The sequence below is a fragment of the Aquila chrysaetos genome, chromosome 24 (genome assembly GCF_900496995.4).
Source record: "Aquila chrysaetos chrysaetos chromosome 24, bAquChr1.4, whole genome shotgun sequence".
NCBI classification, from domain to species: Eukaryota; Metazoa; Chordata; class Aves; order Accipitriformes; family Accipitridae; genus Aquila; species Aquila chrysaetos.
The window spans coordinates 9,773,265-9,912,999 of NC_044027.1; the positions used below are offsets into that span (position 1 = coordinate 9,773,265).

Consider the following 139,735-nt stretch of genomic DNA (forward strand, 5'->3'; position numbering starts at 1 on the left):
GGTCACCTGGGAACACAGCTCAGCCCTGAGGCACACGCCGCCACGGCAGGGCTCTGAGGCACACGAGGACACCTGAGCCATACTGGGACTCGGCTCGGCCCTGAGGCACATGGGGACGTGGCGGGGCCCTGAGGCACACAAGGACGCGGTGGAGCGCAGAGGTACGCCGGCCCATGGCTCAGCCCTGAGGTTCCCGGGGGACAGAGGAACATGGCGGAGCCCTGAGGCACACGGGGACATGGGGGCACCGCCCTGAGGCACACGGGGAACTCGGGGACATAGCACCGCCCCGAGCACACGGGGACGTGGAGGGGCACCGAGGCACACGGAGAACACGGGGTCACGGCGCTGACCACAGGCCGCCCCGCCGCTCCCCAGGGCGGCCCCGGCCCGGCGCCGAGCGAGTCGCGGCTCCCGCCCTCCGCGCCGCGTTGCCATGGCGACGCCGCCCGGCAGGCCCCGCAGCGGCGGCCGGCAGAGCCGCGCCGCGCCGCGCCCCGCCAGCCCCGTTCCGCCGCCGCCCCGGAGAGCTGTCGCTTTAAGAGCGGCGAGGCCGCGGCCGCGGCCGCCCCCGCCCTCGCCCGCCCGGCGGCCGGAAGGGGGCCGTGATGCAGCGCGCCCGTCCGCCCGCGCCCGCCGCCGCTCGGTCTCTCAGGTAAGCGCGGCGGCTCGCCCGGCCCCACCCCGCCCTCCTCCGCCACCGCCGCCACCGGGGGAGGCGCTGCCCGGGGCGGCGGCCCCGCCCCGCCCCGCTGGGCGCCCGCGGGCCCGTCCGGCCGCTCGGCGGGGCTGGGGGTGCGGCGGGGCCGCCGCGGTTCCGCCCCGTGCTCGGCCGCCGGGGGCGGGCGCAGGTGCGGGAGGAGCTCGGAGCCGCTCCCGGAGCGCCTTTCGGTAAACCCGGCGGGGCTTTCGGCCACCCGGGGGTGTTGGGGGACTAGCGCCCGAGCGAGGACGGCTCGGCGGGGTCCCTGCGGCCCAGGCGCCGCTCGCCCCCGCGGCCGGGCCGCCCCCTCTCCCCGGCTTTTGCGGCCCGCGGCCGCCCACGGTGGGCAGGGGCCGCTCGCCGGAGGTGGGACGGGGTTGCCGATTCCACCCACCCCCCCCCCCCCCCCCAAAACCGGGGCACCCCGTTTTGTGCTTGGCTGCGGTTACCGCTGTGAGTTGCAGCACTTGGTTTTACTCACTGGTGTGTGCAAGAGCCCGTAAGGTTGTGGAAAAGCTGCTCGGGACAGTTCGGTGGTTTAAGGCAGTTACATGCAGCGAGAGACCTTTTTAATTTACGCTGCCAGCAGTACTTACGGGGTGTACTGTCTTTGTTAGGCCTTTTCGCCTGCCACCGTCAGGAGCGGGCTGCATCAAGGGTTTCTCCGCAGGTAGAAGGTGATGCCGGGTTTTGTCTCTCCGCTCCGTGCGGGTTACCCCTGCCCGCTGCCCGGGACCCAGACCCTGCTGCCCGGCTCCTCTGGGCCCCTGGCACCGAGGTCCCTGCGGCCAGGCACCGACCCAGAGCAGGGACTGCCGCCAGCTGCGAGCGCACCGGGCCTTTTTGTTGTTCTTTTTCTTTCCTGCAGCTGGATCAGCTTTCAGGCAGGTTCTTTGTGGCCCTACCAGCAGCTGCTGGGGCTGTGCAAGGTGTGAGTAAACGGGCAGGAGGGAGTAAACTGCGCTGCTGCGGTGTGGAATGATGGTGTTAGTTACGCTCAGGTCCCGAGATCCGGTTTTTCCTCGCAAGCGTGAGAGTTAGACACTTGTGCTGGCTGATGGTTTCATTTGCTTGGATTTTTTTCCCTTTATGAAAGAAAGAGCTTTCCTTTTTTTTTTTCCTTAAGCAGACCTCTGTGGGAAAACTTTGCTTTTAAACTTATTTTGGGCTTTTCTGGTTGATACTATTTCAATTTCTTGTTCGTTGATGCTTTTTTCCCTTTCTTCCTTTTTGTGCTGGATGTGCTGGCTTTCTGTTTCTTTGGCTGGTCTGGCTTCTAAATGTTCTTTAATGGTGGGGGGGCGTGGCACGGAATTGGGCAAAGATAAAATATAAGAATCTGGTACTATTTCACGTTAGCTTCTCCAGTGGAATCTTGTAAGCCAAAGGGGAAGAGGAAAGAACAGAAAAAGTGATCAAATGGAGCTCAGGGTGCTTTGCTTTGTTCAAGGCAGAAAGCGAAAAATGTTATGAAGGAGTGACTGAGATTTTGTTTTGCTTATATTTCCCTTCTTTTGAGGTTGAAAGGTAAACGAACATTTTGAAACACTTCGGCTTAAAATGCCGAGCTCTTCTTTTTCTCTTCAACTGACTCCATTGAAAAAAGAAAAAAAAAAAAAGTTCTTTAAAAAAAAAAAAAATGTAGCAGCAGTTCTCCAGTTGTGGAGCCAGAAGTAGTGTCGTGTGTGGGCAGAGAGGCCTTGCTGCTCATTCATCAGCCGTTCCTGCCTTCTCTCTGTGGACCGTAAAATTAGAAAGGCTCCGATGTCCGTTTAGTCTGATAGTCTGGGTAATGTGGGCTGTCGAAATCAAGAGAAGCTCTTTGTGAATTAGCTGCCATGCCGCTCGTGGCTTGCTCAGCCTGCAGATTCTGGCCTCTGGTGTATAATTGAGGAAAGTAATTGTATTTTAAGAAGACTTAAATCTATTACCCAGGTGTGTGCTTGTCCCCTGGGCAGATGTCAGGGGGTGTGAGCTTTATTTTGCTGCCAGCGAGTGATCTGTGGCCTTCTGATGGTGGTAGGCTGCAGTTTCAAAATTGTAGCATTTTAAACTTTTAGGAGTGGTCCATGTGAGACCCTGTCCTTTTCCTCCCCTGGGAATTGCCTAGGTGACCTGCTTCTTCCCCCAGAGCAGGCTCCTTGCCTTTCCCAGGGGCTTTCATCTTTCTCATTCAATTCACTGTCCAGAAAGACTTTTATTTGTTGTATCTTTCCTGAATTTGCTTTTTGTGCGCAATGACAAGCTTGGCCATAGAGAGCATAGGTCCGTGGTGAGGGATGGAGAGTCAAGAACAACTAGAACTGGGTGTAATTGAGAACTGTCAACTTTGCAGCAAAGGAGGATGTTCAAAGCATGTGGCTGTCTATCGAGGCTTGAGGTAGCTCCTTGGATAACACTGAGTGGAGATTTGGATCTCCAGTTCTAAATAGTCATTCAGGAGAAAGTGTCAGAAAGTCTCCTGAGTTTCCAAATACTGGGGAGTTGTCTTGGCTGGAGTCCAAAGGTGAAGTAGCAGTAGGACTCTGTGTGGCTTTCCTTCAGATGTGCTACTTGCTGCTGCAGTTTGCACCATCTGATGTGGTTGCTGTTCTTCTGAAGGCGTCCTAGAGTGACTTCAGAACAACTGAAATATTCAAGAACTGGTGTCTTGGAGTACTCCGCTTGTTCTGGGTTTCCTGCCCTTCCTTCTCTTTGAGGTGGCTGTTTCCTGGGGAGTTTGGCTGCAGTGGGGGTCTGTGCCCTGGAGGGACCAGCAGTGTCCCATGAGAAGGCATTTCGGTAGCAGAGTGATAGCCCAGAGCCCCTGCCAAGTGGGAGACCAGTGCAGAGAGCAGCATGCCCAACCCAGTGATGTACTGGGGGAATGGTGCAGCCGCACTCTGAATCTCTCAAGCCAGGCCCACTGGGATGCTCTCGGCTGGCCTAAGACAGCACAGGGCAGTTAGGGACGTGGGAGAGGCCTGGGTATCCAGGAGGAGAGAGGAATTTGGGAGAGAGGCAGATTTAACAGGGAGCAAATGCCCACCACAGTGGTGAAAAGCACAGATGGAATAGCTGCTTCTGCGCAGCATGCCTTGGCTGGATCAACTTTAGGCAGTTTCTCAGTGAGCCCGTGGGTGAAATTCACTGTTTCATTTCCCCAAATGTCCTGCCATCATCCCCTTGGGCCGTTTGTATCTGCTGGTGTTTGCCAGACGTTGCCTGAGCTGCTCTTAAACTGCAGCTGTTTTTGCAGGTTCCCAGTTACTGCACAGTTGTTCTTACAGTGTTTATTTTAGTGGTTATAAACTGATTTTTAAAAAGGAGTTGGAACTTGAGCTGGAAAGTCTCCTTTTTCTTCTTCCCCTTCATGATTTGGTTGAGAAGCTGCACTATAGGAGGTAGCAGCTGAGCCCTTCAATATTGCCCCCCCAGCTTATGCTTTGAATTTTCTGAGATGTGGTTTCCCAGGGATTCAGGGGGTGGTTGTCCTGTACCTTGATTTTAGTAGTGGGACATATGTTTGGGTGGGGGTGTCTGCTCTTAACCTAGTAAAATTAGGAACTTGGCTAGGCAGTAAAAAAACTTGGAGAGCTTTTTTCTCATAACATTTTGTTTAGCCTGAATGTTTGCAGTCAAACAGAGCTATGTGTTTCTTTCTTAAAGACACAGAGAGCAAAAAGCTCTTTAGGGCAATATTTCAAATTGCTGTGAGGTTCAGAGCCTCATTTGGAGCTAGAAGGTGCCACTGTTGACCAAAACAGTTTCACCATGACTCTGTCATCCTGCATTGTACAGGGCAAAGTCCCTCACAGCGATTCTCATGGTGGGTTCAAGCACTGTGGGTTGAAGCGTAGGTAATCTTTTTAAAAAGTAGTAAGATACAAATTGAAGGAGAGCCCAGTGCAGTTAACTTGATCCTCTGCTCTCATGGTAATAAATGTGTGTTGCCTTTCCACTCTGATCTTTGCTTCCTTCTGTTTGTTTCATAACAGTTACTTTTGCAAGTTGAACTGAAAATAGGTGCTGGAAGTGGTGAATAATCGCTTCGCTTGGAATAATCCGTGGCTGGGAAGAGCCAAGGGTTCAGTCCTCCTGATCTCTTTTGTTAGAGGCAAGCTAGCTTTTTTTTTTTCTTCCTCCTGTGTTCTGTGTTGAACATTAAACAGTGATTTCTATGGAAGAGTTTTAAGGAAAGTCTTTCAAAGTACTTGAATGACCAACTGGGGGCAGCTAAGAAAGGGTTGCCTGGGAGATGCTGTTGAGAGCAGCTAATGCAGCATGTGACAGCTTGCCTGGAAGAAAGTGAAGAAAGGCAGGATTGTGATCTGATTTTCCCTCCTTCCCCTTTGGGGTGCAGGAGTGGTGGTCCTTCTTCTGAAGGCTCAGGGGGTGCAAAAGTGACTGAGTTTGCAGGCACAAGAGTTGTGCTGCTTGTTCTACTCACCACAGGAGTAAAAAGGAATAAGGTGCAGCTGTCCCTGCAAAGACAACCTGAGAGTGTAGTCTGGGAATCAAATGCTGCACTTCATTTCCTACACTCTTTGCAGTGCTTGTGCTTCCCCAAGGTTTTCACTGGGAGGGGAAGGATGTTGCCTTGTGGGGATGTAGCACAGGGAGAGGGAGTATAGGGCTTCTGGATGCTCCTGCAGCGTCACCAGAAAATTAGGTAAAATTCTGTTACATCACTTCAAGCAATCTCAGGGTAAAGCTGGCTCTCTGGGGAGCTTATTGTTTGTTCCCTTACTCCTCTTCAGAGCTCCCACTGTACTGGTCATTCCTCTCTCTGGGTGCGTGTCTAGGGCCCAGATGATAATTGTGGGGAAATGCTGATATACATATCCAGAAATGAAGAAAATATTGTGTCTTACGTGTCCAGGTCACTACCGTTGCATGTTTAATGGATTGCTTTTCTGGATGCTACTGAACTTGCAGCTCTGAGTTTGTTCTTGTGTTCTTCCAGCGCCTGCTTAAAATGAGTTTGCATGAAAATGTGAGTGCTTTCAGGCTGTGGAGAATGAAAGTGTGATGCTCCAGTTAGGTGTTGGCAAACTGTCCCGCTGTCTGGAGTTGTGTGGGAGGAGAAATGGTTTCTTGGTTGTGTGACCCCAATGGGGAGAAGAGCAGCTGGGGTTTAACAAACTGGTTAAAATTATATAGGCCCCCAAATTCTCCAGAGACATCTCTCCTTTCCTAGAAGCTTCCTTTAACAAGCTGATTTCTCAGGCTGATTGCTTGCAGATGAGATCATGCAGTGTGTTTTGCAGGGAAAGAATCTGAACTTAGACTGGTGAGCCAGAAAGTTTTAACACACAAGTCACATGCCCAGTGTCCTCATGGCACATACAAAACACTAGAGACTGTGAAAGTATCCGTCTTCAGGACAGCTTTGTGCTCCAACGAGCTTTCTAAATATGAAGGATACCAAGGGATGCTCTAAAGTGCTGGGTCCTGTTGCTTGGACAGCAACAGGAGATAGCAAGGAAGTATTTCATCTTTCCTTAGCTCTGTTTCTCTCTTTAGTGTGTGTGGTGTTGGGATAAGCCCAAGCGAGGGAAGGCTCTCATCTGCCTTAATTCCACAGACATTTTTCTGCTGGCTTCAGCAAAGGAATTTATGTAGAATTGATGATATTTTTTTCTGTTAATGCATGAGAACATTCTGAGCAGGGAAGACTTGATGCTAATGTTCTGCTGCAGAGGATCCCACCAATCTGTGGTCCCTCTCAAAAGGGATGTTTTCCATTCTCTTGATGGCAGCTGGGTTAAGGTGTCCTTAATAGAAAGGCCTCTTCTTCCAAAATAATCACAGCCATCATTCAAGAATGTTGAAAATTAAGCAAAGCTGTTCTAAGGTGATGTTGGGTGGTATTCCCAGCATAGGGGAGCAAGCTAAAAACTTTTGTGGCCAGTAGCCTTAAAGTACAACCCATTCTCACAGGCAAGATAGAAAGGCACCTTCCTGACGCCGGTGCCTCTTTGTACCTAAAATTACTTCTTCCAAATCAAGAAGGCATTAGTTATGCAAAAACACATTGGGGGGGGGGGGGGGGGAGTTTTACTAACATTGATTATGGAAATAGGAGCCAAGGAACCACTTGTTCCCAGTCTCTCTTTAAAAAAATAAAAATTGGAATCAGACTGGGCAGGGAAAATTTCAAATTCCAAACTTGAAATTCACCAACATTTTATGCAAATTGAAGAGAGCAATGTATAAGGCAAGATGTATTAAACCTCCTACCACTCCACATCAGTGTTCTTCTGCCTGTAAGGGAGTCTCATTCTATGGGTCACTCCTGTGAGCTTGCTTTCTGAAACAAATAGTTGAAAGTACATCTTACAGATCTTACAGGTGAGCACAGGCTTGGTGGTATTTTTTTTTCCTGTCACTATGCTGCAGACTTAAGCATGCCTGCTCCATGGGAGTTTATCAGAAGCTCTTTCCAATGCGTAACTTCACACAAGTATTTTATAGGGGTGGAAAGTCAAGCACATGGAAGTGGAAGACACCTATATGCAGGCTCATCAAACTTCATTTGGCATCCTTGTGAGTGTGTAGTACAATGCAAGTTAAAATACCTACTTTGTGTTGTATTATTTTATTCCCTAGGTAATATAGTTGTGAACATAAGTTGCTTTGGTTCTATGCCCTTACTGACTGGCTAATAATCCCAGGATCCTTCTTTTAATGAAAAGAACTGGTAAAACTCTTGTTGCTCTGACAGATTGCAGTGAGGTGGTATATTTTTCGTAGCAGCTCAACCATTTCATTCTTCATGCTGTTCCCTGTTCCTGGATGGGATCCTGCTGGGTCTGTTCACGGGCTGTCCGTCCACCTGGAGACTGGCTGATGATCATCCCGGGGCCACCGGCTGGGTCGAGCAGTGTGTACACATGGGAGGTGATGATCTGTACCCTGAAGAGTGCTGCCTAAACCTTGTTTTGTCCATGAAGCTTCAAGTGTGGAGCTGTCGAAAAAACAGCCCACTCAGAACTAATGCTTGCAGAATGCATGAGCAAGGAATTAAACTGGGTGGAGTTATTCCAAAAGTTGGATTTGGGGCCTGTTCGCTCCTAATGCAGCAGCTCTCTGGGTGTTTGCTTGGAAGGGCTCCCAGCATGAATGATGCTCTTCTGACCTGATTTGACTTTCCTTTTTTGATGCTTGGGTACTGTGCCCAAATCTGTCTGCAAAGCTCTGCAGTGCAGAGCTCCAGTGCCTGATGAACCTGAAACAAGTCAGCTCCTGTCAAGAGATGGTAGTGAGATGATCAGCTCATATGTGCCATGGGGGATGGAGGAGAGGGTGAGAGGACAAGAGGAGGAACAGACAAAGTAAACAGTTGTGTTTCTTCCCCAGGACTGTCCTATGTCCTGAGTCTGCCAGCTGCGATCTGGAGGCCAGAAGAATAGGGTGGGGTATTTTCTTCCAACCAGATGAATTTATGCAGTGAAAATGAGAAGTTAGTTCAGTTTCTCTGGGAATAGCATTTAAGGTGTAAAAACGTTCCACCCATCAGTAACGAAGAGCTGCTGAAGAACAAGCAAATACAGAGACAGAGCCTGCAGAGCACACTGTGTTTGCAGCTCTTTTTCCTTGAAGGATGAGAAACTGGGCATGTTTTTGTTGCATGTATCATTTGGTAGTGGTATCAGTTATTTGTGTTGCCTTCTTGTGGAGAGCTAAACTAGCCAAGTGTCAGGTTTTGTTGTCCATCTGTGTTACTGTTTTTTTATTTCATTTGTGCTTGTTTGTTTCTGCCTGTCAAAAAGTAAAAAAAAAAAAACCAAAACCAAAACAAAACCAACAAAACACAAAACCATAACAAAAAACCCCCAAACTTGTAGCAGAAGTAGCTGGAGTACCAGTATTCTCTGATATGCAAATGTCAGACTATAATGAGTGCTTTTTACTGAGCTCAGGCTGTTTCTACTGTTCCTGACAAGCTGTCACATCTTCATGGTGGGTAATGTGATCTTCCAGGAATGTTTATCTTTCATTTCTGCATTTATAGTGGAGCTGAGCTGGAGGTGCCTGTAAGAACATGTGCAGTGCGAGCCTCCAACGCCATGGTGTTGTTTGGGATGAGGTGTTGGCCATGTGTGCTATGATTCAGCTGCTGAAGAGAACAAATCAGCAGACTAGCCGAGCTAGCCATGCAGTGAGCTCCCTCACTGTTTCCCTGGACAAGGGTCCCAACGCTGTAAATTCATCTCGTGGACTTTGTTTTTAAGTGCATGTGTTTTGCGTTTGTCTGGATTGCGATGGATATTATTCAAATGACCCAACTTCCCAAAGTGTCCTTCCTCTTTCCACGAGTTTGACGCCATCCATCTACATACTTAGCTAGCAGCAATCTTGTATTTTCTTTCATGTTTTGGGACAACCTGGCCAGGGCTTTACTCCGAGAAAATGAGCTTTGCTGGCCAGTGCCATGTACAGATCCCATGGGTCAGTCCTGGCAGCACCATGGGCAGATAGCTGGGAGGAATGGCACTGATGGCAGTTTCTCGGGTGGCCAGCGACCCTCTTTCATCTCGGTGCCTGCTGCTGTTTCCCCATCACCCTCCAGACAAAGCACCTCATGTAGACATGCTGCTTTCTCCCTGAGGACTGCACCCACCAGTGATTAGATGTGGTTCAGTCTCTGCTATGGCATTTTTTGGCCTCCTCCCAGCGCTGGAAGGACACCAAAGAGCAGCAGTGCTTCTGAGAAGACTTAGAGAGGGAAATGATTTTTCTAGTTGCTTCTAATGTCTTGAGAGCTATTGGCTGTCTTGCTTTTAACCTGTATTATTGGAATTATTGCAAGCTTTTGTATTTGAATACATAGCTGAAGTTAAATGCCAAAAAGAAATCTCTTATGGCGGGTGTTAATTTGTGCAAGGATGGTCTGGTGCAGTGTAGTGACCCTGTTTGAGACCCGTGCAATACATCAAGGCACAGATACTGGTACTGCAGTATCCCTACCAGTACAGAATTAGCCCTGATTGTGTCAGTGCTGATATCTTTAACCAAGCTTTTAATATAATCTAGAAAGATCTCTTCAGAGAAACTCGATGCAAGTCTCTCATAGAACTGTTGGCAATAATTATTCTGCCTCTTCTCATTTTCTGTCACAGAATGATGGAAATACTGGTTGGAAAGGACATCTGGAGGTCTTCAGCCTGACCTCCTGCTTGAAGTGGGACTGTCTCCAGCATGTGATCGCCTCAGCCATGGCTTTGTCTGGCCAAGTCTTGAAAATGACCAGGGATGGAGCAGTGTACCATGCTGGATCAGCTTTTGTTTGCTTTTGCTTGAGAGTTGTACCTAGTGAACCACCTCATAGTGTCAGTTATGCATTTAGGTTTGAATTACCTCATCCTGCAGGTTTAAAAACATTTAAGTGAACTGTTGGGAAGTGTCCCAGTAGGGCTAATAATGTAACGTGTAATGTATCTGAATCCTTCTGTCTTTTCCGTGCTAGTATGGGAAATATGAGCAGACGCTAGGGCTGTTTCTGCAGGAAAAGGCAGGGATCCTGTTAGATGGTTTTCTTATGTTTGCACGGGATATTACAGGTGAAGCAGTGCTTGTAGGGTGTATCCCGTTGTTGGAATGAGCACATGGGTGTTCCCCTCAGTATTAGCCATGGTGTTTGCCCAGATATGAGCAGGGCTTGTCAGGAGGCACAGGATGAGCACTGCAAGCATCCTTCGCGTTGAGGCTGAGTGTAGGATCAGTGCCGGCCAGCTGTGTGCCCAGGCTGAGGCCACACATACACAAGGCATGCAGTTGCCTTTTGTCTAACCTCCTCAGCCCCTTGCAATGGGAGGAGAGGGTTTTCCCCAGAGTCTGCTGCATTTATTTCAGAAAAAATACCAGGTCATGAGATGAGTGTGGCTGTTGGAGTGCACATCTAAGTTGCCTGACGTGGTCCTGGGTATTAATGGGAACATAACAGCTCTCTACATCCAACAAGTAAACTTGCCTTCAGAAATGCCACAAGCTTCTGGACGCAGTGGGTGTCCATGAATGGCATGTAGTCAGGCCAGACCAGAGGCCTGCTGCTGCGTCTGGGCTGGGCTGGATTTCTTCAGACAAAACTGCAGATTGCAACACCCTTATGCTTACTTAGGCCAGGAGGCCTTGCTTGCAAGGGAGATGGCTGAGATGCAAGATGCTGCTGAGGAGGTGGAAGCTTCCCTAGCCAAGGCCTCATTGCTAGACTCAAATCTGGCTGCATCTCCAGACTTTGCATCCCCTCATGCAATGGGGAGATTCAGAAATTATGCGCGTGCTTCACTGGCACTGAAAGTGAGAGCTCCTGTGGGCTGGTTGTGATCTTGCTTGGCACTGCCTTCCGCTCTGGAGATCCATGTTGTATTCTTGTTAGAGTGCAAACTAGCTGTTGTGTCAGATGAGTCCGGTGGTGTGGAGTGAGCAGCAGTGTCCTTGGGTTTGTTACAAATTCCCACTTGCACTGTGCAGAGGGGCCCTTTGGTATCTTGCCCATCTGAACTGCACACCCGAGAGCACGCTCCTGCCTTTTGTTTCCATACCAGAGCCAGTGAAAAGGGCTGGGACTGTGGGCTTCTGCAGTCTTCTGGTTATTTGAAGATGATAGTCCTTGCTGAGGAATCGCAGAAATGTGGTGACTTCTGTTGTCAGCTGCTCTCTGCATGCTAGCTTTGGACGAAAGTGCAGAGGTCAGGTTTGGGGTTGTATGGCCAGAGGGTCCTGGAGCAACAGCTGTACAGCAAGAGCTTCAGGGATGTCAGCTAGAGCTGACTTTTGGCTTACAGCTGTTGTTTTACCACCAGTTCTATGCACCACTTATTTTTGCAGGGGTCTGTCTTTGTGCGTTGCAGGCAGAGGAGCTGTAATGGCATCACTGCCACAAGCTGAGCTCTGCCCGTTCAGTGGTTCAGTTGGTTTGGTGTCCCTTGCTGGGAAAAGCAAATGGCTGGTGCCAAATCTCTCCCTTCCCACATGCTGTCCCTCCTTGCTGAAGCTTATAGCAAGTGCTTATGGTTTGCTTTGGCTTTCTGTTCATATTCTCCATGTCTCTGGAATAAAATCTCCAGTGAAGGAAGTTGATTAGCTTTTCTCTGAGCTGGATTTGGAATTAATACTCAGACATTGGTCTTCTCAGGTCCCCACAGCTTGTAGTTTTTGACGTGAAACTTGCCAACACAGATTCACTGGGGAAACTTCTGGGGAGAGGAACAGACTTGGGGAAGTACCATGGCAGGTGAGATAGCAGGGCTTTGTCCCCAGCAGCCCTGGGACCTGTGCAGCTCTGCTTGTCAGAACTGTCCTTACGCTGCCTTCCTTGCTCCAAACTTGTTACAAGGATGGAGGGCAGAAAGAGTTGGCCTACTGCAGTGGCGGGGGAGGAACATGTGAAGGACAGTGCTCAGGACATTAGATACTATCTAGTGCTTCAAGAAGAAAGGTCAGCTTTGAAAGAGGCCTTGTGTCTGCTGAATATATCAACTGCTTCAGGGATTAGATGTCAAAAGCCCAGAGCAGAGGCTTACTAGCTCGTGGGAGTTGAGCCCCTCCTTGGAGTGGCAGCAGTTCTCATCTGCGGCGCTTGCTGTTGCAGGACACCAGAGGGTACTTGGCTCATCGTGCAGATGAGAGCAAAGCGGAAAGGCTGGAGGTGTCCTGCTTGGGCTGGTCCCAGTGTCCAGGGATAGGGAGGGATGTCTGTTTGCAGATAATAGTTTTCTCTGCCCCTTTCTCACAGCTGCGCCAGCAAAGATGGCCAGGGAGAGTGTTTACAAGTGTGTCCTTGCTGAGCGCTGCTCTATGCCAGGAGGTTACTCCTTGTCTGGATGACATGTTCACTGAGGCTTTGTCATTACAACAACTAAAGCTAAATTGATTGCGCTCCACTTGTTCTGACCTGGGGGTATAAGTACTACTTTTTTCTCTCTAATCTCATCCTCATCTTTGAGGCAGCCCATGATGCAGCAGCTGGGGACCATGGTGTTTAAAAAAACAGGGCAAATGAGAGGCTGCTGCTGCTTGGATCTTTCCTGGTAGTATTAAAGCTCTGAGTGAAATTTTGGGGGCTGGGTAGGAGTCGTTTTTCTTCCATTACCACCTCCCTAGCCCTTCTCATCCCTGGGTGAAGGAGCTGTGGTGGCAAAGTGATGCTGAGGCCTCTTCTGCTCCTCTGTCCCAGCAGGACAGGGCTTCACTGAGCAGCTGCCTGTGTGCCCAGAAACCAGCAGCCTGGCTCAGCTGCAGAACTTTATCTTCTGGGGGCATGAGGATGTGTCTATCCCATGGCTGGACCAGAGCCTGTTTTGGTGATTTAGGAAGTCACTGAGGGGCAAAGGAGACACCATACTGCTGTGGTGTTTGCCTTCTTGAGGACTTGTCATCTCTCTTCAGAGCAGGAAAGGCTTCCTTGGCATGGGGTGGGAGGTGTGTGGTGGAGGGTGGGTGTTCCCCTTGTGCCCTGTTGTCTCTTACACCACTTGGGGAGGGTTTGTCCCACATCAGGTGTTTGTATGTCATCGCATGTGGTATGTTGTCATCTCTGAGCCTTCTTCTGTTATCCTGCAGAATGGCTCTAGTCAGCATCTTGTATGTAAGGGTGGTTTGTCAGTATTTCTTGGAGGATGTCATATGCATGTCCCAAACTTGCCCTCCCCACCATGCCAAGCTCTGCCCTGCTTTCCTCTTTTCCCAGGTTTATGGATGGAAGTGGATTTCTTTGCAGTGGAAGGATGATACTAGCAGAGCTAGGCTGAGCAGATGTTTAGTTGGGGTAGGGTGGGGGTGAACATACTGTCACACTATGGGTAAGGACAGAAGAGGGCTTTAGGTGTAAACAAAGCACTCTTACAGCAGGCTTCTGTGTTGCATCAAAAGTTCCTGGAAAGGCAGGAGCTGGCTTCGGCCACCTCTCACTGAAAGAATAAAAAGCTTGGATGTTGTACAGTTCCAGCCTCCTAGTGGGATTGTCCCATGCTCTTCAAGTCCTTTGTCACTGCTTCACCAAAGGCCACTCAGGTGATGTCCTGCTCCTGTCTGTCATGAGACATTGGTGCTTACTGGGATGACCGGGCCTGCTATGGCCTCCTAGGATAAAGGTCGTGCCACAGCTGGGCTAGGCAGGCGACTGGAAGGCAAGGAGTGTAAGGACTGTGGAGCAGAGCCACTGTAGGAGGACAGGTGGTCTGGTGGTATTGCTGGAGCAGCCTGTTGTGCTGCTGCTGCAGGAGGGGCCTGGCAGAAAAAGCTTTTAGGTGCTATTCTAATTAGTGTTTTCCTTATTCTCACTCGGATGTGTATTCCCATCTCACTGTTGGTAACTGGGGCAGTTCTCTGGCCACAAGTCACAGGTCTGGTGCATGTCTCTTGACATTCATTTCTACAGTGGGGTTATGTAGCTTTTCTTCTGCCAGAATCTTGTGCTCAGTACAGAGGAGGAATCTGCTCAGTTGTTCAAGGCTATTAGGCCATGTTGAGCTGTTTGTCTAGTTGCCTTCACCTTGGCATCAACATGCTCATCGGTGTTCATTCATTTATTTCTCCCAATGCCACCTCATCAGGCAGTGGCTCTGGGACAGCCAAAGGCAACTTCCTGATTTCAGTGTGAACAGCTCACCAGTTCATCACCCATGAATTTCAAATTTCTGCTTTGCTGCTCAGCATAGGAGGTTATTTTTAAGCACTGGAAGAAAAAACCTGCTTTTAAGCCCATTGAAACATTTTCAAGGCGTTATCTTCTACTTTGTGAGACCACCTCCTACCTCGTCTTAGAATACTTTTGAAATACTTCTGGGATTCACGATACCATATAGACACTTTAAAAAGCCAAATTGTCCTGCATTGGGATAAACAAGCTTTTGCGTCTAAATTTGTATATGGAATTTAGTATCTGCTAATGGGTCTTCATCTGTTAATTGGACTGATCTTTGCCAAAGCCAAACACAATCTGTTGGAGAAACTATAAAAATGCCAGCCCTAGCCTGAGCTGGTTCTGCTCCCTTGCCGTTTGGAAACCTGCTCGTGCTGCAGAAAGTTTTTCTGTGCAAAACCAAAACAGGGTCTGTTGATGTTATTTCTAGTCCTTTGAGAAGATGACTTGCTGGTCACATGTGCTGCTATGAGGTCATTAGGAAGTCTCTCAAATACACAATATGAGAACCGATGATGCTACTGCAGAAGTATGCTCCCTCTGAGATGTGAGATGCAAAACTTTCTGAAGTACTTTGGTTTGTAATAGCTCTGAGTGGGAACTGTTATTGTGCATATTTGGGCTCATTCCAGTGAAAAAAGGACTGTTTTCTGCTTTGCTTTATCCCTAGATTGATTAGTGAATGTATACTGTGGGATCAAGTTACATTTCAGAGGGCATCCAGCAGAGAGCCTATTTCTGTATTGAAGTGCTGAAGGCAACGGTGACTCTAACTGCAAGATCAGCAGTTTCTAGCAGTGCTTTGTGCTGCCACGGCACTGTGCCTCCCCAGGGAAAGGAGCTCCTCAAATCTGTTTGCGAATTGGGCCATTGCTGTTCCTGGTGCCGCAGGGCAATGGGGAGCTTTCTCCAGACCCTTGATGTTGCTTCTGTGATGTGCATGTGCTTTGATGCTTTTATTGCTGTCCCTCCTGCACTCCCTGTTCCTGGATGTCCAGACGTACCTTCTGTCACAAACTGTCCTGTGTCCTCCAAAGGGAATTGTTTTGGTCCCAGTTTACCCCAGGGGCCTGTATCCAGCTTGGTCCCTGTACATCATTGTTAACAGGGCAGGCATCCTTATTTTGGCAGGGGAGTGCCTTGTAAGTGCGTTATCTCAATCAGTAACACCCTCCTGGAGTAGAGCTTCCCAAGGAAGGGGTCTCATGTCTTTCCACCTCTATCATACTGCTGGTCCTGTGTTTCTGTCCCAAACCGTGTATGAGCCTTAGGGATTGTCCCATCCCTCTGAGCTGATGAACACACTCAAACATGGAAAAATTACCCAAGGGGGAAAAACGTAAATAGTTTTCTGTTCTTGGTACAGAGGTGGATTGTGTGGCTGAGATGGGGTACAGAGGCAGGGAGGAAGATGGGAGCAAGGTGGCATCTGATTGCACGTATGACCGTGTCCTACAGCTCGCAGCTGTATTTTCCAGTTGGGACTTAGTGTGAGCACAGTGTGGTTGATGTCTGCTTCCTTTTTTTCTTTTGAATACCCCAAATACCTGCTGCTTTTGTTGATGCTTTGCTGTGATTCTTCTGCTTGAAACCTGGTGTAGCATATGGGAGTCTTTGAAGAATGGGCTGAATTGCTGCCGTCCCCGCTTCTCAGCTTCCTGCTGTGGAGTCCCAGTGAGTGTCACTCTTGTACATCACTGGCATCCACTTCCCGCCCCGGTGCTGCTGTTGCAGCCCTGTGCTGCTGGCTCCAGGAGGATGCTTTCCCATGCTGGGGTGTCCAAACGGGACATCACAGGGCTTCCCTTGCCAAGCAGCTTCCTTGCAGGAGGCAGGACAGCACCTGTGTTTCCCAATGGGCAGGTCAGCAAAGTACTTCTGCTCTTCGGTCTCCTTGTGCTGTTGTGTTCCTTGCTGCTGGTCCCCTAAACTGGGGCTTTATACTGGTGACCCCAGGTGACGTTCCGCTCAAATCCCAGTGGCCTTGTGACCCAGGTGAGTGTGGCCCCAGCCTGCTGCAGGCTGCCACGCTCCTGGGCTCTCCAATGGCCGCAGCAGTAGCTTTGCAGCAGAGCCTGGCCATGGGCAGCGGCAGCAGCTGGTCCTGGAGGTGGAAGGGTTTTGCAGGGCTGTGCAGCCAAAGCAGTTTTGCAGCCCCATGGCTGTGCCCTGCAGTGGTGCTGTACTGGCATGTGTGGGTGGTCTCCCCAGGGTGCCCGCAGCCTGCTGGCCCCCGTGGCCATGTCAGCGGTTGCTGTGGCTCCATCTGCTATGGTCCTGCTTGTCCTGCCACCATGGAGCCTTAGCAATGTCACCTGCCAGTGAGGTTCCCACTGTCACCCTTGGTAATTACTTCCCCCCAAGTGCCACATTCTGGTATGGAGTTTTGTATTTTCCCTCTGTTTCTATATTTTTAAGTGAAAAGGAGAAGAATGTGATGTCACTCAGCTGTCTTGACAGCTGCAGTAGTGAACTTCGCTCCTGTGGGACCCCAACCTGAGGAAATCAAACGGGTGAGCTGTTGCAATGAACACGGGTTGAGCCCCATGGTCACTGCTGGTCTCTCCCTCATCCAGGAAAGACTTCGGAAGTCCAAATGACTGAGAAGTGCCCTGCTCTGCTCTTTGGTTGCAATAATCCTGTCGGCTGGAATTGCTTAATAAATGACTAGTTCTGTCTTTGCTTTTTACCTTTCCGCCATGGACGATGCAGGCTTGTGAAGCATGAATGCGAGGAGCACGGCGTGGTGATGCCCTTGCCAGGATTTTTCCTGTGAGTGCAGGCAGCCGTGTTAAACCAGAAGGTGCAAGCTGGCTCTGCGGTGCTGTGCCGGGGCCTGGCTTGCCCCTGGGACTACACGGGCCCTGCTTCCTGAGCAGGAGAGCTGCTTTATGTTGTGGTTTTACTAAATGAATTCAAAGCTTGGCCTTCCTCCAGGCAAAGTCTGGGCCAAGTGCCAGCGGAGCAGCCCCTAGGGAGAGCACTGGAGCAAGGAGGGGCCAACAGCAGGGAAGAGCAGAGGAATCCAAGAAGGCAGATTTGCCTAGAAAACAGCTCTGTTTCCATCTGCTCGGTCAGGAGTTGCTATAGGAACTGGGATGATAGAGGCAGGGCCATCTCCTGGGCCTGTCTGTGTGTGTGGAGGGAGGGAAGAGGGAGGAGTTACTCAAGTTTGAACATATCATGTGTGCTGGTGGAAAGTTGCAAGGAATGTCGAAACTACAGCCTGGCTCAACCTATGGAGTTCAAAAGAGACATGGCAATTGTTCCTTGTGCTCAGCAGACCCTGGGCAAGGCAGGTAGGGTCCTTCCAGCTTAACTCGGCTCTCAGCTTGCGATCAGCTCTCCCCCCGCGCGTTTCTGTCGCTGGATAAAGCACAAATGCTTTTGGAGACTTGCTGGAAGCAGAGGGGGGTTTGTAGAGGTGGCAGTGCCGGGAGGTGAAGGCTTTTCTCCCTGGGTTTGTAGGGAGATGGTGGCTCTTTGCGCCCTGTTTTTCCTTCTGCGGCTGTGGGAGGGTTCACAAATCATGGGTATTCTCGCTGTGTTGCATGCCCAGAGCCCTCTGGGACCCGCGGGATCTTTTGTTGGGTAGAAATGTGAAGCTGGCTGGTGTTGTTCTCCCGGTCAGAAGTGGTTTCTGGGGCTGTGGCTCTCCGGGAAGGCCCGGGGTGTTTGAGCTCTCAATCAGACATGCTTGCCTGAAATGTTTCAGGGCTAAGGCTAAGTCAGATATGTGAAAACTGGGGCTGGCAGTGAGTTGGTTGTGGATGGTGGGAAAGCGGGGGGGTACATGCTCCTGCACTCCGAGCCCCAGCGGCTCCTGCCCCGTGCGAGTTTTCTGGCTGCGTGTCGCCTGCATTCGCTCTCCTTGTCTCCTGAGGAGACGCAGACTCCCCTGTCCCCTCTTGATGCACCTACTGCAATTTTTGTCACTGTCAAACTTTCTCAGACTTGCATTTAGCCTAAAACACAGGAGTATGAATATGCAGGAAGTTGCTCCTGAGAATCCTTGTTGTTAGGGTTAATCATGGGCCTCTCTAGTAGCAGCCCCTCTGCATAAAATCTGATTATTTCCCCAGTAAACCCATTGTTTCAGGTGCTGAGAACTTTCCAAAATAGCTGTGTTTCCACTGGAGTGTTCCAGGGTCACTCACTGTTCCTCAGGTATTTATTTAATAGGTTTGGCTGAAATTTCATCTGCCCTTTTTGTGTCACAGAGGATAATCTCTGCTAAAAAAAAAAAAAAAAAAAAAAAAGGTGGGTAGTGTTGTTTCTCTTTTTGAGAAGCTGCACAATAAGCCTCTGAAAACTGAAACGCGATCTCTATACACAGACGTGAAGCTTGCCAAACTGGATTAGATCACAGCCCACCTACTCAGGCACCCATCTTATCTCAGGCAGCGGCTGCTTGGCACATTGCACATGAAAGCCCAAGAGCTTGAATGTAGGCAAATGTGGAATAACCTGCCTGTGTAGGAGATAACTTTCTGGTTACATTAATTACTGGTTTGCTTATGCCTGGCTAGATGAAAATTTATATCCAGTGTATTCTTTCTTTTATTCTGCTAATGGAATTGCAGATGTTCTTATTTTGTAGATCCACTTCCAATATTTTATTGAATTACTCCCACATTGCTCTGTGGCAATATATCCCAGAGGCTTAATTCACATGGTATGCCATGGAATTTCATTTCCTCCGTTTTAATTTGTTGTTTTTTAATTTCAGTTCATTTTCAGTATGGAACAGAGGTAAATAGGATCCTTTTTTTTGGTCTAGGTGTCATTATTTTACATATTTCTCCCCCCCCCCATCTCTCCAGTTTCTCTCATCTTTGCCACAGGCAGTCCCAGGATTTTCCTACAGTTACTTGCCTTCTCTGTAATTGCTAAGTCTTACTACTTCTCTGTGGGCTCCTGTTTTCTGGTCTGCCTTGAGAAAAATTGATCAGAATCGGCCATTCTGGATTTCCATAGCTATGAAATGCTGCTAGAGCTTTTTTAGTGTTCTTGTCTTTTCCTTTGTTTATAAGCAAAACACTTGGTTTGATTGCTTGAAATACATTGTGTGGTAAGCAAAGATCTTCTCTAAACTGTCTATAGTCATGCTAGGTGTTTTGCTGGAACATTTAGTTAATGGAAACTTCATCTCTGTACATGAGAAGTTAAATTTTATCTTGTAGAGTTGTACTAGTAAATAGTAAACCCACCAGAACATGGTTAGACCTGCCTGGAAATCCTCACTGGAGTCTCCAGGCTTGATGTGGCTATTTCAGCTGATCTGTAAGTGTTGCCACTCACTGCTCCCATCTTTGCCAGGCACTTCATAAATTAAACTTTAAAACCACCTTGTGTAGTAAACAAAGTTTGCTTAAGCAGAATGTGACAGCTGTGTGTACCCAGACTTTGCTTTCTTGGTTAAGTGCACTGATGCATATTCTGCTCAGCCTCTGAAGAAATGATACCCACTGAGGACACAACCTGCATTGTCCCCTCTGGTTCAGGCTAGTGTGCTGTGGGAGGGCAGTAACACTTTCCACTTGCTGCATTTTGGTATTTGGATTTATTTCAATCTGTGGAATGCAGTAAGTGATGATAATTTTTGCTTCTTTCTGATATTGGAAAAGCTTCTTCAAGTTTGGTATCTTTTTGAGGATGTATGGCATGGCTTTTCACATTTATAAACTTTTTTTAGTAAGACTACAGCAGAGCCAGTAGTGCTCCTCGAGCTAAGGGCAAGGTCTGTGTGCCAGTGACAGGTGCACTGAATTTTTGTTTTCTGAATATGAAGACACATTTTACAAAACTCATAAAACGTAGCTGTTGGTAGTGTCAGCATTTCTGTGGTGGTTTGATGGAAACTAGATGGCCAGCTAAATTAGTGGATGTTCCAAAATAGTGTTTCTGGTTTGATTTTCACTGAACCATCTCTTAAGAGTTTGGCTTTCACCCTTGCAAAAACCAGCAGCTTCTCAGCTTGGTGCTGGGTAGTATGTGCTCCTGTACATGACTTTGCTTCCTTTCTTGTTTTGCAAAGAGTCTGTCCCAGTAATCATCTTTTATCTTTTAAAAAGAATCCACTTGGAGCGATTTGCAGAAAAAGTTGTAGATAAGTAGCTGTTACTGTAAAGTGGGTGTTTTGGAAGCTAGGCAATTAATAAGGAAAGCTATAAAGATAACTGAAAAAGCATAGCAAATATATCTCAGGGCAGTGAGAAATATTTTAATATCTATATAACAAAATAAATTTCATCAATTGTGTTTATATTGTTGGGAAAGGTTAAAAAAACCCAACTGATTGCTAATAACAATACCAAGAAGTAAAACATTTCCTGTGTTTAGGGAGAAGCTGGATGATGTACTCTCCTTTATGAAGATATCAAAATACCTTCCGTTGCACTGGTAACAAGGGAGGGTGCTAAACACAAGATAACATTTTTGAAGTCTTTGAAACTTGAGCAAGATTGGAAGCTGGTTTTTTTAAATAAATTGGCAAAGCAGCTTTCTGAATCCTGGCTGCTGATGTGTAATAAATCTGGGAAGACTGAAGGAGTTCCAGAAGTTTGGGAATACATAAATGTTGTAGCAGTGTTTTAAAATAGAGTGGGAGCAGGTAACTAACAGGCAGTTGAGACTAGCCTCCATCCAGAGTGAGATCTGGGGAAGCTGGTGCATTTGTAAATCAATGTCTAATTTAAGAAAGAACATGCTCAGTGATTCATGTGCTCTGATGGAAAGCAGATCATGTCCGAAAAGTCTTCAGATGGTGGTTTTTAATGAGATTCCTGTACCAGTTGCCAAAAGTAACTGTGTTGACATCATATACCTGGATCCCGACGAAGTTCCCTGCTGTTGACCCAATGCTGCTCCTCTGGGAAGGCAGAAGAGGCTCTGCTTTGGGAGCAGGAGTGTGTCAGGTCCCCAGGGCAGCTCCTGGGCGGAGCGGTGAAGGCAGGTCCCCCTTGTCCTGGGCAGGGTCTGATCTCTGGCATATCCTTCATGCTCTGCTAGGGTGCCTCACCACTGCTGGTAGCTGGTGGGCTCTGAGCTGAGAAACGCCCTCCTGACCAGTTTGGTGGTGTCTGGTCTTTATTTGCTGTTAGTGTAACCAGTCCCTGCCCTCACTGTGCTAAGGTGGCAGTATCTCAGTTTCCATTTTGCCGATCAGTACTATGTTGAATAAGTTGATTTAGAAAGTGCCACCTGATATCTCTCAAAAATAGTTACCAGTGGGAATGTGATCCACGCAATCCTTAAACAGGGGGCCATGGAGTAGTGCTCCAGCCATGCTCTGGCATCAGTACGGGACAGTTATTCCCTAGTTTGCCCATGAAGAAGCTGGTGGGAGTCATAGCAAAATCCAACCAGAGCTGTCCCACTGCCTGAATGGAGCCTTGGTCTCACAAGTGCTGACTTGGGAGAAAATATTAAGTAACGTAATACTGAAATTTGGCTTCAATGAGGAGGTGGTTGGAGGCAGGGTGGTTTAGTTGGGACAAGAAAAGGCTTTGGGCTACCTAAGAGCAGATTATGAAGAAGACAGAAACAGGCTCTTTACTGTGGTGCATAGCAGGAGGGTTGACAGTGATCATTGACTGAAATAACAGGAGGTTCTGCCTTAGCGTAAGGAGGGGTGAAGTTTTCCCTCTGCAGAGTCAAGCAGTGGAAGAGGTTGTCCAGAGGGGTGGGGGAGGCTCCATCCTTGGAGATTTTTAAGACCCAGCTGGACAAAGTCCTGCACAGGCTGCTCTGAAATTGGTGCTAACCCTGCTTTGAGCAGGAGGTGGGATTAGATGCTCTCCTGAGGATCTTCTCCAGCCCGAATAATTCTGTGACTCAGTAACCTGATCTCCTTCTGAATGCAAGTTTGAGTACAGTTAAGTAAAAGGTTATGGTGGAGCCCCTTGAGAACGGGGAGGGAGGAAGGTGGTTTAGATTGAGTGCTCTTAATACTCCATCTGTCATCTGTGTGGTTAACATGTCATATATATGGTTGCTATATGAGACTCTCGCAGTGGAAGATTGTAGGTCTTGAGAGGACTATTGCTAACCTGTAGTTGATATGTTTTAAGGATAGTTTAAAGAAAAAAAGTAAGCAACCCCCTCAAAAAAAAAAAAAAAAAAAAAAAAAAAAAAAGGCTGGAGAGACATGCCAGTGTAAGGAATAGAGTGAAAATGTCAATGTGCCAGGTGCTCTCTGGTGCCTGTTCTGCATGGGAGGGAAGCTCTGATAAAGGACAGTGATTGCTGCTGCTTGGCAAGGAGAAAGGAGGTAATGGTAACTTTTTGTTCGTGCACATCTGTTCTCCTGCCACTTCTGTCATTACAGAAACAGTGGGACTGGAGCCTGGAGGCTGCCCCTTAGTTGAGAGGACCTGTATTTTGGAGTGCTTGCTGCAGTGCGTGAGACTCCCCCTGCCCTGCCCTGGCTGCTGAGTTTAGGGTTCCTGGGGGACGGTGTGCATTCATATCCTGTGTAGAGTCGTGGCATGCCTGGCAGGTCTGCCTGGGTTGTGGGAAGTACCTCCAGGTTCCTCAGGTGAAAGAAGCACAGAGTACCCCCGCCCTGGGGTTGGTGGGAAAAGGTAGCTATGTTTTTGGATTAGGTGAGCCAAGAACCACCCACTGTTAGTATAGTGAATTTGCATTTCCTTATCTTTGGCTTTGCCTTTGTAATGGTTTCTAATTTTGGCCTGGTTACTTCGATGGATTAAATCACATTTGTTCATTTATCCCTTAGTCTGGTTTTGTGACAAAAGTACTCTGTCCTGTTTCACAAACACAAGACACCCCAGTCCTGTGGGACTGGCCAACAGGCAATGGGAAAATGCTGGAGGATTTGCAGGTCTCCAAACCTTTTGCAAAAACACCAGCACCTTCCTTTGGGCTGTAGGTAAGGCACTCCTTCATGTTTGAGTCCATGGGCTGAACCTTCTCCCAGTGTTAAATGGCTATGTCATAGGTGACTGGAATGCTGTTTTTCTCCTAAAATCTAGAGTGAGGTGTCTCTTTTTTCATAATAGCCCCATTAGATGTTTGGCTACAACACGGAAAACAAGGTTCAAACCCTCCTCAGCCTCCAGGCAGTCCTATCACCCACCCCTCAAGAGGGTGACCACAAAGTATACCCAGACCTCAATGTTCCCATTCTTCTGCCACTGCCTTAGACCCAGCTCTGTGGTGTCCCTGTTCCCACCCCAAGTGCCACTCCTGAATGTTGTGGTCCTTTTCTTAGCCCCATGTGTTCTTTTGTGTCTCTTGTGACAGGTCTCCTAATGCCTGATGCCTCTCCTAATGCCTCAAAGATCATGCTGGAGCCTATTCCTGTCTCACTTTTCCCATTGTTGTGCCTTACTTCTCGCATCTTGATTAACCCAACCCTTTCACCTAAAATCTGGTTGCTTTCATCTGTCCAGCCTTGTTGCTGCTCTGGACATCCCTTTGTGGTGTCACTGCTCCTGCCCTATGTCTCCCACCACATTCCTAACATTGCCATGGGTTTTTGCTCTTTCTGACCATCTCTGTTGGTGCCTATATGCAAGATCTCCTGTTGCAGCCTCACGCTTCATGCCAGGATCTTGCTGGGCCTGCCCAGCTCCCTGGTTACTGTCCAACATGTTGATATTTGGTGTCACTGTTTGCACTTGGTTTGTCCAGGTGCCATCCATATGTCATTCAGAGAGCTCTCCCCACGCTGCCTGGTTGACTGAATCTAGGGATTGCCACAGAGACCAGATTCCAAGTTCACCTAAGGGAAAACTTGTTGCCGCCTTCTCACAGGGCTCCTGCACATACGGCATGGCTGTCCTGATACTGGTCCCATCCATTCACCCTCCAGCAGCTCTGCCGGAGTGGGTGGCCATCTTCTCAGGCCGGCAGCCCTGCTCTGCTTTTTCCAATCTTATGGCAGTTGGTTTCATTAGAAGAGAGTGCCTTTCCTTGAGATTGTTGTCCCTGTGCGCTCTTGGCATGATGCTAGCCAAGTGGCAAAGTCAGAATCTTTGTTAATGGTAAATAGGAATATATAGGGAGGAGATGAGTGGGGCTTAAAAGCCCCCTTAAAAGACCAAAATTGATACCAGGAGCAAGAAGTATTTGAATTGTAAACTAAGCAAAACATTTTAAGAAGTGATCAGAATCCTTTCTGTAAGCATTTTCATCAGCAAATTCTGTTTGGTCCAAACTGGAGCTGCATGGGCTCCAGAGGAAGACTTCTGGGTTTGGGGTATCTCAGATTAATTCTGAAGCAAAGAGAAATGTTCCACCATCATTTTGGAGCCAGAAAAATGGAAATCACACTTTCCAGCCTCTGTTTCTTCAGGCTTCAGATACTGCCCCAATTAGTAGCTTTGCTGCTTTCTCCTTGAATTCCTTTAGGAATGCTAGGAGATACCATCCAGTCCTCCTGACCATTCCTGAACCTCTTCTGAGCATACTTTGATTTAGGATAGATCCTCTTGTAATACATACAGAGTGCATCATACACACAGCTATGAGTCTTGATCATGACCATGGAGTTTCTTGGCATGGTGTTGGGCATCTGTAATGGGATTCCTGCAGCAAACCCTAAGGTCCCACTCCAAGGTAATGATCTGCGAAGGAACCAGTTAAAACAAATGCCTGTTTCAGTTGGGATCTAGAGAGGCTTGCAAACATGCCAGACCTCCGTAATGGATCTCTGGAGGGAGAACAGTACCTGGAGGAGCTCCAAGTCCCACCTTCTTCATGCACATCACTAAAGAATAGCTCCCTCCTGTGCCCACTGTGCTTTTGCTTGCAGGCCCCGTGCTGCGCTGGGGACAGTGCTCGGTCACAATGAGCTGTTTCTCTTCAGAGAGATGGATTGGCTTTTTAGACATGGTATCTGCTGGGTATATCGGGAAGAACTGTCCTCTTTTGCATTTCTTTGAGTTTTTCAGCAAGTAGATTTTTTTTTTCCACTCGCAATGATTGTAACAGGATTTTATTCTCCTGCAGCCAGCTGTTAGCAATTAGCAACTTGATCCATTCAGTCCTGAGAACAGAGTTTAACACTTTCTTGCCTCTGTAAGGATGTTGCTAATCCTGTTTTTGCTGGTTTTGGGCTTGTGCTGTAGTTTTGGCACTTTCTGTGTATGTGTGGGCAGGTCAGGAAGAAAGGCATAAGTACAGCAAGGGACTCTAATGCAGCTGAAAGAGCTACAACGAAAAGTATCAAGTCGTCTACCCAGAAAAAATCATTAGGCAGATGATTTCCAAGCAGTTTGTACAGAGGCTTGTATTTAGAAGTATATTCCGGTGTGTTCTAGTGCTGGGAATTGTGCAGTTTGGGAATCCAATCTACTACTAGCTGAGATTTAGACTTAGCAGAAATCAACATCAGTAGTTCTTCAAACAGTGATTTCTGGCAGTACGAGCTCCTGAGTGGAGCTGAATTTCCTCTAAATTATGAGACAAGGGTGAAAAAACACTCTTGGTGACCTTGCCCAAGAGAACAACAGCTGCTGTAGAGCATGAGAAGATGAGAAATGACACTGTTCCCTGTGTGTAGCACCTCTCCTGGGACTCCCAAACATGCACTTTGGTGGTCCAGGACCAGGAACCAAGTGAGGTAGGAAGAATAAGTCCAGCACAGCCTGAACTCAGCTGCTGGGGTTCCTGCATATGGCTGACCTGCTGTAAATACTTACTCACTGCCACATACAAAGGTGAGGATTTGTCTTTCCAGACTGGCCACCTGGGAATGATGAGGCTAGTCCAGGCCAGCCATTTAGGTTCCCTGTGTCATCAGTGGAGATAGGTGCATCTCGAGGGGATTCATCCTGCTCATCTTGGATGCTACTTAGGCAAGGGCCAAATTCAAAGCCAGCTTTTGTTAGCACAGAGCTGCAGACAGGTGAGCTCTAGAGCCAGCTCTGAAGGTTTCTGTGTCTTTCCTGGAGGCCAGGCTGGTCTCTATGGCCACATCTTCCAGTTTTGGCTTGCAGTTCCCCCAAGCCACACCATTTTTGCTTGACCTGCTAAGCTCCACGTGCCTATCAAGTCCTGAGAAGCCCCCTGTTCACAGGGTGCTGGCTGCAGCAGGGTGGGATAGACAACTGTCTGTGCCACCCCAGCCCATACCTTTCCTCCAGCACTAGTTGCTGGCTCAGTGGCAGGAGCTGAAGTGGTGCTTGGGCACCTCTGTGTGACTTCCGTTGTCCCCACCCCACTCCCTCTTTGCTCCTGTTACCTTTTACATTCTGATCGCTGTATTCCAGTGGTTAAATGATGTGACTGGCTATGTGGCGATACAATAGGTGTGATTTAGAACAGGGCGTGAGCTTTGCGTAATGCAAATGGGCACTTAAATTATGGTGTTTGGTCTGTACCTGGTCAAATGAGATAATGTTGCTGTTTGTTTTACACATCACATTATTACTGCTGTGACATTGGTGGCTGTTGACATGATTTGCTTGCAAGTCATTTTGAGACGATGACAAACTTAGCACAATTATTCTTTTGTCAACAGACAAAACCCTTACACCAAAATTCAGCTTAGTACTTTTCACTCAGGGTGCTAGCTGATCCAAGCTGGGCTGTGAGATCTGTGCTGATAGCAGAGGATAGGTGTTACTTCATCCCTGTGCTCTGCTGCAGGCATCTGCCTCCGTGCTGTTGATCCTTCTTTGTTGGGCTTTTGGGTCAAATGGGAAGCCAAGACATTTGAATGCTTACAGTGATGTCTGTCTGTTTTTCTGGGGGGTTTTTTTTGGCTTCAACAGTGGGCTCCGGTCCTCACCTAGCCATGTATAATTGCTGTTTCAGTGCTGTATGCCTCCCCTTTTCTTTAACCCTGGCCAAGTTAGAGGGAAATCCAAGAGTGTTTTTTGGTGGGAGCTAGCCTGATCCTCTCCCTCTTTGCCAGGCTCTGTTTCTAGGCCCCGAGGGGGTGATGAGTTGTGGAGTGTAAGTGTGCTCATCCTCTGCCATCTGAGGACTCCAATACAGCTGGCAGCTTTTAAACCTCCAGCTGAGAAGTCACCTGGGAGGTGTCTTCAAGCTGCTGTTCTCCTGCCAGGGTCTTCTCAGCAACTTGCAGCTCTGTTTGGTGGCTGGTCCAGCATGGGGACCCAGGGGAAAGATCTTCTCTAGCCCAGGCTACACCCACATAGCCCAGCTGATTTGGGCAGACTCCTGGATCATGGTCAGGGCACCCCATATACCACCAAACAGCTCTCTGCTGTGTTTCCCATCACCTCCTCCAGGAGCATGGTTAAAGCCTTAGTGTTCATGACACTTTACTTTATCACATCCTATGAGAGGACAGTCTCCTCTAGTGCTGAACTCTCTGCAGTTCCCTTTGCAAGTCCTGCTTTGGGAGCCTCTGGAGCACCCTGCATAGATTAAATTCCACTAGGTCTGTCTTCAAACTCTGCTGAAAAAATGTCTTTACAAAATGTCCCTCTGCATGACTGCAAGAAGTCTCTGCTCCATGGTACTTGCAGTGTGTCATGGGATGGTGGGAATTGGTGTGTTTGCATCAGAGATCACCCCCCTCCATTTCAGGGGGGAAGGTGACCTTGGATGCACATGTAGCTTGAGAGTGCTTGGTCAAAACCTCTTTTCTGAATGCAAGACCCTCCTGCTGAGATATGGGCTGCCTTTTCTCTCCAGTGCTTTGCTTTTGCACACTTTCCACCTGAGATGCCACAAAATCACAGAACCTTGTCGACAGCCTCCTCCCAGCTGTGGCCAGGGTACTCACCTGGAGCACAAGAGGTGGCTGAAGCAGGAGGGATCCTGGCAATTTTAAGGTCTTTTTTGGTTAGTTTGCATTGTCGGATGGCTGGGCACAGCACTGCTGGGCAGCATCCACCAATCATTAGTTTCCCCTCCTGCATGCATGTTTGGCTCTTTTCCCAAGAAGGCCCTTAGTTGTTTTTCAGGCTCAGAGCCATCTTTTCTGACGGAATCCAGCAGGGACAATGGCCAGTAGCAAATCCTTAGGAAAGAGAATAAAAACAGGGCAAGCCTCAGTGATTCTAACCCTGATTTAGCTTCTGGGCATCGAGCAATCTGCGGCGGGGGGAGGATTTTCTGAGCCAAAGGTTTTACCTTTGGATTTAAGAAGCTGTGGTGTATCTTTGTTGTGAATATATCCAATTGTTTTGGTATCCATGGCAACTCATGGCTGCTACTTGTACAGTTTAATTATGTTCGGTGGAAAAAATACAGCCTTTTGTTACAAATCTTCCGAGCTAATGGCATGTGATGCTCTTGTACGCATGTATGCACTGGCATAGCGATGGTCCCTTTTTTATCCTCTCTTCCTTTACTAACAAATCCTAACATTCAGTTTTGCCTTTTTACTACCACTCTGAGGGTTCTTGAGCAAACACCCTCTGGTCCTGGCAACTTTTCATTTATTGATTTGTTCTGTTTTCTTTTCTCCTGACATTTCAGTATGAGACAGAGCCTCTAACCTGCCTTCTGTAAAGCTGTCTTCTAGTATGGGAACCTCCTGAGGCTTTTTGTAGGACACACAGAATTCGCATAACTGCTGATATGACCTTGTGTTCCTTTAGGTGTTATCATGGCTTTCCACTGAAATTGCCAGCATTTAAGCCCTTTGCTATTTTTCTTGTTTCCAAACAGGAAATTAAGTGTGCTCGCATGTGTGAGTGCACATGCTCTTTTGGCAGCAATGTGGACATGTAGGGAGAGATTATTTTCGCCCTGTTTTAGACATTTATCTTAAGGTTCTGTGACAAGTTGCAGAGTGTCCACTGGGCCATTTGGAGTACACAGCTGGTGCAGATAGAGGTGTGCATTGGGTGGATAGGCACCACTTGGGGAGCCTGGTTGGACTATACAGGTTCATTGTAGATGCAGCTTCAGTACTTGTTAATATAGTAAGGAAAGTGAAGAATTGATGGGGGAGAGATTACTTTGCATTGGACTTCTTTAAGAGCAGTTAAGAGAGTATGTCCACACAGTAGTCATGGCAGCTGAGCTCCTAAAAGCTGAATTACATTAATAGCTTTAGAGATGGTATGGGTAGTCAGGCAATCATTAGTACTTCACTAAGCCTCTGATCAGGTGGTGGGTCAGAGTAGGGCTGAAGTCAAGACGCTCTTGAAGGCACAGAAGAATGCCCAATCCATCACCAGGCAATGACAATATAGCAAGTCTGCAGCACGGAGAAGTCCTGTCTGTGGAGGACTCATCTTCTGTCTTTGCTTTGTCTTTCAGAAATGTAGATGGCAGCTGCTGTCTTTGAAGGACTCGCACCCATCTGACCCTGCGCAGCACCTCCGATTGCTACCATGATCTTCTGGATGCTGCTGTTGGCCTTACTGCCCGAGCCATCTGGCACCGAAGTCAACCCTGGTAGGGAGCTGCCAGGCTGGGAGAGGACTCTGATCTCCCACTTTTCATATGCTTGTTCTCAGCCTTTCTTTGGCTCTCATGGTGAATGCATATGAATGTACGTAAATACAATCACTAATGTAGTTCCTGAATGTCCTCCTCTGGACTGAGATGGCCAGTCTTCCATGACAGCTGTGCTGGAGTGGGACATCTGTCCTGACAGTGCCAGGAGGGCTCAGGCACATGGATATACTACTTTTTTTGCCCACCCAGAGGGTCTGTGCTCTCAGCAGGCCTGTCCTGAGTTCTGATTATCCCTTCATCACTTCGACCATGTGATCTGCAGAACAAACCTGGCTCTAGACTGGTTCAGAGATAATGTGCTCACTGTGGAAAGCAAATTACCAGTTAGCAAAGCATAAGCCACAGCTCTCCAGCCAGCAAGAGGGGTTCTGGAGAGAGAAGTATGGAAGGAAAGGTAGAAAACCCTACCGGGTACAAAGCCAGGGTGGAGACAGGGATATGAGCCTGAGCCCCTATGGAGGGCATGGCCTCTTATCCTACAGCATTTGGCAAGTTATAATCATGATGGAGATGAGTAAGATAATGGTCTGCATATATTGCAAAAATCCCCTTAATTAGGTAGTTTGAGCTGGAGACGGTCTGTGAAATAAACGAGTCTAATCCTTTTCCAGCTTGGCTGAAGGTATGGTGAGGCAGCAGTGCTACCCTGAGGGCCTTTGTTTGCTGGGTCTGGCTCTTTGTTTGGAGCCCTTTGACTGTGTCTGGCTCTGACCCTGCTTTAGCCTGTGGATCTTTGCAGAGGTTTAAGGTTGCGCTGCAACCAGCTAGAAGTGAAGTGAGGCCTGTGAGGGAGCTCAGCAGGCACTCCTGTGCTCCCCTGTTACACAGCTATTCCCTGCACTGTACACCATCCCTCCGATGTCCAACTTTGAACTGGGGTGCCATCTGCTTCTAACGGTTAAAACCTAGTGGAGGAAGAGGGAAGGTGGCAGCTAGAGGGTCAGTCACATGAGGATTCCTTTTGGTGGTGGTAAATACGGAAGTTAGCACACCTAAATATGCAGGAATAGCTCCCCCACCACCAGATCCTGGAAGGTGGGGTGGGCTCTGAGCACAGTGCTGTGGTCCCACCCTCCTGCAGTAATCTTTTCCACCAAGAAATAAGCATGTAGCTTTGCTCACACTTCTCAGTACTGCCTGTGACTGGCTTAAGCAGCTTTGCCTTCTCAGCTCCCACAGCTGCTCAGCTGTCTCTCTGCCCCAAGGGGCCATTCCCTGTTGTTCCCAGCCAGACTCCAGCACACCCATAGCCCAGCTGGTGCTCCTCGGCTGTGATGCCTACAGGCTCCATTGATTATGTTGACCTCCTGATCTGTTCCAGGAGTGGTCTGAAGCACCTCCTGCATTGCCTTCTAAACTGAAGGGACTGCTTTGTGGATGATTTCAGACCTATGTAGGAAAGATCCTGTGGAGTCCTTTTGCCTAGCATCAGTTGTTTGACCTCACTAAGAGAGGTGAGCTAACACTTTTTTGAGCTTCAATGTATCCTGTCTGCATGACATGAGTGCTTAGGAAAGTGTCAGTGATATCTGAGCAGGAGTCTGGTGGCACCTAAACAGAAGCCAAGGATGGTTTTGCTCGAGAGGATGTGCATTTTGCTGAGATCCTCATGCTGCTTGTTTTGGCGAGAGCCACAGCCACCCGTAGAGTGTATCCCTTGATGCCAGGGACACTCTGGCTTCCATCTGCCAGCCCTGGATTTGTGAACAAATGAGTTTTGTTAAGGGTTGCAGTAAGTCCCCGTCCCCCGGAGCCCTTCCCAACTAGCTAGCTCTCTGTCAGGCATTGCTGTAGGGTGTGCACTTGACCTTTAAATAAGGTGTGACCAAACAGGACTCCTATTGCAGAAGCACAAAAACACTTTCTGCTTTCAGATGATGACCCCACCCTTTTGGAAAATCTTCAGATATTTACCCATAGTTCAGCAACATACTAGCTTTCCAGCAATAGATCAGATAGTACTGGTCTGTGATGGGACAGGTAAGAGTGCACAGTTGAGGCTAGTTTGGTTTACGAAACTTACTGTTCAGTATCAGAGCAGGGTTAGAGTTCTCGGTTGGCTTTCAGCAGCCACAATCATCATGTCTGATCCCAGTCAGACACCAGCTACGTTCCAGTGAATTCTTCTGTAAACAGGCCTCTTAAAAAACCTCAGACATATGAATTAATGTTCTGGGTGAGACCAGAGGGCAATCCAGCTTGGTGTCCTGACTCCAGCAGGGTCCCATCTCTGCTGGTTCTAGAAGAATGCACAGATAGGCAAGCATGCAGCAGTGCTTTACCCCAGGTATGCTTTTGGCTCACTGCAGTCTGCTGCTTAGGAGCTTTCTGAGCTAGCACTTGTGTATTTGCTTGTGCTAGCTGTGAGTTTGTCTAGCTGATTTTTGAACCCATGTGAACCTTTGACATTCGGAGGCCTTAATAGGTTAAGGATGCATATGTTGTTTTTGAACTCTGCTGCCTGATCTTTTGATGCCTCCTAGTTCTGGTATTTTGAGAGGCAGTGAGTAATTGTTCAGGATATAAATAATCTTTGTCATACTGCACTTCAGTAATCTCTTTTGTAATGGTGAGGCTGCTGATCTTTCGTTTTGAATAATCTGTGTTGCCTTCTCTGCCTTTGATGGGAGAAGGAAGGAGTAAGAGCTTGTCCTGGTTTCAGCTGGAATAAAGTTAATTTTCTTCCTAGTAGCTGGTATAGTGCTGTGTTTTGGATTTAGGATGGAAGAATGTTGATAACACACTGATGCTTTAGTTGTTGCTAAGCAGTGTTTATACTAAGTCAAGGACTTTTCAGCTGCTTATACTGACCTGCCAGTGGAGGCTGGGGGTGCACAAGAAGCTGGGAGAGGACACAGCCAGGACAGCTGACCCAAATGAGCCAAAGGGATATTCCATACCATATGACATCATGCCCAGTATATAAACTGGGGGGAGTTGGCTGGGGGACAGTGTGGCTTGGGGATTGGCTGGGCACCAGGTCAGCAGGTGGTGAGCAATTGTATTGTGCATCACTTGTTTTGTATATTATTATTATTATTTTCCCTTCCTTTTCTGTCCTATTAAACTGTCTTTATCTCAATCCATGAGTTCTACTTTTTTTTTTCCCCCTGATTCTCCCCCATCCCACTGGGTGGGGCAGGAGTGAGTGAGCAGCTGTGTGGTGCTTAATTGCTGGCTGGGGTTAAGTGATGACAGAGCTCTATTCCATATCTGACTGGCATCTGACCATGAATACAGACGGTGGTGTAATGGTGTTTTCTAGTTTTTTGTATGTATTCCCATAATTTGCTTTTTTCTATATTAAATAATTGATATCATCAGCAAACATTGTCACCTCAGCACCCATCTCCTTTACAACATTATTTAGGAATATACAGAACATCACACATTCATTGGTACTGAGCCTGACAATAGCTGCAGCCAAACCCTATTGAAACAACCTCTGTTTGCAAACATTTCTACATTGAAATCTGTCAGGTAGTTATTTGGCCTGTGGTTGTTATTCTCTGTGGTGGTAACAACAAGGTGGGTTTCATGCCTCTATCTTTTCTTGTAGCTTCTGAACATGGTGAACAGCTTTATCCAGGTTTGGTACAAGGGTAGCAGTCCTGAGATACAGAAATGAGGAAGACACCCAAGGCAGTGCCCTCGCTGAGGGAAAGGCAGGCGGAACTGCTGATATGGCAGCAGGCAGCGCAGCAGTGAAGATGTCAACTGGCATGCATGCCACTCTGGAGCGACTGAAGCACATGCTGGCACTTGTCTCTGTCACTGCAGACAGGGGAGGAGCTGGGGCTGTTGTGAGCTCAGAGGACAAAGAAGAAAGATCTATAGGAAAGTCCCATTTCCTTTTTTTCTGGGACTTGCCATTGACTATGTTTTTGCGTTTTAATTGTTTCATGATTTAATCGCATATAACTTTCTTTTTAAATCTCCTGTTGATGTCAGTCTGACAAAAATAACTTGCTTGCCTGTTTTGAATACTGAGCCTTAATGAACACATTAAGATTTTGAGTTTTCTGAAACATCTCTAATACTCCAAGACATATTTAAAAACTTGTGTCAGGGGAGAGAGCTTGGCCAGCTTGGATTTGTAAGCTACATCTGCACTGTCTCTGGTGTAGTGAGCCGTATTGAGCTTGTAGAGCTCCGTGGCTTGAGCCAGTTGTGTCTGTACTCTCTGGCAGTACCAAGTTTAAGAGTCTTCTCAAGCCTGGAGAGAAATGCTTGCTCCATGTGAGGCTGGAGGCAGGGAACAGACTAGGATGGGGCAGTGTGGATGGTCAGGGGCTTGTGCTCAAGTGTGAGCTCTAACCTGCAGTGACACGACACAGCAGATGTTTCCATAAGCTAGTCTAGTCATCTGTAATAGAAGCTGTTTAACTTCTCACTTGTTACTGAACTGGTGAAAATAATTGTTCCTATTTGAATGCAAGTCAAGCATCCAGTTTATTCCAGAAGGAGAAAAATCTTTTAACAAATACTTCCATTTTATGTTGCATCATTATTGATAAATAATTTTTCATTGTAAAATAGGTCTGTACAACCAGTAACACTAGTATGGTTTGGATTTCATGTTCTTAAAATGTTTCTTTGTGAAGTTTTTGCCTTGCCAGGACTCTGCTGAATGATATTAACTGTGAGTGTATTTCATTACTTACAATTTCAGTTTATGGTAATTATGAAGTATTTCATCCTTTTTATTTGCATTCTCTATTTTATCATTACCATGTTTATTCCCTAGGCATGATAGCCTTTTAATTAAACTTGTCTGGTGATTTAGGAAGAATTGGTACTGATCTTTTTTACTTGCTTGTGTTCCCATTTTCAGCTATATGCCGTTACCCTTTGGGTATGCATGAAGGGACAATACGAGATGAAGACATCACTGCTTCCAGCCAGTGGTATGATTCCACAGGACCCCAGTATGCACGGTAGGTTAATCTCTGGCAAAAAATGTAATCCTTTTTTCATCTAGATATCCAATATGTGATTGAGGAAGAAGTTCCCTCACCCTTAAAGAAACCTGTTTGCTTAGCTTGTTCACTGCTTCTATGTTAAATCTAATTAGTGCGTACTGAAAGACCAAGAGGCAATGGTCTTGGTCACAAGCTGTAATACAGGATATTCTGATTCAATATTAAGAAAAAAAAAAAAATCCATCCCCATAAGAATGAAGTGATGGGACAGGTACCCAGAGAGGTGATGGTGTCTCCAGGCCTTGAGCAACACACTGTTGCTTTGGAGTTAGCCCTGCTGTGAGCAGGAGATTGGACTAGAGACTTGCAGAGGTTGCTTCCAACCCTCATCTTCCTATAGTTCTGTGAATAAATCTCTATATGGATTTGTGACTTATAGGTCAGCTAGAGACAGTGCCCCTGGGATTCTTGTAGAGCGCTTTAAAGTAAATCATAGGAAATCATTTACAAGGATGAACTTTTCAACTGCATCCTATTGAGGAAATGGGCTCAAAAACCTGGAAACTGCAGAGTTAAGGAATTGTTAAAAAGTAGCTAAAGGATTTTCTTTCAATGTCAAGCAGTACTACAGTCTTTCTCATAAGCTTGGCTTTTCATTTTTTGTCATTTCATTTCTCAAAGCTACTAACTGATGATTTGCAAAATACTTAAAAATGTAAGTTTCCTTAGAATTGTTTATAATGATGATACCAAACATTCCTACAGTTTTGGTGCAAGTTAGATGTGAATTTCAGGTTAACTGTGATACTTACATTTTTATGATGAATTTGGGCAGTTCAAAATCATAGAATTCTCCTAGTGCTTGATTTTTTTGTTTGTTTGTTTTGTTTTTAGTCTGTGGTAAAGCAAAGATGCTAAGTGTCGTGTTTTAATGGAGTTTGAACAAGCCTGTGGTTCTGAAAGCTGGGAGACTTACTTTCTTCTGAGACAGGGCTTATCTCCAGTTCTGCAAATACTTCAGGCATCACTTACTATCTGTTACCATCATCTCTTTGCCAGGGCAGCTGGATGTCCACAGGGTGAAGATGTGAAGGCACCCCTCCAGCTGACTTCATTTTGTTAGAAGTCATAGTTGTCCTATGCAGATGTCTGTCCCTGTCATTTCATAGTCACCCTTCCTGCCTTTCTTAGAACTTCTTTTACTTGCCACTTCACTGTAAGAAAGACTTGCACAAACAGCTGACCAACCTTAGACAAAAATCTTCTCTAGCCTGTGACTTGACCTTCAGTGTCTCCTGAGTACTGTCTGCCTTGATGCAGGGGTTGGCACTCACCGATCCCATTAGTTAGAGACAGGAATTGCTGTCTGAAAGATAAGGGCTTGCAGTTTGCTAAGAAATCCCTGTTGCTAAAAAGCCTATGTGGTCTTTTTGTGTCTGGATAAATTTTTCACATTTAAAACTCTCACCACCTTGTGGCTTGCACAGCTGAGCCTACAGAAGCCTAGGTAAGGCAGTGTTTCCTTTAGTGGCTCCACCTGCTGATTGCTACAACACTCTGCTCGGCATGCAATCTCCAAGGGTAAAAACCTTAACCTTTGCAGCTGGTGTCATAATGTTCAACTTGGAAGCAGACCTTTACATCGTACACCTAGCAGTGTCCTGCACAAGCAGCTCTGATGAATGAAGGAAATGTGAAAGATGTGTTGAGATGACCCAGAATAATTTGTAGATGGGCAGAGCTTTTCTTTCTAAAATGTATTTTTAAGATTGCTCCTCTTTGTGCCTGTTAGAGCTGTAGCAGGTGGTCAAGCAGAGGTTCAGGCCTTACTCTATGGGGTTTAGGAGAAGTGAGTATGCACTTTACTAGCAAGGTGCTAAAGAGCATGCAGTATGCAGTTACCTACTGAGTAGCATAGTTGTTTCTGATCAACATGGAAGTATGTGTCTGGGAAATAAATTACTTCTAACAGTTAATGAAAGATACCTGAAACTGAGGGAGTTGTTCTTAACAGGGCAAAACTGGCTACAGGAGTCTAAGTCTCAATTGACCATCACCCTGAAGGGGAGAGGTATTTGCTAGCCAGCTGTCAGGTCTCACTTGCTGATTTGGTTTCTTTCTCCCAGTTCTCAAAGTTTCAAGGTGTTTCCTCAGTTACTGGGAAGGCTGGATCCTTTTTTTAATGTGTGTGGTTTTCCCCTCAGGTTACAAAGGGAAGAGGGGGATGGAGCCTGGTGCCCGGCTGGCTTGTTGCAACCAGAAGATGTACAGTTCCTTCAAATTGACCTGCACAAGCTCTTCTTCATTACCTTGATTGGGACTCAGGGACGGCATGCCCGTGCCACAGGCAAAGAATTTGCCCGTGCTTACCGAATTGACTATAGCCGCAATGGAGAGCGCTGGATCTCCTGGAAGGATCGTCAGGGCAGGAAGGTGAGCGTAGTAGGAACTGAATCATGGAGCACACAGTCATAAAGAACTAGACTGTAGAAGGCACGTCCTCTACGTACTGCCTAGTGCATCGTACTTTATCCTGACTCTTCTGTCAGGCATTTAGCGTCCTCTGCCTTAGTGCTGTGTTTGCTGTGATGTTGGACTGTTATTCCCCTGACCTAATCCCCCAGATCCCAGCCATTGCCATCACTGAAAACTGTGGCTCTTCATTACCTTTCTGTGTGTGTTCAAAATATCATGTGAATGTCCCTCTACCAGCCAGACACTTCTAAATTGGAAGCTGCAAAGCAAATGCCTGCTTTGTGATTAAAAAAAGGGAGGGGGTGGCAGGGAATGGAGATGAGTTTCTTGATGAGTGTAGGGAGCAATGAGGAGGAAGGATTTTAGAGGGTAGGAAATGTGCTGAGTGCACACACTCAGAGATGCTTCCCTGCTCACCACAGTTGTCTCCTGCTATCTCCAGACTTGAGCACACAGCTTAGCACTGGATGTGCTCTGGTCATGTTCATAAGCCTTTATTAAACTTTCCCTGGGAAGGAATCCCCTCTCTCATCTGCAGCTCGTCTGACCTGATCACCCTGCCTCAGGCTGGCTTGTGGAGTCTGAAGACCTAAGCCAGACTAGAAAGGTACTGGGTGTGGTGATGTTTTATGGCACTGGGGGTGCTTTGGAAGTCACAGTGGGGTCTGTATTGCAGTATTAGGTAATAGCTTCTAGCTTGTTAATGAATTATTTGCTCACTCAGACCTTTGACTGGCTATTTGGCCATTACCATTATCTTGCCCATCCCTCACATTTTGGTGTGTGCTACAAACACTGTGTTTGCAGGATGGGAGGGGAAGTTTAAACTCCATGGGGTTAACTGTTCTTTGTCGGTACTTTCTTAGGTGAAGTCTGTCTGCATCTTGAGTTATACCAGAATTCAATTGGTTACACTGTCCACAAGCAGCTAAATGCTCCTTGTCTCCCACCCCAGTCCTGTGCAGAGCAGTGTTCTTGGGCACTCAGGATTGTGTTAGTGTCAGGTGTTATGATTTAGTATGGGTCAATTTTTGCAAGATCTCCCTAGGCCATAATAAGGTAATGAGCATGTATTCAGCTGTGTTATGATGCTATAATTTGAGCCATCCTCTATTCTATTCTATATATGTGGAAGTACACATATATTGTCAGTGTGTGTGTATCTGTTCCCCATTGCATGAGACCAAAAAGTTTTCCCTCCTGGTATCCTTAGAGAAGATGCTTCTGCTCCTCTGTTCCTGCTGCTCTGGACATACAGAATGGGGTGCAATTCCTGCCATTTCAGCTCCTCTGAAAAGTGGCTTTCCATAAAACATATTTTTCAAAATGTGTCACCAGTAACATGTCACATATTCCATTAGTGAATCCATATTTCAGAAGCACTGCTGTCTGGTCAAATAATTTGGTAAAAATGTCCTGTAAAATCATTCAGACCTTGGAATGAGGTGCAGATGGAGGTGCAAGATCCTAATCTACTTATTTGTATGCATTAGGAAGGCCTCTTCCAGTCCTGTGGTTGATAGATGCCCAATCACTGATATTTCAGTGAGACTATGTGAGCCCATCTTGGTACGTCTCTGTCTAAGGGGATCACACAATTGGTTTCAGTCAAAAAACCAAAGTAAGCCCTTCACTGTGCTGCTAAGTTTCAGACAGGTAGTACATGATGCTTCTTACCAGTAAAGTCACCTCCAGCTTTAATTTGTTCAGTAAAGGCAAAGAGTCAATTTGGGGTCCCCTTGACTCTAACTGACACCGGTTAAGGATGGTCCTCCCCATTGGCACTAATGTTGCATGGCGCAGCACCATTAAGTCTTGGTGCCTCATCAACTTCTGGTATCAGCCACCTACAGTTCTTTGCCAGCAGCACCGCTTTGTTCTTGATGTTGAGAACATTGGCATCAGTAGCAGCCAGGACTGGAAACTGGTGCTGAGTTTGTTCCACATACGGCTAATTCACTTCGGGTTTTTTGGCCCTGAGAAACTGTGTGCTCAATAGCAGCAACCCCACCTTGTGGAGGTGCTACGCAAAGTGCATCTTCTCTTTTGCTTCTCAGAAGATGTCTGTACAGGACAGGTAAAAATGTCAGCTCTTCCACTGTGGAGCTGGTTCAAAGGTACCTTTTTCTGAGGGGGGTGGCTGAAGCTTTCTTCCTTTTACTCTGTCCAGCACTGCGTCCATCTAGGACTTTTTGGCTTGACATATCTGCCACCTCAGAGATTCCCTGCCAAATAGTCAACTCCAGAGGATCTGTCCAACTTCTGTGATGAAGATGTGAGATATTCTGCCATATGTTGTCTGCTCTTGGGTTTTATCTCCTATCAGCAAGGTCTTGTGGAGCCAGCAGAGGTGGCTTCCAGGCCCCTTGTCTTAGGCCGTCTGATGGCCAAAAGGGTTAATCACTGTCACTTGGTTCCAGAAGGCAAGGATTACTTACGTGTCCCTAATTCACTGGAAGAAGTCATGGGTGTTTCTCCTAGGAAGAGGGATATTAAGAGGCTGCAGATTTAAAAGCCTGTTGAGGAGCTGAAGAGGATGAGGAAGCAAGCTTACTTTTTGGCTTTCCTTCTGTTTTGTTTGGTCAGCTCCTGGGATTGTGCACCTTTGTAGAACTGTCCAGCCAGGTGCAGGAAGCTGTTTCACAGCTATCCCGGTGCAGTCCAGTAAGACCACCAGATGTGGCTGGCTCTTCTTCAGGGAGATGCGGTCTTCGGAGTGGTTTCTTTTTGTGATACAATAAGGTCTTTCACTCCTCGATGGACTGTCCAGCCACACTCACTCTCTGGAGATCTTCTCTGCTGCCATGAAGACAAAGCCACCTTTCTGCTCCCTTGTTGGCCTCCCTCATCTTTTAAATTGCCTGTACATCAACAATTGCAATCTACATGGTCTTTTGAGTAACCTCAGTCTCTGATTCATCCTTCCCACCAATAGCACCTTTGAGCAGGAGCCCTCACACTTGTAATTCAGACTTTTGATATCAAAGGTGTTCTTATTTTGTTTCCATAAGTCCAAATCCTTTCAAAAAAATCTCTTAGGCATCTTGTGTCCACTGCTGGGGGACTGACAGCTTCAGCTGTTTCTGCATACTGACTGTCAAAATAAATCGTGGACTGTTCCCAGAACCATAGTGAAACTGAGGGGAAGGGGAGGGTGAAAGTCCGTGCCATATCAGACTGTATTTCAGCAGGATGGGGTGACTGTGGTAATGCTGAACACTTCAGTTCAAGACATCTGTGCAGCTGCTTGCACTTTCATCCCCCAAACACTGCAGCACCTCTGGAATTTTGTTGGCTTATAGAGAAAGGACATCAGGACCCTCCACCAGGTAACTAGTGATGAGGGCAAGTGTTCAGTTGCCTGTTGTTAGAATGTACATGGAGACTCACTTGAAGAAAGAGAGGTTATGTACTAGTAACCGGAGCTCTCTGCAACATACAGTCCACATGTACATTCATCTCCCACCTGCCTTTCTCCTCTCCCTCAGAGTACTGCCTGGTATGGGTCTGCAGTGGACAGGAGGTGAAATGGCAGCATCCTGCACCCTGTAAGCCATGTACCAGGTAGGAGGAGGGGAGCAGCAGCAGCTAACCCTCTGCAGATACTGCACGGGAAAGCTCCCCAGTGTCAAATGATAGGGTACAAGTACACCCCTGTACAAATGAACAGCACAATAGAGAGAAGTTGCTAGTAAGGATCTCTCTTCTCCAGGTGATCCAAGGCAACATTGATACTTATGACGTGGTCTTGAAAGATCTTCGGCCTCCCATCATTGCTCGTTTTATCCGGGTGATTCCTGTGACAGAGATGCCAATGACTGTCTGTATGAGGGTGGAGCTCTATGGCTGTGTCTGGTATGGTAAGTAGCAATTTCCATGCCTGTCACTGGAAAGTAGTCCTTATACAACGCTGACTGGGACTCACCTGCGTCCCCACATATGCAGAGGGAATCCCAGGCCCACGGAACTGCTTCTGTTGGTCCACATCATAAATAAAAGGATCATATGGACAGAGATGATGGAAGGCTGCTGCTGCTGTATTTCTGAGGTATATGGCCTTCTTTTTTAGATGGTTTGGCATCCTATAGCATCCCTGAAGGAGGGACAATAGCGGCTCCTGGCTTCCCCATCGTTTATCTGAATGACTCGACCTATGATGGATACCAGGAGCGCAGGTGGGAGAAGTCGTCCTGTTCTCTCTCGGTCACTGTGCAAGTTATCTCTTCTTTCCTACTTGCCCTGTCACTAGTATCTTGTATCCCAAATACTTCTTTGAGACCTCCAGAGCTGCAAGCTAACCTACTGGTTTTCCAAAGCATTGCAAGTTTGTTATTCCAGGCCCTTTGACACGTTGTTAGTTGCTGTTTTTTAAAGGAGGGCATGGGATCAGGATGCATCAGATTAATTTCCCCCAGCTCACAAAGGCTGGCAGAAGAGAAATAATTTCTTTGTTATTGGAAGTTGTTGTTGCTTCTCTTTAAAGAGAAGAGTGTGTCTGTATACAGCTAAGTGCTGTCTTTGTTCATAGCTTCCATCCTTACATGATGTGATGACACAGTCCTGGTGTGTCCGATTGCCTTAAAGCTCTCCTTATTCTTGGTCTCTAATTGTGACCATATTCATTGCACTGATTTCTTTGTTGGTTCAGGTATAGCCTTAAGCTGTTGTTGATACCGCAGACTGTAAGGTGCTGCTACTCTTTTGTTGCCCCAGATTGGAGTTAGAGTGCTGGCTGGACCTTCTACCTGTGCCGTCCCAGTGTCCCTGGAGCAGAGGAAGGTCCTTCCCCTCTTCATTGCCTTTGTTGCTTCTGCAGTTTGACATCTGAAATGCATTCTCTAGCAGACTGCATCTTAAACTGTTGCAGGAGGTCTCCAGGGTAAACTGGGCATCCGAGAAAGTGCGCAACACCTGAACTCTAGGCCTGCACTTGATACCTGTGAGCTTCTGGACAGATTTGAGATATTGTTTTTGAAAACAGAGCTCTGATGGACTTGAAACAACTTGGAAAACTGCATCACTCCCTGTGAGAAGCTCCAGGTCAGCAGAGGCACCACTGCCAATGTGGTATGAGAGGAAGGTGGCCGATTACTCACTGTAAAGATTTCTTGGGTATGATGCTTTTCCAATTTGGAGTCAAAAAGCCTAAAGTAACTGGATTTTGACAGCTCATTACAAGGTCTGTTAATTTTTCACATCACTGAGATTAGTTAGGTAGGTTGGCATGTTATTGACATTTTGAGGCGTCTGGTTAACCTAATAGTTGGCTTTCATGGAAGGAGAGTTCATTAAGAGTCTGTATCTGAAATGTTAAATAACTGGCTGAACTTCCAGACATTTAGTGTGACCACTTTCTTTGCTATAAGTACAGATTTGAGTGTGTTTCAGCAGCTTGAAACCTCAGACAAACTTGGGCATGGGTATCCTCTTGAGGCAGCATATTCCTGCCCATGCAGGAATGTGCCTAATAAGTGATCTGACAGTGTCTCTTCAGTGACCTGGTGTCATCCATTGACTTACGGTGCTTTTATTATATGTCCTGCTTCAGTTGTCATTAAAGTCCTGAAAATTTTTAGTGTTGCCTAAAGTTTTTTTTATGCTTAGAGGTGATTTTTGTAAACTTATTTGTGTTTTTTCATGCTGGAGGTTAAAATAATGGGTTGGAAAGTACATTCTTCATGCTTGTAGGATGTTGCAAGATACTGGGTAACAATGTCTTTATACGTTAATATCTGATGCTTTCAAGCTGAACTGATACAGTAGAGATTGGATATTAAAAAAACAAAATAAATTTATGCGCAGAAAGATGTAGGTGTTGCGCTCAGCTGTCCAGCACTAGCTGAGGAAGCTGGCCCTGCTGGGGAGTGTCAGGGAGCTACAGATGTAGGCACAAAACCCAAAGTGCTAAGCAAGGATTCTTTCAAACTCCTTAACCTCTAGGTCATGTGCCTGACTGGCCTGGAAGCAAGAGTCTGCCTCTTCTAGCTGTTAATCCTGTTTTGGAGTTCAAAGGCATGCATACCTGTGCAAATTCTAGTTTGAGACAGGAGGGCTCACCCGGAATGGACTTGCAGAGCTTCAGTGCGTGTAGCAGCAGCCCAGCCCAGGTTACAAAGACTGCCTAGAAGCAGCTGAATGAAACAGGTCCAGGGAGCAAGTTCAGGCACTAATACAGCTGAACTGTTTGCACTTCCCTGCTATAGGACAAGGGACATGCCAGGGATGGCTCCCAGAAGGCAGGTGGGTCAGGAGTGTACCACATCTGGCATCATCTACTCTGGGACAGTGCTGGAAAACTGTATAGTGGGCTCTGCACTCTCAGATAAGAAGTAGAATGAGGCAGGGTCCGCGGCAAAGAGTCTAACCAGCCTTGGAAATGGAGCTGGTAACACTCTCTACTTACACAAGGAGCAATGCCAGAAATTATCCCAGTTAGAACTGGCTGTGGCTGGGTGAGCTGCCCATGGTCTTGCTGTTCTTTTTCCTGCTTTTCTGTGCCTGCCTGCAAAACTTTCCCCACTGGTTCCCCCAGGACAGGATGGAGCAGTGTTCCTCCCATTCCGCTCCATGATGAAATGCTGCAATTAAAGCACTCTGTTTGGAGAGTATACAGTGTCATTTTCTGTAGTTTTAGTTTTGATTCTCAAGAAACTCTGCTTGTAGCTTGGCTTTGTCAGGCAAAAACTTCTGCCTTTTCCTAAGCAGGGAAAGATTTTAAGAGCCCAGCCCAAACAACATAAAGGTGATGTTGCATAAGAACAGGGAATGAGTTCTTGTCCAGGATGGGTTAAGAGTAATTAAACTAATGTTTTCCTGGTACCAGTTGAAGGACCCGCGTGCTTTCACATATGAGTTCTCCTGGCTGGTATTCTGCCTAACTGTTGGTTCTTTCTTGCTAGGCACTTGTACGGTGGTCTGGGCCAGCTGACAGATGGTGTGCTAGGACTGGACGATTTCACACAGAGCCATCAGTACCGTGTGTGGCCAGGCTATGACTACGTTGGCTGGAAGAATGAGAGTTTCAGCACAGGCTCTGTTGAAATGGAGTTCCAGTTTGACCGACCACGGAACTTCACCTCCATGAAGGTAGTCAGCGTTGTCACTCTCCAGCAGCCTGGAGTGGGGTTTGGGTCTTCGTGCTCCCAGGTTGCCTCTTTGGGTCTTCTTCCCAAAGCAGGAGGACACAAGGTGCCTGACAGCAGAGTCCACCGTAGGCAGAATTTGAGCAGCAGATGTCCCAAGTTTGCTAGTGTAGAAAGGTGAAGCAGGGGAACACTTGCCTCTCCAGAGTGTGGACACTCTCCTTCCAGTATTTGGCTTAAAGGAATAAAAAGCAGTCACCTGAAGCAGTGGTTAGGCAGCTGAAGATGGATTTAGGATGTAGGCTAGTTACTGCCTAGGGGCTGCCTGACTGACCTTTCAGGTAAAAGAATGTGGTTGTGCTTCCATTTCGACCAAAAATTTCTCTGGATGCCTCAATCTGTGCTTGTGCTGTGGGAAATTACTTAAACACACAGGAAAAGGATGAGCTGAACTTTGAGTCTGTAGTAAACAGCAGAATCTTTTACAAAGGATTGGTGGCTTTTCTTGTAGAGATTTCAAATGAAGGAGAAGCCACCACATCCTTAAGTAAATTTTTGGTGGTTGCTTACCCTAGTTTTATTTTGTCTATTTTTAACTTGCAACCATTGGCTTTTAGCCTGCTTTCACTGACAAAAATAAGAGTTCTGCCTTCTCAGAAATTTTCCTGCTTCTACACTGTGATTAAACCACTCTCTTAATCTTTGCTTCAGTAAACTAAGTTGGCTGAACTTCTCAATGCTTTCCCTGTGAGATCCAGGGTCATTTTTGTAGCTATCTTCCAATGCTTTCTTTGCCAGTACTCCTTGGGTATAGAAACCGGAACTGGGTGCAGGCTTCCCATCAAACTGCATAAAAGAATGGTACCGATTCCCTGCTTTTGGATGATTCTTCTTTGTTTATCAATCCTGTGATCATATTAGTCCTCCTAGCCAACGGATAGGGAGCCAGTATTCATTAAGACTTTGGTATCATGCTAAAAATCAGTTCAAAGTTATTGGTGTCCAGGGTAAAAGTCCAGTGTAGAAAGTATCACTTACAATTTGTTCCCAAGTTCACTACCCTGAAATGAGTCAATCCCGAAAACTTCAGATTATTTTAGGAAACTTTGATTTATTTTTTTCCCCATTTAATTTATTTTATTGCTAGTGATTCTGCAGTCTCTTTCAGATCATTGAAAAAGGTTGCAAATAACCTTGAGCTAGGAATACATTCCTGTTAGAAAAACACCTAGAGAAGAACTTGTGCCTTAAAATTTGTAAGACTTACTAGTTGCCAATTTTTAATCAAATTAATATAATTCATGAGTTCATACTATGTAAATTGGATTCAGAGGTTACAAGTAAATCAAATGCCTTGCAAAAGTCTGTCATGTAAACACAGCCGTCCTGATCAACCAAACACACAAGCTCGTAAAAATAGCTACTTCGTCTAGTATTTCATTATAAAGCTGTGTTGATTAGCTTAAATAATTCTTGATTATTTATTGAATGTTGCTTGTTTCAGCTTTGCATTTAATTTGTATAGGCTAGGTGGTCTGTAAATACTTTTTTGTACCTTCATACCTGTTAGCTTTATCCCAGTCTTCTGAACTTCACCAGTATCCAAAAAAGTATTAAAAATAAACGTTAGCTAATACTGCAGCTGCATTGCAAATTACTTAAACTTGCATATTGTAGAATTGGACTTTAGTAGGTGGTGTTTGGAATAGAAAGTGTCTCTGTATCAGTCCAAGATGCGAACATATCCAACTCCTGTCCAAATAGGGCACAAATTGTATATTGCAGGCATCAGGCTTTCCTGCCTTGTTATGGATGACTATTTCTCCTTATTGAATAACGTTGTCTAAGCTTCATCTGTTCCTAATTATACACAGATACCCTTCTTCTGTCTTTTTACTGCTCGTCAGGCCTGTCGTCCTCATTACTGCTTCACTGCTATTCACTACAAGACCTCGCAGAGGCCAAGTGATTAATAGGCTTCAAAGCTGCACTTAGTTTGGAAACTGTTGTTGTCGCAGTTGCTAATACTCCACAGTCATTAGGAAGTAATTTCTAGAGTTGCTAGGGAGGGTTGGATGACCGTGGCTATGAAAATGGAGTAGACTGAGGGATACCAAAGACTTTAAGGGTGACCTTATTCCTTCTGGTTCCTGGTCACTGTCTGCAGTGCCAAGATACTGTGGTCCAGATCTTCAGGACTGCATGGCAGAACTTAAACTGTCATGGTGATTTTTTTTGGTTTTTTGGTTTTTTGTTTTTTAAAAAAGGCGCAGGGCAAGATTTGCATTGAAGACAGACAGTGGAACAGCATAAAGGATCCTTACAAGCCTTGTCCCTCTTTGTGAAGCCTACTTCCTTGGAAGTGCTGGAGGCCTGGGAGAGTGCCACGTATTTGGTGTTGATGGGTCTGCAGTGCCGCAACCCAGGAAGAGGCAGATGTCACTTTTATGCTGTAGCTTCTTGGTTTGAGTGCAGCCCAAGAGCAGGAAAGGAGAAAGTTGCTACCAGCTCTTGGGAGGGTAAAACAAACCTCCCAAGTATGGAGGTGTGAAGTCAGCTTGAAAGCATTTTGTGAACCGCTTAGTCTGAAAGTGGACTATGTGGAGCTGTAACTCGGAGATGAGAGGATGCCTTTGTTTTAGTGAGATGTTAGCTTGGCAGTGTAGTGATTGCAGTTTAGATTCCAGCATCATTAGCTAAACCAGTGGTGCCATTGCAGCAGGGACAACCTGGCGATGAGCCACCAGGAGAGGTTGATGGATGCAGGGTTACATGATGGTTTTCTTAAAACTTAGATCCTCTGTTGTCTTCAAGGTGCAAGCACAGCAGAAGAGCTGCTGTATGTCAGGGGAATATCTTCTTGAGCTTGTACCATTTATTTTGGAAGAAATTAGCTTAGACTGCAGATGCTGAAGGCTTTCTAAAAGAGGCTAGAGCCCAGGTGTGGTTTTTCATTCCCCTCTTAGGATATATGTTCAAGGAGAATTGGTCTTTGGGGCTTTAGATTAGTACAGGGCTTGTTTGATTGATTTTTATATGGGCCTTTTGAAGACCCTGCCAAAATTTGACCATTAATGTAGCTCTTGCCTGTCAAGTTAAGAGCTATTTCAGAATAACTTTTTGCACTAATGTTCTCATTGCACACTACAAGTGGCTGGAGCTATACTGAAACAAGTTACTCATTCTGGGTTAGGAGTATTCATACAGGGAGATAATAGAAATAGAAAATCTTCATGAACAGAAAATCCATGAGGCTTGATTTATGTTTTAGTAGATCTTCCTCCAGTCTGATTGATCTATTCCCTTCTTCCTAGGTGCATTGTAACAACATGTTTTCCAAGGGGGTGAAGATCTTCCAAAAAGTGGAGTGTCTGTTCAAACCACGCCTGATTGCAGACTGGGAGTCCGAACCTGTCGGAGTGGCAACTGTCTTAGATGACAAAAACCCCAGTGCTAGGTTTGTGACTGTCCCCCTCAATCAGCGTGTAGGTAAAGCCATACTTTGCCGCTTCTACTTTGCTGACACCTGGATGATGATGAGCGAGATTTCCTTCCAGTCAGGTGAGTATTCCTTCAGTCAAGCAGATCTGGTGAAGGACAGAGAGCAAAAGAGATGATGTGGAGGTGCAGGACATGTGGGGTTAACATGAGTGCAGGGCACTGTGGGGCTACACGATGGGGAGGAGGAGGAGGTAGTAGAAGCACTGAGAGGGTTGGAAGGGCAATGCAGGGGCAGAAAGATCCAGTCTACAGTGGATGCTTTTCAGGCTAATATTGATGCACATGCGCAGAAGCACAACCAGGGCAACCAGAAATTGGACTATAGAGCATTTCTTCTTTTTGAGACAGTTGCCTGCTGGTTATAGGGTTGATTTTTACTTCTCTTTACCAAGTATTTTGTTATGAATAATTTAAGTGTATCTACAGATGATGATGAAGTTAGCACATTATGAAAAATAAGAAGCTGACTTTTTTTTTTTCTTAAAAAATTCTTAACTATGATGCAGAAGTCAGTGCCATGAGGTGCTTTAAAAGGCTCTAAAATGGAATGGACCAGAGTCTTGGAGAAACCGCCAGCACTGACAGCAAAGTGATCTAGCTATAGCTTCCTACTGGAAGGTCCCTAATCAGCTATAGTGAGATGACATTCCTGGGGAAGGAACGCTCTGATTGCAGCTTGTTGCTTATCTTGCTGATAGCAGCCCTTCCTGGCTACCCTCCGTCACACGTGGGACTTGGCAGACTCTTGGTCTAGGCTGGGATGGCAATTCTTACAATCATGCTAAAATGGAAAAAAGGCTCTTGCTCCAGTCCCGTGTGTGGCCAAGCTCAGGGAAGCATCCTACACACACTGGTGTTTTGCTGTGGTCAGGATGTACGTGCTGCTCAACGCAGAGGCTTGTTCCTGCAGGTGTGCTGGGAAGTGCTGAGTGAGCAGGTATCTCTGTTCATGCTGTTCATGACCTGCTGCACGGGTCTCAGCCCTGTCCTCCTTGGGAAGGCAGGGGTGGTGGTTGGGATTGGACTGACCACTGGTAGGAGCAGGGAGGTTGTTTGTTGAACTGACACCTTCCCTTCCCTTCCACAGACATGGAGAGTGTGAATCCTAATTTTGTTACGGTAGCCACAAGCACAACGGATCTCCTGGAAACAGAGTGCAATGTTACTGAGGGGACCTGGGGTAAGGACTTCTGTCACTTAGCTGTGCCAGGGCCTTAAGTGTTGGGGGATTTCACAGTAACATCCTAATTAACATAGTCTCTCCCTCCATTTCTGGAGATCCAAGTATGGCCTGGTTATTGTCCTCATGCACAGGGCTGCATCTTACAGTCCTCAAAACCTCAGCTATTTTTCCTTCCCTCAGCTGGCCAAGGCTGCCTCAGAGTAAGTGGGCTGAAGGCATATGTGCAACCAGTGAAACTCTGAAAACTGTCTGCTCTAATACGGATCCAGTGCAGGAATCTGTTCCAATGCTAAGAACAGTCTTTGATTGCAGAAGTCCGCTGCACAATTCTTAACTCCGAGCCTCCAAAAGGAGAATTTCTGATAAAAACAAAATGTGAATACAGCTAATGTTAATGCTCAGGAAGCTGCCTAAGATCTTTTCTGTACCAGACTGTAGGAAGGGACATGTAGGAGGTTAGCCAGCACAGGTAATAACCTGTGCTTTGTTAACTCCAAATTCTTCTTCATACCTCTATGATTGCAGAAACCACATCTTCAGTAACCAGCACCTGGATAGGAGAGAAAGCAGATGACTCCAATACCTCCATCCTCGTGGGCTGCCTTGTGGCTATTATTCTTCTGCTCCTGATGATTATAATCATTATTCTTTGGAAGCAGTATGTTCAAAAAAGGTTGGAAAAGGTAATACAATGGGGCTATTTTGCAAACACAAGTTCAGTACTAAGCATTAACTCTAATGAGCTCAAAATTATGTGGAAAGCACAGGGTTTCCCCAGCTCCATAGAGCATCTAAAACTCTGTTCTCACAGTAGGGGAGGATGCCAGCCCTATCCAAGATGTTACTGGAAAGTGCTGTGGCTGCAACCAATACATTACTTAACAACTGAGCATTGCCTCAGTGTTTGTTTTTTTTTTTTTTTTTCTCTCTTTTGCAGGCCCCACGTCGAATCCTAGAGGAGGATGCTACTGTTCGCCTCTCCTTCTACAGCTACACTATTGCCAACAACCAGACCCAGATCCACCAGTCAAATCCCACCTATGAACGAGCTTTCCCACTGGATTTGGAATATCACCAGCCAGCTACACTGCTCCAAAAGCTTCCAGAGCTCTCCCAAAGTGCAGAGGATTCAGGTAATGTAATTGTCAGTCTCCAGAAGTTATGTGTTTATTCTTCTATTATTTCTCTCAGATTTTAAAATGTGACAATTCTCACTAAGTGATTTCTCTGACTCCTAGGCAATACAATACTAACCTAGGCACCTAAGACAATATTCTGGAGCTCTGAAACTTTTTAGCATGTACTTTGGCAGATGGAGCACCAGCCCCACTAGAGGGTGGTGGCCTTTTACTGTTGTCTTTGAAGACTGTGTTTATACGTTAGCCAGGTCATCTTTTAGGAGCTCGTTTTGGCAATCATAGCAATCGCATGTCGTTCATCTCATTGGCTCCTTGGCAGTGGAGTTGCTGCCTGCAGCCCTCCTGGGCTGTCCAGACTGGCTGGTGGAGATGACCTTTAGCACCTTTTCCTGAAGCAAGGGCTCTTTGAAATTCTCTTAGAAAAAGCAGAGGGAAATGCAGCAGAGAATGTCAGTGGTGCCCTGGCTTCCAGCCCCTGGGGAGCTTTTGAATGCATGCAGAAGGGAATGTTTCCAACAATGTTTTGTACTCAGTGATGGCAGTGCTGATTAGTGAATGGAAGGGCAGTGCTGCATTCCTCAACCACTGACAGGTTGCTAAGATCCAGCATTATACTACACAGGGAGACTGATTGGATTGAGTCAGGATGTGAATTTGAAGCAGAACAAATGTTTGGTGTAATACTGACCAGAGAGTTATCCCATGATATTTATGTGAATAAGCTGTAAGAGGTAGTGTAGCTTGCTAACAGAGTACATGGAAAATGGAAACCTCAACCAGTTCTTGTTGCAGAAGGGAATCCAGAGCAAGTTTGACGTTGCAAACAACATCTCTGCGTCAGGTAAGGGGAACAGATCATATTTAGGATGAATCAGAAACAGGAAATCACTCCAGACTCATGCCTCCATGTCTGGGCAAGAACTTGAGCTCTCATAACTGTATAGAGCAGGCAGCTGTTTAAGATGAATTCACTGGCACCTCGCAGGTATTCTGGTGTCTGCAGAAGTGCTGCTTGTTCTGGTTTAAGCCCTAGTTAAAACAAAGCAGAGTTTTCCACCTGGGTGTACCTTGGTACAAGGTAGTAGGCATGCAGCTAGGCTGAATTCCCAGAGGTCTGCAGGACTGAGAGGAGTGGAAGCTGGGCCATACTGGTTTTAAGGGAGTCTGACTCTGCCTGTCTTTGGTTTCCCCTTAGTGTGCAGTGGGGACTATGCTGAGCCTGACTTGACTAAGTCCACTCCTCACCAAGGCTTTCAGAACAATGTTCCTCACTATGCTGAAACAGATATTGTCCACCTGCAAGGTGTGACCGGCAACAACATGTATGCAGTCCCAGCCCTCACTGTGGATTCGCTTACCAAGAAGGACATCTCAGTGGGTGAATTCCCACGGCACCAGCTGCGACTCAAGGAGAAGCTGGGAGAAGGACAGTTTGGAGAGGTACAGCTATTCTCTTCCACTTTTCCTCCAACAGAAAGGAGATGCCTGGCAGAGCTGAATCTTCTGAGCTGCCTCTCTGGCACTGCTTCATACTTGGGGGCTGAGGGGAGGGTTCTGCATACCAGTATTTTATTTAATACATGTCTTTGCATTGGGGAAAGCTGATGTCCTTTAGGATAGGCTTTAGAGGGCCCCATTCTGCACCTGTGAGGCTGCTGCTTGGTACCATATGAGTCTTTCTCAACAGATGAACTTTGCAAATTTTTTCTGTTCGCTGTCTATATCACTGTTTATGACCTTATAGAAAAGACGTGGGGGTGGGAATTCGGACTGTTTCATTGTCTTCCATGGACATCTCAAACATGGCTGTCACCCACCTTTAGGCATGTGAGTTTGAAAACTCTAGCAGTGACTCCAGCCAAGACAAATGGATCCTAGCTGTAAAAACAGCTTTCCTGTTAACAGATGCAGGTTTTGGTGGGGCTCTGCACGCTGGCTCAAGCAAAGACAGACATTTCCCAAGCACTGTGATGCCCTCACATATTCTCTAGCATTGCTGATTGCTCAAGCCCCAGTTTGTGTCAGAAGCCTCAGGCAGCATGATACATGCAACTGTCACCTTCCAAGCTTTCTCTTTACGCCTTGAGCTCCTTTCAAGCTGTGGATGTTTTCACCCTGCCTTTCTTCTCTCCCTGCTTCATTTCCACACTATCCCTAGTTCCATACTGAATAGGTCTTCCCCTCTCCTGCTCTCACTTTTCCACTGTCTCTTTTTTCTTCCCAGCTTTTGCTCACTCACAGCCTTAAATTCTGCCTGTCTACTACATTTTGACAAAGCACAGCCTTTTACTGACTGCTTCCTTCTCTGTGATGTGTCCATCTTTATCATTCCTCCCTTCTGACAACACGCCTTCCCTACCCCAGCCCATTCCCTGTCCCCCTCACTTCTTTCTGGATCATTCTGTGTATTGGGAAGGTGCTGACACCCTCAGCCTCTTCACCTGGCTGTCAGTGTAGCCCTTTCTGCTGTTGCCTGGATCCTGCCCTGTCTTGGGCTGTGCTCCAAAAGTGAAACAGAGAGGCTTTTTTTCTTGTTGTTTTGCTTCTGGTTTCTCCTTCCTTCTGATTCCTGTCCTTCTAATAACTGTCAAAGCTTTCTCCTCCTCCTCCTTTGTGTTGTCAAACAGCAGCAGCCAGGCTCTCCCATCTCCATTTTCCTTGGAGATTGATTCAGAGCCTCTTGCTTTCCTCACATTACAGGCTCTTTCCCTTTTACAAATGTGCTGCATCACATTCTTCCATCTCTCCTTCTCACCTCCTTAGTCTTTACCAAACTGGTCATCATCCTCTGGCTTACCGTGCAGTCTTGCTTCTAGAAACATGGCTCATTGCTTTTTTCACCTCACCACTCAGAGCTTCTTTCTCTTTCAATCTTTTTTCTTCCTTGCTCCTAACCATCCACTCCCTGGACTTGCTGACACATTACCTGCGCTTGTAATACATGCACTTAGTACCGTGGCTCTCTTTCCTATTCCTAGTCTCGTGACTGTACTTTCACCACAGCAGATTGCATTCTCCATGTAACTGCAGCAGCATCTTTGTACTTCTCGTTTCTGTTCTGTGGGTTTGTCCCATATTCTATGCTGTCTCCTCTTTCTCCTCACCATGCTTGTCACATTAGTTCTCGCTGCTTTCTTCATATAAAATTCATTAAGCTCCCATTACATTCCCCTCACTGCTGCAAGTCTTTGACTGACACATCCAGTCTACTCCCCTCCTCTAGTCCTTTTTCCTATGCCACACACTCGGGTCTGTCTACTTTCCCCACCCCAGCATCTCTTTTGCAATTCTCCATTTGAATATTCATTCTGATAACTTCTTAAGTGTCTTGTCACCCCTTCTTATACAACCTTGGCAGTAATTTTATGTTTTTATTAATTTATTTTTCTGAAGAAACTTGAAATTCTGTGTACTCATTAGAGTATTCACCTCTGGGTGAGGTGTTCTTGTCACACACACACAGACACATACACGGACACACAGGCACACACATGCTTTCATCCTTTTTTTTCTGGAATTAAAGGACTTTGGATAGCTGTCTAATTCCTGGATGCTCCTCAGTTAAGTTGGAGCAGTGACTCAAGCTGGGCTGCAGGACAGTTCTGGACTTGTATGGCTGGTGTGATGTGCTCTACATGCCAAACCTGCTGCAGCTGTGCTGTTTGCATGCACATGCAGATTAAAGCAGACAACTCTAAGCACAGTGGCCTTCCTGAACACCTCCAGTATTTGCTGGGCGAATTGGACTGCCCCAGTAGTCTACTGCACCAGTCTGCGCACATGCAGTAAATTCAGTGTGTTGGGGACACATCAGGCTGCAATACGTGTGTGTTCCTACATCATGGGCTATCTAGTGTATGTACACATTTTGTCCAGGATCTAGGGCCAACCTATGGGCTGTTTCTGATCAGAACAGTGTCACCTTCATTAGATCAGTCGCTTGGTCATTCTGCCAGCAGTGACCAAACCAGTGACCTCAATGTGACGTTGTTTTCCTCTGGTTTTCTGCCTGTGCATGCACTCATAGTTGCCTCTGCCTTCTGCCCTGCAGGTACATCTTTGTGAAGCCGATGGCCTGCTGGAATTCCTGGGAGTCTCGTCTACAGAATTCACTCACCAGCCGGTTCTTGTAGCAGTGAAAATGCTGAGATCAGATGTCAACAAAACAGCCAGGTAAGTGCATCCGCAATGCTGACCATCTGAGAAGGAAAGCAAATACTCTCCAAGCAACAGTTTCACATAGGTTAACCCTGGTGACTTCTGTAAGAGAGTGTCATGTGTCTCTGGTTTATGTTCTGTGTGTTCATGTAAGGAACAGGATGCAAGCAGGGAGTGGGGAATAGGAATAGACGTAATGTCAAACTGAAATGCTGTGTTAATCCTGTTTGCTGGGGAAGGGGTCAACGTTGAACACAAGCACAGAACCAGCTTTAAAACTTACTATGTGCAGAAGTGTAAATGTCTCTGAACTGAGATTTTCTTACATGCTGCTTCTGCTTTCCTTAGACAAAGGAATAGTTTAGGATTCAAACCTGTGTTTTCTGTTTTACAAGAAATGATTTCCTGAAGGAGATCAAGATCATGTCACGGCTGAAGAACCCAAATATCATCCGGCTTCTGGGGGTGTGTGTGCGTGATGACCCACTGTGCATGATAACAGAGTACATGGAAAATGGAGACCTCAATCAGTTCTTGTCGCAGAGGGAGATCTACAGCAAATTTGCCATTTCAAACAATATTCCCTGTGTCAGGTAAGAGGAGCTGCCCATCTTTGGGACAAATCAACAATACAGAGCTACCAGTTTCATCTGCTCTGTGCTCCAGGCAGTGGCCTTCCTCCAGCCCAGCCATTGCCATGGCACATACTGTGGACAGTAGTCCTGCTTTGTATGGGAGGTTGTTCTTGAGGCATCTGGAGGTCTGTGTTCCCATGAGGTGTCCCTGACTGTGGGCTGTTCTGGTCACGGTGACCATCTTAGATGTATTGTTTGCTGATGTGACCATCTGTTTACGTTAGTGGGCTTGCATCAAATATTTCATTAATATGGGGAGCCAGTTGCATTACAGGAAGAATTTTGGGATGAAAATCAAGAATGTCTCTTAGGCTTTTAGGAAGGTTTATATGTTCTCTGGATGTCTAAAGAATATTACATGAGGGGAGTTGAGTGTGGAGCTTCCCTAAGGAAAGATTTCATCAGTCAACAGAAGGAGAATATTTGGCAAAGAAAACCATTTTCTGTCAGCTGTGACACTTATCTCCCTCCTCTATGGAAGGATTAAATCTTAACATAAAGCATCTCTACTATTGCAGAAATCCTTTCCTCAGAGGAGAGTTGTGTGTAGTACTAATGTATTCTGCTCGATAAAGAAACCTGCACTGATGAGAAGTTGCTGCATTGCTTAGCCTTTGGCATGTACCTCCCCAAAGGATTAGATTTATTTATAGTTCAAGAACTAGGCAGTTAGGCAGAGCCAGTTCTGTTGATGGACTAGAGAGGAGGTGGCTGGGTCTTACCGTGGGTTGAGACACCACCAGTGTTTCTGCCAGTAGCTGGCAGTGGTCAGTGGTCCTGTTGGGGACTGTTAAACTGGCATCCTGCAGTCATGACACACCAGGAACAGCAGGATGGGAGAGGATTTGCATCTGAGTAGAAACATATTCCAGCTCTCTCCAGTCTCCTGCCCTTTCTGCACATCTGAAATGGCTTTCATCTTTAGACTTGTGGCTTTTTTTCCTAGCCAAAGCCTCAAACTGTCCTTCCTTTATCTCCTCCTCACCTCTCACCTGACTTCAGCACTGTTGCTCACATTATTCTTCCTTGGTTTCCATTACTTGGCTCTACGTCTAGTTTTTCTTTCTCTCCAGCTCATCCTTCACCCTCTCCTTTTGTCCCTTCCAGCCAGATACAGTTTCACATTAAAGGAAGCCGGTATGACTAGCTCAGATATATATCTACATAGGAGTTGTTTACTGAGAGTGAAATGAATCCCCCTGCTAAAGAGTGCAGCTTGTCTCTGCCGGTGCCTGTGGGTGTGTAATTGACGTGGCAAGGTCCAACCATCCCACCTGTCTCAAGCCCAATATTTGATGCATCACATGTGGTAACCAGCCCTTTCCTGCAGAGAGGTCACACGTTTTTAAGTCCTTATGGCTCTTCAGTGTTTGAAATCCATCTCCCTACTGTCTCTCTGGCTATCTAGCAAATCATGAAGATGAGTCTGCTGAGAAGTGTCTCCTGTCCTGCCCCTCTGTATGCAGAGCTGCACACAACAAGCCCTGCAGAGCTTGCCGAGCAGAGGGGCAGGGAGCCAAAAGGTAGCTGCTGCCCAGGACCCTGCCAGGGTGCAGGTGGGACAGGAGAGACTGGGCTGCTTGAGTGGGAAGAGCAACAGCCCCAGGCAGGGAGACAACTGCAGCTGAGCAGGGAGAGGGGAGAACATAGGATCTTGGAGGGTATGCCCACTCCTATGTGAAAAGCCAACAACCAGGTTAACAAGGTACAAGTGGGTGGCAGAGTTCCTTCTCTGGGGGCACAACAGGTCCACCCAGATCAGGAGAAACATCTAGCTGACTGTGGGACTGGGCCAAGTGTCACCTTCCTGAGTTGTGGTGTTCACCATGCTGAAAGTCTGGGAGGGCAGCAGTGACCAGACCCTCCTGCCAGTGCCTCTGAATTGCTGTAGCAATAGCTTAGCTATTGATTAGAATAGATAGATTGGATCTATTATCATTAGAGGCATCACATTATACCATGTAATTTAGATAACATGGTAGAGCTTTTCTTATTGCCACCAGAACACAGAGAGGAGGAGACTAAGACTTTCTTTTTTCTGACCTTTATCTGAGAAATACTGTGAACAGTTTGTTAGATTTGTTGTGAGAAATGCTTGGTTGTGTGAAGCATTTGACCGTACACAGTGGGAAACAAGCTGAGCATCACAGAATAATAGTGTGTGAAGAATGCTACAAGTCAGATGGTCCGAACTCTGTGTATCATGCAACTTATTAATCTTATCTTCATTTTGCTAATGGGGGAATTAAAATTATATTAGATGGAACATGCATGTTTATATTTTCAGTAATATTAAATGTATTAAAAAAAAAAGTAACCTCTCTTTAATGTGAAGTGACATACTTATATTAATGTAAGCATGCAATAGTGGCAGTGTTTGAAATACCAGGCTAAGCAGTTTTTAAGATACGAGATTCTGAGATTGTACAGCTTAATTTTTCATATGTGTCTGCAAAAAGTTGGTGCTTTGATGCATAAACTCTTTGAAAATCTTGAGATTAATGCTTGATATTAAAAATCTAAAGGATGTCAAATTTTAAGGGCCCTGAATTTCAGGGACAGCTTGTCTGTTCTTGCTTAGTCAGCTCAGGAGCTTGGCTTAGCCTGGCAGGTGGGGGTGTTAGTGCTCTGAAACTAGACAGTTTAGTTTCACTGTTATGGCAGAAAATAACAGGTCACTGTTAACACATCAAATGCAAGAAATAGTTGAATGTGGGGAACTATTGATTTTTCTTTCTGTTATGTTTTCTTTTAACGCAGCTACTCTAACCTGCTCTACATGGCCACCCAGATTGCCTCTGGAATGAAGTATTTAGCATCTCTGAATTTTGTGCACAGAGATCTGGCAACTCGCAACTGCCTGGTGGGGAACAACTACACCATCAAGATTGCAGACTTTGGCATGAGCAGGAATCTTTACAGTGGGGATTACTACCGTATCCAGGGAAGAGCTGTATTGCCCATACGTTGGATGGCCTGGGAAAGCATCCTCCTGGTAGGGACTGCACAAAACCATTCTTTCTCCCTTCCTCTGATTTTCACTTTGCCTGTGAAACAGTAACACATATATGTGTAATAGTCCTTATAGCATCAAAATGTATGCTACAGATGACCCCAGGTGAGAAGTCCGTGAGGTTGTGTTGGACACAACTCATATCCTGGGAAAGGAGTGTGTCCTTGCAAATACAGCACAGATGATAGAATCATAGAATAGTTTGGGTTGAAAGGGACATTTAAAGGTCATCTAGTCCACCCCCCCTGCAATGGGCAGGGACATCTTCAACTAGATCAGGTTGCTCAGAGCCCTGTCCAGCCTGACTTTGGATGTTTCCAGGGTTGGGGCATCTACCACCTCTCTGGGCAACCCGTGCCAGTGTTTCACCACCCTCATCGTAAAAAATTTCTTCCTTCTTTCTAGTCTAAATCTACCTTCTTTTAGTTTAAAACCATTACCCCTTGTCCTATCGTAACAGGCCATGCTAAAAAGTTTGTCCCCATGTTTCTGATAGGCCCCCTTTAAGTACTGGAAGGCTGCAATAAGATCTCCCCAGAGCCTTCTCTTCTCCAGGCTGAACAACCTCAACTCTCTCAGCCTGTCATCATAGGAGAGGTGTTCCATCCCTCTGATCATCTTTGTGGCCCTCCTCTGGACCTGCTCCAACAGGTCCATGTATTTACTGTGCTGGGGACCCCAGATCTGGATGCAGTATTGCAGGTGGGGTCTCACCATAGCGGAGCAGAGGGGCAGAGTCCCCTCCCTTGACCTGCTGGTCACGCTTCTTTTGATGCAACCCAGGATACGGTTGGCTTTCTGGGCTGTGAGCGTATGTTGCCGGGTCATGTCCCGTTTTTCATCCACCAGTACCCCCAAGTCACTCCCCGCAGGGCTGCTCTCAATCCCTTCATCCCCAGCCTCTTATTGATACAGGGGTTGCCCCAACCCAGGTGCAGGACCTTGCACTTGGCCTTGTTGAACCTCATGAGGTTCACACAGGCCCACTTCTCGAGCTTGTCCAGGTCCTTCTGGATGGCATCCCATCCCTCAGCCCTCATCTGGGGCCTAATTGCTGTTCTGTGCGTGCCATTCAGGATTCCTGCTGGAATCATAAAGAAGTTCCTTTCTGTGCTTATTTCCCCAGTTGGGAAGCTGAGAGGGGCAGGGACAAAACTTCATGAGTTTCAAGTGCCAAGTCTGGTTTTGAGGTTGGGGTTTTGTTTTGTGTTTAAGGGTCCTGCTGTCTTCCCTTTGGAGATTGTTCAACAGCTCAAACACATCCAGTCTGGAGGCAGTTCCTTAATATTCAGCCCAATATTTCTTTCTCAAACTAGTTGGTGAGATCACCTGGTTATACTTTCTTACAACACGCTCTCCAAGTACCCAGAAAAATTGTAATTACCTCTGCTATAAAGGCTGATAGGCCTAAGCTTTTCTAAATTCACCCTGTTTTCCTGGTTACAGCTGCATCTAAACCATAAGTCACTCCCATCTTCCTTGTGTGAACATCTTCCAAACATTGACAGACTGCTAGGGTTGCCAGATAAGCCTGGGCAATCTGGGTTTTGGATGTTTTCTGCCCAAACAGGCCCTCCAGCCCCCAATTGTTTTCTGTTATTTTCTGAGCAATCTTTAGCTTCTTTTTACTACTTCAGAAACACATTGTTCCAAACACGGCCAGTTTGGGCACATTTTTTGAAGACAGAAAACAGGGACAGCAAGCAGACTGTTAGGGACTTCTTACATGTGCAAAGATCAAAATTATCTTGGCCTTTCTCTAAGAGTCTGGAGTCTGCTTCAGCTCTGCTTTCAGCCTGAGGGCTTTGCTTCCTGTTCAAAGGCTTTTCTGTGCTGCACTGCTGTGTTTTGGGTGGAGGTAGGCAGCAGCTATCTGCCCCCCCCCCCCCCCCCCCCCCCCGCCACAGTCCATTTTCCTACTGCTGCAAATACAGACTTTCTCAGGAGGGACAGTAGTCTCTGGCTTTCTCTGAGGCTTGCTCCCTGATTCAAGAGGTTTGCCCCAGTGAAAACTGCACCTTCTTAGAGCTGTCCCATGGGTCCCACAGACATGCTGCTCCTGCCCCACAAAGCAGCCATGTCATACCTCGGTCCCTTTGTGTGTTGCTGAGAGCAGGTCACCTGCTCTGCTGTCTCTTTTTCAAAGCATTTTCCCAGGTATGAATACTGCATCCTTGTGTTTAGCTGCAGAGGGTGTAGACTGAAATGTTTTTTGCTGAATGTGTGCTGTGAGCAACCTGGGCTTACAACATCCTTTCTGTTCACAGGGCAAGTTCACCACAGCCAGTGATGTCTGGGCATTTGGGGTCACCCTCTGGGAGATGTTCATACTGTGTAAGGAGCAACCTTACAGCCTCCTCTCAGATGAGCAAGTCATTGAGAACACAGGAGAGTTCTTCCGGAGCCAGGGCAGGCAGGTAAGAAAGCAAACATGACCTCTCTTTCCTTCAGTTGACCTGGTCACATCCAGGTGGATCTCCCCAGGGCCTTTCTGCTGGCCTTACATCATCTGCAGAAGTCTCTGTTTCTGTTACTCATCTTCTCAAGTGTGTCCTGCCTCTCTTCCCCTCTATCTAGGCTCATTGCCCCAGCTTTCCTCTCTTGGAGTCCCACTGGAAGAATCTCTTAGCCCTGTCCAGTGCTTCTTCCTTATTATAAGCCACTTCTATTTCAATCTGCCCTGTCCTCCTTAGCTTTTCTGGGCTCTCCTACACAATCCTTTTGCTTTTTTCCTTTGTCAGATCTCTCTCCCACTAGTATTTTCTCTGAAAGACAAGGAAGTGATTACTGAGGTGGGGAAGGAGGAATTGTTAGTTCCCAGGGGTTAAATGCTCCCTGTAGTATCTCCACATATGCCGAAAAGCCTTTGGCCATCTCTAGTTGCTGAAGGGCTTGTCTGTGTCATTCTATCCTCTTTTACTAACTCCCAGGCAGGACTGTGCACTCCACTGCTGCTGCCTTCAATAGATACCAGTGATGACACAGGACCATCCAGCCCCTCAGTACTGAGGATCACTGTACCCAAAAAAGTGGAGTGCCAGTTAAAACAGTTTGCTGTTCTGCCAAAATGCACCTTTAGCACCAACAAGTTAAAGGATTAAGGAGGATAAAATGATGGGAGGTTTTATTCACTGTCTCCCGAATACTAATGATTTAGTGAAGAGCCTAAAAGATGTGTATTGAAATGAGAGGGGGAAAAAAATCTGCCAAGCTGTGCTTTAGATAAGCTCTAAAAGGTGTTTTTTCTGTCTCTGCTAACAAGCTGTCACGATGCTTAGAAAGCCTCATGGGTTGTCTACGGTGAGTGAAAGTATTTGGATTTTATTGTGGTAAATTTGGTTTTGGTTTGTGTTTTGCTGTCACTTGGAAGACAAATCTCTCTGAAGCATTCATGTTTCCTGGGGGACAAAGGACTGTTTTGTGACCAGCTCATCAAACAAGTTGGCAAAGTGTCCACAGTGCCACTTGAGATGGCATCAAAGCTCCATCCTGACTTCACTGCCAGATTCACGCTTAATGGATTTCAAACATTGCATGATGGCCATGTCTTGTAAACCTAGAATGAAACGGTCCTTTTGGTGTTAATTTAGTAAAAGTTCATTTCTTTTATGAAAAAACACTGAAATAGCTGTAACTTTATTTCTTTCAGATCTATCTCTCCCAGACTCCTCTGTGTCCTAACCCTGTGTTTGACCTGATGCTGAAATGTTGGAGCAGGGATATAAAAGATCGTCCCACTTTTGACATGATTCACCACTTCCTGCTAGAACAAATGGAATCAAACATTTGACTCCGGAAAAAGAGACAAACTGTTGAGAACAGAGCGACTTTGGTGTCTCTTTGCCTGTACCTCACAGGAAGATGGTCAGGCCAACTTGCTCTCCTCCCTTGACTGTACCGTATTTAAGTTGAGATGTCCATGGCAGCTGCTCATTCTATTGGCCATGGTCTGACACACAGGACCAGAGGATCTCATTTGGTTGAAAAATCATCTCCTCTTCTGAATCATTTCCTGGGAATACTGTGAGAGGGGTTTTATTAGATACCCGTACACCTTTGGGCAAAACAAATGAGTGAAACTTTGAGGGACTTGGAGCTCTCTCCTGGGTGGAATAGAAGGCTACCAGTCGCTGAGAGCGCTACCACTGAAGAACAGATTTCTAGAAGTAAAGACTTCAGTCTTCTAAAACTATTCCATTAAATCAAATGGAAGTCTTGTGCACATTAGCAAGTGTTTCTGTATGCTCTTGCTACAGACAATATGTATAGTGAGAGACTAGAAATGTCTAGAGCTAGGAAATGGTTTAACAGACTTGAGAACTGACGGAGCATTTAGCAACCCTTTGGAAGTAACACTACCAGGGTCTACGGAGGATGCTGATACAAGAGTCCAAGATCATGTTCTTTTTTCCTGTGGTTGTTAAGCACTGCTTTTGTTATATATGTGCATTTTCCCCACACTGGATTTTTTCTAGAAAAAAAAATTTTGAAAATGAATGTTAAAGGTCATAGGAAGGTCACTGCAGTAGAAGTTCTTCTTTTGACCTACAAATTAAGGCTAGGGTAGGGAGTTTGTATTGAAAAGTAGCTGATACTGTACTACTGTCACTATGTAGATTTATTAGCCTAATGAACTTGTAGCCACAATGGACTGATGTGCAATTAATCCTGTATAAGTACCCATTAATATGAGATCTGTTAATGCTGTTACATGTGCAGAGGGAACTTAGATTTGGTGAAACCGAATGGCTGAGAGCAGAACCCGCTATGTCACTTGTCATAGCTCATGTGAGAGGAAAAGGAGCAGAGTACGGGTCGTCCCCTGGCACACGTGTGCGCACACACACTCAGATACGTATGTCTAGCATCAGTGGTTCCTCTTCAGGCCTGCAGCAGGGTTAGTGCTATTGGCCAGGCAGATGCACTTCGGCCCAGGCTCCTTTATTGCTGTGATCAAATCTGGCATCGGGAGATGGGACTGACATATCCCCTTAGTTTGGGTTTGTGTTTTATTTTGGATTCTCCCTGCACAACGCAAGACCATTTACTCATTGAAATTGGGGTTGTTTTTTGTTCATCGTGTCACAAACGGCTCATTCTTTGGAGGGTTTTAGAGGGCTCTGAAATCCATTTGGAGTGAGTTAGAGAATTCAGCTCGTTTCTACAATAAATCCATTGTGGATTTACCAGCTGCCTGGGGAATACTCTGCTATTCCCTCTTCTTTTAGCAAGATACTTAGGAAAACCAAATATTTCATAAGCTGGGAGAAGATGAAAGCTCAGCACTTGGCTTTTTTTAAACAGCATTCAGCATAGCATATATTTCCAGTAAAGATTATAAAGATAATTTTTATCTTGGCCACAAGCATAGTATGAATGGCTGTCTGTGCTATGAGCTCTTACAGAGGGAACTGCTGAGAGAGGGAATGTCAAAACAGTTATAATACGAAGATAACTTTATGTTGAAAGAAAAAGCATGCTTCTGAATTGGCAGCTGCCAGGATGAAGCCTGGCATGGCCGTGTCTGCTCCCTGGGCAGAACAAACTCTGTTGTGAAGTTTTCCAGTTGCAGCTTACTTGATAGGACTGTGCCCAGGTTGTCCCGCTGCAGACCTGGTGTGGGGTTCCCCTGGCTGTGTGTAGGCATCTCCATCCGAGCTGCTCCTCTGAGCACCCTTTACGTCCAAGTCATCTCATCTCCCTGTGAGGGCTACACAGGCTCAGTTGAATCTCATCCCCAAGTAAGTATTATTTTTTGCCTTTGACTAGAGGGGTCCAGGGTTAGCTGCTGTTACATGTGTGCATCGTCTGTCTGGAGCTGAGCAATGGGAGTCAAAGCCAGTGTGGTCCCTGCTGCAGCCTGTTGGGCACTGGTGGCTGGCAAACCATGCATCGATTGTATTTCTGGAGTATTTCTATCCTGTCCCAGAAAATGTACCCAAGTAATACACAGCCATGTGCGTGATCTCCTGTATTTTGGAGTTTAGAGATAACAGAGCGCTGTAACGTCACCTGGATGGGCTTTGTACTTCTGTTATGTCAGGATGTGCTGTTCCTCCATTGACATGTTGACATACGAAGTTTCTCTCTTATCAATAAATTCTAATGATAACCTTGACAAAAGTGAATTTCTACTTTTTTACCTAGGTGTCTGCACTTAGGACAAGTATTTTGGTCTGATTATTCAATAGCTCTTTGGTAAATGTGTGACCCCCAGGTTTGGAAGGAGCAGCCACTGGCTGTGGTTGTTTAAAGGAGTGAGCTTCGAAGAGTGTTTCTAAAAATGCTGGGACGATGCTGGCCTGAGCCTCATCAGGAGCTGAGGAGGCTGGTGGGACCTGGAACAGCCTGGAATCGTTGTTCTGTGCCATGAATACAGTGCTGTATTTCAGTAAGCAATTTTTTTTTTGTGTGTTCATATTAAACTCAGAGGAAGATCTAGACTGGGAGGGACCTTTGTAGGTCTCCAATCCAGTTGTCCACTAAAAGCTGAGCTAACTTCAAAGCTGCACTGGGGTGCTCTGGGTGTTTCCCCACTGAGCTTTGAAGATCTCCAGGAATGGAGATGCCACTGTGTGCCAGGGCTGAGCCTCTCCCTTGGGCGAGAATTTTCTCCTTGTGTCCAGTGGGCCTTCCCCTTGTCACATCTTGTGCCTGTTACCTCTTGGTGTTTTGCTGCAAGCCTCTGAGAAGAGCTGTCGTACACCTCGCAGACCCATCCACCCTGCAGACCCGGGGTTGCTGGAGAGGTAGACCCCTGATCGGAGCTCAGGTATTTGGGCAAACTCAAATATTTTTATAAAGGCTGGAGGTTCCAGATCTCCCAAAGTGTTTAGGCACCAAGGGCCAAGGTCAAAGCAGCATTTTTATCTTGGATACAATTTTGAGTGGAATATAGACACCTAAACAGATGAGAACAACCCTTGAATACTCTATGATTTCTGGTTAGTATCTTTGAAGTATCTGCCAGCCATGTGGCCGAGCTCTTCAAGGCCATAGAGGGACTTTGGCAGTGAAGCAGGCTTGCTGCTGGTATTGCGGTTGGTGGAAGCAATGCTGGTGCTAATAGGTGTGGTGGTCTTTGATTTGAGGATATACTGGCCACCATGGCTGTTCAGTAAAGAGGAGACCCATGTCCTGGGCCCCCCTTCAGCTGGAGAGGGGTGAAACCCAGCTGAAACCCACTGCACACAAGACAACATGACCATACGATACTGGGAACAGGAACAACCTTTATCCTGTGTGAAGCAAGGCAGTGAAGGGTTGCATCCTCAAACAGCCAGACCAGGAGGGCAACAAGGAGCAGGGAGAGGAGAGCTGAGCCTTACACTGCAGGGCAGTGAATCCCTAACCCCTGCCTCGGGGTTCCCTCAACACAAAGGTGTGCACGTGGCTGCGTGTGCAGACGGCGCCCGCCTGGCCCTGTGTGGGCTGCGCCAGTGACCAGGGCACGCACAGCCAGGCTCTCCTGAGTTGGGCGTGTTGGACACGAACCGCAGTGTGAACACGTATTTGTGCTGGGGCTGCTTATGAGGAACATCTGGCGCTACTGTCCCAAGGGCTATGAGCCTTCAGGAAACCTGACAAATGCTATAAAATCTCCGTGCTCATCCAAAACTTCCAGGTGGTGGGGGAAAAAAAGCCATGTCCAGAAAAACCTGGTAAGCTGTGTGCTGCAGCTGGAAGCGCTGTCAGGTACTGACGTTGCTTTCGGCAGCATCACAGAGGTTTCCTGGGCGACTGCACTGAGCTGAATCTCCTTCCTCCCACACCCACCACTGAGAGCTGCTGCATTACCATGGCAGCCCCAAAGGAAAATAACCTCTTCCCTCCCAATCCCTACTATATCCCCGGGTAAGTTCTGAAGTTTATCAAAAATGCCTGTTCATTTCCAATGCAAATAGCTCTGGTTGGGATCACGTAGTATTTATGATTCATGATACTTTGGATTTTTTTAAAGGCACTATGAAATATTCCATGTAACAGTGCGTCAAAGGAGGGAGGGCTCCAGGACGAGAAGCACCACCTTATAACAGGGTATAATTAAAGACCATACCATAGCACATTGAGGGTAAAGTCAAAATTGTTCTTTTTTCCCCCCTATTTTTCATCTGTTTTAAGCTGCCAAGTGTTACCAGGGCTGCTGTGCAGGGTTTGGCTTCCAAACTGTCATAACTTTTGTATCAAGGATGTTTGAAGATCTCCTTTGAATAAGTATTTGCATAGACACGGTATGGTCTTGTCAAATTGGTTGAAGCACAGTCCTGCTGCCAGATTTCAGCAAAGTGACTGTGGATGCTGGTGATCTAGTTGATAGGTAGTTAAGATTTTTTTTTCAAAGCTTTTTGCAACATTCTCCTCTAAAGGCTTGGAAAGAAGAGACCAAGCTGTCATGGGTAAGAGGTAATGAATTATTGGTTAAAATGTAAGACACAAACGGCAGAAATAAGTGGATAGGCTTCACGGTGAAGTAGAGGAGTTGTGTGTAGGATCCCCTGGTGACCCGTGCTGGGAGACGTGGTCCATGACACACCTAAATGCGCTGGGAAGGGCTGGACGACCACCGAGGGAAAAGAAGCTTCTGTTGGTACAAAATCACTCGGATTAGTCCAGCCTGAGGCTAACTCCGAAGAGCGTCAGGATGACTTTTCAGGGCTGAGACAGACCAGGCTGCAAACCTTGGTACAGAGAAAACTAGCTGTGTCCCGTACGGCTGCAGGTGCAGCACAGGTACGGGCAGGAGGCAGGCAGCTCCCAAGCTGCAGAGAAAGGGTGGAGCGCGTTTCCTTCCTTAATGATGCTCTTGTGGTGACAATCACATCAGTCCTTCCCATTAGAGCAGCGTGCAGGATTTTTCCATTACTGATCTCCCTATCTTCCAAACTTACATAAGCTCTGGGCTTGGGGGTTTTTAACATGTTTTTGCATTGCTGCAGTTGTCCGAATGATATGATGTGTTACTCTGTGCGTGCTGTCACCCTGTCAAAACTGTGTGCTGACAGCGGCTTGGGAAAGATGAGTAACAGCAAGAAGGGAGCTGCGGCCGGCCTTGCAACTCTGAAAGCCTCAGAACTTTTCTTTGCTTGCTCCTGCCTGCAGACAGCCCCCCCAGAAGCAGCTTCAAGCCCTAATACTGACACAGCAGCTGGGGCTGCTCCTCTCTGGGCTGCTGTTTCGGCCACTGAACTCAGGAGGAAGAGGAAACAAATTCTGCTACTGCATTTTGCAGTGCCATGCAGGCTCATAGCGTCACCCAAGCCCCAGAGGAAGCCCCCGTGGGTGGTTGAGGGTGCTGCTTTGCATCTGCTTTGGGTGGCTGAGTGCAAGAGGAGCTGCCTGAAGGGCATTGCTGGAGCCCAGGCTCTGCTGCTGGCAGATGGTGTGCCCTGCGCTGGGGTGCTGGCAGGAGGAGGACGAGGAGGAAGATGCTGCATCGCAGCATCTCACCAGCTGTCCCATGTGGCATACCCAGCCGTGCCAGTGAACCCGCAAACATGAGGGCATCAAAATAGGTTGCTGTCACTCGAGTCAGGCAATGGTCACAGCCAGGGCTTTGAAAATACCACTGCAGTGCTCAAGAGCATTGGGAAGTCAAACCCAATGCGTGGGATGGTTTCAGAAGGACTCGGTGCACAGAGAAGGGGTAAATCCGTGAGCTCTGGACACCAGGCAGAGCCCTACCCACCCCATCCCGGCTCTGCAGAGCTGGGAAGGGCGCGGAGCTGAGCGAGGACGGGCCCAGGGCCAAAGCTTTTCCCTGGCAATCAGGAAGACAGAGCAAGTTTAGTCTGGGGAGTGGCGATCGACGAGATACGGCTGAGTAAGAGAAAAGTGAAATAGGGCTCAGCCTTGGGAAAACAGGTTACTCGCTGCTCGCCAATGAGGTTTGAGATCAGTAGCTGCAGCGCTTCAGTGTGAACTACGGAAACAGGGGATCCCTCTGGTTTCCTAATCAAAATACCAAGCAGGAGAAGGACAAACAGCCCTGCTGAGACCAATCTCTTCCCCAAGCACCATGGCTTTCAGCAGCAGCACTTGTAATTCACTCTGTGGCAGATCCCTTCTCCATAAACCCAGACTGACTCGCCCAAGCTCCTCAGATTACCTTGCTTTTAATTGCTTATGAATTGAATTCTTTCTCAGCCCTACCATTATTTTGTTCATGATCAAAATCCCTCTGGCCATCCTGTAATTATTCAGGCTATGTCATTTGTGCTCTTGCTCAGCTTTATCGTCCTGGTGTAGCTTCCCTGTGTTGCAAGACTTACTGAAAATCAATGGGGACGAGCCACTGAGCTCCTCCGGCAGCTGCTGGTGAGAGATCCTGCATGCAAAGTGGGAAAACTTGCCAAGTGTAAATGCATGGCTCTGCTCGCTGTTGTTTAAAGTATTTGGAAGGGAAAGTACTTACTCATCGTCTTATGATTCTCATGCATCATCCGGCTTTATCCCCAGATACGCAGTGGGCTCATTGATTGAATATTTCTGTCTGTACATTGCAACTGGCAGCTCTACCTTTCTTCTTTGGTGGTGGAATAACATCACCATTAGGAAATTTGATACTGGGAATAGCTAAAGTTTCTGATCCATACTGGTGGCCTTGGGAGTGGAGCCAGAGCTCCAGCACCTGCCCTATCCTCAGCCACCAAAAAGTCAAATTAACTGTCCCGGGCCATGGGGAGCAGAGCAGCAGTATGTCACTATGCACCCAACACAAAAAAAATCGAGCAATGTCTGTTACTGGGGCTGAGCAGCCGCCCGCCTGCCCCTGCCTCTCCCGTGCAATGCAGTGCCTGGGTGGGTTTGCACAAGGGTACAGAGCGGAGAGGCTTGGAGGGTATAAGGTAAGCAATTTTTCTGATATTTGAGTTTAAATATTGAACAAGGGACACTGGGAAATTCCCAGTAATTCACTGTGTTTTAGAACAGAGAAGGGGATTGTAAAATTTAAAACCAAAGCATGTTTAACTGGAAATAATATTTTAACTAGGGGGCTGTTAACGTCAAAGCGCCCGCAGCCCACGCTGTGCTCCTGCCATAAGATTTCCCATCTGCAGGTGCTGCTTCAGCCATGCTCCCTGACCTCATCACCTATTCCTCCGTGAACTGAAGCACGAGCCTGTGCCTATGCACACCTGTAAATCTTTGAGCCAGTTTTCATGCTGACATGTAAAAACAGGCATGTGCAAACACACACACTCCCCCCCACCTGGCTTCACGCATAACCACATACATCTTCTTGGTGCTTCCCTTGCACTGCTGCTCCAGTGGCATAAATGCATTCACGCTTGCAGGCACGTCCCTGTACAATCACCTTCCCTGGGCTCATCTGCTCCAAGCCACGTGTGTTCCTGGCCGTGGCCTTTCCAGTGTACAAAAGCTCTAAAGCAGGTTATCCTACCAGTGGACACTTTCCAATGCCATCTCAGTGACTGCTCTTTTTTGGTTTCCTCCTCAGCTATGAGGGCTTCGTCCCTCAGTACAACTATCAGTTTGGAGAAACCTTTGGCAAAACCACGTACCGCCTGCTGACAGATCCTGGTGTTGGGAAGAGCCCTCGCTCCTTGCTGGCACCGCTGCACAAGCAGAAGTTCGTTGAGGACTTCAGCAGGACGAAGCATGGCGTCCAGGGTTATCTCCCTGGGCGTCTAGGTGAGCAGACCCTGGGTCTCGTCCCTTTGCCAGAAGGGGCTCTGCTAACGAGCACAGGGTCAATCACGAGCAGCGGGGTCTGTATCTGTCCTTGATAGGCTCCTGGGGTGAAATGGGACATTTTCCATGGAGCAATCCTAGTTCTGGTGTAGGAGCACAGGCACCCGGAGAGCAGCACCAGTGCGGAGATGGAGCGCTCAGCCTCAGGTGATGACCACGGGGCTTCTCACATTGGCGTCTCGTGGAGTGGGGAGGAGAACTTTAGTTCCCAGGTTATCTTCAGTTAGATGAACATCAATGATTTGATGGCATAGGATGAACTCAATTCCTCCCTATTCCTGTCATGGTTTCACCCCAGCCGGCAATTAAGCACTGCACAGCCGGTTGCTCACTCCCCTCCAGGGGGATGGCGGAGAGAATCAGAAGGGTAAAAGTGAGAAAACTCATCGGTTGAGATAAAGACAGTTTAATGATTGAAAGAAAATAATATAATTTTTAAAAATTGTAATGAAAGGAAAACAATAAAGAGAGCAAAATAAAACCCAAGCAAGACAAGTGATGCAAATGAAAACAATTGCTCACCACCAACCAACTGATGTGCAGCTGGTCCCTGAGCAGCGGCCCTCCCACCCCCCAACCTTCCCCCAGCTCTATATGCTGATCATGATGTCCTGTGGTCTGGAATATCCCTTTGGTGAGTTGGGGTCAGCTGTCCCGGCTGTGTCCCCTCCCAGCTCCTTGTGCCCCCCCCAGCCTGCTCACTGGTGGGGTGAGAAGCAGGAAAGACCTTGACTCTGTGTAAGCACTGCTCAGCAGTAATGAAAACATCCCTGTATTATCAACACTGTTTTCAGCACAAACCCAAAACATAGCCCCATACTAGCTACTACGAAGAAAATTAACTCTATCCCAGTCAAACCCAGCACAATTCTACTGGCTAAAATCCATCTCTGTAGGGAAGGTCAGCTCTGCCATCTCTGACCCTTTCCTGGCTAACCCACCTGGTGCAGAGCTCGTTGTGGTTCATTTTGCATCTTGCTGCTCCTACTTCAGCTCAGCAGAAGGGCTCGTGTGCCCTCCCCTTCGCTTCACACCTTCCCCACTCCTGGTAACAGGCCCCATCTCCTCCATCAGACACTGAGACATGCTCACATAGATTCCCAATACTGGGAATCTGCAGGAATCTCCTGCCAAGTTCCAGCCCTTCTGGGCAAAGCGCTTGGTCCCTGTTGAACAGCCCCAAATCAGGCCACAGCAGCAGCCGCACCATGATCCCGATCAGCCCCTCTTGGCGACTCACGTGCCAGGTACCATATCACATAGTTGTTACGGCCATCCTCTTCGGTGGGAGCGAGTCCTCTCCCGGCTGAACACAGGGCTTATGTGCTCGGGCAGGAGCTGAGTCTTCGTATCCCTGGGGATGGGCACACCAAAGTGATGCTTTCCCATTTCTTGCTGGGAGTTCGTGCCGCATAGCTTCTTGCAAACTTTTGGCCTTTCTGTTCATCCTAGCCCTGTTTTCCAGGTGTTTACAGGCTTCATTCCTGGACATTTGAATTTGCATTTCCTTGGACTAAAATGTAGTTTGGATGGACCCAACCAACCAGTTGACCTAGTTGCTCTCTTTCATTATCCTGTCCTCATTCTTGTTCTCTCCTTGCCAACCTTTATGTCATCTGCCAACATTTGCAGCTGGGAGCTCACGTTTGCTGCTCGTTGGTGAAATGCTGAAGAATGTGACCACAGGGAGTGCACCTTGCCATGCCAATAACTCTTCATCGACAGCTCCTGCTGTCGAGCTGTCAGTGAGTGATCCCTTAAACCCTTTACTGCAAACTTCACTAGTACTGCCTGGCATCCTTCTGGGTGTTTTACGTGATGGAGACCAAAATGCTCACAGCAGTTTTGGATCTGTGTGGTTGCCGTTAGCAAACCCAGTCTGAAGAGATTTTCTCAAGGTCTGTTTTTGATAAAGCCTTTTGATGGGCACCAAGTATTTTGCTGGTTTCTTTCAGCTGAATCCCATGTTGTTTTCTTGCTAGAAGTGAGGTCAGGCTCTGTTGGTTGGGAATATCAACCAGGGTTATGCTGGATCTCCAGGGGTGGCTGTGCTGGCATTGAGGGGGTTACGGCACAGGCCAAGCGTGCAGGCACCCACTGCCCAGGAACCTGAACTGAAAACATGTGGCTATTTACTCAAATCAAATGGACAGTGCTCTCCTGGCTTTTAATTTAGTGCCTTACTGTGCAACCTTTCTGAATCAGTAAGTTTGCAAAACTCAGGGTCATAAAAAAAAGCTCGTATGGATTTCTCAAGTACCAGACAACTTCATTTTTCCTTTTCCTTTGGTTTGTGGGATAAAGAGAGTAGATGCAATATTTTCATTAATAATGAAGGAAATACTACGACAAACCTGCTTTAAAATTTGCACACTGGCTTGAAAAATCACTTTCATCAAGGATTTGTCTTTATTTTGTTGCTAGACTGGACTACACTTGATAATTCAATTACATACAGTATATATACTTTACAAAGTTATATATACTTTATAATAAAATTATAAGCAGATTGCAAACCTAAATGCCCATCAGAAGGGGCAAATTTTGCTCTGTGCTGTTTGAGCCAGGACAGATTGTACTTCTCCGGGACTCTGTGCACAAGAAGCCTTCACTGGAAGACAGTATCTCATCCATGGGGCTTTGGACTGTGATGCAGATGTCCACCAAACATGAGGAGGTCAGGGGAAGGCAGTAATGACCAGAGGGCTGAGAAAAAATGACCTATGAGAACAAAAATGGAAGGAATTTGGTTTGTTTAAAAAAAGACAAGACTGACATAGGAACGGTTTTCCAGTAAGGAAGAGGTTGTTGCGGGGTGTAAGAGCAATCATTCTCCATAACCACCGAGGAGGGAGAAATTGGCTTCACTCCTGGCACAGAGCATGAGGAAGTATCCCGGCTGGAGGTGTCGTACAGGGCCAGGGCAGCCTGGGCAGCCACATCACGGGATATTTTTATGGGAAAGTCAGACAAAAGTTGCCAAGCTCAGCTGTCCCTGCAGAGTCTCAAGCTGCAGGGCTCTGTCCCTAGTTCACAGTGGCGATATTTAGCATACACTGGATGTAAGATAATTTTTTTTTCCGGCCTGCGTTACAGCAGACCCTTTCCTTGAGGAGCAGCAACAATGCCAGTGCAAGAATTCCTCGGGGGGGTCGGGGGTGGGTGCGTGTCTGTTCAGGGTGTGCTGACAGCCATGTGGAGAAAAGGATATGGTTTGGGTGTCTGTCCCCCCCCCCTACTTCTTTATAGCTTGGCTGATGATGTTTTACAGTTTAGGTGCCACTTAGAATAAATTTTAAATTATTGAACTTTTATTTGTGCAGTTTTTCTATGCAGGCCGGTTTATTGGATGGGGCTGACGGCACTTGCAGGGTATATTCACAGCCCGTGGGATGCTGTTGACCTCCCGGCTCCTTTCCTTCACTACAGGGGGGGTGCATGTGGGCTGAGGTCTAGCGCAATGGGAATCCCTCATCCTCGTTTGGCCACCTCTTTCCCTTAACTCAGTGTCTATCCCGCAGGGTACTTTCCCTATGAGAAAGCTGGGGCCACAACAAGCTTTCCTGAACCAGCCCTTGGGCCAAAACCTCCCTCACTGGGGCCAGGGCTGGCGGAGGAAGAGCTGACGATGACACACATGGACCCCGTGCCCCAGCATCACCCCGACGAGTATGTCCCGAGGACACGACTGCCACGTGGGTACCCGCAGAGGATTTCATGCCATCCTGCCTCTGAGGAGCGAGAGTGGCGATTGCCCAAGCTAAGCCCAGCTTGTGGACAGGGAAAAAGTTTCGAACCCAGCCAGCTCGGCGATGCCTTGGCAGGAAGCAAACCGGTAAGTGGTTTTGGGTGGAAGAGATGCCTGGTAAGGGGTGCTGCTGCGAAGGGATGGGTTTTGGGGACTGGTGGGCATGGAAGGGCTCTCCTTGGTCTAGGAGTGGTGAAGAGGGAATTTCACATGGGCATGGATGGCAAGAACAGAAAGTTTAGAGTGTCGTGTAGAGAAATGTCAAATACACAAACTCTTCTAGCAGTAGCAAATCCACCACATCTTCAGGAAATTGTTCTAATCATTAACTACTCTTCCTAATCAAAAAGGTTTAACTTCTCATTTGGTTGAGTTTTAGCTTCAAATTTGAGTCATTAGGTCTTGCGTTACACTGTGCTACACAGCCAGGCTTGTGTTTTGGGTGGACTGGGAGCCTTGCCACTACCCTCCTCCTCCTCCCAAAAAGAGGGCGGTCCTGGCACCTTTGGTTATGTGCTGGGTTTCTGACCCCTTAACTGCTCGCACTGCTCACCTGAATTTCCCACCACCATTAATTATCCCTCGCTGAAACACAAGTATTGGGATTTGTCTACGGAGCTGGGTGCTGCTTTGCACAGCACCGCTGGTATCACTCAGGACCAACGTGTTTGAGCCCCCTATTTCCTCTGGAACCAGAGACAGCGTTTGTCACATCACAGCCAGCTAGGGCTCTGCAAATCCTCTGAAGGCAGAGATTAGAGATTTGACGTAGTGAGTCAAAAGCTGGCTTGGATATAAATCCCAAGAAGGAGCATTCCTGCTCCTTGCTCTGAGAAACAGATTTACAGAGGAGCTCAGTGCCCAAAGCTCTCCTTGTTCTCCCTGGGGATTTTGCAAAACCTCTACGTACAGAGAGCTTGTCTTGTAATTTGACTTTACCAGAAATTCTTGGATTTGCTCTTGGTGTAAAGCTGGGAAGAAATGGAAATGGCAGTTGCCATTCACAGGTTTTGGCAGTGATCTAAGCAATGGAGCCAAAGGAAGAAGTGGGTTCTACTGGTGTTTATTTTTTTTCTGCTTTTATTTTGAGCCTGTAAAAATTGAAGGTATGACACTGCCAGGAGTAGCTGAAACCATGGATGTGGAGCAAGATAATCGGTTACCAAAACTGGATGTACCAAATGCAATCCAACAGAAAGTCATTCCAGGTAAAAGAGAGGGAGGTTACGTGCAGCATGAGTCCACCTCAGAAGAAATCGTGTCACCCTTCTCCCCCTGGGGAAACCTCAGAGACATTGGCCAGTCGCACCAACTTGTTTGACACTTTGGGATGGAAAAAATGCCCCTGCTCCTCTCCATGCAAGGGTGTTTCTTTGGGATGCTGTCACCCCCGTGGATCTCACACTGAGGGACATGTGCCCGTGGGCAGGCCGAAGGGATGCAGGAGCCACCTCGGTTCCCCACAGCTGCGGGGCCAGGCTAGAAAATGCTCCAGAAAGCAAAGAGAGATGGGTCATGGGCTCTGCACCAACTCCAGCAGCTTGATGAGTATCTGTTACCGTTGAGGTAGTTATTTCTCGCCTAGAAATAAGATGCTTTTCTGAATCATCAAAACAACACACAGTGGTGTATCGCACCATCATAAATGTATAAAACTCTTGTCTGTCTTACAAGGAGTTATACTCTCTAACTTCTCCACTTGCTCTGAAAGAGTGTTCCTCTACAAGCAGGAGAACTACAAAGGGTGATGCACTGAACTCCCGCTAAAGGGTACGACACCAGCGGGAGGGATACTTTGCTCTGCAGCAGACCACAGCAAATACACGGATCGTGTATCAAAATATTGGAGTCGAAATGAAATTGCATTGATGTTTTAGGATGCAGAAGACAAATTTCTCTCCAAAGCATTTCTTCAGAAAGAGGGAGTTCTGGCTGCTTTTAGGTTGTACCTCTCTCTGTTTTCTGTAGTTTTAGACTTTATATAGTTTCTGTCTTATAAGTGGTGAAAATTTGTTGGATGGACAGGACAAATGAGGAAGAAAGGCTGGGCACCTGGCTGTTAGCCCCTGAATGTGTATTAAACTGGGAGAGAACATGACAGAGATGTTGGTGTAAAAGCTACAATAAAATGAAATGTTTCTTCCATACCTCGTGGAGACCAACAGAGATTAGCTCAGCTTGTTGAGTTTTCCTTGGGAATCATAAATAAGACTCTTTCACAAAAGATACTTCACATATAAGAGTTAATTTTACAATTTAAATGGAAGAATTTTTCCTTCCTGTACTCTGCCAAGGTTTTATATTTATCCCAGCCTCTTCCACTTCCACACTGCTTGATCCTTATATGATATATATGTTCTCAAGCAGAAAATGTTCTCTCTTGTCTTCATCCAAAGGGTATGCTGGATTCATTCCCCGTCTCACCTGGATTAATGGTGTGAACTACATCCAGGGTGTGAAGGAAGCAATGAACGAATTTGACCGACATCAGGTAGATTATATGCACAAATCTTATTTCAACAATATAATGTTGGTTTTGATTCATCTGCAACACCAAAAGTGGTTTCAGTCACAGTAGTAGTATTAAAACTGGGGTTATAAGTACAAGAAAAATAAAATGCTATTAGGTAATGTTGAAAAAAATCATGAGCAGTTAAATTCTGTAACTTGTTTCCTTGGGACATTAAGGGAGGATAAATGAGTTCATAAAAGGATTAAGCAAATCTGTTGAGGGTTGGGTCAAGGGTGGCTATTAAAAATGTTGCTCTGAGTGCAGAAACACAGGATGCAGCTATCTGCGCTTCCCTTATGCAATATATCTTCTCTACCTGGATGGCAGTGCTGGATGGCTTCCTGAGCTGCTTGGATGGATATTTCTCCCTTTTAATTGGTTGTAAGGCTTTTTCCTTTACTGACACAATTCCTTTACTGTTTTAAAGGGATCTAGATCTTCTTTCTCCTCATTTTGGGAAAGATGCAGAAATATCCCTACTGAAAAACTATTTTGTACCCTTACTGTTAAAATCTCCCATATAATGCCGTATAATTCTCCTACATGGGGAAAATGAGATCCCTCCCACAGTAGTTACTAGTTTGCATTCAACACTACACATTTCTTCCTGCTACCAGGATGGAGTGAGATTCCTGGGATGCAGCCGTCTTGCTGGTCCAGCGCCAGTGAGGGCTGATCAGCCCAGTGACACAGCTCATTAAAAGCAGGTTACATTTCCAGCCCTTTCTGGTCACTGGGATTCACTGCAGTGCCTTCATCCCAGAGTGTATGGGTCTGATATAGAAAAAAGTCCAAGACTGAGGCTCCCCAGCTCAGAGAAACTCAGCTGGGAAGAAATGACTCAGCAGGGAGAGCAGCAGGGCTGACAGTGCTCATGCCAGCCTCATGCTTCAGCTGAAATGTATTTCCCTGTGCTGGCTTCCTTATCCTTTCCTTCTGCCATTAATAGGAATTGAAATGAAGCAAACAACAGAACAAAAGACAGGCATTATAAAAAAATAGATGTGCTGTTTGCAAAGTCCTTCTGCTCCCACTTTCTTAAGAAATGTTCTGCCATGTAGTATATCAGTGAGGGAGGTGTTTCTTCATTGCAGGATTCAGCAGAATCCAGGCTCACAGAGGTTAGCTGCAGCACATCAGGCACTGAAGGAATATAAGCATGCTAAAAAAAAAAAAAAAAAAAAAAAACATACCACATTTCTATCGAAGATGGCTTCTGACTTCAAGCCACTAATCTTCTGCCCTAAATCTCTGTTGCCCTAGGTTACATACTGGGATGTGCCATGGATCATTGCTTACTAGCTGCATCAGGCAAAATAATGCAATCCTCTCGCTTCAGTGCTGCGCTTGAGGAATTGCAGCAATCGCTCCACCATCAGTCACAAAATGGTTCGATGGCCCCACGGTTTGCTCGGCTCCATGAACCCCGTCCCTTCCCCACGCAGCAGGGTGCGCTGAGGAGGGCAGCGCAGCTTTAGAGACACCTTTAGGGGTTTTGCCGCTGCAGAGACATGCAGAGCTGCAATGTCCGTCCTCCAGCACGGCCCTGTATCTGGGTCTGACCTCGGAGGGCAGGGACAGTTCCAGGAGATGATTTACACTTCAGTTAACGCTCCCTAAGCCTTCCTGTTCCTCCTAGCTTGGGAATTACTGGCTAATCACTGTCAGTGGGACTCAGAGAAAAACAAAAACAGTTGAAGGGGTCAAACCAAGACGCAGATGTGCAGAGTCATAGCACAGGAGCAGACGAGGCACGTATACAACTCCAGCAGATCCTGCTGGCTCACAGTGTATCAAATGTATAAGCACAAGGTGTTTGGGACTTGTGGATGATGCCCAAAGGCAATGAATGCAGTCCCGTCTATAGAGATCCTGATGACTACACCTTGGCCAGGAGCTGCTCTGTGCACCTGGGGGTATGAGCTAGCAGAGGCAGCAGAGTCGAGGGCTGCTGCCAACACCTGTCAGGAGAAGAACTTAGGAAGTGGAAAAGGGGAAGATGCAATGTAGCTCCTAATTAGAAGACAGAACTGGAAAGAGAATTGCTGAACATTGGCTTAAGTATTTTCTCTAATATGGAGTCAAAGCACATGACCTGGGTAACAAGAGTATGGTTTAACATGAACTGTACTGTGTTGTTGGGTTTTTTTGTTGTTTGTTTTCCAGTTTTTGCAGAGAAACCCAGCTTGCAGCTTTGGCAAGAGATTTCCCCAAACATACTGGCCTACCAACAGAATTTATACCAGCGCTGGACTGATACCTTCCTACATGGGCTTTGTACCAGGTAAGTTTATCAGCTGAGTGAAAATGAAAGTCACTAATACTAATTACTGTTACTATGTAGCGCTGTTATTAGTTGTAGTGTTGTAGTAGTGAACAATTACTGAAACGTTCCACACAAGTAGTAGATTTTTTTTCCAGTCCGTGCCAAGGTGTTGGGGCTGTGCCATCCCCTGCTTTCCTGCAGGAGAGCCCGTCATCCTTGCTGCCAGCCTGGGCTTGTGCAGAACATTCCTCTGGTTTCCAGCCACCAACCCCCTGCTAAAGCAGAGGAGGCTCCGTAACACCCCACCTGTTACACCGGTGCATTACAATCCCTTTGTCAGGAAAGTGATTCTGTTCTAAAAAGCTTAACGTCTGATAAAAAGCAAAAGGTAGATGATACAAAGGGATTGAGAAAGCACAAAAAAAAGCGCAGTGAAATGGTATTAGCCGTCAAGACGGGAGGTGGCTACCCCATACTGTCTGCCTGATCCTTGTCAGATATTGATATTGCCTAAAAGGAGAGGTCTGAAGAAAGTAATTTTGTGTATATTAAGGGGAAGGTCTGCCCATGCACCTGAAAGCATTAAGTTATCAGGCTAAAATGTCAACAAATCAGCAACTAATATTGCTATCTTTGGCCACAGCAACGTCAAGGGCCCACAGCCCAAGAGCTCAGTAATGTGGGATAGGAAATCGTGGAGATAAGCTAGAAAGAACCAAACTCATACCTTGTACTTAATCCAACGCAGAGGAGGAAAATGGTAGAAGACACAAAATGTGGTAGAAATGAAAGCAAAGCGTGGGAAAACAAACTCTCCTGGCATGGTTGGACTGTAGCTGATACCAAGGTTGAGCCCAGAGAGGAGAATGTGGAGGCAGTGAATGTGGCTCTAGCAGGACTTTTATCAGGGGCATAGGAAAGCTGTGCAGAAAAAGCAAAGTTTAACACACGGCCAGTCATCAGGAGCTTGAGGGGTGGTCTAAGGATCTTAGAATGAATGGAAGCATCTTACTGATGGAGAAAGGTGAGGCTGGACAGGCCTTCCGATCAAAGATGAAAAGAAGTGTGTTCGTTTTGGCCTCTGTCACCACACTGCTGCTCCAGGGAAGATGGCAAGCCCAGCAGCTGCTGTCCCCAGTGCATTACACTCAACCTGTCCCCTTCCTTCGTGCAGCAGCTTGGGTGTCTCACGGCAAAGCCCTGACTGTTCCGGGTGCCCATTTCCTCTGTGCTGGCTTGCTCAGGAACGGCTGTGGTCACACTCCACAAAGCTGTAGCCTACAAGCTAAAGTCCCCTGGAGAAAAGCTGTTATGAACCTAAGGGTAAACTGGACTCCGGTGTTAATACTTAGCCGTGTGTTTTGCCCTCTCTCCACAAGCCTGCAGAAAGCAGGGGGAGAGCAGCTGGAGCTCTTTAGGGGAGGCTGACTAATGTAGCTCTGCCCAAAAGGGTGTTGGGGGGACAACGCTGTCCTGCTCTTGGTAACTGGCAGGCCAGGGAACACACCAGCTTCCGTGTAATGAAAAGGAGGAAGAAAAAACCCACCCTAAAATCAAGGACAAAAATCAACTGCTTAAAGTGTTACTTCATACTTTTAAAATCTGTTGCCATCTTTTCACCTACAGAAGTATTCTCCTGTGTAGGTTTGAAACTGACCACCTGTTTCTGTAGACAGACTGATTTCCACTGCCCCAAGAGCCACCACAATTTTAACTACTCCAACCAGTTTGACTCTGGAAGGAGAAACCTATTTTAAGACAGAAAAACTTAACAAAAAAATCAGTTACAATTAAGAACACCAAACAGAATTGCTTCAGCAGGAAAGCAGCCTGCTGTCCCCTGGCCAGTTATTCAGAGTGACAGGTTTGTTACTTCAGGTAACACTGAACATCTTAACTGTTTCCACTGTAAAAATTTGCTTTGCTAATATAGGGTTTTCATGAGACAAAATAGTCTAATTTTTATCAGGTGTTCGGCTCACTTCAAAAGCAGAGGCTGCAGTAACACCTGATTGATTTAATTTTAAAATCTCTACACACCATTTTTTAAAAAAGTGACTCCAGCGAGGCTGCATACATGGGAGCTCTTCAGTGTCACTTGTCCTCAGCAGTAGGCACTGCACAGCTTGCCACAGCTGACCCCAATGCTCTCATGACAGGCCACGGCTACCTGCTGGGTTTACACTGCTGAGTAGCTGCAGTGGATCAGCTGGGGCAAACCCAGCTCATCTTCTGCCAGAACACCCACCTGTATCAGAAAGGCAACTTGCCTGCACCATTTTGTTGTCCAGGCAGCTGGGGCAAGCTATAGGTGACAGCCACCTACATTTGAACCTACACAGCCATGATGGACAGGAGAGCTGCTCAGCTCTTGCCAAGAGTGAAGCCTGTAACAGGAGTCTACATGCAGGTACCTAAATTTAGACACAGCTTGGAGCTGGATTCCATCCTCCATGTGCAGTGTACCCCACTCCACCAGTACCCTTGATTATAAAGGAATACCAGAGAATTTCTTCAATTCCCACACCACCAGGAGGAAGTAGGACTGCCACCACATCCAGCAACACAAGCAACAGGCATCCACCTCGTCAGAAGGAGGGAGAGAAGTGCAGTTGCCGTGGGCAAGGCAGCAGGGCTCACATCAAGTCCCTTATTTTCTTTTCCAGGCCTCCGACACACCTACTCGCTTACTTTCGGAAACAGCACCCGAAAAGCTTACGAAAAAGAACAAAGGAGACAAGCTTGTGCACTGTGAAAAATGCTTTAATGGTGCCTGTACAGCATTTGAAGTGACTTTCAGACAGGAAGAGGAACACAACACAGACAGAGAAGTTTTGAATGAAAGAGTTCATACAGCTTTAAACAAAATTTACAGGTGTTCATCTGCATAGCTTTTACTCTGCCTCTTCCTCAGCCTCCTCCTCAAACTCACCCTCCTCCTCAGCTGTAGCATCCTGGTACTGCTGATACTCAGACACCAGGTCATTCATGTTGCTCTCAGCCTCTGTGAACTCCATCTCGTCCATGCCCTCGCCAGTGTACCAGTGCAGGAAAGCCTTTCGGCGGAACATGGCAGTGAACTGCTCAGAAATGCGTTTGAACAGCTCCTGGATGGCTGTGCTGTTACCAATGAAGGTGGCAGACATTTTCAGGCCACGAGGTGGAATGTCACAGACCGCTGTTTTAACATTATTAGGAATCCATTCAACAAAATAGCTGCTATTTTTGTTCTGAACGTTCAGCATTTGCTCATCGACCTCTTTCATCGACATACGGCCTCTAAAAACAGCAGCTACGGTCAGATAGCGGCCGTGACGTGGGTCACACGCAGCCATCATATTCTTTGCATCAAACATCTGCTGTGTTAGCTCTGGCACAGTTAAAGCACGATACTGCTGGCTCCCACGGCTTGTGAGCGGGGCAAAACCAGGCATGAAAAAGTGCAAACGGGGAAAGGGAACCATGTTCACTGCCAGCTTCCGCAGGTCAGCATTAAGCTGGCCTGGGAATCGCAGGCAGGTGGTAACACCGCTCATGGTTGCTGACACTAAATGGTTCAGATCACCATACGTCGGGGTAGTTAACTTCAGTGTTCTGAAGCATATGTCATAGAGGGCTTCGTTATCAATACAGTATGTTTCATCTGTGTTCTCCACAAGCTGGTGCACCGAGAGTGTGGCATTGTAGGGCTCTACGACAGTATCTGATACTTTAGGGGAGGGTACAACACTGAAAGTATTCATAATTCGGTCTGGGTACTCTTCACGAATTTTGCTGATGAGGAGGGTACCCATGCCAGAGCCTGTACCACCACCAAGAGAGTGAGTAAGCTGGAAGCCCTGGAGACAATCACAGCTTTCTGCCTCCTTTCTGACAACATCTAACACAGAATCAACTAATTCAGCACCTTCCGTATAATGGCCCTTTGCCCAGTTGTTTCCTGCTCCGCTCTGACCTGGAAGAGAGCCATTTTCGTATTAGATTACGGTCACTGCTTCCTGCTTATTGCTTGCAAGCAAAGCTTAAGAGCATCAGGCTACAGCAAAAGCCCACTAAAGCTTTCATTTTATCGAGCGCAGAGCTGTGGTTTCACACAAGCACCTCTGAAACGGCTCAGCAGATACAGGGAAAACATTCATTGTCAATGATACAGCACCCATTTAATTTCTCCTGACGGTGTGGAGGAGGTAATGCGAATCGGAAGAGCAACGACCTCCTGTGCCTTCTCGGACCTGCCCTCCCAGCAGCTGCCATCATGCACCATCCGCAGATCTCCGGTATTTCGTGCCCGTCATGAAGCGCCAGGATTAACCCCCTCCCGGGGCCGCGCTTGCCTCAGGAGCATGTGCGGCGGTGAAGCCCGCACTGCAGCGTCCCTGCCCTGCCCACCCCACCCCGAGCCGGTTACACGACAGGTCCCTCCCCCGCTCCCGGCGCACTCACCGAACACGAAGTTGTCCGGCCTGAATATCTGGCCGAAGGGCCCGGAGCGCACCGAGTCCATGGTGCCGGGCTCCAGGTCCACCAGCACGGCGCGGGGCACGTACTTGCCACCTGCAAAACAGGGAGAAGCCGTGACTGTTACGGCGGGGAGGGGGCGGGCGGCCCGGGGAGGGGGCGGGCGGCGAGCCGGGCCCTACCTGTGGCCTCGTTGTAGTAGACGTTAATGCGCTCCAGCTGCAGGTCGCTGTCTCCATGGTAGGTACCGGTTGGGTCGATGCCGTGCTCGTCGCTGATCACCTCCCAAAACTGCCGGAGAAAATCGCGTCAGGGGCGGCCGGGCCGGGCGCGCCCCCCCCCCCCCGCCCCCCCCCCCCCCCCCCCGCCGCCCCGACCTTGGCTCCGATCTGGTTTCCGCACTGCCCGGCCTGCAGGTGCACGATCTCCCTCATGATGGCGGCGGCACTGCTCACTCCCTCCCAACGCCACTCTTGCCCCAACCGACTCTGACGGCGCGAGGCGACCGCCAAGCTTTATATAGCAGCGGAATGCGCGCGCAGCCTTCTTTTCCCCGCCCGGGCGGCCATCCGCAGCGGCTATTGGCCACTCATAACGAGGCTCTAAAAATGAGGAAGTCTGGTTGGATGGGGCGCTGTCATTCAAATCAGTGGCTCCTATTTGCTCCGCCCGGCTGTCTGTTGATTTTACTGTTAGGCAACGGGGGCCCACGAATACCCGCCCTACTCGCTCAGGGCACTCCCGATTGGCTTAATTGAATGATTGATGTCGAGCGTGATTGGCTGTCGGCCTCAGGGATGAGCTAACGTCATTTGATTGGCTGAAAACAAAGTGTCCTAGTAACCGTCGCAATGACTCCGCAGCAGGCCCTGGGCGGTGGCTCGCGCAGCCGCCCATTCCCGAAGCCGTGTGCGCGCTTTGCGCAGCGTAGGCGGCAGCTCCTCCTTACTGCGGGAGTAGGGGGAGGGAGGGCGGTTTCCGGGGAAACCGGGCCGGGCCGTTCCCCCCCGCGGGTCCCGAGCACACGCGCGCGCACACACACACACACACACCCCCGCCTCTCCCCTCCGCTCCTCCGGCAGGGCCTCGGCCGCCCGTCCCCGCCGCCACCCCCTTCCCCCGCCGTCCATCGGCCCCGGGGCGCTGCAGCGGCGCGGTGGGGGCAGGGAGCCCGTCTGCGCAGGCGCGGGCTGCGGCGCCTTTCTAGCACTTTCTGGCGCGCAGCCGCCTGAGGCAGCGGGGGCCGGGCCGCAGTTGTTATGGCGTGCGCGCTCCGCGGCGGGAAGCGGCTAGGCCGGGTACGGCCTGCGGCAGCGGCCAGTGGCGGGGTGGCCCGCCCTCTGCTTCGGGGAGCCCGCGGCCGCCAGAGGCCGGGGAGAGCCGTTTGGCGGCAGCTCCTTTGTGGGAAGGTGCTGTGCGGCGAGGGGAGCGCTCGTGTGAGGTGGTGTCCTCTCACGGGTCTCGAGGTGGGTGGCTGGCTGGCTCGCTCACCGAGTCCTGCCGAGGGTGAGCAGAGCAGCGCTGTGCTAGGTGATCCCTCTGTTCATGTTGCAGCCCTCTAGTGAGGCAGCCGAGCATCCCAAGCTGGATAAATGCCTCCCTTGCTTACCTGTTCTCTCTCCGTCTCTTACTCTGCTGTATTGTTCCTTTCTGCCATCCAACTTTGTTAGCACATTCTTGTATAGACTGTTCATCTATTGGTCACAGCTTCTACTGAGCATACTTTGTTGTTTCAGCAGAGTCGTCTTATGATTATATGTATTCATTAGGATGCCAGCAACGTCTACAAGTCCTAGCATCTCTTCTTGTTTCATACTGTAGCTAAAACTTGAAAGAGACTCCTAATTGAATTCTCCAAACCTAGCTAGTGTCAAACTGCTGCCTTGATGTGGGGGTGGACTGTGGCAAAAGCAGCAATGACCTCAATTCTTTCTACACAAACAGAGCACATTGGGCTGGCACTCTGTGTCATTCAGGCATTCATATGAGACAGAGGTACGTTATGGCTTGTATACATATCACGATCTATGTTTGGCTAACAATAATCAAACTGCTTCTGTGACTGGGTCACGTGAGGAGGTGGGCAGGAGAATAGCATTGTGAAGACTTTTGCTGGAGATCAAATAGCCTGTGGTAGATGGCTTAATACAAAGGTTATGGTGATTGATATTTCTGGCGTGTAAACAACATAATCCCCCAGAGATGCTGGATGGAGCCTGGGAGGACTTGGAGCAGCCCCGGAGACCCTGGGAGGAGCCCCACAGCATCAAGAGTGACCCAAGAGGATCCTGGGCGGTGCCAGGAGCTCTTGAGAAAGACCTTTATCAGCCCCAGAGGTGCCCAGACACAACTAGGAAGACACACGTACAGCTCATCCTCCGCATTCAAAGCCAGAATGCAGGAGGTTTATGCAGTTTACTTCGAGATAGCTGAGTAATGCAAAGGCATTAGGGTCCAGATTTACCCCACCTAAATATAGACATTTATTTGAATAGTTAACTCTGGGCTGTATTCACACTGGAGTCAGTGGAAAGGGATGGCTCGACCTATTCCAGCTCTGAATAGCCCTCTGACAACAGCTTTCTGTTCTCTGTAAGGGTGTTTGAGGTGACCAAATCCAAAATCTCAGTATCATTTCAGTATCAAAGGCAGCCAAGATGAATCCAGATCAGACTTGCTCAAGATTTCATACAAAGCTGTAATAATCAGTAAAGACAGCTTTTCATCCAGGACGTGATGCCATCTCTTCAGAGTAACATAAAAAATGGATGCTGTCTTCTTTCTGATTAAAAAGAGAGAATGTAGAATGTCTTGCCTGTGTTCTGCTGTCTAGGAAAGTACATTCAGCATAAATTCTCATCGAGGCGTACTCAGAACAGCGTTAGCAAGCTTCTGCGCTCATGAAGCCCTAGAAAACCATCCCTAAAATGGAGCAGGGGGAGCCACTGCAGGGCTAGTAGGAGGTTTGCTGGTACAAGTGCTGCTGTATTTAATGCGGATACGGAGTTTTTTTCAGCTAGGGCCAGAAAGCAAAGGACTGCACATCAGTGACAAAGATCTATTTCCTTACTTTGTTAGAAATCATGAGCCTTTGTAGCCGGTGCTTCTCACAGCTTGTGCTTCAGCCCGCACTGCCTTTAATGTTTGGGAAGCTGTTCTGTAATGTATAGAGTGAGAAATGGTTGCCACCCCCAGCATTTCCAGTGGCAGCAAAAAAGTGGAAATATGCTGCTCTGTTAAGACTTCCAATCTCTATCTCTAAAATGCTATCAGGATTGCACCCAACAGAGCAGGGGGTAGCACCCTATGGGGTAGCTAAAACTTTGCTCCTGTGATTGAGCCTCCAGAGGTTTCCCTGGGAGATTCAGCCACCTGAAGATCTATGGGTTAGGAGGCATTTCAAATTATTCATGCTACACTTATTTTTGCTAATTCTGTCCCAGTCAGGTAGTACTTCTGTTCTTGGCTACATGCAGATCCACAGGAAATGACAATTCTATTTTAAATATTTTTGCATTTTAAAAATTAAAGTCAAATGCCAGTACTTCTAAGCTCTCTGTGAGGAGGAACACAGCCAAGCTGCCAGGAATCTCCATGGAGAGCTGCTGGAGCTGCCGACTATCTTAGCCCTGTGACTTCTAATACTGTGGCAGCCCAGCAACCTAATTAGTGCGTACCAGAAGGTGAGCTGGCAAGTAACGAGGCAGGTTTCTGCCAGAACCTTGTCTCAGACGAAGCATTCCTTCAAAGGCAAACCTCTGTACAAAACACTGACAATTGGGCAAATTCTGGGAGGAAAAAATTGCACGTTCCATGGTCCTGCCTGAGCAAAATGCTGAAGTGCGTTTCTAATCGTTGTTGGTTTAGTGGACAGCCTGCACAGAGACACCGCTGCAGATTCCTGGGGTGGGGGAGTGGGGGGCAGTTGGAAAGCAATTGGGATAGCAGACGAGAACAGCTCGACCAAGGTGGGGAGGTATGTGGCTCCCACATCATGTTTTCATTGAAGACATCTGTTTTATCGGGTATTTGATTTCTTTGAAAGCTCTCCTCAAACGCTGCTGCAAGTGACAAGCAAGGAGGTTTCACCTCATTTATGTGCTTCCAAATTTCCCATCTGTAAGTTTGCTGTATCAGTTAATGGCTGTAACGGGGGTACTAGAAAACATTAGGGGCCAATATCACAAGGGCAAAGTCCCTGGGTATAATCCAAAGAAAGACATGGTAGTGAAGTTAAAACTAAGTTGGAAATTGCATTTCTGTTTCATTGAACTATATATTAGTTGTTTTTTAACTTTTTATTGTAATTGTTTTTGTGTTTTTTGTTGACATGGAAACAGATTTTACTGTGAATACAACTGGTTTGAGCAGAGTGGGGAGATGCTTGCTTTAACTTTTCAGTATTGCATTCCCCTTTTACTGAACCAGTGTTCTTTGTGTGCTATGGGGTATATAGAGATGATCCCTCCCCTTGGCAGGCAGGCAGACAACGGCTATAATTCTTCTCTTGATGCTTAACCAGCAAGATAGCAGTCTGTGTCTCTGAAATAGCATCCTAGTCTAAACTGAGCCTCGTACCTGGGGCTGGGGTGATGTTGGGGCTGGCAGGAGCCGAAACAGAAATCACAGAACTAATTCTGTTTATATAGGTAAAAATCTGAAGCCCTGAGTTTGAGAGGGACACTGCAGGACGAATGTGGGTGGAAGCCTGCCTCCAGAACTGAAAAGCTTTTGGTGTTGGGGTCATTCCAGGTTTATGGTAACACTGAAGTATGACGTGGGCATGTACAGACCTTTTGTCATTCTAGTCTTTCTGTTACTTCTAAGGATAAACAATGCTTTGTTTTATAGAACTTATTGCTCCTGAGAGATTGAAGTTATTGAAGGTGAGGGGCTGCTTCCAGAGACTAGTGAGTGAGATGTGCAATTGTGGCATTCCTGCTTGAGAGAAATAGGAGCCGCTGAATGGGATCAAGCCACGGGTCCATCCAAGCCAGTATCTTGTCTCTAATGATTAGCAGCAGCTGGCAAGGAAGAACAGGGCAAACATACATGGATGTGGCAGGCAATTCTTTAGCCACGAGCAAGTAACTTTTGGTTTAATAGCCCCAATGGATTATTATGAATTTATCTAATCACCTTTTGCAGCCATGTGAACTTTTGGCATAAACAACCTCCTATCATGATGAGTCCCACAGTTTAACCACAAGTTGTGTGGAAGAAGAGCTCCTTCCATTTGGTTTGATGATTTCCACTGAGCTCCTCAGTTCAGAAGAAAGCCTGTCACTTCAAAGCTTGCACTCAAGAGAGTCTTAAACTTTGTCAGTGATTACCATGAAACAGAAGGTAATGCTAAACCAGCTTTTACGTGGCGTAAAGTTCAGCATTAATTGGCAGTTTACATCTCCTTCGTGTTTAAAACCAGTGAACTTTGAACACTATTCCCGTAAAGTTTCCCTCATTCGGTTCCAGATCTCCGCCACTGTACACTGTCCAGCGATAAGTCTTATAGGTATCGCTTTCTTTCACTTGGGAGATCTGTTTCTCCGGAGAATTTCCACCAAGAAGTGGTGACTAATTCGATCATGAGGTGCGCATATGGTGACACCCCCTGCTGTGAACAAAAATAAGCTTTCCTTCACACAGAAGTTGATTTTATCATTCCTCTGTCTCTCTCAAACCTCCTCTTCTTCATTCCCAGTGCAGTCTTCTTCCTATTAGGGATTATTCTTTCCCCCTCTTGTTTCCAAAAAAGGCTTCATCCACGCTAGTGCCCATTCTCCCTGCATAGAGGCCTTCTTCCACTAAAGCCACGGCTTCTTAAATCACTGATTAGAGCTGCTTTTACATCCCACACATAGAGAGCTTCCATACTGCAGTGTGTCTTTCATCTGTGTCCACATCAGGAGTCTCCTTGACAAGTTTCCAGACAAGCCTGCTTGCTAATTTATTTGATTTGTGGTGGGACCAGCTACTGGCTGTGTTGCAGCTTTCCGAAGGCTTAAGGTGCTGTTCTGCCAGCCTCCCTCTTGTGACTAATCCCTGTCATTACACACTCAGGGGAGCAACAGCTTACGTTCTGCGTTTATGAGTTGAACAGGGGATCTAAAAGCACAGTACTGCAAGAAGGCTCTGAATGTCTCATATCGAGAGGATGGTGGAAACCAGGTCTAAGACACTTCTGCCTGTTCTCCACTGTGTACGAGTACACAGTGATGTTTGCACTTGCAAAACATCAAAACGCTTTGACTTGCCTGGGTTTGATGGCATTACGAAAGGACTTTTATATTAAGAGAACTAGGGCAAAAATTGGGGTTTTACTGATCCCAGTATTCATTCGGGCTTGTTCTTCTGCTAGCATTTCCATCTACTTCAGTATGTTCTGAATTAGCTCTTGGAGTAGGAATGACAATCCATGAGGTAGGATATAAACATCATATGGCTTCCTACTACTCTGGAAGGTACTCAGGTACATGATCATAGGCATGGTACAAGAACAAAATAAAAATGTACTGATCAATCTTTAAATCCAGACATCCTAAAAGGCACTCCTCTCATGTTGTGCTGGATTTGCTCCTCCAGTGTTTGTGGATTTCAAGTTATTTCATTATCCTTTATTATAACAGCCCCAAACAACTGAAATGAGTGCAAGTACTGCAGTGCCTGGTGCTGTACATTGTTTCTAAACTTGCTATTCCAGAGGCCTTCCCTTAACCACTGAACTAGATACCTCCACAGGCAGCACAGTATCTCAAGGGGAGGAGGAGTTACAATCACTGCATTACTAATGGACAGCTGGAGCTCAGCCACATGACAAGTTTTGCAGAGTCCTTGAAGTATGCATGACATTCTCATGACTTGCCAAGATAAGCTAGGAAGTCTGTGACAGCACCTGCTAGAGAGTCTAGCTCTGTGAAATCCCGGTGAACTAATTAATCCATAAATGTCCTGTGAAATACCAGTATCTCAAAAAGCAGCACTTATCTACCGCCCTGCCTCAGATACAGCCAGGTACCGAGAGGGAGGTTAGGTGTCTCTCCTACAACTCCAGGGAGCCTGGGTGCATCAGAACAGGAAGAAAGAAACAACTCTGGTCCTGTGGTGGTGAACTTCATACTGCAAAATGGGACTGCAGGCAGTAAACGGTTATTTCTCTCAATTTTCATGGAAATTCATTGGTACAACCCAGATGGGATGTACTGGTTGGGAATCCATGACGCTTTGGAAATGTTATAAATTGGAAGAAAGACAGGAACTAACATACTGCTACAAACATGCTGAAATGTAATTTAGGCCACTCTAGCCAGCAGCAGGTCAGCTAACTTACGTGTTTCTGGAGCTAAGATAGAGAAAGTGCTTTCTGGTGTCAATTTTTATATCTAATACTTTTGATTTCCCTCTTATTGATACTTAGTGACAGCAGCAGAACTGCAATTACATGTGAGCAGACATTATCTGCCAGAAGAGCTCTCCTATGGTTCAGCCTGAGTGAGAAGCGAGAGAGCTATGCATCAACTTAAAGAATTTAGGGACAGTTAGAAAATCCTCATTATTAATCATTTCTACAATTGCACTGTAGCCAAAGGGCTGCAAGCATCTTTGTTTCAAAGTGAGTTAATCTAGAATCTCCTTTTAAGTAGATTTCTGTTGTCCAGGTAATCTGGGGATTAATTCTGCAAATTTATGTACTGCTGCCATGAAGGAGCTGCTTGTATAGAGAGCTGGGAGAAAGGAATATGTTACTTTTGTTAGTTTCCATTCTTCTCATAAGTTCCCCATTTTGTTATTTTTTGCCTTTTTTATGACTAAAAGCACACTTCGGGGCTTTTAACATACCAGTCTAGCTCATCATCTAGTAAATACATCTATAAGTGGTTTTTTTTCTGCCGGATAGAGAATGGTACACACCGTCAATACTGCCCATTCCAAGCCCGGTTCACGCGGTAACCCTAGCTGCTGGGGCTGCAGCTTGGGATGGGCAGCACAGTCTGCCCGTCCCACCTGCCCCCGTGACCTGCCTGCAGGAGAAGACAGCACTGGCAGTATTTGGAAGGAATGATGGGAAAGGAGGGAGCAGAGCTGCCGCCTGTAGTGCGTGGACCACTGGGAAAAGAACTTCAGGCATTGAAATGTCTCACTGTGCCTTTGCAGCTTTTAGCTCAAGAGTTTAGGATCTGCTCTAAATCAAGTGTTTGTGGATTGTCTTCACATCACAGAGTGGTGGCTCAGCGTCAAATGGTGGCTCAAATGTCATAGATTTAATGGGGCAAATTAGGCCATGTGTACGTGCCATCACCCAATACAGCTCAGTGGCATGTGTAAGGCAAAAGTAAAGTGTCAGGAGGACATACTGAGCTTCTTGCCTAATTGCTCACTTATTATCTGCATGGAAGTCCCAAAGCTTCTAAACAAGAGCTTGGGGAAGTTCCAGCCAATGTCCTTTTCTCTTGGACCCTGTAATCTAGTATTCAAAATCAAGAAGGTGTAATGACTGAGCAGGCCAGAACACCTGGAGTCCTGGGATTCCTGGCATCTCACTGGCTTATTTCCATTTCTGACAGTGATAGGATTCTTCTTGGGCAGGTTGCAAATCTCAGGCAGGAATCCCACAGTTCTCATATGTGCTGACAGGTCACAGAGCCAGAGCTCTGTTTAATGATTGCATTTCCAGATGCAGGAGGAATGAAGTCTCAGGAATTTCCCCGATATCGCTGACTCCCTGATAACCTCTTCTTTTTTTCTATGCAGGCTTGCCTGAATCCCTCCTACCTTCTTCAGATGGTTTGAGCAAAGAACACATCAAAGATGTAGACACGTCTCTCATCAACTAAATACCAGCAACCAGGTTACCTGAAGTAATTTTCTGCCTACCTGCCACTGGGAAGAAAGTGCCTTCAGGGGTTCTCATTGTGTACCCCGAAAGTACACAGCATAACAGCCCTTGAGTAAACAGAGGCAAAATCAGCATCCCCCATCCTCCTCACTGAAACACTCTGTGTTCACAATAAACCCCCCGCTTTGATCTCTTGCCAAGAATAACACAGACAGTCTATTAAAACATCTTTAATAACATGATATAATTAAAAATATCTAATGTGCAACTCAAAGAAATGAATATGAAGCTTGTTTAAATCTGTTTCCACACCCCTCCAAACTTGACTGACAGGTTCCAAACCTTCATTAATTGGCCTGAACGTTTATGAATACCCCAATATTATAGGGGAGGGGGTATGTCCTATATATGAGTTGGGAGCACAAGGGATTAATAATCAGATTTGAAAGGATTTGGGTGCCATGGTAGCTTTAAAAATCCTGCAAGGCACATCACTGCATCTGTGAGCATTTTAATTTCTGTTTAAAGTGGTCTGAAATGCATTGGAGACACTTGTCCCTTAGGCTTTTAACAGCCTGGGTGTTTAACTCTCTGAAGCAATCCAAGAAGTGAACTCTAAACACTTTAGTCCAAGAACAGTGTTTGTCTGATTCGATCCTTTTTCTTCACAACAACACAGAGAATTTGTACAGCACCTCATGTTTTAGATGAGCAGAGCAGACCAGAGGAGCTGGAATGACTGCCAAGTCCCAGAGGAATCCTGAGTATTGGATTATAAAGTAACTCTGGTCACAGTCTAATATGAGAGTAATTGGACTGACAATTAGGAAAGCTTCTGTTCCTGGGTCTGCTCTTGTCTAAAGGACAATGTTAGATGAGATAACTTCACTTTCAGAGTCAGTGAGACAAGCAGTTCAGTGCGAATGAACAAACTGGTGAATCTTAGCCCAGCATGTACCCTCTTTTAGCTGATGTGAAATTAAACGTGTTAATTTAAGTCCTGGTTAAAGAGTTTAAATTGACAATTTTAACCCTGAGTTGCCATGACTCAGCTGAGAGACAGGAACTCAGCTGTGTGTTTGTGCCCTTTGTTTCTCCTTTGATGTTCTGCACGTTTTGTAGAGACCAAGACTGAAAAGCATTGCTTTTGAAGGATTCTTGGTCAGCAAGAGCATTTGCTGGAAGGGATGCATGGATGCCATCACTGAGGTGGAAGAACAGACAGATCAATAGTAGCAGGCAGAAAATACCTGCTTTTTCCCTTGAACATGGAAGCAAGTTGGCAGTTATATTCTGACTATATTTTAATGCTGTTCCATTCTTCACTAATGACAATACTGCAGGTATTGTCTCTCTTGTGGGCACAGAAGAGGGCAGAGCTCTTTTTTCAGGCACCACCTCTCCTGATTAGACAGGATTATTCCATATTAACTTTACAATAGCTCGGGGCCTGCCTGCTCAGAGGCATCATTTCATTAGGTTGACATGAGTAATCTCAGCTGCAGCCCAAGCAAGATCAGTGCAGGCTGCTCTCATTTGGAGAACGAATAGCTTGCCATCCACCAGGAATCATAGGTTTCCTGCGTAGCAGGATCTGTTGTCTCAGTACAGTAGTGGAAGTGCTAGCAAGTTGAAATAAGGCGCTGAGGCTCTGGGAGTCCTGCAGGAAAATCACTCGCAACCTCCAGTGACTTACACCTGTGTGATTTCTGTATGTACCCTATTAACTGCCCTCTGGCAAGAGTATCGAGTCCCAGAATAACTGTCAGTTGTCATCAAAAACACTGCTGTTCCTGTTATTGAAGCTGTTTTCCTTGACCATCACTCGGTATGAGATGCGCATGAAAGAGCCGGTGAGCAGCATGACAAAGAGGATAAGGAGCAAAGACCAGACCCCAGGTTCAATCCCCTTGAGGAAGCTTGGGCTGTCCTGGGGTATGGTGTTGGTCAGACTCAGCAGGTACCCAAGAGTCCAGCCGGATGATGTATCACCCATCTATTGAAATAAAAAGGAGGAGAGGTCAGAAGAGAAGGAGATAGTCTGGATCCAGCTGTGTTTCTGTGCACATGCCCAAGACCTCCTGTACTTTGTTTGAGACTGATCCAAGGATTAGACTTGAAATGGGGAGCTCTCCCACTCTCGGTGCCCAGAGTGCACCAATAGGCCTTAATTGCCCTGACCAGTCTCACCTGGGACATCTACCTACCCCCTCTGCCCGTGGGCCTGGGAGCTCCATTTAAGCTCTGGCCTGGGCAGTTACTTTTTTCCTGAGCTGTGCTGTGCTTGTGTGTTGTTCTTTCTGCTTACTGACTGGTTTTCCTGGGTGGACCCCAGGTCTACATTGTGGGTAGTTCTGTCTCTGGCTCTGTTGCCTGGTTGAATCTCAGACATATGTTATAGATTGCTTGTCTCTGGCTTTCCAGGCTGGGCTCCCTAGATGGACCCTGGACCTACCTCATTACCTTGCCTTAGTCTGATGATCACCACGTAGCTGACTGAACTGCTGTCACAGATGTGGCCCTGCTCAATGGGACCATGCCTTTGCTGGTGAGTTGTGAAGAGGTCTGGGAATAGGCTTTGTTTTCTTTTGTGAAGGGGAGGACCTGAATCAAATCTTCCTTAGGAGCTCCAGATCATGAAGCAATTTCAGACTTCATGAGCCAGTTATAAACCCTCACTAGCATGAAGGTGATTGCAAAGAGGTAGGGCAGCGTGTTTTGGCTCTGGAAACATTATCAGTAGTTTGTCCTTAGCATTAAGTGGTGATCAAGCCATACTTCCTTCCCTATTGGGCACAGACTCTTAAAGATGGTATTGCTCCAGATAAGGCTTTTGACCCATCTATTTTTCAGTGGGGACAAGTGTAATCTCTAGCTCTCTGACACTGGTTTTCTTGCATATCACAACTGTGACTTTACTTTGCAAAAACATCTTGCTGGAGAAACCTAGCTGGTTAGGGCTTGTAGGAGTGGGGACAGGCTGGCTTTACTGAAACCAACCCTCCCTCGTAATTAGAAATACCACAATATAGGTAACTGACCTTCTTCTGGAATGCAGTCCAGATAGACCCATCAAAGTCAAATGTGTATCCCTTTGTACCGAGATGAAAGATGAAGGCAGACACAATACAGTAATCAACAAGTGTATCCAGGCTTTTTTGGGACTTCTTAACCAGCTGGTGTCATTTCCAAAAGAAGATGGGGAAAAAAATACAAGAAGTAAATATTCAGTAGCTGAATTTCAGGCCTCCTGTAACTTTTCTTTTCTGCTGTGGGACTGACTGTGGGACTGGAGGAGGGTTTTGTGTCCGTGCAGACTGAAACCGTGTTTCCTGCACCCACTGGGCTGTGGTCTGGGAACCAGTGTCATCTCTTAATGCCTTTGTACCCATCTTATTAAAGACCAGGCAGTTCCAAGAGCATCAGGACTGGCAGCCATGTGTCCTATAGTTGCCTTGCAGGTGAACTGCTTGGTATGATTCTCTGCTCTCTAATTACGTTGAGCTAATGCTGCACCCTTTCTCTCAATAGGAGCATTAACAAGATGATCTTTTCTATACAGAAGAGAAAGCTTTAGGGAACTGCTTATGGGCTTTGCTACCCTGTTAGCAAACCCTGCAGAAATTGTCCAGTTTGAATGTTACTGTGGATGCTTGGTCAGTGTAGGTGCAAATGAGGGTGACCTCATAAGCCACCAACTGAGAGAAAGAACTTACAAATTCCCCCTGGCATGGTCTCCATGGGCCTGGGTGAAATGCGAAAGACCCTGAAGCCTGAGTGGATGTGTTCCTTGCTCTTAAGGAGAGGAGGATAACAGGAAGACCAAGGTGATGTACAGGAGTGAGTGGACAGCCTTCCTGTTTATTCCTTAATATGTAGTAAAAGGTACTTGTGGCTTTTCATTTAAGTCCAGGTGTTACCAGCAGCAGCTGGGATTTGAGAGGAAGGAAAATAAGTGGAGCCTGTTTCCTCAAAGTAAAACAAACAAACAAACAAAAAAAACCCCAAAACAAAAAACCAGGCAAATACCAAATTTTTTCCCTGAGGGAGCCAGTAAGTTATGGCTCTGTCAGTCTGAGCCCCATGGGCTTTTACAACAGACTGTTCCTTGCTTCCCACTCTCCCTGCACAGTAAGTTATTCCACAGTTACCTCTTTGACGGACATCCCACAAAGCCTGTTGACTGCCTGACCCAAGTCAGGAGAGGGTACAGTTTCTCTCATGAAGTCCATGGCCTCAGAAATCACCTACAACAGCAGGAGAAATAATCATCAGGTTGGACTGTGCCCTGCATATTGCGTACAGTGCCTATAGGAAAGTAAGTGGCAGTAGCTGTGGGATGCGTTGCCAGGGTGCCCTTTCTGTGTGCCTGTGTTGGGGCTTACAATGCCTCTGATGGGTGCAAGGAAGACAAGCAGATCTGCTACTCTCTGGAGATGGAAACAGGACTGTTTCTAGCTTGTGTGCAGCAGCCTTCCTGGCCTGGCCTGGCTAAGTAGACTGGTCCTTAGGTTCCTTGGCACCATGTCCATGGGAGGCTCTCAGGAGCAGGGAGCTGGGGAAATTTCTGTAATTCTTCCCTCTGAAATGCACTCAGTTTGTCCTAGGATCTTGAGCTGGTCCTGGCTTAACCCAGTGACTTTGGACGCTAAATCTAGGGTGTTAGATATAAGCATGTTTGTGGTGGAGCATGCCCAGATGTTTTCTAAGGGAGTGGCACAGGATCTTCAGTTTTACCACAGACCTTGTGGGGGAAGACCTGCTCAGCATGCAACTCCTGGCTGTCCTATCCCTGCTGGCTCCATGGATGCCCAAACTTTGCCTCACAAGAAGACATTGCTGAAGCATGGATGAAGAAAGACCTACCACGGTCATTGGTGGGAAGCCTGTGGTCTATATTTGAACAGCTATGTGCCAATGAGGGGAAGAGGGCAGGAGTGCATGTGTACAGCATTAGCCAGGGCATTGGCTCTCTTGGCTAGCAGAGGGCACAGCATGGCTGTTCCCACTGTATTAATGATCAAACTGGTCCCATTTCATGGGTTCTCTGTACTAGTTGCCTACCCCAGTATAAATGAGAACCCACCAGAAACCTGGTCCGGAGGGGCTTGAAAACACTGCTGAGGGAATGCTTGAAGAAGCTGCAGGAAGAAGAAGAGTTGAGCAGGCTTTGCACAAGCCTTATGCAGGCGGTGGGATTGCTGGAGCCGGTGATGTTGAAGACCTCCTCAGGGCTAGGGATGTCCAATGTGTCATCACTGAGAGCACAAGGCCCAGTATGCACTGATTGCCACTGCACTTCCCGGGAGTAGGTGAGGGGCCAGCAGGGATTAGACACAGTTTTAGCACTTCTCTGATCCTAGAGGCAGAATAAAACAAGGACAGAGACAACAAGAGAGGAGGTTGGCATCCCAGGGCTTCACAAAGGAAGACAAAATGGAACACGGCGAAGAACAGTTTGCCTCTGGCACCACAGTATTGTAATCGAGCAGGCAGGCTGCAAAAAGTTTGCCAAACCTTATCTCAGGTAGCCAGCTGCAAGGCCCAGACTCATGCAGCAGGCTCCCAGCTCCTCCTGAGTTCAGGGCAAGCTGCAACGACTGGACCTGCTGTGGGAGGCTGAGGAGTCCCAGCCCTACCTGCTCTCCCTTAGACCAGAAATACAATTTCAGTGAATCCTGTACTCTTTCTAGTTGCAAGAAAGAGGCTGTTCTGGTCTGCCTTCCAAATGGCTCAATCCCTTAAGAATCAGTGTTTCTTATCTCTAGGAATTTCCCAATATAACTGTGGTCTGCATGTGGGACGTTCAGATCTCAACTAAGGGGAGGTGTGGTTTATAGGGAGGCAAGCAGATGGGCAGTGAGTAGTTTATTTCTGAAAAACTTAGTTTTGGTGGAGACTAAAATGATTCCTGAGTTTGCATCAGATCCGCCCCCCCCCCCCCCCCAAAGTGAAATACAGTTTGGAAGAACCAAACCACCATGTTTTCAAAATGAAATATTGTTCTTTTAAAGCTGCTACAGGGTTAAAGACAGCAAAGGAAATACCCCAAATGGAAGGTCCCAGTTGGTTTCTGGGTGCTGCTGTTTAGCTTCCCCTTCTAGGACAGAGGAGCAGTTCTGAGGAGCCAAGGGAAGTCTTTGCCTCCCTTCAGCCTGAAAATGATCTTAGCACCTCTGGAGAGCAATTTTGTGCTCATGTGTATTAAGTAAGGAGCCAAATAGAGCCTGCAAGTAGGAAACCCTTGAATGGGTGCTTGTGTGTCTGCTTGGAGAGCATTGATTCGGGCATAGAGACTATGTTTTACAAATGCACTGGGCTTTTTTAGATATATGCAAATGCCCTCTGTTAAAGACAGTGATTGACATTTTGCCTATTAGAAGCTACACCTTGTGCAACTGCCATTTAGTGATACCATATCCAGGAACCTTGCAAATGCCCTTCTGGCAGATACTCACTTGAATGAGCATAGAGAGCAGTCTACTGCGGAGCTGGTCTGTGCCATGGCAGGGACAGTGACGAGTGTACACGTTGTGCATCTGCCCATACAGCTGCAGCCTCACTCCCTCTTCTGGTGCCTGGTTCTCTTCTACCTTGGAAGTGAGCTGTGTTGAGGTTCCTCCCACAGACAGGACTCCTGCCATCCCCTTTCCAGAGGGGACCAACTGTCCTCGCCAGTCGTACTGACCCAAAAAGAACCAGAGAGGTCAGTTCTTAAGAATTCTACATCTGGGTTGCAGTCAAATGCAAGCATTAGTGCACAGAGGGAAAGCAGCTTTCTGGTGCAGTACGGCCCAACTTTTTTTTTTTTTTTTGTCCACAGGACATAAGGATGCCAAACTGGTGGCTTTGGAGGGAGCAAAGGAGCCATTGTACAAGCACTGCCATCTGCTCAGAGGGGTCCCCGCAGCCAGCAAGAGCAAACAGGGCTCACCATCCTGGATGGCCACTGCTGTTCAAGGCGGTGGTCTCAGCAGGTAGGAGCAGGGGAGAGAGGAGAGGGTGGTGGTGGTAGGGAATGGAAGGGGGGTTTCCAGGTGGGCAGATATGGGCTTCAGGTGCTTCCTTGATGCTAAAGTGATCCTCCTGTCAGAAGAACACTGTGGCTTCATCTCCTGCAGTCTTGCAGAACTGATTTTGGCAATGCTGAAGTTAGCAGTACAGGCAGGGAAGTTTATGTGGGTGTAAGCACTCTGTCCCTGGCTGGGGGAGGCTGTGTTGCCGCCAGCAGGGCTAGCAATTCCCTAACCAGTGCATGCTTGCTGCTGGTTATCAGAACTGCTTTTCACTTCCCTGATGTGGAAAAACTCATTCTAACCCACCTTTCTCTTGCTCTTTGAGTTCTTCTTGAGACCCTTTGGTTTGAGAAGCTATGGGTAGAGCAGGGAAACTTAAATGTATTCTTTTTGTTTAGCAAGTGCCTTCTGAATACAGACCAGGCCTCTATGCTGGGAACACCCAGCTATACTCTCACTAGCATCTCAATGAAAGGAAATTTGGTGGGCTTTTGCTTTGGCAGCAAAAGACTCTGCTTCTCTGTCCACCATCTACAGGATGTCCTGTGGGACAGCTGGACTCTAGTGGCAATCCCACAGCACCCCACAGACAGCAGCAGTGCCTGTTTGACAGTGGTGCTGAGCTAGAGCTGCAGGGACTCGGAGCAGTAGAGTTCTTGTTGACATCCTGGGCTAGGCTATGTAAGGTCATCTATGTGAGCACCCTGGATGTGTTGCCCAGAAAACCTCACATCTGTTAGGGCAACTGCATGAACATGTCCATGAAAGGCTGTATTAGAGGTTCGGTCCTTCAATCTAGTTATAACCATCTCACATTATGTCTCCCAACCAGTTGGTGTTGGATATAACCTGCCTCCTCTGAAAGGCCATGGAAGTTGTGCTTAAGCATTCTTTAAAGTAAACGGTTTTAACAGTCCCTCCACATGTCTCTGTGGCTGTTTGTTAATGGGAGTTGCTCAGCTCAGTTCTGTACTCCCCAGGCAGGATTGTCCTTTACCTTGAAGAAGTTCTCCAGGACATAGTTAACAGCAACCCAATCGAATGCTTCCTTGTCTGGACTGGACAGGATCTTTGCCCCCTGAAAGTCAAAGGGGGATGACTTCAAGGCCACAGTCAGGGCTGCAAGGAGATGGGTGAGGCTAAACAGAAAAGAAAAAGAAGACACACTGGTTTTTACAGGACCCTGCCAGGAGCAGCCTGCAGTGGGGGCACAGCTGCAGGGTTTCTGCTGTGCTCCCCACTTTGGGTAGTAGCACAGAGGCACAATGACATTGCTGCCACTTCCCTCTCCCCTCACATGGCACTGGGGGCAAGAACAGCAGAGGGATGATTTGAGCAGTTGTGCCACCATTCAAGAATTTGGGACTTTAGTACCCTCTATCACTGAGGGAACCCTGTGGCCTTGCCCCACTGACCTGGTCCCCTCCAGACCTTACTTTTCCCCAGTGTCTAAAAGGAGATAAAGGTCCCAATAATGAGGTGACTAAGAACAGTGTCCACAAAACTGTGTATGATAAGGTGGATCTTCCTCCTGCCATTTCCAACCTGCCGACAAGAAGCACCCCTGGAAGCCCATGTGGGTTGTCACATAAACTGAAAACACTTTAGCTTCCAGACTGACAGTTTTTTTTTGCCAAGCACTAATTGTGAAGGAGACTTTACACAGACTGGTAGCAGTAGCAAGACCATCATCCTCATGGCTGCTTGGGGGGACAGTATGGAGACACAGCTATGCCGTACTCCCCTTGAGTACATTGGGACCTGAAGAAGGTTTACCTGACTAGCAGATTAGGGATGAAACACTGCAGAGCAGACAGGGTGAGTTGCATTTACAGAATGATCCACATGACACGTGCTGATCCCTGGGTGTGGGTTTGCAACATTCACTCACTTCATCTGCCTCTTGCTGGTGGTTGCTCCCAAGTAGAGGGGTGTTTGGCTGTGCTGCTCTGCTGGGATCTCCTTCTGGGCCCAGTTCAAACATGGCTCCAAGCTCTTCCCTACTGTCTGAGGAGAATCTGAGTAGTTGGAGACTCCTGGACCTGAGGACCAGGGGAAAGAATGAAATTTTCTAGGGAAACATATGGGAGAAGTGCAAGAGGTGTTACTCAAGAGGTTGCTGTCCTAGGGCATGGTTAAAGACTGGACCTGTCGCAGGTGGAATGAAGGAGTTCCTCCATGTAGCCGTCCTGCTAAAATATGGTACTGGGAGCAAAACACATGTGCATGTAAATCCCAAATGGCACTAAAAGTACCCTAGCTCTGCTGCTGAGACATCCCGTAAATGACCACATATCAGCCACGTGACTGCTGCAACAGCTGAGGCTGTCTCAGCCCACAGAGGAAGAAATGGGGCTTTAGCTGCTATAAAAGATAGCAGAAGGACACACTGCCATGCAGGCAGAGCTGAGGCTGATGTGTCACCTCTCTCCCCTAGCCACTTCCTCTAGTGTTGGAGGAGCCAGCTTCCGAGTCCCGCACCGCCAAGCAAGACACCTCTGCTCCAGAGGATGCTGGTGCTGTGTGGAGAGAAGCTGTGTGCAAGCCTTGACTCATCTTTCCAGTAGATTTAATGGATTCTTAAACGCTGGTTTTGAACTACTACCCAGGAAAAGCCTCACTTCCCCATGCTCTGGCCCACTCGTCTTCCTGGCTGTGTGACTCCTTCACCATGTGCTCTGCTCTCCTGGGCCCTGTATAGGGCTGAGCTGCAGCTTGCCTATGGCTACTCAAAGGCTGTGACCACACTGCCATGCAGACAGAGGACTACTTCTCACATCTGGGCGAGACACCTGCCTGGACCTCTTGTTGCTGCTGCTGACAAACTGCTGTACCGAGCTACAGTTGCTGTTCTTAACCCAGACAGTGAAGATGGCAGCAGTCAAGGGACACATACAAGGTTTCAGGGAACATTTATTGCATCTTCTGTATGTGGTTTGTATTGCTTACAATCAGCAAGGGCATAAACTCCCTTCCCTGCTTCTTGTGCAGCTGCCTTCCTACAGCACTGCTACTGGGAGTTCAGGGTTTCCCAGCATCCCGCTATAATCAGGCTTCAACATCAAAGCAAGATTGAGAGACAGGGAAGTTAAACCCTGAGCATTAATGCATGAAACCCTTTCAGCTGCCTTTGGCAGGGCCAAACTGATTCAAACTAGTGAAGAAGACCCTAATATTCTCCAAAATGTGAGACCTAAAACCAAGCTGAACTCATGCTTTTGCTGTCAAACCCCACACAGGGGGCTGGAGTCTTTGCATCTCTGTTGTCCTGACTGTACTCTGGGCAGTAAGTGGTGTAGCTCCAGGACAAGGCAGAGGATACAAGGAGTCACCCTGCAACCAGATTTGTCTCTGTTGCTGTTAAATGTCTTGCCTGGGTGAGAAGATCTGCAGCCTTGGCTCTGCCACTGATCCACGTGGACATCAGGATGAACCCCATCCTCCCTGTGTGCTTCCCTGCCTGCAGCAGGCCAAAACACCTGTCACCTGCTACTGCCAAGTGCTCTGACATCCAGCTGTGTATGGCTAAATCTGCCCATGTCGAGAAGACTCATGCTGAAAATAAGCAGCTTGTGCTTCACTATCAACACTGCTTCAGTGTACAGCTAGATGATACAGGAGCTGAGGAAATTGTGGCAATGGTCCATGCACAGATCATCCATCCCATGCCAGTCCCACAGACCACCAAACATGAATCAGGCACCTTACCTTGCACAGGACAGGAACTGCATTCCCTGATCACCCTGGTCTTGTTTGCCTTGGTGGTGGTCCACTGGTAGATGAACAGGATGGTGCGGGATGGGCCAGCATCCACAACAATGCCATACTGGAAAACCCCAAAAACATTCTAGATAAACATCACTGAATGCATGCTGCTTTGTTATTGTAGGGTAACTCAGCATTATGTAGGTATTCTGGGTAACCCATGGGCCTGCACTGCAGTATTTGAGTTAGTTTTTTATGTTCAAAGAAAGGGTGAAGCCAGAAGATGACGTGGATCTGCAGGGAACCATCTGCATTTCTGAATATACATGAGGAGCAGCAGGAGTGGAGAAACACCCAGAAATTCAGCAGACCTACATTGGCATGCTCTGTAGCTGTTCCTGAAATCAGGTAAAGGGCTTCCACTAAGAGCTAAGCCACCTGGAGCTCAGGAAAAACAGGTCCTTAAGCAGTGGGAGATGGCACTATACAGGCTCTTGAATGATTCTGGGACTCAAACTGATGCTGGATTGGTTTGCTAAGGCTTTCATGCAGGAATTGGAGGGCTGTGGCTTGCTCCTACTTCTGAGGAACCTGAGACTCCCTTATCTGTTTGATGCCCCACTGCAGAGATGGTATGCCACAGGCTGGGTTTGCCTTGGTGCATGCCAGACCTGTAGGAGCCACAGCACACTGGGATCAACCAGCACATACACTGTCCAATGCAGCAGCCCCACAGAGACCAAGACAATGTCTTGGCAGAAACAGCAGCAGCAAACATGAGATTTCTCAACACCTTGTCCACTGACAGTTCTGTTGCCTAGCAGTGAGGCCAAGGGCTTTCTTAGTCTCTTTGCAGCCCAGCGCTTGGTCTATTTGCTGCTGATCGAGCCTTGCTGAGCTGGACCTCATATGTGAGGGTTAGGAAATGAGACGCAGCTGGGGTACCCTGCAGCACCGCTCTCTGTGGCTGTTCTGGACATCCCCACACTCAAAATAGCCCCAGTGCTAGCCTATGGTCTCTCTCTCTCCCCCCTATTACATGACCCCAAACTGGGACATCTATAGAGACAGGAAAGAAACTTGTGAGATCTGGGAGGTACGTGGTAATGCATGGTCTAAGCTGTATCTTGCACAGAAATAGTTGTAGCTGTGACTGAGTGGGAGGAGAAACCTCCTGAGAGGTTGATGTTAACACTGTCAGAAGGGTTTTAGCATAAGATAGAGCCTGGCTGCAACCTCCGAGCGAAGCTGGCTGCCTGCAGCCTTCCTGGGAGCTCCCAGCTGCACCAAACACAGCACCCAGGACTGGAGCTGGAGCAGAAATGCGGAAGGAGGATGGAGGTCCCTGCCCAAGCCTGCTGGCATCCTCCCACACAAGTGACAGCTCGTATTTCTCGCAAGGACATGTTGGCTGCCGCAGAAGAGGAAGAAACAAATGGTATTGGTGGAGAAACCTGGATTTTTTTTCCTCCTTCACAAAATGAGAGGCTGCTGCTGGGAGTGCAAGGGGTGAGAATGGATCACCACATTTCTGCCCCGGCTCAACACCAGGGAAGGATAGAGCATGGAGCAATAAGGGGTTTTTTAAATCCAATTTTGTTTCTGAGAGGAGCGTGGAGGAGGGGTAGTATCTCTAAATGCACAGGTTAACCTACTTCTGTTCGATTAAACCATAGTGTGCCACTGATGCCACCTCAGCAGTGGTGCATCAGGAGGCATAGCGGATGGGCGTTAACCTCCCAGTCACCAGGCAGATCTGACCCTGTTGCATAGAGCAGGTTGGCTCTTTGGTTAAAATCAAGAGAGGACAGAAGACGAGAAGGCATGGAAGATAATTATATATATTTTTTTTTAAAGACAGAAGCAGCAGTTCAGGGCCAAATTCCTGCCAACTTTCAAGAGTGACCTAGCTCTTTGCCTCCACTGACAGCACTGGTCCCTTGCTGCTCTGGGGTAGCTCCTGACATGGGCTGCCTCTCCTCAGCCTGCAGTGAGCATCTCTGCTGATCCATGGACCATATCCAGCCTCTACTTCCCTGACCAGCCAAAGGGGTTGGCTTGTTTTCAGTTTGAAAACTACAGCGTGTTGAAGGATGCCAACCCATCCTTGCAGTCTTGTTCTAGTCACCTCCCCCCCTCAGTTTGTTGTTTCAGGCTAGTAAATAACTCAGTAGTGCAATCAATGTAAAAAGCAACAAAACACACCAGTTTAAATGCCTGGCTTGCACAAGGAAATAGGCAGGTTCTCCTTAAGAAGCAGCCCCAGAGACGAGGAGAAGGTCCTCTGCTTACTACCCCGCTTGACCCTCGGCTTGGCCACCCCTTGGGCAGGTGGACGCCCTTACCTTAGTCCTGAAAGGAGTAATGGGCACATCTTTAGTGGAGACGCAAAGCAGCACGATGCCTGTCAGTCCCGCTATGATCACCAGCCAGGGGGGAAGGAGTTCACGCCAAGACATGAAGCGCTTTCTCCTTTCACAAAGAGTCAAAAGAGGAAGCAGCAGAGCAGCAAACTGACAGTGGCTGCTTTTTATAACCTTTAAAAAGAGGAGAAAGGCGGGGCCAGGGCCAGGCTCTGACTTCAGCCCAGCCCCAAGCCACAGGGACCACAAGGAGTGCGTGGGCCAAGCTGCGATGCGTCAGGCATTTCTCCCTTCCATCACTCCATGCAATAAATAAAACGACGGCTTCGTGCCCGTTCCAGTGCTAGCTTTGCAAAGGCATCAGTGAAACCTCGAAACTGCCCCAAGCGATGGGGTTGAGGTAAACAGAAACGTGGGGTTAACTCAGCTGTGTAATAAGCAGAAAGCAGGCAAAACTCATCCGTTTGGTATTCTGCGCCTGGCAGTGCTAGCTGCCAAAATTAGAAGTGGGGAAACTCCTTGTCACTGGGTTTACTTTATATCTGAAGGCTCCAGGGTGGACCTGGGGTGCTTCCCTGCGAGCACGTGTCCATCAGGTTGGGGCAGAGTGTGGGCATTCTGCCCGGTTCCTTCAGACTGCTCCTGCCTCCTTGTCCGTTCTCAGGTGGCACTGGGACAGGAAAACATCTGCACATTTGGGTTTCCACCGGCAGGAGACTCTGCTGGTTTGGTCTTTGCTGTGGGTAGGAGATGGCAGGGGCTGCTTGGGTCTTTTGCCCCCAGAGGACCAGTGTCAGGATAGGTGCCTGTACACCCCTTCTTGACAGCCTCCCCATGAAAGATAACCAAACTCCAGACTTTACAAAACAAGCGCCTGCTTTCTCCTTTCTGGTGCCACAAAGACATGTCTCTGAAACCAGAATTTCTGAAGCAAAATGCGTTAGTCCCAGGAGAGGTGCTTCTTTCAGGCTGTCTTCATCTGTGTCCCAGTGACTAGGTCTAGCAAGTGCAACTCCTTTAAAGAAATGTTTTTGTTTGTGTGAGCTGGACCATGTATTGGCAGAGCCATCTTGTCCCCACCAGAGGACTTCACCAGCCAGGCCTCTGTCTCCAGAACTAAAGGACTGACACCTTCTTGGTCTTGCAGGGGTATTTGGAGACGCACCTGTCCATCTTAGAGTTGTTTTAAGCAAAGTGCTGGAATTCCCTCATCTTCCTGCAGACTTTAGACTCCAGTTCAGATTTTGCTGGTCAGTGACTAAAATGCATCTGCAGATGTCCTGTAGTGACAGAACAAGGGGCAACGGTTTTAAACTGAAAGTGAGTAGCTTTAGATTGCACGTAAGGAAGAAATTTTTTACGATGAGCATGGTGAGACACTTGAAACAGGTTGCCCAGAGAAGTTGTGGATGCCCCATCGTTGGAAGTGTTCAAGGCCAGGTTGGACAGGGCTTAGAGCAACCTGATCTAGTGAAAGAATCCCTGCCCATGGCAGGCGGATTGCACTAGGTGATCTTCAAAGGTCCCTTCCAACCCAAAGCATTCTGTGATTCTTTGGTTTGCTTACGCTTGGGCTGACAATGCTCTAGTTTGCAACCAGGACACAGGTTAAATTGCCAGAGTGCTGACAGCCCTCCTCCCCCTGCTCTCACGTCTGCCTGGGAGGACAGGCAGGTTTTCACACACTTCGCTGGTGAGGATTTGTACAGCACTTCAGCTTGCTGCAGTGCCGCAAACAAAACGGGTGCCCCAGGCATCCTCCTGTCTCAAAGAAATGCTGCATGTGGAATGCATGGAGCGGCTGCTCGCACTGTGGCGATTGGCCGATTGCTCATGCCCATGGGCTGGTCACGGTAGTTTATACCAATATCGCGATATATCATGAGCGCCTAAGGATATCTGGCAGCTACTGAGGAGCTGCCAGATCCTGCCGTGGTCAGGCCAGTCCTGCTTCGCTCCCGCAGAAACCGCCCGCTGGCAGAGCAGCGTGCACCTCAAACCACGCAGGGGTTGCTCTTGCAGCTGGGACACGGAGAGGGGAAATGGGGAAATGCCGGACCTAAGGACATTGCAGCAGCTCAGGGCTGGGAACAGCGGAGCGCGTCCGTTCTGTCATCCGGACGTCGGGGTTCGTGGGGGTCTGTCGACAGACCCAAGTGGTTTGGGGGGCTCTAAATCACATAGGTTTTGCCTCAATAATTATACTAACAGGTGGGCAGATGCCGAAGGGGTTTCTGCGATGGCTTGGACTGATGCAGCTCGATGCAATCCTGGCGCCTGGCTGCAGATCTCATGAAAGACAAAACAGGATTTTTCTCCCCTGCTCTGTAGCAGCTATTTTGAAGTACGGGCCTGCAAAGGTCAAACCGTGATGGGGAAAGGCCACTTCTCCTTTGTGAGGCTGTTTTTGGTTGCATTTCTCGTTTTCATCGCTGTCTGCCAGGCCTCGGCCGAGCAGTGGCGGCCGCCCCGCCGGGGGGGGGGGGGGGGGGTTGCCTCACGCAGCCGCAGGCACCCCGACATTTGCTGCCGTGCTCCCGTGTTGGTGGGAGCAGCGTGCCCCGGGGCCCGGCCGCCTCCCCAGCGCTCAGCCGGCAGCCGCGGCGCGCTCCCCGGCACGGCGGGTGCTGCGGCCCCGGTGCCGGGAGCCCGGGCGCCCCGCGGCGGTAGCGGCGGAACCCTTGTGCGGCGGAGCGGGTTCCGCGGGGCGGGGAAAAGCGGCGGACCGCGCTGGGCTGGGGGACCGGAGAGCGGGGCGGCCCGTGGAGCGCGGCGGGAGGGGGGGGGGGGGCGGGGCAGCTGTGGCGGGAGCGGGCCCGGCGGGGCCCGGCCAGGCCGCCATGTATGCGGGGCTGCAGGAGCTGGGGGTGGCCAACGGCGAGGACCTGAAGGAGACGCTGACCAACTGCACGGAGCCGCTGAAGGCCATCGAGCAGTTCCAGGTGAGGCGGGTCGCCGCGGAGGTGCGCGGGTGGCGGGGGCCGCCCGTGAGGGGCCGGGGCTGTGGGGTGGTGCGGAGCACGAGAAGGCCCGAAGTGGGGCCTGTGTTTTGTGGGGTTTTCCCCTCTTTTTATTCTTTAACCAGCGTGGCTTTAGCAGTCCCTGCTGTCGTCTGCTGGCTAGCGGAGCCGGCTAACCTCCCGCCTCCGTCCCTGTCCGGTGTTTGTGTCGGCAGACAGAAAATGGAGTGCTCCTGCCCTCGCTGCAGTCGGCCCTGCCCTTCCTGGACCTGCACGGCACCCCCCGGCTGGAGTTCCACCAGTCGGTTTTCGACGAGCTGAGGGAGAAGCTGCTGGAGAGGGTCTCTGCCATCGCTTTGGAAGGGAAAGTTGAGGAGAGGTTTGTGTGCAGTCTTGCTGGTTATTTGGAGTGAGCTGGGAATCTTGTGTGAAAACTAGAGTGGACGAGTGACTTCTGCAAAGGAGAGTTAGGTTGCTGGGGGATCAAGTTCCAGTGGCTTTGAGATGAGCCATCGTGGTCCTTTTCTGTAACATGGTAGTCTCTTGCTCTTACGTGTTTTCAGATACAAGAAGCTGGAAGATCTCCTAGAGAAGAGCTTTTCCCTGGTCAAGATGCCTTCCATACAGCCTGTGGTAATGTGTGTCATGAAGCACTTGCCCAAGGTAAAACCACTTTGCCGGTTGGCCTGTTCCATTACCTCTCTGTTGTATAGCTTCTCTTAGCTGTGCTGTCGGCTGGGCTGCCTGCTCCATCTGCAGACCTTCTGCAAGTTTGTCGTTCAGTGACTGAAGATTTACTACATTCCTGTATCTGGTAACAACTTAGTAGACTAATTCAAAAAATGTTTTACATTTTCATAATCAGATGAGACTATTTCCCTGTTTTTTTCAATACATGCATCTTCCTGAAAAGTAGTCAAGTCACTGATAGGTGGGTTTTTCCACAGCTGATTTAAAAATCTGTGACAAGTGGAAAATAATATTTGAAGAATGCAACTAAAAGTAGAAAGGAGTGAGATTCAGTTCTGTGAAACAAAGCCCTCTAGGAGTAGCCTTATTAAAAGCATCATATTGTATTTAAAGGTAATGGATCAAAAACTGCTACTAGAACTTTTATAAGTTACTGAGTTTTGAAACATCACCCCAAATCTTAGCATCGTAGATTTAAAGGAAGTCTTAAGTATCTTAGGACTGGCTTACTGTTACAGGGGTAGGGAAGGCAAAAGATGAGTCTGTGATACTGCCTGTTGTTTAATTGCTGTTGTGTAAATTACCAGACTGCCTGAGATTATGATTTAGACATCTTCTGTAGTCAGTTACTTGTTACTCGGACAGTCAGCCAGGTAAGCTGCTCTGCACTTCGGTAACTGCTTTGTTGATCACAGGTCCCTGAAAAGAAGCTGAAGTTAGTAATGGCTGATAAGGATTTATATAAAGCATGTGCAGTGGAGGTGAAGCGCCAGATTTGGCAGGATAACCAGGCTCTGTTTGGTGATGAGGTATCTCCACTGCTGAAGCAATATATACTGGAGAAAGAAAATACTCTCTTCAGCAATGATATTTCTGTCTTGCACAATTTCTTCAGTCCGTCTCCCAAAACAAGACGTCAAGGAGAGGTAAGGACAAGGAAACCTCTTACAACATGCTTGTGAATGGAATTCATCAGCTTTCAGTCAACCTCATCAAATAACAGAACGTCCATTTCACCCACCCAACTTCACTACTAAAGTTGTTTGGCTAGACAAGGTATTTGTAAGAACTACCAGGCTGTTTTCTCCTACATAGCTTGATGAAAGCAGCAGGAATTATTTTAATAGTTACTCAGTGCTGTGTAATAATTGATTAATGTTCTAAACTGTTTATAAGCTTTTAAAAAAAATAGCAAGGCCAAATTTTTTCCTTTATTGCTCAGTCTGGCTTTAATACCCCTCATCTGTTCTGAAGGATGAGTGTCTATCAAATCAGTTTGAATATCTTAAATTTCTTTTCTTGGGACTTTTTTTTTTTAGCAGGACATAGTCTAAAAAAGCTTTGGGTTTTTTTCCTTTTTTTTTTTTTTTTTTTTTTTTTTGAAAATGGAAAAGGACATTGAAAGTTGTACCTAAGCTGGCATTCAGAAAAGTTGCTCTTTGAATGGAATTACATGAAGTGGCTGAGCTGATCCAACACTCAGGCACAGGAAGGGCAGGTGCTGCTCCTCCCCTCCCTCCCTGTAGCTCTGGAGATTATCAGACCCTTCCATGAGCTGATTCAGCTCAGTAATTGCTACAGAAACTCTGGCAAATAAAACCAGTAAGTAGTTTTCCAAGATAGTGAGCTGGATCTGCTCAAAGAAGAGATCAGCTGGCACCAAAGCCATTGCAAGGAGATGGGCTGAATCACACAGGCAGGCTTGATGTGGGAGGGAACAGTGGCATAGGCGTTGGGAGGAGTGGGTCTCTCCTCTTCTTGGCAACAGCAAGCCGTTACAGTGGTTCAGCTATAATGTGTCGCTTTACCTCAGGGGGCATTTTCTCCAAAAGGGAAATATCAGAGTTCCTGTAAGGACCTTGCTATCAAGAATGCTAAGGAATTGCAGTGATAAGGCAATATAAAGCTTTAATTTCAGGGAGGGTAGCACTTCTGCTACATGGGGTGTTTGGTTTGGGTCTGTTTTGCTTTCAAAAGCCCATTTAGTGTAAGTGCTCTGGTGCAATTTACCTCAAGTTTACACTGCGGACTTGTGGTTTAACCCTGGCCAGCAACTAGGCACCACACATCTGCTTGCTAACTTCCCCCTGGTGGGATAGGTGGGAGAATTGGAAGGGTAAAAGAAAGAAACTCGTGGTTTGGGATAAAAACAGTTTAATAATTAAAAAGAAATGTAAAGAAAAAATCTGTAAGGAGAAAAAGCAACAAAGAGAGAGGAAAATAAAACCCAAGAAAAACAAGTGATGCAAATGAAACAATTGCTCACCACCAACCAACCAATGCCCAGCCAGTCCCCAAGTAGCGGGCTCCCCCACCAGCCTCCATTCCCAGTTTTATTTCCGAGCACAACACCTTATGGTCTGGAATATACCTTTGGTCAGTTGGGGTCAGCTGTTCCGGCTGCGTCCCCTCGCCACTTCGTGTGCACCTCCAAACTACTTGCTGGCGGGGCAGTGTGAGGAGCCCTTCATACTATGGTAAGCACTGCTCAGCAGTAACTAAAACATCAGTGTATTATCAACACTGTTTTCCGCACAAGTCCAAAACAGCCCCATACAAACTGCTGTGAAGAAATTCAACTCTGTCCCAGCCAAAACCAGTAGAAGACTTGACCTTCATTCTCATGCCTGTAGCCTGAAGGTAGATAGAAATACAAAAAGACTTCCAAAGAAAAGTGAGTTTTGTTCATGTTGCAGTAATTGTAAATTATATTCATCAATAACAGGTACTGCTTCTTACTTGCTTTACATAGCTGAGCACCTGATTTTACAAATGCTTTCATTTCATTTTGCAAGAGTGCCTTTTCTGGACATTCTTCATTCTTTCATTATGGCTATGAAAGATTTGGTAAACATCTGTTGAACAAACGCTCTTGGAAATCTTGGTATAAATAGTTCCTTTTGAGGAACTCACGTCAATGCGGATGTTTCAATCTTGATAAATCATGTAAAAGAATTAATTTACATTTTGTGTGTGTGTGTGTGAAATAACACTCTCTCTTGGTACTGAGTGCACATTTTTTCCATTTTGAGTTTAGGTGGTTCAGAAGCTGACCCAGATGATTGGGAAGAACGTGAAGCTCTATGATATGGTGTTGCAGTTTCTGAGAACCTTGTTCCTTCGGACAAGGAATGTTCATTACTGCACGCTACGGGCAGAGCTCCTGATGTCGCTGCATGACCTGGAAATCAGTGAAATCTGCACCGTTGACCCCTGTCATAAGGTATTAATCATGTGGGACAGATAGGAGTATTACTGCAGAATTTTCTGTTTCGCCCACTCCTGTGCATACCTGCTGCCCTGCAGGACTTCAGCCCAGAGAAGATGACTCCTCTCTGTGAAGAGAGTTCAGACCTTGAACCCAAAAGTCATCTTATATTCCTTGGAACCTCAGGTGAAAATTTCATCTTGGTTAACCAGCAGCTTGCTTTCATTTCATAACCCATAAATCATTCAAATTTATGGTACTTATGCAGTGTTAAAAACGTCTAATCTGACCTATGAGGATGCTGCAAAAAAATAATCAAAAACATTAGCTAGCCCCAGGTTCTTAATCAAATCTTGCTTCCCTCCGTCCTGTTGCGCCTGGTGTGATATACTCCATCTGTCAGTAAACTGTGTGTGTAACATTAAATACTTTGGATCTTGAATTATAAGAAAACATTAAAATATTGGGGGGTGACAGATGTGTTGTTAAAGTCACACCAGGATCTTCTTACTGGTCCTTTGTGGTCAGCATCACTCTGATCTAGAACAAAGCTTTTTCTCTTAAGTAGTTTTGCTAAGTTTTATGTGTATTCAGCTTATAGAGAGTATGTTCTAGAGTGACGATGTTACTGCATGTTTTTTAACATCTTCTGATCAAGAGTCCCAAAATCAGTATACAGACAGTGACTGAATAAAAAAGGGCAATTCTTGTTCAAGCCACACATCATTTTCAGCAACCTCATTTTGCCACTACAAAATGCAGTGACTGCTGCTAGGAAAGGAAGCCACAATGAAGGCATTTCAGAAAATTCAGCAACTTGTTCTTTTTTGACAGCTGAAATACTGGGGGAAAATACATGTTGTTTTCTGAAAGAGGAAAAAAGCCCTTAATGTTAGGTCAGGTAAAACATTTCACTTAACTGTCTCTTTCCATTTTGATAATACAACTCTAAAGCAGAAGCACCTCCACTGTTAATATCCCCTTCTTAGAGGGTGGGAGTGGTATTGCAATGGCTAAAATATCCCATATTATTATTGCTAAGTGATGCTCCTCCTTTGTCAGCCTCCTACTTGTGTAAATCCACATTGATCACTTGTGCTGGGCAGCGGTATGTTTTATACATGCCTCTTCCTTAACTGCCAGGGAATGCCTTTCCTGGGAGGGGAGAAAGTGACACCAGGTTAACTTGCATTGGTATCTCTGACTTCCTTTTGGAATGTTGGTATTTCTGACCTCCTTGGTATTTGTAGCCAGCTTGCTACCATACCTAAATATATTAACAAAATGTTATAATTCCACATATTTGGAGGTTATTTGAGCCTGTTTTCTCTGACATTGTCTATTTTATTGCTGGTTTACAGTTGCTGTGGTTCATAAAGCTTTCTCCTTTTTTATAACAGTTCACCTGGTGCCTTGATGCTTGCATTCGGGAGAAGTTTGTGGACAACAAGAGAGCTCGGGAATTGCAAGGGTTTCTGGATGGAGTGAAGAAAGGACAAGAACAAGTGTTGGGGTAAGTCACTTGGGCTGTTTATTGAGAAACTGAAAATGGGTTCCTGGCAATCGCAACATCTGACAGATATTGTAGGTGTTAATTCTTCCCTAGAGCCAGCTAACAGCCAGTAGCTCTTCTGTGTGGTCAAATCCAGTACATCCGTGAGCTTTAATGCGCTAGGGCATAGCCAGACGTGTTCTGATGATGTAGCTTGTACCGCTTAAATTACCACCCTTGCATCTCCCTTGTGGCCTGGTAACTGACTATGGGAGATCTGCTTGATTTCAGTGCAGAAGACCTTTAGTAATTGTTTCAGATAACAGGCTCTTTCAAGTCAAAGAAATAACATTCATGGTGTTTTTACAAGGCAGGAGAAGGTTCATCAGGTGGACAAAAGACAGAAATTCAGGTTTTACATTATCGTAGTAAGGGTATTGTTACAGTACTTGTCCTGTGTCTACCTCTCTTCTTGAAACATAGCAGTGTGTATGTGCTTATAAAAATACAGTGTACACATGTACACACTACTTTGATGTTACATCTGATAGTTGACAGGGTTACAACAAAGAATATGCTCAAACATCTTACTCTAGTGAAACACACTGGTGTCCTACAGCTGGATATGGAACTGTACAGTAGGGTTGTTTGTTACGTATGACATGTATTTGATTTTTACTTCTCAGGGACTTATCAATGATCTTGTGTGATCCCTTTGCCATTAACACCTTAGCCTTGAGTACCATAAGGCACCTGCAAGACCTGGTTGGGCAGGACACCTTACCCAGGGTGAGTGTCGCAGCTTGTGTACCTAATCTGAACTATAGTCTTAATTGAATAGCATTCATCAGCAAAGGGCTGGCACTGTAGAAGAAGTACAGTTAAGTTCTCAAATGCATGTGTAAATTGAAATAAGTGAAACGTGATACTACCTATCCATTTGTAGCACATATCTTAGAGCTCTGCAGGAGCACTGTTTGGAGACAGGCATTTCGGAGCTCTCCGAATTGACAATGAATTGTCTGCATGGCTCATTCTATCCTAACAGCTATGCATATATAAAATCATATATAGAATATATGCCTCCCTGCTTTGTCCTTTCATCAGTTTGCCTAACAGCAGCAGCCTTTTTTCCCTGCCACGGTAAATGCGATGGATTTGTTTACATTGTTCTGGTCTGTTGGCTGCAATATAATAGTTCCTGCAAGCAGTGTCTGCAGGAGGTGCTTAAATGTTAAAGGAGGGTAGCCTTGCAGGTGTCTGAACAGTGTGAGGCATTTGCTGGTTTTAACCCTGAGTAGTTAAATTTTATTGTTGGATTGAGTTAATTCTTCATTACAGTTTCAGACTGAAAGTTATTTTGGTTTCAGGGCATAATATAAACAAAAAACCATTTTCATTCTTACACACGCTTTCTCTTTCTTACTTCTGCTGAGATGACTTGATTTGTCCTGTCACACATTATATTTCAGTATACTAATTTGGCTGGACACATTTAAAAATGATGTCGTGATCAGATCGGCTGCATACTTCTTGGTGCATTATAAAACGTTACAAAAAACTGCAAACTCTCAGGTGTGTCTGTTATCTGATTCCCATTTGAGGAATCATTTGTCAATTAAATCGGAGAACTGAATGCCTCCAGCAGTCCAGGAGAGTTTTGAAAGTAAATCACTACTTCCAAATAAGTATCTATATGTGCAACTTCTGGAAGATCAAAATAGCTGTTTTTCTCCTCCCCTTAAAATTCGAGGAAAGCCCAGATCTGCTGCTGCTCCTTAGGATGCTGTCTTTGGGACAGGGGGCCTGGGACATGATTGACAGTCAAGTCTTCAAGGAACCAAAAATGGTGAGCCATTTTGATGTTTAGAATTTAACATATTTAATTAAACAAACTTAGACTTGTTTATTATTTTATTGCATCCCTGATTTAACCTTCACTCTGCATACCTCTCATCATAGCTTTCTTAGAAAAACATGTAAGTGGTCACAGAGCAGCAGCTCAAATGGACATGCTGTAAGCTTCGTTTACCTCTTTTTTTATTTACGTGAATGCCTGGCCCTTACTGCTTTAAAATCAGACTGTACCTCTATTAAATTCTGCACTGGTTGCTCATTGTTCCTGGGAACTTCTACACAGCTGGAATTGTGGAATTGGAAAAGGTCTCTCAGAAGAAATGCTATGAAATTGTCAAAAGAAAGAATTTGAGCAGGAGTATTTCTGTAGATGAGGTGAAGTACAGTTTTCTTAATTACCAGTGGAACATGGGGAAGTGAATTATTCAAGAATTTTGACTGGAACTGGATGTCTGAAAGCTTGTTTTCCTAAGCGTAGGATGGGGCTCGTAATACTGCCTCACTATTTGTTACAGCACTCTAGGACCATTAGGTGGCATGAATTGATTGATGAAAGCATTGTTCTTTTTCCTCTGTTCTTCCATCCCTCTAAGGAAGCTGAGTTGATCACGAAGTTCTTACCTATGCTGATGTCTTTTGTGGTGGATGACCACACATTCAATGTGGATCAGAAACTGCCCTCAGAGGAGAAGGGGCCAATTCCCTACCCCAGCACCATTCCTGAAGCTTTCACCAAGTATGTAATCTGCCTTACCACCTTTGAACCAGTCTTGTTACCAAAGTAAAACATCAAGGAGCCAGCCAACACTGACAGGAAAAAACACTGTATGTGTTAAAATGAAGACTTTCTTGGAGTAAGACTTAGTCCTGGTTAATCAAGCCAGAACTGTTCCTTTAGCAGAACAGGTTTCCACCATGATTCCTCAAATACAATTTATAGACAAAAAATAATATTTCTTTTAATGACCAATCTTTTGGCAGATTGAATATGGAAGTATTTGGTATTACTGCTTTAAATATGCTGCTTGTGTACCTTCCCAAGCAGTGAATGATGAGTGTTTGAGTGATACTCGGGTGCAGCTGGACAAGTGCCCATGCCTGGTTCTGAAGAGTGCTATTGTAAATCGTAAAGTTGGCATTTTTGTTACACAGACACTCATTCTCTGTTCATAATCTATCACTTCAGGGACATCCAAAAGATAAATAAAACCACTATGTGCTATGTTGTATTCAGATCTTGCACTAATTTCCAGCACAATTCTTGTCTGTGTGCCAGAATCTGGAGTACCGTATCCTGGTAGTTGTACTCTCCTCTATGACAGTGTTGATATTTGATGTTTGGGAAACTAAACCAAAACAGTATTGGACTTTGTATCATTTTGAGTATTTGGCCTTCTAAAACCTGTTTTGAATGAGCACTTTTATCATTAATACTATTATAAATGTTCACAATCAAATCCAACTGATTGTGAGACAGTGCAATGTTTGCTGAATGGTAAATTTTTCTGGACAATGGTAACGAACATAGTGATGATCATCTACTCAATCACTGAGTAGCTGCTCTTCAGTGGGTTTGAAGTTAGCCACTGCTGTAACTGCTTGATTGCTATCCAATGGTATTTTAAACCCTCTTTAAAAAAAAAAAAAAAAAATCTGTTCTAGCTTTATCAATTAAGAAACTTTGCTTCTGCCATAACAGATTCTTGCAGGAGAACAGAATAGCTTGTGAGATTGGGCTGTATTACATTCTTCACATCACTAAACAGAGGAACAAGAATGCTTTCCTTAGGCTCCTGCCAGCACTGGGTAAGTTTTTGTCTTGTCTTCTATTCTACAGCTGTTTGCCTTGTACTGGACACCTAGGAGGCAAGTAAACCTGGAGTGAAAGTGATTTCAGAGTCAAAGATGTAATGTTCTGCCTTTGGCTGTTCTGGTGGCTTAGTTGTAAGGCCCTGCAGAAGTGTTTGTTTTTGTCTGCAATTAGGATACTTTTCTGCTGATCCAAGAATTTAGGTAGAGTGGCTGAAGGTCAGTAGTTCCTTAGATCGAAGTCTGTATTAACAATGACATTAGCTGAGAACTGTTTTGAATGAATCTGAAAGATGAAAGAGCAGGTGGCTTAGTTCTGCCGCTGCTCATAGTAATTGCAGGTGGCCAGAAGTTCTTGGGACTTGGCTTTGTGTGGTAAAAAAAACCGTTACAAAACAGGACCGAACACAGCCTTAAATTTTTTCCTGGGATTACCTTTCTCACTGACTTCTCTGGGGTAAGTTGCATGAGAGCTCTGAAGCAATCTTAGGAATTGCAGCTCCCAGTAATTGTGGCAGGGGTTCATTTCCCACTCCCTCACCCCAGCTCTGGTGTTCTTTGAACCCTTTGCTGAACTGTCAGATCATTTACATGGGTGAATTTTCCACTGGTAAGTGATTTGTATCTGCTCACTACGGGGTCTTAGGAGTACAAGGAGGTGGATGTGGCCATGAACAGAGGATGGTGGAGGGAGAAGGATAGCAGGGGACTTTGTGATTTTGGCAGGAGCAAACTACTCTGTGACTTCAGCCGTGGTGGACACATGGGCTTTCTACATATTCTTCTCACCCCTCTGCTCCTAATCTTTTATGTCTGAAAGATCAAAGCCACATGCCTGGGCTACCTGTTTTAAAAGGAAATCTTACTGCAAAGTTTTCAGCAGGAACATCTGCTGTGTAGTGAGGTTTTGGCACATCCTTGTCAGTCTCAGTCTCTTTCCTTTTCATGTTGTATAGTTGAGACATTCAGTGACTTGGCCTTCAGTGATATTTTTCTGCATCTGCTTACTGGTAACCTCACGCTGCTGGGTGATGAATTTGCACTCGAGGAGTTCTGCACCAGTCTCTTTGATGGCTTCTTTCTCACTGCCTGCTCAAGGTAAATGTGATTTTCCTTAGGGGAAAGTGAGGAAAGTGAGTGTACAGGATACCTGAGAGAGGTTATACTGCTTTGAACTGTAATTTAATAGTACAGCAAACTTTTCACATATAGTGGAAATATTAGCCTGATGCTGTTTTTCTTTAAGGCTTATATTTTGTAATCAAGTTTTTATCAGCAAAATTGTTGGTTATGAACTATTACCTAAACTATAATTCATTATTCATAAGTTGGAGTTGCAAAAGACAATATCCTTCATGCTTTGCAGTAGCTCTGAACATGAAGAGCTAACTTCAGCTCTTTGCAGTATCAGCTGCATGCAGAAAATCTGTTGTATCTGTTAATTCTGTTAAGTCAGTGTGGTTCAACTGATGGCCTGCAGACCAGATCTAGCCTCCAGGAGGCTTCCCCAAAAGTGACTAGAACTGCTGTTCAGGCATAGCAGCATGTGCCGCTGCTGTTACCACTTCCTCCACACATACAGAGAGACAAACATCCTCTTGCATGTGCATATGGCCTGTCCAACAGAGACCAGCTGCTGCCACGTGCTACAGTTTGTGCTTAAAATCTCCCCCTCCTTCCTCATAGTTGCTACAGTTAGTCCATTCCTGTTGAATAATTACATGAATTGCTTGAAAGGCTTAAGGCAGGGTTAGCACTTTGCAGCACACAGGTATAGTTCTCAGGTGTTTTGGAAAATTACAACAAAGCTGCCAGTCTGTGGGTGTGTGAATTATTCTGGTACTGTTGCTGTAGCTTTCTTGTTCTCAAGATGGTGTTTGTTTATATCAGTTACTCTGCTTCAAAAATTACTTTTTGCAGAAAGGAGAACGTACACAGACATGTGCTAAGACTGCTGCTTCATCTGCATCACAAAGTGGCGCCTGCCAAATTAGAGTCTCTCCAGAAGGCTTTGGAACCCACCAAGCAGGTAAGAAGGGAGGCAGGAGAGAGGGAAAATCAATTGCAAATGAAAGCATCTGCCTTTCCAGACGTTGCTTAATGGAACATGAGCTCTACTTTCCAAGTGTACCAAGTTGTGTCTGAAGTTAACCTTGTAACTTCCTCTTTCTGTGTTGGTTTGTATAAAAAAACACACAGGGTAATTGCATACTTAGCGTTCTAGCTAGTAGCAGCTAGAATGAAGTATGACACTTCTGTTTTTCCCCTCCCTAATTCTCATTCTGCAGAGTGGGGAAGCTGTGAAGGAGCTTTATAACCAACTCACTGAGAAACTGGAGCTTCGCAAGCCAAGTCCAGCTGAAGTGACTGAGACTCCCTCCATGGAACTGCCCTTGCCCACTGTGCCCACACCAGCCTCGCGCTGAGCTATGCCTGTAGTGCAAGAGTGAGACAGGAGAAGAACTAACCTAGTGCTCTGCAGCGTGAAGGCACTGTACTGCCTTTCAAGTGTCTCTGCCTACAGGGTGGAAACAAAAAAAAGCCACTGAAGCTCTTTCAGGAAACACTGCAGTTTACCCAACTCACTGGCTTTTGCTGGTTAGAAAACTCTGCAGTGCATTGCAAAGGTTTACTTTTCTTAAAGATAGCTGAGTGTCTTGTAGATCCACTTAAAATTTGACTGTACATTTTTTTTCAAAAAGAAAATGCGTATTTTTAAGCTTGGCATCTTGTATTTTTAAACTCTACCTTAAGAACTGATCAATGAGTGTTTAACTCTGTTGTGGTTGAGCAGATAGTGTGAACTCCTGAAGGCTAACCATTGCTTTCTTTGGCTGCTAGTTTGGGTCTTTGGAGATGATGCTAAAGAGAAGGAAGTGTCAGAGGAGATAAGCTCCCCTGATACAATTTTCCATTTGAGGTTCTTGCTCTTTTGGTATGTGGTAAGACGTGCTGCATTAGTCAGAGATGTCCACCACTGTCACTAGACCAAGAAGCAGTCAACAGCCATCTTCTCAGCTAGGCTCATACAAAGAAGGCCAGAAATTGAATCATTCTCTCCCCTTTTCTCTGCACTTTTCTCCAAAAGAGTAGCTTGAAACGAGTCCTGGAGCCAGTGAAAAAAACCAAGACTAGCGTATTCCCCAATGACAATAGGGTTTGAGTGTAGGTGGAGTGAAATTCTGTCTTTGAAAAAATAGCCTGTTCTTCATGGCTTATTTGTCACTGTCTGTACTATTACAGTTAATGCCTGTTCTGCTTTTATTGCCGCCTCAGTGTAAGCCTCAGGTAGAGTGTGCAGGAAGATGGGCATGGGTGAAGAATGAGTTGTGTGAGTTTACAACAGACTACACTGATTTCAGCAGGTACAATATGCCTGAAAAGAATCTTGCCAGTCCCCTGTAAGCAGAGAGCTGCCTACATGAATTAGTCTGAATCTCAGAGTAATTCAGGTAGGAAGGCACCTCTGAGGGTCTGTGGTCCTCCCCCTGACTCAGAGCAGGACCAGCCTAGGTGGGGTTGCTCAAGAGCAGGACTTTGTATTTACCTTTATTGAGTTTCATGAGGTTTCTGTCAGACCATTTCTCCAGCCTGTTGAGGGGGGCCCTCTGAACAGCAGCCCTGCCCAGTGTGGCAGCCATGCCTACAACTTGGTACCATTTGCAAGCTTGCTGAGGGTGTGTTCTGTCTTCAGGTTGTAAATAGAGGCATTAAACAGTACTAGCCCCATTAATGACCCCTGAGGAATGCCATGAGTAACGGGCTGCCAGTTGGACTTTGTGCTGTTGATCACAACCCTCTGAGCCTGGTGTCCCGCCAGTTTTCCGTGCAGCTATCTGAACTGTATCAAAATGATTTGGCTATATGGATTCTTCAGACAGTTGTGCCAAAAGCTGTTTAAAATCAAGGTAAGCTACCCACTGCACTCCCCCCATCCACCAAACTGGGCATCTCTTCGTAGAAGGTTATTAGGTTTGTCAGGCACAATTAACCCTTGGAATTTACCCATCCATGCTTGCCATGCCCTGTCACTTTCTTCTCTGTCATGTTTCTGGATATGATGGTTTGGGGTTTTTTTCCCCATCAAGCCTTGTCTCCTGGGACTTGAGCACTCCCACCACCCAGTCATACTGATGAGACTTTTCTGTTTCCTAAAGTTGTGTCCAAAACAAAAAAAAGAAACAAGCACTAGTTAGGTAGAGGTGGAAATCCCTCCCCAAACTGCTGACCCCCTCTTTGTGTGGTTTTCTTCCTCCTGAGTTCTCAAGTGCTGCATGAGGAAAGTGAGTGTCACCTCTCTTCATCACCTTGGTGTTTTATTTCTCCTTTTATGCAGGGACTTGTCATATGTTGTAGGAGAACTGGGAAAGCGGGTTAGGTTTGTGTATGAGACAAGGGCACTGTCCTCTAGTCCACAGTGCCTTTGTGCACCTCATCTCCACTCCAGCTCCTGGGATCAGTATTGCCTTTGGCAGGCTCTCGGCACTTCTGGCATTGGACTCGTTGGAAACAGGAACCTGGTATAACAATCAGGTCTTTCTTGCAAAGTTTTGTTTTTAAACCGTTTAAACTGTCATGGTAACTTCCACAAAATAACAACCCACGCGTCTGGTGAACCTTTCGCAATGAACCTTCTCAGGGCCATGCTCTGCTCAGACTCAAAGGTTATTTTAGGTTTGTGTTGGGGATTCTCTCTCGCTAAAGGTTTCCCTTATACTGCATGCTGACTTGGTACTCTCCTGCAGCACAAACTTCTTTTAATCCAGGCTGACTGGGTGATTTACTACTTGGTAGAAAAACCTCGTGCGTTTCAGCCTGTACCCACAGAACTGAGATACATGCTGGTGATTTTTTTCCAGGTTTTTAGGTCCACAAAGAAATTGAATCCCAGAGCACAAACTGGCCATTACCTATGCTGGTGGCTGCTTCAGCTGAGGAGGGGAAATCGGTGGGTAGCAGAGAGTGGAAGTAGCTGCCAGTCCGTGCTCTCCTGGCCTGCCTTCTGCACAAAGATGTGATAAGAGGAGAGACTTCAGAAAACATCACTTTAGTAGTGAACATCTTGGTCTGTTTCCATTCTTGGAGATGAGAATGGTTTCACTCCAGTGCCAGAAATTACACAGATTCCTGTTGTATGTGTAAACTTCCGCAGAACCTGAAGCAGGAGCTGGCTGCAGCTGCCTGCAGGATGCTCTCTTTCCACCCGGTCCAGGGCCAGAACATGTCTGGGTTCTCCTCTGGGGTTCCTGCTCGGAGGAGCTCACTCTTTTCTACTCCTCCAGATGCTGTTGTATCGGATGGTACTACCCTGCGGCACAACTACAAAGTGAAGTGCAGCTGGACTGTGTAAGAGAATTGGGTTTTTAAAAAAATTTTTTTTTATGGTGCCTCTGTGCGTAGCCCTGTGTAAGTGATCCCAGCCGAGATGCTGTGCAGCGTGCACTGCTGTGGGTGCACACTAGAGGGTAGTGCACCCCGGCTCCCTGCCTCCTGCCCCTAACAGGCTGCTGCTTGAAATCCCTCCCCGTTCGGCATGGCACAGAGCGCTAGAATCACTCCCTATTTACACTTACAGTTTGTCTTTACAACAGGGGTGTGATACCTGTGATATGAAAAAATGGGTATTCTCTCCAAACCTGCCGTGCCTGACTGGGGAGTGAATTTTTACAATTAATTCTAATTAGCTTGAGCAATCTGATCCTCTCTGTGGTTTTCCTGAGAGATCAGAGTAACTAATAGCCCAGAGAGGTTCTTCAGGCTTTTTGGATGGTTAACATTTAACTGAAATTTTATGTTGAGCTTTGAAACAAATAATTTGGATTGAGCTATGTCAGAAGATTGATAGAGCACTGTAACTGCAATAGTTGATGGAAACAGCCAGTTACTGAGGCCTGTGCTAGCAGAGGAACGAGGTCTTATATAAAGTTTGTGGAAAAGACAATTACTGTAGTGAAATATTTACTGCCAAACTACCTGACACCCAAAGCATGCCTAGCATCATTTCAAAACACAGCCGGATTCCACTTGATATATTGATTTGATGTAGGATAGCTCTTTGTGGACCAAGATAAAAGGAGTCCAAACAAATCGCCTTGGCCAGAAAGAATATGAAGACCCCCCTGGATACCCTTCAGCAAATGTGAGTCCTCTCTATTTTGCTGGGAACTATTTGGTTTTTAGGTGATTCTTGGCCTTCTCTCTATGCAACAGTGTAAAGGAAACCTGCCATAGGTTTAACTTCAAAAGATAAATGAATTAGTTAATGTGCCTGTGCAGTGCTGATTAGAATGCTTCCTGCTGAAAGCAGGGGCATGTTTGGTTCAGGAGCCTGGTTTCAGTTCGCCCTGCTGGTCTGGGTATCTGCTCTGTTGGGAGTGTGACGCTGGAGACTTTCTTGGTGTATGAGAATATCAGTTCCCAAAGGAAGGTGATGGGTTAGGCTGAAATTCCAGCTCCGGGATATTGGGGATTTATTATCTTGACTCTCTTGCAAGCACTTTAAGAAAGGAAGTGGCTGAAATCCAGAGGAAATAATTTTTTCCCAGTTTCTGTGGATTTAACTGCAATCCAAAGCAGTGGAATTTCTTAACCAACAGGGCAAAGAAAGGTGTTAGTCCAACCTCAGAAATGGCTATGGCTTAGGCGTTGAATCAAAAGAGAGACCAGGTATGAGGGATAGCTTAGAGGTTTCTCCCCCAAACCAAAAGAGGATTCCAGCAGTGAGTTCCGCGTGGGGAGGAAGTGTGCAGGATGTATTCTGCCAAGACCTGTTTGATTCCTGTGCTGAACTGAAGTGGCTGGGTTTGGGAAGGCGCATCGCCTTCACATCTACCCTGTCTTCTTGCAGAGGTGCATGCAAAAGTTGGGTTGTCCTGAACTTCACCCTGTGGTCCCTGTGTGTCTGGCTCTGGAGCACAGGTCCCAGCAGACCAGCTCTGCCCGCTGGAGTCTGCTCTGCTGGGAGGGGTGAACTGGTCACTGCTGCCAGCTCTCTCACCGCTTCTTAGGCGATGCGGCTCTGCCTTGCTGGTGGACCAGCCAGTTCATTGCAGATGGAGAGCTGTCAGCAGTTGCCAGGGACCAGCTTTCACCTTTCAATGCTGGGCAGGCCTTGGCATAGCCCTGCACAGAGGAAACGATGCTTTACAGTGATCTCCCATGCCTTAAACTCGGCTAGAACGCTTGGGCCCTTCATGTTTTTAACCTGAAATGGTAGAAGCAAATATCAATCCTCTCTTGTTCTTCTACTTTCATGTCTCAGCCTGCTGTGCTGCCTCAAGTAAAGCTCGATTTTTGGGCAAAGCAAGGAGCAGGGCATCAGGCTTACAAGTGACCGTCCCTCCTGCCCTTCCTTCCTTCAGGGACCTTAATAATTTCAGCAGACACAGGACTGCAGAGAAGCATCCGTGTTGTTTTCATATGATGTGTCCTTTGCTGTCTCCTCTGCTGTACCTGTTCATCACCAGACAATGGAAGGAGGACTGCTGGGGCGGCTTCCCTGGGAAGGGACAGAGGCAGTCAGTCCTAGAGAAAACAGCCTTCCTGATCTTTCTCCTTACTACCGGAATGCCTGGAGACCCACCAAATTGTTCTTGCTATGATTTCAAAGGTTGGCTACTGGGGCAATGTGCGGTGGAAGCAGGTAGATGTATCTGATGAGAGTTCTGCTGTGGAGAAGTGCAAAACTGTATGGTAGGTACTAGTTCCCAATGTGCACCTTCATCTGGTGTGAGTGGGAGGTCAAACCAGGGTATGATGTGACCATCACCCTGGTTGTCCTGTTGGGAGTCCTGACCATCCTGGCTTTGTCTGTGGTTCAGCAAGTCTGTTCCTGCTTCCCTGGAGGTCCCTGAGGGTGCGATGACACCTCTGTTTGGTTTACTGCTCTTTTTGGGGGAAGGGCATGTCCTTTCACTTGGCAGATGCACAGCCTGTCGCTGACTAGCACTAGTTTGCTGACCTGGTGCATCAGTTCAGATGTGTTGTGAGATGTGCCTGACCTTGAAAAATCTCCTGCAGCTCACCAGGGGTGTTGCTCAGTGGATTTCTCCAAGAGGAAAGAAAAGAGGAGCGGTGGGACAGCAGCACACTCCTTGCCTGCAGAGCCACACCACAACCTAGCACTTGGAAAGAAGACACTGGCATAGTTCTTGCTGATGCTGTTTCAGTGCCTTGGTGACATCTACCCAGGTCCCGCTTGGCTGGAACATGCTCAAAAACAACATGAGCATTTTACCTTACAAAATAAAAACGTATTTTCATACTTACCTTCTACTTAGGCACCTGATTTCCCACTGACATCCATCCAATTTAAGCATTTAAACCTTGGCCTTTTGACATGGGACCATGTGTATCCACCCAGTGCCTTTAGGAGAAGTCTCGAAGATTCAGACATTTTATCTCTCATGCCTCCTTTGCTCTGAAGCAGTGGGAGGACAACAAGGAAACTGGGGAGCTTGGCAGGTAGGGTATAGCTGCTCTTATGACAGTATTCAGAAGTCTGTCTTGTGAAGAACCCTTTGGTTGTGCTGTGGCCTCAGTAGGATCATTAGGGGTGCAGTGAGAAACTTCATTGCACCAATTTCCACCCATAAGAGGAAGCCTCTTGTTCAAAAAATAGGCTGGATTCTGACAGCCTGCAACTCCTGCACTTCTCTGGATGAAACCTAAATTGGTGGGAAAAAATAGCCATGAAATCCTCCTCCTGGAGAGCACAAGTTGCCAACTTCTGGTTTCCAACCCATCGACACTACTTCCCAAATAGTCCCACAAAAGCCACAGCTGGGGCTCTGTTAGGCTGTGACTTAAAGCATAATAAGAGGTGGGGACCCAGCAATTGGAAGGCATTGTCATGCATCTTCACAAGTCTGAACGCTCAAAAGCATCTGCTTGTTGGCAGAACACCCTGTTCTCCTTAGTGCTGTGGGCAGTGGATCCATTGGAAAAGTGGTCAGGAACAATGGCTTGTGATGCAGATGGCTGGAGGGAAGATGGACATTTAAAAAGAGTGTCTAACAAAGTCTGGAGCAGATGCTGCACAGCAGAAAACTGAATTATCACTCTCCAAGATATTTTTCTGGTGGCGTTGCTATATGGTTCAGGCTTTACAGTCGCCTTTAGGTTAATCCTGATGAGTTGTGGGTGGTGGGAGTCTTGGTATGTGACTTTCCCTGTAAGCGAGGATACCCTTATCCAGCTTCCCTCAAGATGAATGTCTTGCTTTGGCTTTGGAAGAGTTGTATCTAGCCCAGAAAATGGAAGTGACATGAAAAATCTTGTTTATTCCTTTTTCAGAATAGTTCAGCCATTTGACAATGGAGATCAACAGATTTTGCCTGTAGGTATATATAGAGGTATTTCTAGCTGCTCTAAATTCTATTTTAGATCTCCGTACACTGGGGTTGTGTCTCAGTCAAAGGGAGGTGGTGTTTGGAGGTGACCAGAAGCAGGGCTGTGTGGGGCGGGAGCTGTGCCACAGCCTGTACCCAAGTGCTCGGAGTGTCTCCCAGAACCAGAGAGGAGACTGAACAACACAGGGTGATTTAGAGAGTTTCTGGCCTTTATTGCCATTTTGATGGATGACACACAGATGCTGCTTTATGTTTGCTTTTGTACAGCAGTAAGAAGTCTGTCCTGGCATACAAATGGCATTATTAATCCAGCTGTCTTTCTGGAGAGATGTCTTGATGGAGCAGCTTTTCAGGAGGAGTAAGTATTTCTGCAGTTGTCTTTGCAGCTCTGATAGATTCCACTGTGGCCATAGAGCTCTCTGCATTCTCCAGCTTGCTTTCTCACCTTTATTTCCCTTTCAGACTGTTATGTTAATAAGGGCTAAGCCCAGCAGGGCCCAGTGGACCTGTCCAAGCTCCATCCCCATGGCTCTGAACCCAAAGACATGCTGTGGGTATCCTTGCCAGCACTCTCCCTCCACCAAAGCCAGGCTCAGCATCAAAACCAGAGGCAAGTCAGCTTCTCTGAGCCTCAGGTGGGTGTAAAACATGGATTAAGGGCAACTCCACCCAAGTTCAGGCCACTGTCATTGTTGAGGACACATCAGACAGGGTTTCAGCTCTATGGTTGCTCCAGACTTTGCCATTCATGGATATCCTCTGCATTCACTTCTCTTTCCCAGGTCCTTTTTTCTCTGCTTCTTGCCCTGGGGCACCTGGTGCTTCTGCCATCATCTTCAGCTCCATTGTCTTCTCTGCTGCTGTCTCTTCTCCCTTATCTGATCCCAGCAGACCAGGCAGTGTGGATGGCAGAGATCTTTCCCATCTAGGTGAGGGCAGGTGCCTTAACCCTTTCCTCCAGCCGGGTTCCTGAGGGAGGCTGACACACAGTGCTTTTATGGCCAGGGTAAGCAGGACTTTCAGCCTGGCCAGCATTGGCGGCTTGGCTGGGCAGAGAGAGGGGTGTTGGGTGGCTGTGTGTGCTCAAGCCTAAGCTGCCTCTGCATTTACAGCTTGGTGGCCTCTGCCTGGGGGCAAAGCAGGGCTCAGCTCGGTGTGTTTAGGGACCTGGGGCTGATGAGGGTGGTGAGCAGCTTGTACTTGCCTATTGTCAGTCTTCTGTGCTGGGAATTCACTTACAGACTGCCTCCAGTTTTGTGCTGGGTTTATATGTCAGCCCCTAATAATAAGATTTTTTTGGCGGGAGACACTGATGTTGGAAAGGTTCTTACTTTCTAGGGGAATCAGATTTTAAACCTGGCTAATACCAGCCTCTGTAGTGCAAGAATGACCATCAGCAAATAGAGGAGTATACATTAGCATGTAGAGACCATGCTAAAGATAACGAGGTCAGTCCAGCTTGAAGGATAACTTCACAGAAAGCAGCTAAACCATCTGTGTGGGTGGATTTTGGCCTGCTGGACCTGCAAGGGGAGTTTGATGAGAACGACAAAGCTGAACAACTGGATGCAGTGAAACCAGCTTCCTTTTCTTGCAAAACAATTGCACAAGGGGCAAAGGTATCTCACCTGGGTTTATAGACTGCTATGCTGAGATGAGTCCGTGTCGCTGCTGCTCCTGATCAGCAGGGCCTGTGCTCAGGAAACAGGAAAAGCATCAGTATTAGACCACAGCTTCTGCATCTGCCTGCATTAAAGGCAGCAGCCCAGATGTGAGTGTCGGTGTCCTTCTCTCCTTCTTCTCCAGGTTCTGTGAATGTCAGTTCTATGGCAAGGAAGTAAGAAAGGTAATTCCTGTAACCAGACATCCAGCTTGGGCCAGACTAAATCCTTGCTGGTTCTTGTGCCGTTGTCATAGAAAAGAAGTCCAGAACTCAGGAGACAATTATGATTGCTTGTAGTTTTAATATTATTTTTTTCCCCTTAGAATAGCATCAGTTTGCTGTGCCACAGCTGTGTTGTCTGATCAGGGTTAACAGAATTAAAAAGTGGTGAATTGTTTATAAAAACCTAGTGATGAGTCATTGGCAATCTGATACAAAGCAATCTGATGATTAAGAATGCAAGTTTCATATTACCACTTTTCCAACCACATTTGTAGGTAGAAGCAATTAAAAATCCTCAGAAGAAATATGTCTCAGAGCGTCTGTTCTTTGTCTTTTATTGATTGTTGACTCGTATGAGGCTATGGAAGGTGCTGACAGATTCTACAGTACCTCTTTTTAACTCTGAAAATCCATTTTCCAGTCCTCTGTGAAGGCTGAGATCTGCTCTCTTCTGGCTCTGTTGGCAGTTCTATTTCCATTTTCCTCTCTGGTTCCAGATCTGTTTGACTTCTTCTGAGCTTAGGAAGGAAGCACTGATGTGAATGAGAGAGGAGAGAGAGACCTGTGTCTGCGGGTGATGTTTATTCCCCTGAACTGCACATGAAACCTCATTTGAGATGTCAGAGTCACTGGGCCAGTCATTACTGACTTGTGAAACAAAGCCTGGGTAGCAACAACAAAACATCTGGTCCAGTAGGTCATAGCCAGATTTGTTACCAGCCCACGGCATACTCCAAAGGAGCACTGTGGGCTCTGTTTAATCTCTAATGAATAATCATATAATTACAGAGGGCTTTTTACAAGCAGGTTCCTTGAAGAGCGGCCAAAAGGCGGAGAAGGGAATCTGTTTTCCATCTTGCCTGTTGCAGCAGGAGGGCATTTATGGGCTTTGGCTGGGGACAAGTGTGTACGGAGATGTGGGAAGCACCCCTGCAACTAATAGGGTCCTGCCTGGGGTATTTGCAGACACCAGACCTAGGACCTCGGATCCACCTTTGCTAGCCCTGTGTCTAAGCAGAGGTACTTCCACTTGCAGTTGCTTGTGGCCTGACTGCTACCTGGGGAGGATCGCTGTATCTTCTGGATGCCACAGGAATTTTGGACCATGACCCCATGGCCTGTTGTAGGAGCTGCTTGGCCTGATCTTTCAGTTTGGCCTGTGTGTATGAGGTTTGATGTTTCCAGTCCTTGACTATCCTGTTAGCTAGAGGAATCCCTGCAGCCTTTGGCCCCTGTACAAGGGGACTGCAGGTGACTGACTCTTCAGTGAAGCTCAGAAGTTCCTTCTAAAAAGCCAATAATTGCAACAAGTCAAACACACAGTTTAGGTCAACCCTGATTTACTGTAACAAAACAATTATTGCTGCCTTTCTGTGATACTGTTTGGAGATCGTGTGAGTTCTGGGTCAATGGTGAGCCTTACGAAGGGTGGGTTTTCCAGTTTGTTAGTCAGTTACACCATCTTCCAAGTGGAAGAATGGGGCAATGGGTGCTTCCAAGGAGCCTGAAGGAAGGTCATCTTTGGTGTTGCAGTGTGCCCTTGCCACTGCAATGAATATAAATACTAACTAGTGCCTACCACCTCCATGCTTTAAAATCTCTTTAGCAGTAAAGAGGCCTAGATTGTCATCCAACAAAGAGGGAAATAGGCCGTGAGTAGCAGAATGACATAGTCCTGTTCCTCAACACCTTTGCTCCAACAATACACTGCCCAAAAGAATGGGAATGCTGCAGCAGTCAGGCTTGCAAGGAATGAAGGGTTCAGTGACCAGTCAAGTATTCTGGGTTTTTCTTTCAGCCCAAGTAGCTGGACTGAGTGCCTTGGACAACGGAGCTTGGCCTCATTTCCACCCTGGTTTAACAAAGAAATTGCAAACCTGCACATGCTGCTGCTTCTACTGCTTCAGAATGAGATTTTATCAGTGCATCAGTGGCTCAGCTATGTTGCTGTTCCTTTGTATCTTCTTAAACTGTGAGTTGAAAGAGTTGTCCTCTGCATGGGTTTCTGCTCACCAAAACTGGGGCAGTCTGCTTTGTACCCCAGAGCCTGCTTTTCATTTCCTTCTGTTCTTCAGAGCCTGCCCAAATTCCAGGCTCTGTGATACCATCTCAGGCCCTGCTTCCCTCTCACTTCAGGCTTGGGGAACTTTTTTCCGTGCCACTTCTTTCACACAGGCTTCATCCATATTTTACTTACTTGTCATTTTTGTAGAGATGTCTGAAAACAGCGGGAGAGAGAAACTCTGAGGAGTATCTGAGGAATGTTGGCTCTTCATTGTTCTGCAAATGGTTTTAATTGACAACTTAAGAAGCAGATCAAGGCTCTGGTCTGCAGGTAAGGTCTGTTTAAGCACTCAGGTGCCTACGTTACGCGATAGTCTTGTATACACATTTTATTGGCATATCTGTCTTGTACTGATGACTACCAAAGTGTGCAACAGCCCAGTTGTTAGTTGCTGCAAACCCTTAGGAGTCCCCAGTGAGTTTGCTAACTGCTTCTTGACTCTACTGAGAGTATTTGCACAAACTGAAGGACCCATGCAGCTGCTTCTGCTCCCATCAAACCTCTCCAGAACAACGCCGAGGCTGTGCCCTTGGGCTGAATTTATGCACCAGTGCAGGCTGGGGGGCAGAGGGGAAATACCCACAGCTTTACGGGAGGGGTGTCGGGGTGCCCCGCTGCTGGGGGGGGTCCTGTACCCCCATACCCCACAGCTGCCAGAGGGGCCCCTCAGCACCACGGCTAGCTCCTGCCCTCCCAAATTGGGCTTTAATCACTCTAAAATCAGCCTTTCCAGTTCCTTTTTTTGAATCACTTGTGAAAGAACTTGCTGCTTGTGACTAGTCACCGGGCTGTTTGGAAACCAACTGCCCTGTTAAGAGCTGTTGGCTCTGGCAATAACTCACAGGTTATTGGCTTTTCTACCTTACATACTATTAAGGATGAATTGGTGACGTTTTTAACAAAAAATTGTGTGTTAAAGTTCAGGTAAGTTTTTTGAGACTCAAGAGGACTTTCAGACATAGGCAATGTTTGCTTGAGTATTGAGGATGGTAAAAGAGCAGAAGCAGGGCAGAGGCAGTCTGCAGTCTGTTGGGATTTTAAAAGGAGCATTAGTCAATCAAGCTGTAATGTTCAGCAACAAGCAGATTTTTTAAATGATTTTGTATTCATAAGATGAAGCACCTAATAGAAAACTAGAAGTAAGTTGTAATGAGTTATCCTGCAACTCTTACCCCAGTAATTTCTCTCTTTGATTTTGTGTAAAAAGCTGCTCTCCACCAGAACAAAGGAGTCACGTTGTCTTTACTCATTAAAAATTGCATATGTATAAAATATCAGTGTTGTCTTTAATCTAAAATCCCTCACTACATATGACTTGTACCATACATCAGAACCCATCTCCCGCAGCCTGGCAACTGTCTCTGTTGCTATAGGAACGGCTCCACTATCCTTTCATGGAGAACCTCAAGTATTCCCATTTTCATAGCTGCTAGAACACCTCCAGTCCTTGCTTGTTTCATTCACTTGCTCACTCCCATCCATGAGATCTTCTCCTCCCAATTTAGAGAGTTACTCAGCACTTCTGGACTCATAAATGAAAGAACATTAGTTAGCTGAAGGAAAGTCACACATTACTTTGAGGTGCACGTTTGACTGGGTCGTTGGTACAGCTGTTGGATTTGTTTGTTATGCAGATGTACTGTGTAATTAGCATCCCCTAATGTGCATTACATTTGTACTTAATAGAAAACTATCAAAATCCCTGGCTTCTGGACGCTTGTCTGCAGTTATATACCAAAGGGCAAAAGTTTCTGAGAAACATCTAACTTCAAGTGTTAAACCCACAGGTAATGTCACCTGAGTTAGCTGAGAAGCAGCTTCCTGATGGTAAGTTTATTGTGAGATTGTGTATTATGTGGCTGCCACACCTATCCTTGAAGAATTGCACTGACCAGTGTGTTGAACCCTGCTTCATGTTAGAGAGCAAGCCCAGCGGTCCCTGTGTTTATGTAGGAGCTGTGGAGTTGAAGATCATGAGGGTCACTGTATTTGCTGCTCATGTGGGCCGCCTTTTCTGCACTGAATTGGCACAGCTCCATTAAGCAAAGGTAGGTTGTTCAATCTGCCTTGCTTCTAGATGATCCTGGTATTTAAATAATTGAGGATTTACTGTTTCACTTATGGAAAGATTTCACTGGAATAACATGAATTTTATGTAAGACGGTCTTAAAAAAACAAGGTAGATACTGATAAGGCTTGATTTTTAATGATGAGAAAAGGGTGGGGGGGTTTTTTGTTCAATTTATACAAGTTTCTAAACAAGACTGGGCTATGCTTTTATCCTGCTAGAAATACCAGGCACATGTACTGCATTGTGTCCCGGTACTCTTCATGGGGGAAGGAAGGGCAAGGCCAAGGGGATCTGGTGTCACAACCAGATCTCAGTTGAGCAAGACCCTACGCTGCTAAACAGAAAGAGGTGGAGAGTCTGGGAGAGGAGTTGTAGTGTGGAAAAGACTGGAAGCTGCGGCACCAGGGTTTTCCTGCACATCAGGTACCCCACCAGAGCTTTATCAAAGGGAAAACAGCAGCTGAAGATTTAGGTACAGAATAATAACAAGGAGAACAAAATACAAGTGTGAGAAAAGCGAGAAGAGGAAAAGGTTTCTCAGCTGCAAAATACTCAGTAACACTCCCAGTCAACATTGTCTCAGTGCAGCCCAAAATCCTGAGACACTGGGAAGAGACAGCTCGGAGATTCCCTCGTCATTGACTGGGGTTTTTAATTTATTCTTTGCAGCCAGACAGTGCTCCCGTTGCCGACTTGCGGGCACAGCAGCCAACTCTACCCCCCCCAGCCGCCAATCAAAGGGGCGCTGCCGAAGCGGGGCTGCTCCTGCGATAAAAGTGTAGGAAGCTCATGGCTGCAGAGTAATGCAGACAAAGCACGAGTGAGAGGGAGACAAAAGGGATGGAGTCCCAGAAGATGTGATCCACCCTGTTAAAGGAAACGTCCGTAGCCTCTGCAGCTGTGTTTATGCTGCTTCACGCAATAAGCACCAGCCTCTCATTCCCCCGGGAGATTTTTACAGCATTAATTCACTCTGCACAAAACCCAGCCTGCAAGGCTCCTCTTCAGCAGCGACCTTTGCATCCCTCCAGCTCCCCCCGTTTCTGAGAACCCTGCCTGCAGGAGCTGCATCCCTCCGGCTGACCTCCCATTGCTCTCGATCAAATGTCACCTGTACCCGATGAAGCAGACCCTGAAGTGCCACGAATGGATCCCAGGATTCTTATTTTCCTGCTCTATGTGGTGATCCTTCATGAGCTGGTGAGTGGCTGGATGGAGTACCAGAAGCAGATAGCCAAACCGAAGAAGCAGGCGGGTCCAGTTTGGTCTTCTAGGTGAGTTAATGCCTATTAAGTTTCCAGAAGGTGAATAGCTCAGGTATGTTTTCGTGGGGAAGATTGCCTTTTGTGTACGTACATCGGTCCTTATAGATGTGTGCATCATCTGTTGTGTATTAATGCACAGAGGTAGGATTAAGGTCTGTTAATCTTTTGAGCCTGTATTGTCTGAACGTACTGTGCATTTGACACGCTCGCAGATAAATATGCTCGTGATTTGGGGGGGGGTGTGTGAGGAAATGTGCTGTAACTCAGCATATTTTGTGTGACTCAGGTTCCCAATCAACATACCTGGAAGAGAAAAATGTAGGTAGCACATGGAGGTGCTTCATGCATGATATTCCTCAATGAGGCACAAACCTCTAGAGACTCTTCACAATCGGAGTATTTCACGTTAAATCACTAGCGTGCATGTCACTATCTCGCTGTCTCCTCCCACTCTCTGGGCTGTGCCCACTACACTAATCCCTTCCTTGTTTTCTGCCCAACAACAATGAGATGGAGAAATAAGGATGTAAAAGAAAAACGCCCCATGTCCTTAAAATTGAGATATGTTTCTGCAAATACTGTTTACATCTTGTTCACTTGTAGTAGTGTTTGGGGTAATGGTGGTCTTAATTTCATTGGGGTCTTATAATGAAAGATATCTTGACAGCTATCCATCGGCTGCGTGATTAGAGACTCACACCCTGGGACCCAAAATTCACCTCCTGCCAGATCTCAGACAATGGCACACCAACACCTCGTAGCTTTAGAACTGAGAAGATGCCTCTGACCCAGTTTTCTCTAGGTCTGACAGCTGCAGCACGAGCACGCAGAGCTCACAGCTCACTCCTTATCCTAATCCTCTGACATGCAGCAATCCCAGCCGCAATTACAGCCCCACTGTGCTTGGTGCTGCACATACACACCCCGAAGGTGTCTCCACAGACGAGACCACCAGGAGAAAGCAGTGGTGCCAGGATGCAGCCATGGCTTGCTGAAGATCAGTAGCCAGCAGATACCAGTCTCTTCGTCTGCAGTTCAGGGATAAATTCACTGGCTGAATTTCCAGACCAGCAAAGCTGAACTGCACCTTGCACTGTCTAGTTGTACAAGTGAAATGATTAGCACTGGGAATGCAGCCATAGGTGGAAGCAGCTCCAGTGCAGAAATAGCTTGAAAGTGTTGAGGTTGGCTGGATTATAATTGAGGTTAGAGGCAGATTTCCGCACTGTCTTCAAGGAGAAGTGCAGGGAGGCATTGGACAATAACTTGTACTGAGGTCTGAGGTACCCCAATACTAGCAAAAGCATGCAATGCAGAAAACCTAATGGAATAATTTTATTTACTAGAGGCCACCAAACAACTTGCATCAAGCAACCAGGATAATGTAATTTTTAGTTTGTTTTTTTTAAGAGAACCTAAGGGAATTAGGTACCCCATCAAAACCAAAAATCTCTAGGGGCTGCCATCTAACCCAGCCTCATTTGGGGAGGTGGGACCAAGCTGGATGATTTGTGCAGGGCCCCACACCCTGGGGGCATCCCAGCCATCTCCATCGGAGCTGAGCGCGCAGCCCACCCTGCCTGCTGTCACAGCAGGCTTTGCCCAGCCTGTCCCTGCCCTAATACCTGCTCCTGCTGCTCCTCTAGCTGACTCCAGCCAGTTTGGGAAAGCAGACCCACCAAGTCTGTGTATGTCACATGCCTCATTCGCAGATTGCACCATAAACAGGTGAAGATCTGTGGCTTGGAGAACTGGAAAATTACAGGATGAATTGGGATCCTCTTAGTGGAATTAAGATTGTCCTGCATGGACACCCTGTTTCTGATGTAGCCTGGGCTTATACATCCCTGTTGCAATAATGCTGAAGCTTTCTTGAGTGATGAGGCCACGTTTCCCAGTGCTCAGAGAGCAGCTGGAGCCAGATGTTCACCCTTCAGTATGGGCTTAGACTTAGAAAATGCTCAGGAATGGTTGTGACATCTGTAGCCCGGTTCTCCAAAGAGTTCAAGCCATGGCTCAGCAGTGCAAGAAAGCTTCCTCATGCCTTGCGTCAGGTCAGGAGCACTACAGCACAAAGCCAGCTCAAAAGTGGGGTTCACACCAGTTGGATTAATGCTGGATCAGGTACCATCTGGCCATGGCAGCCTGGCCCGAGAATCACTTGTCCTCTCGCAGCTTCTACGGCACCAGCATGAGAGCAGAAAGCAAGCTGCAATATCGGCTTTGATTTAATTGACAGAAAGTGACTGTACGCCCACACCTGCACCACATTGAACGTATGGATCTGGGGCACCCAGCCGAGCTCAGCCCTGGTGTCAGCGGCGGTGGAGTGTGATGGCTGCTCCCACCGTGCACGCAGCCGTCGAGCTGCCTCTTGCTGCTGGGTACCATCTCCAGCTGGGAGGAATGGGAGCGAGGGGCTGGTGCGATCTGAGATCCCAGGATTACTGACTTTTAGGAAGGATTTGCAGACATTGCGAAGGAAGTCACCCAAAACCTTCCTGTAAGAGCTTAAACCTGAGATAACAGCAAGGCAGACCTCCTTGGAAGAGATGGATGTAAGGCCACCTCGCTTCCCAGCATGGCCTGGAGTCGGGCCAGCGCTGTAGAGGTGAAGCTTCACCTCCTGCCACAGGGCCTGAGCTGCCTCCTCCCCAGCCTGTTTGTTAAAAGTAATTAACTTGAAAACCAATTAGAAAATTAAGTTATAAAGCAGCAAGCTAATTAGGACATGAGAACTGTCTCTTGACTGTACCCTCAGCACAGGCAGGGATTTCAGGGCTCTTCCTCCTTTTGTGGATGTTGAATAGTAACAAGCTGTGTTGTAAAGCAGCTTTTTCTCACATTCACAGCTTTTCCCCAGCTCTGTCTTCCTCCGCTCCTGGAGTGGCTGGCGGCTCCCCCACTCCCTGCCTCCATTCATCAGCCACTTCTGGCATCCCACATCACTTCTGCTCTCCACCAGCCTTTCCTCACTGTCCCCTTCCACTGCTTACAGGCATGGGGAGAAGTGATATCTGGATGATTTTTATTGACAAAGCCACTGGAGATCACAGGAGGAGCATCTCTGAGCAGGACCTAGAAAGAGGAGAGATCTCTAATCGCCAGCCCCAGAGATCACCATTGCACCGCTCTTTTTGCAGGGATGGGGAGGGGACTCGCTTCACCCCATATGAATTTCACTGCAAATTCCTACTAACACTGTTGTGCTCCACATCACCCTCTGCACTGGCAGCAGAATATGCATGTTCACTATGCCAGTCTTCTGCAATCTTTGCAAAAGCTAGGTATAAAAATGGGTAGTGAAGGTGTTAGCCAGGAGGAAGGAAAGAAAAGCCTGGGGCACAACACCTAGGGAGAGTAGAAACGCCCAGGGCAAATGGGCCTGAGCATTAAGTCATCCCAGAAGAGAGCCCTAGGTGAACACAGCCCCACTGCTTCTGCAGCTGAGCCAGCTCTGCTAGACTGTCCTGGGCGTCTCCGCATGTGATGTGGTTGATCATGGTGTGGTTAGTTCGTGGCATGGTTGGTTCCCACCCTGGATAACCCCCTGAGAGAATGCAGACTGTAACAAGGGTGGCAAAAGCCCAAAGAAGTGCTAGGCGTGCATGGTGTTTGGTTTAGTAGTTTTAAGGAAAACTGCTCAAAGGTATTTGAAGTGGAAGTTTTGAAGAGCCCAGGGGCTTGGTTTCAGTGACCCATCTGGCCAGAGGGGACCGTCCTCGGGGCTCTGACAGGCTGTTTATGGGGTCCTGAGCTTATATTTCTGCACTTGTGGTTTAGCAGCTGTTTCCAAGACCTCCAGTAGCTGGGACAGGGAGAGTCCCCACTGCCACTTCAGGTGCATAGGAGAGGCTCACCCCTGGGTCTCTGCAGTCCAGGCACCTGGAGCATCAGGGGCTGCAGCAGGATCCAGCACTGGCCCTTCTCTTGGCAGCAGTGGTGGTGAACCCTGTTCTGCTGACCAAAATTCCCTGTTCTTTTAGGAGCTGCTACTAGATGCAGGAGATGTGCCCCAGCTCTGAACCGCACCAGTAATGATGTCTCGCTTTGTTCCTCACTAGCAACACCACCAGATCCAACCACTCCAGCTTCTCCAGGCCTCTGGTCCACTCAGTGCGCAGGGAGAGGTACAGGGACTGGAGGAAACCGGGGCGGATCATCCGGAAAGCGTGAGGATGCATCTGTTGGGGAGCATGGGGAGAGATTACTGAGCCAGAGGCAACCATCCCTCATGAGGTCTGCACCGACTTACCACCTGTCAGCAGCAGCTGGCATGAGAGCATCCTCCAGGCACCGTGATCTGCAACCTGCAGCTTTCTCCTTTGCACTGAGCCTGGCACGGCCGAGAAGGAACCAGCCCCTTCCTCCTGGGAACCTGTCCCTGCGTGGTGAGGAGCCAGGGGGGAGACACCTCAGCCAGCAGCGGGATCGCTGGAGGTGGGACTAGGCTTTTGCCACCCAACACAGTGAAGTGACTTTTCTTTCTTCTTCCCAAAAGGTCGAGTAGATGGAGAGTAGATTTCTTGGGGGAAGAATGAAATTTGCTCCTGCATGGGCAATCCTGGGAAGCCTCCAAATGGTTTCAGTCTCCTCTCCTTCCTCCCAAGGACTGCGTGGCTGGTAAGCAGCATTTCCCAAAGTGACTGGAAAGTCTTTGGTGTCCAGTTTGTCACCATTCCCAGGAGAACTTGCCTCCACTGGGGCACCCAGAAGTCACAACACTTTGGAAATGCTGGCTCCCTGTTAAGTCTCATTCACTGGGAGTCTGTACATTTTTTTCTGCTTTTCTTTACCTTTGTTAAATGAGTTACTCTGAGGTGAAAGGAGAAAGCGCCCTGAACCAGTGATGCAGAGTTATGCCACCAAATGCAATTTACTGCAATGACCTTGTAATTACATTTCTTTGGAGCATTCCCAGCAGTCGAGCCAAATGTAAGAGCAACTTTCTAATGAGCAGATAGATGGGAAAGGAAAACAATATTGCTCTTTTATTAAAGTCTGTGATTTAGGCATAAAATCAGATTTTTAGAGGCAAAAGTCAGTTGTCGCATCCTGCCACCCCACATAGCGGTTGTATGCAGGATGGGAATTGCTGAGCGCAGGAGAGATTCTGACACTGAGCTCCTAACAGCAAATGTCCATGGCCAAACTGCCTGCCTTATTTGCTGAACAAAATGTTTGGCTCAAAAGCAGCCTGTTTTTCTTGTTGCCAACCATTTATAAACCTGACTCAGGCTCACAGATGCATTATCCAGAAGTAGATAGGGAAGGGAGTCGGAATAGATTATGCATTCATTATCCAGAGGTAACCACCAGATACATTTGCACATTTGTCTGCTGCTCAGTTGTTTGCAAATTGTTCCTGTCGGTTAACGCTGTGTTTGTTCAGTCACCCACGGCAGGAGTCACCTGGCCCAAGGTAGAGTTCTGCACCTGAGCTAGGCATCCAGACCTCTGTGCTGCAAAGAGGGGCACGTGAGGGGCTGTGATCCATCTCCTCCAAAGTTAAACATCAAGAGCAAGCTAGCTGAACCATGCTTTTGAAGTGCCCCATCCTCTATTCCAGGCAGGCTGGATAAGAAACTCAGATGTCAACCTCTACTTTTAGGGGAGATGAAGTTTTTGCCTTGGGAGGTTAAGTTCATGCCTTGTGTTTGGATATTTTTGAAAAAGGAGATAGGAGTAGCAGTTAACACTTTCTGCACATTTCAAAGCATAAACTCTCTGCAAAGATGTGCCTCAGCTCTGTGACCCTGTGGCTATTTTCTGAGGCATCCACTGCCTATCCTAATACATGCAGGTACATCCACAAGTAACAGAGCAACAAATGGAGAAGGTGTCAGGAGGGAAAATACTCAAAAAGTGTTTCTGGGTGGTGGGGGACTTTGCTTTCCTAGAGTTGAGTCTGCCCTGGTCTTATGGGAGACGTGCAGCTGGATGTTCTCCCTGCTCTTCTGCTAGAGTGTGTGTGAATTTGCTGGGAGCACTTGCTATTCAGAAAGTGTTTACATTAATTCCTGAAGTGGTGCAGGATAGGACTGGCCTCACTGCACAAGCTGGGCTCCCAGCCTCAATGGGACAGACGGACCTGAGCAGGGACAGGTGGACCTGAATGGGGCAGGCAGATGTCCTGACTGCTGCACACTTAAGGAGTGGTGAAGGGACAGGAACGCCTTGCTCTGCTGATCATATGCTGGATTTAGCACCATAAATATCGCCGTGTTTACTTCCAATAAACTCTTTTACGTACATGGTGTTTAGATTGTCTCCGTTCTCATTCAGGCCTTGCATCTCTACTGGTTTTGGCTTCCCAGCCTGGGAGCCAGCAACAGCGGTGGCTGGAAGCCACCCCAAAGGGACAGCTGGTGGTGTAAGGGGTGATCCAGTACAGCTAAAAGCATCTTTGATGCTGAATTTATAGCACAAATGTTTGTTCTCTCATCCTTTATGCAGATGAACATGTGACTGCAAACCAGAGTCTTGTTTTGGATGGTTGTAGGCTTTGGTTTTTTTTTTTTGTTTTTTTTTTTGCAAATATTCAAGTTGCTCTGCAGCTCTGTTGGAGAAAGTCCTGCCCAAGAAATGTACCTCGTAGCAGGGGCCGTCGATGGCAGA

General features: G+C 47.0%; 5 protein-coding genes and 2 long non-coding RNA genes across 14 annotated transcripts in view; 5 read left to right on the forward strand and 2 right to left on the reverse strand.

Annotated features, from left to right (window-relative positions):
• The first annotated feature begins 563 nt into the window (after window positions 1–563).
• LOC115335127 (discoidin domain-containing receptor 2-like) lies at window positions 564–63,970 on the forward strand. 5 transcript variants are annotated; one of them, XM_030000381.1, is made up of 18 exons: window positions 17,459–17,629; window positions 29,544–29,681; window positions 34,579–34,681; window positions 36,871–37,099; window positions 40,854–41,001; window positions 41,211–41,316; window positions 44,041–44,227; window positions 47,538–47,784; window positions 48,812–48,904; window positions 49,433–49,590; window positions 49,845–50,040; window positions 51,242–51,486; window positions 54,098–54,219; window positions 54,600–54,797; window positions 57,600–57,834; window positions 60,120–60,269; window positions 61,115–61,152; window positions 61,502–63,970. In XM_030000381.1, the coding sequence occupies exons 2-18, from the start codon at window positions 29,618–29,620 to the stop codon at window positions 61,548–61,550; spliced, it is 2,568 nt and encodes an 855-aa protein (XP_029856241.1). In that variant the 5' UTR covers window positions 17,459–17,629; window positions 29,544–29,617; the 3' UTR covers window positions 61,551–63,970. The 5 variants fall into 5 exon arrangements, with proteins under 5 accessions (XP_029856239.1, XP_029856237.1, XP_029856238.1 ...); XM_030000379.1 differs by lacking the exons at window positions 17,459–17,629; window positions 61,115–61,152 and adding an exon at window positions 564–655; XM_030000377.1 differs by lacking the exons at window positions 17,459–17,629; window positions 61,115–61,152 and adding an exon at window positions 777–891.
• Window positions 63,971–65,650: 1,680 nt separating this feature from the next.
• FAM166A (family with sequence similarity 166 member A) lies at window positions 65,651–81,469 on the forward strand. The gene is made up of 7 exons (XM_041119925.1): window positions 65,651–65,706; window positions 69,311–69,504; window positions 73,086–73,651; window positions 74,241–74,520; window positions 75,709–75,803; window positions 77,991–78,108; window positions 80,757–81,469. The coding sequence occupies exons 1-7, from the start codon at window positions 65,651–65,653 to the stop codon at window positions 80,843–80,845; spliced, it is 1,398 nt and encodes a 465-aa protein (XP_040975859.1). The 3' UTR covers window positions 80,846–81,469.
• On the reverse strand, window positions 80,836–83,284 carry TUBB4B (tubulin beta 4B class IVb). The gene is made up of 4 exons (XM_030000099.2): window positions 82,926–83,284; window positions 82,731–82,839; window positions 82,534–82,644; window positions 80,836–82,045 (listed from the first exon to the last, which is right to left on the reverse strand). Exons 1-4 carry the CDS (start codon window positions 82,980–82,982, stop codon window positions 80,985–80,987), a joined length of 1,338 nt encoding a protein of 445 aa, XP_029855959.1. The 5' UTR covers window positions 82,983–83,284; the 3' UTR covers window positions 80,836–80,984.
• A 408-nt stretch (window positions 83,285–83,692) lies between these two features.
• LOC115335373 lies at window positions 83,693–91,649 on the forward strand. Its single transcript, XR_003921422.2, has 2 exons — window positions 83,693–84,014; window positions 91,297–91,649. It is a non-coding gene; the product is annotated as an uncharacterized LOC115335373 (long non-coding RNA).
• Window positions 91,596–104,615, reverse strand: LOC115335372 (ectonucleoside triphosphate diphosphohydrolase 2-like). The gene is made up of 9 exons (XM_030000906.2): window positions 104,448–104,615; window positions 102,106–102,223; window positions 100,289–100,439; window positions 99,395–99,536; window positions 97,840–98,064; window positions 96,468–96,740; window positions 95,533–95,628; window positions 94,423–94,557; window positions 91,596–93,377 (listed from the first exon to the last, which is right to left on the reverse strand). The coding sequence occupies exons 1-9, from the start codon at window positions 104,559–104,561 to the stop codon at window positions 93,147–93,149; spliced, it is 1,485 nt and encodes a 494-aa protein (XP_029856766.1). The 5' UTR covers window positions 104,562–104,615; the 3' UTR covers window positions 91,596–93,146.
• A 2,641-nt stretch (window positions 104,616–107,256) lies between these two features.
• Window positions 107,257–119,200, forward strand: NELFB (negative elongation factor complex member B). 2 transcript variants are annotated; one of them, XM_029999832.2, is made up of 13 exons: window positions 107,257–107,407; window positions 107,641–107,804; window positions 107,989–108,088; window positions 108,811–109,041; window positions 111,153–111,338; window positions 112,724–112,836; window positions 113,502–113,604; window positions 114,569–114,664; window positions 115,266–115,408; window positions 116,372–116,478; window positions 117,438–117,579; window positions 118,402–118,510; window positions 118,770–119,200. In XM_029999832.2, exons 1-13 carry the CDS (start codon window positions 107,306–107,308, stop codon window positions 118,905–118,907), a joined length of 1,734 nt encoding a protein of 577 aa, XP_029855692.1. In that variant the 5' UTR covers window positions 107,257–107,305; the 3' UTR covers window positions 118,908–119,200. The 2 variants fall into 2 exon arrangements, with proteins under 2 accessions (XP_029855692.1, XP_029855694.1); XM_029999834.2 differs by lacking the exon at window positions 107,641–107,804 and having other exon boundaries at window positions 107,293–107,407.
• A 10,772-nt stretch (window positions 119,201–129,972) lies between these two features.
• LOC121232581 overlaps window positions 129,973–139,735 on the forward strand; it is a 17,032-nt gene continuing 7,269 nt past the window's right edge. Inside the window, exons 1-5 of one of the 3 annotated variants that reach the window (XR_005931305.1) lie at window positions 129,979–130,051; window positions 131,468–131,608; window positions 131,702–131,829; window positions 132,884–133,126; window positions 137,182–139,735. The exon at window positions 137,182–139,735 is cut by the window's right edge and continues 190 nt beyond it. This is a non-coding gene — a long non-coding RNA (uncharacterized LOC121232581). The other 2 variants (XR_005931306.1, XR_005931304.1) reach the window with 2 other exon arrangements.

Bases quoted from the DNA above. Each gene is read 5' to 3' on its own strand.
- LOC115335127 (XM_030000379.1), top strand. From the start codon at position 29,618: ATGATCTTCTGGATGCTGCTGTTGGCCTTACTGCCCGAGCCATCTGGC. The intron at 54,220-54,599 runs GTAAGTGCATCC...CTGTTTTACAAG, and splicing joins GATGTCAACAAAACAGCCAG to AAATGATTTCCTGAAGGAGA. The intron at 60,270-61,501 runs GTAAGAAAGCAA...TATTTCTTTCAG, and splicing joins TCCGGAGCCAGGGCAGGCAG to ATCTATCTCTCCCAGACTCC.
- FAM166A (XM_041119925.1), top strand. From the start codon at position 65,651: ATGGCAGCCCCAAAGGAAAATAACCTCTTCCCTCCCAATCCCTACTAT. The intron at 65,707-69,310 runs GTAAGTTCTGAA...TTTCCTCCTCAG, and splicing joins AATCCCTACTATATCCCCGG to CTATGAGGGCTTCGTCCCTC. The intron at 78,109-80,756 runs GTAAGTTTATCA...TTTCTTTTCCAG, and splicing joins CTACATGGGCTTTGTACCAG to GCCTCCGACACACCTACTCG.
- TUBB4B (XM_030000099.2), bottom strand. From the start codon at position 82,982: ATGAGGGAGATCGTGCACCTGCAGGCCGGGCAGTGCGGAAACCAGATC. The intron at 82,840-82,925 runs GTCGGGGCGGCG...TTTCTCCGGCAG, and splicing joins GAAACCAGATCGGAGCCAAG to TTTTGGGAGGTGATCAGCGA. The intron at 82,645-82,730 runs GTAGGGCCCGGC...CCTGTTTTGCAG, and splicing joins CTACTACAACGAGGCCACAG to GTGGCAAGTACGTGCCCCGC.
- LOC115335372 (XM_030000906.2), bottom strand. From the start codon at position 104,561: ATGTCTTGGCGTGAACTCCTTCCCCCCTGGCTGGTGATCATAGCGGGA. The intron at 95,629-96,467 runs GTGGGTTCTCAT...CTGCTGTTGTAG, and splicing joins CCCTCCGGACCAGGTTTCTG to GTGATTTCTGAGGCCATGGA. The intron at 94,558-95,532 runs GTAACTGTGGAA...AAATGACACCAG, and splicing joins GTGGGATGTCCGTCAAAGAG to CTGGTTAAGAAGTCCCAAAA.
- NELFB (XM_029999832.2), top strand. From the start codon at position 107,306: ATGTATGCGGGGCTGCAGGAGCTGGGGGTGGCCAACGGCGAGGACCTG. The intron at 109,042-111,152 runs GTAAGGACAAGG...TTTTGAGTTTAG, and splicing joins AAACAAGACGTCAAGGAGAG to GTGGTTCAGAAGCTGACCCA. The intron at 113,605-114,568 runs GTGAGTGTCGCA...TTAAAATTCGAG, and splicing joins GGCAGGACACCTTACCCAGG to GAAAGCCCAGATCTGCTGCT.